The sequence below is a fragment of the Eulemur rufifrons genome, chromosome 15 (genome assembly GCF_041146395.1).
Source record: "Eulemur rufifrons isolate Redbay chromosome 15, OSU_ERuf_1, whole genome shotgun sequence".
NCBI lineage: Eukaryota > Metazoa > Chordata > Mammalia > Primates > Lemuridae > Eulemur > Eulemur rufifrons.
The window spans coordinates 67922711-68044606 of NC_090997.1; the positions used below are offsets into that span (position 1 = coordinate 67922711).

At 37.0% G+C, this 121896-nt stretch overlaps 1 protein-coding gene across 1 annotated transcript; it reads right to left on the reverse strand.

The window, feature by feature from the left end:
• Nucleotides 1-38060: 38060 nt before the first annotated feature.
• FRK (fyn related Src family tyrosine kinase) lies at nucleotides 38061-121268 on the reverse strand. Its single transcript, XM_069487420.1, has 8 exons — nucleotides 120627-121268; nucleotides 85460-85581; nucleotides 53856-54019; nucleotides 52848-53016; nucleotides 48364-48522; nucleotides 40455-40636; nucleotides 39210-39375; nucleotides 38061-38819 (listed from the first exon to the last, which is right to left on the reverse strand). Exons 1-8 carry the CDS (start codon nucleotides 120995-120997, stop codon nucleotides 38608-38610), a joined length of 1545 nt encoding a protein of 514 aa, XP_069343521.1. The 5' UTR covers nucleotides 120998-121268; the 3' UTR covers nucleotides 38061-38607.
• Nucleotides 121269-121896: the final 628 nt, after the last annotated feature.

Sequence of the window (121896 nt, forward strand, 5' to 3'; positions counted from 1 at the left end):
AAACTCTGTATTTTCCTAAACATTTGTACCCCCATAATATGCTGAAATAAAATAAAAGCATACAATGAGGGCAGCACTGCTATCCAAAGAAAGAAGGGAAGCTCTTAGTCATTATGTGGACATAATTTTCCAAGTTATCCTCTGATCTTAGGTGCTGAAATCAAAAGCACATACTTTGGAGTAAATGTAATTGGAGCACTAAGTGATCTGAGCAATGATAATTGATGTGTCATTGCCCAATATAAGCAAAAGAGTATACATAAATAGGAATAATTCTGTCCTAGTTTAACAAATTTCACATACGTTAAGCAATGAAACTATAATAACCCATGATACTATACCCTCTGGCACCTCAATTACACATAGTCCCTTCGACAAAACAGCTCCAACTTCTACTCTAAGCTCACAGTTAACTTTCTCACAATTTATAAAATCTAAGTCCTTTATACCAACAGATCTGTATATGCAATTTGGTAAGGAAATAGAAATCTTGGCTTAAAGCCAGTCACCATCTTATGCTGGCCTGAAACCAATCATGCTGAAAACTGATTCTCACCTTGTCTCATACAGGAACGACTGACATAGAGTATATTCATCTACACCCACTGCACACTCACCCATGAGTGACACATCCCCCATGCAGGCATCAATCCACACATACAGATAGGGTGCTGATAGAATAGTGCCTCCCATAGCCAGACATTTATGGTAGATAGGCACATGCATGCATGAACACACAACCACATATTGATACATGCTGAGGTATTCACACATGTGCACCCACATCTGTCTTCATTCAATAGGAAAAGAACAGCATTTTCCAAAACCTCTTCCATGGGCCACTGCTCCCATCAAATATTCAAAGACAAAAATCTGTTCCATGAACTAGATTTTTGTGAACAAAGATACTAGGGAATACTTGTGCACTATTCCCGACCTCTTAGAATTCTCTACTGTGCATTAACCAGCCCCTCATTAAAGCAACACACTGAAATTAGTATCACTCAATATTTCCCACATTTATTTATTCTTTTCTTCTATACCTTCTATTCCTGAAACACTTTTGCATACATGGAAAATGCTGAGTCACAGGTTTTATAGCCACTACCTACTAACTAGGATGAGTAGGTAGAACATAAGCAGAAGAAAGAAAAGGGGCACATTTATGGCTATTTGTAGATGTGAAATATGGACAGAATATAAAGAAAACAAAGTAGCTATCATAAAAACAGTATTACAGCTGTTTAAAACCCTATTTGCATCAAGCGATTTTTAAAGCTGTTTATTTTTAAAATCCCATTTCTATAACCAGAAGATTTGTATCAAAAACTAGTTTGTTTCTGAAGAGTCAGTAACTAAGATTTATTGAAAAGAACTTAAATTTCAATGTACATGAACTCTAGTGACAGTAAAAAAGAAATTAAGAATAGGGGACTATTTCTCTGTTCAAAACAGGGCGGAAGAAAGAAAACTTGCAGTGAAACTTCTGAGAGGTAGGCTGAAATGAAGAATCAATTTTGTTTCTAGTTTCATAGAACAAAAATAAAGTGGGTCTAAGAAAAAGTATCAGCAAAGGAAGAGCCACATCTTTCTCACCCACATGTCTGACTCGTGTGGTTGAGGAATGAGTATAATCAGAATGAGACATGGAACCGAGGACATTAGCAAATCTGGACCTGAAAATTTTAATAAGTGAGCAATTGAGAGACAGAAAAGCCCGCATGTGTCTCTTTGAAGCCATAAGTGGAGAAGGAGAGAACCAGGAATCTCAAACATAAAGGTCCAGAAAGAAAGGTACCAAACTATACGAAGGCTGCTGTCCTCGTTAACTTATTTCAAGGCATTATTGAAAGGTGCATTATTTTTAAAGTGTTAGGCAATACTTTAATTTTGATACATTGTAATAAACAGTTCTGCTTTTTATTTAAAAAAAATTAGAACTGGGAATAAATAGATAGTCAAGAATTTAGATTAAAACATGTTCCTTATCAATCAGATGTCCTGAGCACCAGGTGTCACCTGTGGTCCCACATCTTTATCACAGATTCAGTTCTTGTAGGTTAATTCAGCAAACTTGTATGCAGACAGTAATGAAAAACATCACAAGAAAAAAAAGCTGACCATGGTAGCCACTGAGGCATTTCTCCATTTTCTGTTGACAATATCTTCATTATAATCCTTTTGCACAGACCACTGAACCAAGGGCTGTCCACCAAGAATACACTGAATGATGAGGTTGGGTTATTCTATGCAATCATGCTTCATGTCACCAAAATATCACTGAACCTTTAAGGCAACAAAATCTGTGGACTTTTTCCCTAGGCTATAAGTTTATGCTTCTACAAAAAGAACATAATGCCAGGCCATCTCAATATCTCACTTTGTTTCTTTGGTCTTAATCACTACTGCATTTTATCCAATTCTAGAGGCGTCAGTGGACTCATATGTAACATTGTTCATGGCAAAGAGCAGGTCCATATAATTTGTTTTGCAAATTGAGATACTTCTGTGAGTCAAAGAGTAACTGACAAGATTCCCGGGCAGTATGTGTGAAATGAGAGTGTCCTGGACAACTGGGAACACATGGTCACCCTATGAGGAAGGAACTAGATCCCAGATCCTAATCTAGTCTAGTCCTTACAAACATGACATATAGAATTCCAGATCAAAGGAGCTATTAATAGTTAAAACTTCCACTCTGGATAGTTTTGGCATTCTCTTCGCTTTCTTTCTTTATCCATTCCTATCCTGTCTGGCTGTGATCTTACATTTAGACACTACATTTTATCCACGTGAATCTTCCAATATTTTACTGAGTTTTAGTTAAACTATCCACATAGTCAATTTAAAGTTCAAAAGGAGCATGATAAAAAATGCTAGTAACAAACATGTTTTCAAAAGATGTCATAAGGTCAAAGAACAGCTTTTTTCTCTGCTCGGGCTTTTCATAAAGGGGAAGCTACAATGTTCTGTTTTTAGATCTATTCTGATTTTTTTCTAAAAATAAAAAATAAAAGGCACCACATTGAGAATGTGTAAAGAATGAAGGAAAAATTCAGGAGATTTACACCAAAGAAACTAAACCCAAGGCTGTGATCATCACAGGCTCTGTCTAAGCCCCAGCAGTGTTGGCAACAAATCCAAGGGACGTTCTGAAGACACATGAGTATAATCGGCACTGTGAGCTAATGATTTTATTTATTGGCTCTTGTTCAAAGATCAGGGACTTGGGTTCAAGGTCATGGTCTTCAGATAATTTATTTTCAAAGTTCAGTCCTAAGTATAGGACAATTGCCTTCATTGTGTGATTTGACATGTTCCAAAAATTTTCCCTGCTAAAAAATACATCCCACTAAGCCTGTCATGTAACCTGGCAATCTCTGGTACTATGTTCTTTGACATCTTCTACAACAGTGGTTATTGCTTGTCTGGGTCACAGATCTCTTTTGAGAATCTGATGAAAGAAATGAATCCTCTCCCCTAATCCTAGCACCAAAAAAAAAAAAAAAAAATTATGCACAGGTGACATTCACTAAATATTATGAACAATTTCAGGAGTTTGGGGGACTTTCCACACTGCTCATCAAATCCATCCATAAGCAAGTTAAACTATTGTTCTTTTAGGGCTTTAGAAGAAATGTGTTTTTAAAAATGGACTTAGGGGTTTGCCAATTTGAGGGCAATATGTTCCTAGGCTAATATATAGTTTATGTTCATAGGCTAATACATAGTTTAGGTTATATATGTTAAACTATTACAGCATATTTTTATGTGATAATTAGTAGACTCTTCAAGACACATGACTGGAAAAAATGTGAATAGTAATAAAACGAAGAAAGTCTGCACGTATAGATAATTCAGATCAAACTTTTCTCCATTCCACCAATAATTATTAAACTTTAACTATTTCAGACATTGTGCCATCCTCTGGGAATAAGATGAAGAATAAGTTAAAAATTATAACAATTCAAACATTTCAACTAATGGTTGCAATAAAATGGTGAGAGTTTTAGGGGAGGAGGAATTGACCAAAAAAAAAAAAATCAACATGTACTAAGAACTTGCTTTTTGCCAGGCTTTTTGCTCCATATATCTTTGTAGCCAAATGCAGTGAATTTTTTTTTATTTAAAAACTGTTTTACAATGACGACACTCCAGCACAGAGAGCCTGAGCAATTTTCCAAGGTCACTCAGCTGGTGAAGTGACAGAGGAAAGAAATGAGGCCACAGCTGTGTGACATACTCTGATTCTAACTTTTGCTTTATCTACATTTGTTCTTTAAAAATTAACTCTAGAATGCATGTGGAGTGTGAATAGAAGAGGGAGACTTGGGCAGGGGGTGGTGTTGGGCAGGACTAGTTACAGGCAGTTGCCTGAGATGCTGAAGGCTTGAACTTAATTTTGATAGGATTAGGCAGAAAGAACAATATTTGAGAGATTGAATTTAGAGACTAATTAGCCAAAGGAGATTAAGGGCAAATAAAAATCAAGAGTGACTCCTAAGTTTCTGACTTGAGTGGCTTGGAGAATGAACGTGTCTGAGCTGGAATATGAAAAATAAGCAGCTTGGAGGAAAAGAAGGAAATATGAACAGTATCCAGTTAAGATTCTTGAGATGACAGTGCCTATAGCAGACCTAGTAGACCACTAAATATGTTGATCCAAGGTTCAAGAAAGGGTTTTGAATCAGTATAGGACTTCTTAAAGTGTGGGCCACAGCTCTGGGTGTTCCCCCGATACACTTTTGGGAAACTCATAAGGTCAAAACTATTTAAATAATGTCACTAAGACATAAACATGTTTGCCTTTTTCATTGTGCTGGCATTTGCACTGATGATGCAAAAACAGTGGTGGCTAATACTACTGGTGCCTTAGCAGGCTCATAGGCAGTGGCATCCACTACTAGGAGCCTGGCAGCTTTCAAACATTTGAAGACTTTTCCTAGGAGATAGGGATAATGTTATCAAATGGGGTTGGTTTGTTTTTTGGTTTTGATATTATATAATAAAATGTATCAACATTTGGAAAAAGTGCAAAACTCAGGGAATCAATGTTTTCCAAATAACCAATGTATGAGATAATATCACGCCTGGGTAAAAGATCCATTCAAAGTGCAAGGTAGACAAACACATTTTAATGCAATAAAATATAAGAAGTTATTGCTATAGTTTGGGATTCTACCTTGCAACTACTTTCTTTGAAACTACCTCTTATTGAGACTTGGTATAGTATCAAAAAAATCTATAATTATATGAAAAGATTATTAAACACACCTCTCTCTCCCAATTATATGTCTGTGTGGGGCTGAATTGTCTTTATATACTTCAGCCAAAGCAGAATATCACAACAGACTGAGTGTAGAGGCAGCTAAGAATTCAGATGTCTTCCATTAGGCCATATATAATAGACTTGCAAAAATGCAAAGAATGTCATTCTTCTCACTAAATTTTTTAGTTTTGGAAAATAGTTACTTTTCATTAAAAATATATTACTTATGTTAATAAGTAATGTTGATACTTATAACTTATGTTAATAAGTAATAGATTTAATAATGTCCTTTTAAATAAATTAATAATGCTCTAGAACTGTTTTAATTTCTATATTTAATGCAGTAAATATCAATAGATATGACCACATAATTAAAAGCTCTTGGGGTTCTCAATAACTTTTAAGAGTATAGACAATTACTGAGAACAAAATGTTTAAGAACAACTGAGCTAGTAAATATAAGACTAATCAGTGTAACCACATGGTAACTGAAGCCACAGATAAGATAGAACATTATTTTAAGTAATATTCAATAAAAAATTAATCAAAACTATTACTCACCTCTGAGTGATAATAGCTAAGAGGATTTAAGGCAAGGGTATTGTAAAAATAGTTCCTTGAAATCAAGGAGTAGATATGTAAATTCTAAATACCTAAAACCAACTGAGGAGGTAATTGAGGGACAATTTTCATTCTTTTCTCTAAGGTTAAACTTGGTATTTAATAGGTATCTGTGCATGGTCAAAATAGGAACAAGCAAAGACATGCACCTGAATAGCTTGATCTAAATGGCCACATCCCAGGCCAATTCAACACTTTTTCAATAAAATGTATAATAACCAATGAGAAAGACTATGATATTAATTGATTTAGTTGCTATGACAACTCAAACCAAGAAATTGACAATTGGAGATGGAACATTGGAAAATCTAACTGATAAAGAATTTGAAAGTAACTGCTATAAGCCAAGGTAAAACAACCTGGATCATTCTTTCATGATACCCTTTCAACATTAAGAAGGACATCACTGATTTCATTTTATCTGAAAACCTAATGAAAGAAAGCAGGCTAGAATATTTTAAAAGATTCAGGCTAGTGACTACAAAACTGTGTTGACACTGAAGCATTATAAAACTTAGCCATCAAAGATCAAAAGGAGAATAACAAACCAGCGTCTTACATGTGAACATTTAAAGAGAAAATGGTAATGCTTGAATGGTATCTTGGTGTCCTGTGAGTGTTGGTCTCATTTTACACTGTGGCTCACCCAGATTGGAAGTTTTACAGTCAAACCTAGTAATCGGAGGTAATGGGAAGTAAAACCCAGTAAAGTTTAAGGAAGCATTTTGTCCCATGAATCTTCCTGTTAGAAAACATATTAATTTGCATGAACAAAAACAGTACTACAGGTCTTCAACCCATTGAACTCTGGAGAAAAGAACTCTAAAGCCAGTTATCTTTAGTTCATTGTGGAGTTTTTTAGGTCCTTAGTGTGTGTGTGTGTGTGTGTGTGTGCGTGCGTGTGTGTGTGCGTGCGTGTGCGTGCACACGTGTACTTTTTTATTTGTTCAGCAAACTTAGAAATATATGCAAAACCAGGCCGGGGGCGGTGGCTCACGCCTGTAATCCTAGTACTCTGGGAGGCCAAGGCGGGTGGATCGCTCGAGGTCAGGAGTTCGAGACCAGTCTGAGCAAGAGCGAGACCCCGTCTCTACTAAAAATAGAAAGAAATTATCTGGCCAACTAAAATGTATATAGAAAAAATTAGCCAGGCATGGTGGCACATGCCTGTAGTCCCAGCTACCCAGGAGGCTGAGGCAGAAGGATTGCTTAAGTCCAGGAGTTTGAGGTTGCTGTGAGCTAGGCTGACGCCACGGCACTCTAGCCCGGGCAACAGAGCGAGACTCTGTCTCAAAAAAAAAAAAAGAAATATACGCAAAACCTCTTTTTTTTCCCAAGTGGACACATAGAACCTTAGCAATCCATGAAGCATCATTGCTTCCTCCTTTACCCACTAGACAATCCACATTATCCACTCAAAATGCACAATTGCCAGGAAAGAAACCCTCTGTGGGAGCAGGTCACTTCATACCATAACAGCTCAATGACACCCTCTAGTGGGTAGTCTCAGTGCTATAATTTTGAGGAGGAAAAAAAAAGTGTTCTTAGTTTCCATTTTATCCTCAATTATAATACATGGCATTTTGAGATTTTGCATATTTCATAAGAAAAAAAAGTTATAAAATGACAAATATGTTCTCAATGGAATATTTAATTAAAAACAGAAATTGAGTGTCTAAGATGAACTTAGGATGTATAAAATATATAAAAGCAAACTGACCTCAGACTGGCAAAAGGAGGCTCTTTCTCAGCAGTAATAACACACTCGGATCTTCCAGAGATGGCTCTGGCAATACACCATGACTGCGATGACCACAAGTATCTTTCTGCAGAAACATATTCAAAGTAAAAACAAGGAAAAGTCTGTTACAAGCACAACTAAATCAAAAAGGCTGCATGAGAAAGAGAAAGACGAAAGGAAGTCATCTTTCTATGTCAACACATTTTTGCTAGAGCAGAAATCCCAGGTGAGCTTTCTTTGGTTAGAGCAGAGAATACACAGACAAGCTAAGAAGAAGTAAGGATCTATAAATTGTTCCATCTTGGATAGACAGTTGAAGGGCATTTGTGAACATGAACCTACACAATTTGGGGCATGACAGAGAGTAAGCGCAATATGATGCCACCACTGTAAGAGTCAACTGGTTAAGACCCAGAACTCAATTGTCTGTAGTTGGGTCCATTGCAAAAGTCAACACACAGACTTAGCAGTGTCCTGGAGCAGTGCTGACCACACTCCCAGAACCAGACTTCCCGGGGGACACGGTGCAGGAGCCCACAGGACCAGCAGCACACAAACCTCTCAGCCACAAGGGAAGCATTATCAGCAGCCCCTTCCTCAGTAAAAACTGAAGATTGATATCCGAACACACTGCTTGTTTATTTTATATGTCTGTTGATTACTTCTACTTTCCTAAGTGAATGTAAGTTCAGACATTAAAAAAAAGATTCTTTTGTAAATCGGTCAAGTTAATGCCAATGGATATCTGCATAACAAAAACCTGATCTGACTGCTCAGAGTCAAGTTTCTGGTCCCCAGGAAAAACCAGGGGAGAAACCATTTTTGCATCTCTTTCCCTGAGTTTTATTTTCATCTGGATGTGTTTCCTCATATATTTTATATTCCAGATTAGTGCACAGAGGTCATCTCAATGCACTTTAGCATGAGAGGCAACTGGTTACTCCTGAGTCAGAAGGTTTAGATTAGAGATTTGAATCCTAACTCTGCAAATGACAAGCCGTGCAGCCTTGATGGAGTCAAAAATGGAGAAACCATTTTTGCATCTCTTTCCCTGATGCTGTTTCTGTAACTGAAAAAATAGGGGAAATAGTCCATGACCTTTATATCTCACAGTGTTGCTAAAGGATTTACAAGATCACATATGCAATAGTACCAAGTATATAATAGTCATTTGTTTTGTTTTTCTAAATGATCCTTAAGAGTTTCTCCATTTTAACAGATACTGTGAGTTTTCTTCTGTAGGCATATTAAAGTGAACAATCTTTTTTCCCAGTGGTAAAATGGAGTAAAGCTGGCTTAGTGCAGGCATTCAGAAACATTTCCAAATGAATGCGTCTCCTTGCTAGTCCTCGTCCATCATCCCGTCCCCCAGCACATTCCTGCTTTCTCAGTTAGGATGACAGGGTGGTTCATAACAGAAGCACATCTGCTATATATTGTCATGTAGACGTTATTTGAAACTCAAAAATCCATCTAAATTGTTCAAATCCCTTTATCTTGAACCAAGAAATCTTCCTTTGCCATTCCTAAATAAAAATGTATTCCAGATGGACTTCAGAACCATGAGATTAGATATGACTTTATACTTGGAAATGTTTTGCCTTTAGAAATGTTTAAAAGAAATATATGTATATTGCTTGATTGCTATCTGTTAGGACTCCTTCAATATCCATATGGAAAAATTGTAACCTGGAAAAGGAAAATACCCACTAGAAGAGAAAGATGTGCTTTTGTTGATTTTTTTATGTCTTTATTCATTTCCTATGGCTGCCTGAACAAAGTACCATACGTTGGGTGGCAGGAAAAAAATCAGAAATTTATGCTCTCTTCTGAGGCTAAAAGCCTGAAATGATGTTGTCAACAGGGTTGGTTTCTACTGGAGGCTCTAAGGAAGAATACGTTCTATTCTTCTCTCTAGGAGAAGCTTCTGGTAGTTGCTGGCAATTCTTGATGTTCCTTGGCTTACAGACACATCACTGTAATCTCTGCCTCCATCTTCACATGGCATTCTCCCTGTGTGTATCTCTGTGTCTGTGTCCAGATTTCCCTTTCCTTTAAGTAGACAGGTAATTAGATTAGGGCCCACACTAATCCAGTGTGATCTTGTCTTAATTATATTATATGTGCAAAAACCCTATTTCCAAATAAAGCCATGAGGAAGTACCAGGGCCTAGGACATGAATATATGTTTTGAGGTGATATAATGCAGCCTACAATATCAGAGGCCCAAAATACTAAAGAGACCCCAAATTCAGATTCTTCCATTAACATCAGTGGTCTTCTTGGCTTAAAATGACATTTTAAAAAATTTTCCAGAAGTTAATAGTTAACTGAGATAGCAGCTCATTTAAAAAAGAAAATGTTGTTTTTTGGTTTTTTTTTTTTAAAAAAAAAAAGCATTGTAACTTTAACTAAATGCTTTAGAATAATATTTAACAAAACTAGCAATAGTGCTGGTTCCATTTTATAAGAGCATAAGGAAGAATGAAAAACCTCCATTTTCTTAATATGCTGATTTTTGATGCATAGGTTTTACACAGTGACACCTGTTTTTCAGTCACTATTCTGTACAGCAGTTCTTAACTAACCTTCTAATTTTAGTCATTTGTTTCCACTTCCTCTTCAGCAAAACTTTTTACAAGAGCTGTGCTAAGTAACAAGACAGGTTTTTAACATGAAGCTGGTAGGATGTCAAAATTTGAGCAACTCAAATTCTAGATAATCGAGCACAGTAAAATCCAAGCAAAATTAAGAAATGAGGAGCTGGGAAAATGGCGGATTAGTGGTGACCTCCTGGCTCTCTGCTCCCAGAGTAGGAGGTGAAGAACAGGGACAGCTACACACGAGTGGATCGCTCTCCCACAACAACAGCATCGTGAATCTGCACAGCAGCAGCGCGGGACAAGCAGTGCTGGAAAAAGAAAAGGAGAACTGACCACAAAGTCTGGAGAGTGCGAGATATACAGCAGGGAACAGAGTGTGGGACAGCCACTCCCGTCAGCCTCAGGGGCAGTGTGATCTGGCCCACAGGAGGACGACGCTTCCTCCACCGACCTCCACGTCCTCTCAGACAGGGAAGCACCTGAAGTCAGTGTGAAGTTTCGGCTCGGGATGACAGGCTGTGTGCAGAAGAAACAAAAGCGGCATCTACCCAAAAGAACAAAAGTCATTCTATAAAAAAGACACTTGCCCCCGAATGTTTATAGCAGCACAATTCACAATCGCAAAGATGTGGAAACAACCCAAATGCCCATCAATTCATGAATGGATTAGCAAAATGTGGTATATGTATACCATGGAATATTACTCAGCTATTAGAAATAATGGCGATATGGCATCTCTTTGGTTCTCCTGGAGAGAGCTGGAACTCATTCTATTAAGTGAAAAGCGGGAAATATTTTGAACTCTCCAGTGCTCTGCGCTAGGGCCGCACAGGGCAGGGAGGGACTGGTCTGGGTGGACACTTCCTGGATTGGCAGGAGGGAGTTAGGAGTCGGTCACCAGGACCAGCACAAGGGAGGTGACCGTGGAGAGGGAGGCTCTGCCCTTGGAAACCACCTGAGATTCGGCTGGCACAGGGTGGGACAGAGAGTACAGAACCCCCCTACTGGACTGATGTGAGACAGTGCGGCAGGGAAGCAGTGGGGACAGCTGGCGGCTCATTGAGACAGCCTGCCAAACCCGCCCCCGCTGCCCCCTGAGCAGTCACCTCCAGTCTTGCCTCTCTGTGGGTGGGCAGCCGCTTGAAGATAATGCCTATGTGCTAAACAAATCAGATGAAGAAAAAGAACACAGAAACAAGAGACAAGACCAAAACATACAAGAAATGTGGGATTATGTAAAGAAGCCAAATATAAGAATAATTGGCATCCCAGAGAGAGAAGAAAATACACAAGGGCTGAAAAACTTATTTCATGGAATACTGGAGGAAAATATACCTGGCCTGGCCAGAAATATAGATATCCAGATACAAGAAGCACACAAAACTCTTGGCAGACTCAATGTGAAAAGGCAATCACCAGGTCACATAGTTATTAGGCTGACCAAAGTAAACAAGAAAGAAAAAAGTTTAAGAAATGAAAAAAAAAAAAAAAGAAAAACAGGTGATATAGTTTGGATGTTTGTCCTCTCCAAAGCTCATGTTGAAATTTAATCCCCGGTGTCGGATTTGGGGGCTAGTGGAAGGTGTTTTTGTCATGGGGGTGCATCCCTCATCGATAGATTAATGCCTTCCCCGGGAGGAGGGGAGAGTGAGGTGCTCCCATGCTATTAGTTCTCTCTGGTTGTTAAAAAGAGGCTGGTACCTCTCCGCTCTCTCTTGCTTCCTCTCCCGCCATATGATCTCTGCACACAGTTACTCCTCTTTGCTTCCTCCCATGAATGGAAGCAGCCTGAAGCCCTCACCAAAAGTTAAGCAGATATCAGCACCCTGCTTCTTGTACAGCCTGCAGAACCATAAGCCAAATAAACCTCCTTTCTTTATAAATTACCCAGCTTCAGGTATTCCTTTATAGCAACACTAAACAGACTAAAATACTGGGCTTCCACCTAGAAAGAAGTGAGTTCAAATCTCTGTTCATCCTTTCATGAATGTAACCTATATAACCTCAAGCAAGTTATTTAATCCATTTTAAATAACAATCCTATATCCCTATATCATTTTAATTCCTATTGTTGTGGGAGTATTAAAGTGCAAGCAAATGCAAAACCATGGGTGCAAATTAGGTGCCCAGTTAGTCCTTATACTGATTTCCAAGTGTTAATCATTCCAGGCCTGTTTGTACTTGTCTCAGTTAATGAGAATTTTAGTGTCTGTCAGTTCAGGACAGAAAAAAAAAAATATTGCCTATTAAGCAAAAGAATACACAATGCAGTTTTGCTTCCACAAAGCACCTTCTTTTATCTAATCAGCATAGTTGAAGAAATGAATTTTATTACAAAAAACAGAAGCATTACATTAACTTTGTGCATAAACAGAGTAGCAAAGTGAAAACAAACAGACATAACCAGGAGTGTGACTCTCATTTCTGAAACCACAGAATCAATCCATGAACTCCATATAGCAAAATACACAAGACTTTCATGAAAGAATTACACTGACAAATATATTCTCTCAGGCTGGTCCTTTCCTTGCTTATGTTAGAAACAAGGTGTGGATATGCCCCATCTGTGTTCTATTTCACCCTCCCCTCCTTCAAACCTCCTTCCCTAAAACAATCCTGAGGAACTGAAAACAGCAAACTGCACCTTCCTCAATGATCATTTGATCTCATCACTGCAGTTAGCCTTTCTATCAAATACAAGTAATGCTCACAAATTTTATTCCACTAGCCAGAACTGCCCTAATTCTAATCTAATGCAGGCTCTAGCCTAAGTAGTCACCTCTCTTGAAAGTCTTACATTTTTATCCCTGGGATATTTTACATGCTGTGCTCTATAACTATCAGCATAGTTTAGGAAATGGATTTTATTATAAAAAATAAAAGCATTACAATAACATTGTTCAAAACTAGACTGCCAAAGTGATAATACATCACCATAAGCAGTAGATTAAAAACCTCAAAGAACAAATACCCAGAAAATTACATTTTTCCCTTCAAGCTCTGCTTACAAGTCTCTTCCACAGAGGTTTCGTAGACACACTCCCACTGGCTTTATTCCCAGACATGCTCTCACTTCTGTGCAGCCTCCCACCTCTGCAACACTCAGCACGTGCTCCAGCTACATCTGTGGTTGGTGGAATGTGGGTCCATTCCTTGCAGGTGATTTTCTGTACTATTTTTATGGACTTCTCTGTACTGTCTCCCATTAAATGGGTGTGTGTGTGTGTGTGTGTGTGTGTGACTAAGAAAAAAAGAGAGACTTTTGCCTTCTGCTATTTTCCAAATACGTAATAATTACAGATTCCTAGAGGACCTGTGGATCAAGAATGCATGTCTGGTACTGGTTGTTGATGTGCCTAGATAAATACAGAAGGCCTTCCCTAAAAAAGCCTACAATCTAATATGGTCAAATGTATTTTAAACTGTAGGTAGCTGTCAACAGAATGATTATATTTCAGTCGTCAGTAACATGTTCCCTTGATCTGAAATAAAAATCTATAAAGTAACCTCTCTAAGTGAAAAAAAACAAAGGAACATAGTATTTTCTGGTTTTGTGGTTTTAAAAGCCGGGCACCGTCTTTCTTCTTGAATTGCCTACCCATCACGTTTGAGAAGAGTTGGCTGTTTTGTGCTTAGCTCCATTCATTTCTTTGACATCCTTTGACTCTGGACCGGCTCCCCAGCCGCCATCCCTCCTTGTCACAGAGGTCCTGCCAGTGCAGCTCATTCAGTAGCCATCATCACAGTGAACTATATCCCAGCCGCTCCAGATGGAAGATGGGGATAAACAGCTCCCCCAAGAGTGTTCTCCGATGTGATGCCATCAATCAACCTGCAGCTGGGACTGAAGAACCACTCAGTGACGGAGCCAGAGACTTTCTGCCAAAAACAGCACATTTCTTAGTGCCTGGCTTCCTTCAAAAGAAAGCTGTCACACTACGTGTTTTAGCATTCAAGACGCCCTCAATGCTTAATTTTTATGCGCAATTTTATGCAAACATGACCATTAATGTTATTCTTTTAGGTTTAATTTTTTTTTTTTTTTTTTTTTAGTGTAACAGATATTCAGTTTGGTAACTGAATTTTCTTCCCTCTGGAAAGAAAACGTCTTCTGTTTGCTTGTTTCTTTAATAAATCACAACATAGAAAATCAAACAATAGGTTATTTTCCAATGATAGTTGGTACATTAAATTATATTTGTGGTGCACACCCATTACCCTGTTAAAGACAGCAGTAACATCTGCTGACTGGTGACTTACAGCAGTGGTAAGTGGTTCATTTTTGTCTGCAAGTAGGAGACAGAGGGTGGTCCTTCTTTAAGCCAAGATCAAAATTGAGAGTGAGCAGTTGGAACTCTGCAGCACAAGAGCCTTGGCACCCACATACTGCAGGGTAAACATCCTTGGATGACTGCCAGAGATGCTTCTCTCTCCACCATAGCGTGTGAGTGAGGATGGTGATATAAGACACCACCATCGACTATGTGAGCAAAAAATAGCCATCAGTGAAAAGTAATAAATGCCATTTATAATTATAGCTTCCATGATAAAAAATATTAAAAGTCAAGTTCTAGCACTTGCTAACTTACTAACATTGTTTAGGCTAAGCTTATAAAAGTCATTTCCTTGGAGTAGAAAATGTGATGTCTAAGAAGACTATCTTCCCCCTAAAATTGTGTGTAGCTTCTCTATTCTCTGCAACTACCTTCTTCAAGATAGTGAGTTTCCTCTCTCCCAACATCCTAACTTGTAGATAGTAGGAGAGTTCTCCTGAGCTCTGCAGATCCATCCTTTGCTGGTTCAATAAACTAATTCCCTTTTCTTCAATTAGATAAGAAAAAAGTAAGTCCACCTACAGATAAAGAAAGTCTATTTTTACAAATGTTTTTCCATTTCTACACACACACACACACACACACACACACGCATGCACTTACTTTTGCTTCCATTAATTTCTGCTTCAAGCATACATGGAAATTCTGGGGAAATTAGACACAGAGTGAGAATGTCATTAATTTCACGTGATTGTGTGTGAGCTAATGCACATGAGAGATTCCAGGTAGGAGTAAAACAATATAAATCAGGGAGCTGGGATTGAGTTAAATGATGAGAAAGACAAAGAGATGAGCTTATGATAACTTAGGAATCGCCTGTGTCAGCATTTTCATTATCCACAGATGAGCACAATGATGACCTCAGACATGAAATCACTTGCCTCATGAGGTCACACTGAGCAGACCAAAGAGTTTGGATTGTTCTAAGTTATGTTATAGTCAACAGCTGAAAGGAAAGCATTATGAAAGTCATTTGGGAACAATCATTCTGCAAGATAGTATTAATATGTAATTATTTATTCCTTCTACTAGCATTTATTGAGCAACTAATACTTTCAAGTAATTATGTGGCTTATGAAAACAAGATTGAGTCCCTTGCATCAAAGGAGAGATAAGGTAAGCCTGGAAACAACCATAATGTAAGGCAGACTATAAACCCAAGAGGAATATAATTTAAAACTCACTGATTTGCATTTTTACATCAAGACAATAACCCACTTGGTAAAGGAGACGATAGAATATGAGATATAAAATTGGGAAATCTCTGAAACTCTACTATACCCAAACCAATTAGATTCGGATCAATTAAATATACCATGAGATAACATATTATATTCAAGTTCATCAATAGTTTCCATTATAGATATGTAGTGCCATTTCTAAAAATAATCTGTACTTAAAGTAAAATTCTAAATATCCATTTTAAAAATGAAAAATATGCTCCTTTCGGTAGATGCTGGATTTTTGTTTTATAAATTCCAGGGCCTTAGATTATGCATAAAGTGAACTCACCCTAGAAATTGATTCCTGAAGAAAACTGTATGCTCTTTTATTTAAAGAATCTTCACCAAAAGACCTGTAAGTTTAGGATTCTTCAAAAAATGGTGGGTCTTTTACTGCCTCAGAATGAGAGTTTATAAAAAGACCAGGTCTTAGTTTAGGGCATTTGTTTTATTAAAAAGGAACCAGCAAAAATCCTTTCCTCTTATATAACCCCTTTCACACTCTCCACCACAGGATTGCACCAAACGGTACTTGCCCTGTTTGAACTCCCTTGTTTGAGAAGTGTTTTAACACTTCCAGAAGACACGAGGTTGTGTTGCTTCTAGCAGGCACTGCCACTTGGACTTTTGCTGACTCAGAGCACAAAGGCCTCAAAAGCTTGATAAAGGGGCAAAATGTGTTAGAACTCAAACAAAGCGTGTTAGAGTCATTTACAGACTGAGAGGATCAGGTTAAAGATCATCTATTTATGAAGCATCTACATACATCATTTCATTTTATCCTCACACTGGTCTTGTGAGATGTCAGACAAGTATTAGAATTCCTGCCTCACAGATGAAAAAAACAGAAGTCCTTGACTAGGATTCCAAAAAAGGCCAGGAGAAAACTGGGACTCGATTTGGGTCTCCAGGCGACCAAGCCTTTCTTCTTTTTTCCTCTTCTTCTCATATTGAACAAAAGGCAAATTTTGTTCATTATAACATTTTTAAAACTTGACAAGAAGTTAAGAGTCAAACACGTGCCAGATTTTATGTCATTATATCAAACTGGCACAAAAGAAGTATGCACTCATTCTCCTCTCAGCTAGGATATTTTTATTGAGGTAAGAAGCCAAAATATTTATAAATGGAATTCTTAGTGAACAAGTAAATATAAAAGAAATTGCCAATTATGAAGTACAGCCAACAAGTACATTAGGTGAAAACAAATATGAAAATTGAACCACAAAATGAACTTGAAACACAGCCCTCATGTGAGAATAGATTGATGTTCCCTCTAGCACTGGACAATGTAAATTGTTTGGCTTTTTCTTTAAGGGGTAAGGGGAACCAAATTAGAAGTGGACAAAGTTCTGGAGACAAAGACATAGAATAGGAAATCCTATGGCTATTTGGATGTTCACTGCTGAAACTTTACAGACACCAGAAAAAGTAGAGCAGAAACTCAATGTAAATTATTGAAGTGGTGTAGCCGTTTCCTGAAGCAGCTGGGATAGTCTGTCCATAAAACATTAACGTGACATTTCTGAGTTTTGACAGGTCGTTTGGAAGAGAAAGGGTAAAAAATACGCAAGCCCTTTGGTGGGAATGGAGACATTTGTTCAGATAAAAGCAAACAAGCACTGTGGCTGGTCTGCATGCCAGCTTCCACTGAAAAACAGGAAGGAAACATGAAAATTTAAAGCCCAACACTGAATTGGATTAAACTTGATTTGTTCACTATGATATGAACAGGCAGGATTAGAAGCATCCAAGGCTTTTCTCTCCTCCTTTACTCTTTCAAGAAAGATGTCCTGCCGCCTGAACTATGCTCAGCATTTAATTTATGCCTCTAGTGAATAATTGAGCTGCATGTCTTTTGTACATGATGAATTAATGTGTTTATCCATCGTAAAGAGAGGAGATAAAGGATGAAAAGTGCTAGCTTCCTCAGCTGGCAAAAGGATCACTCCTCTTGCTAATAATGATTTTTCCCAGTACTGGTTTATAGGCAGAACCAGCCTTGCTTTCATGTAGACCATTGTGAAGGATATTGGCAAAAGACCACCTGCCACAGACTATGTCCTCCACCAAATAATCACCCCTAGAAACTCGAATCACATCTTTGGATGCAGGCACTGAAGTTCCAGAAAGTTCTCATCTCTAATGAGAGCATATCTGTTGCAGTAAACACACCACAATGCCCTGCGTGTGAATTCTTTGTTCCCGAGGCCCTTTTCTACATAGACAATCCATACGTATACATGCAAACCCAATCATGTTATACTTTCTCAAAGAAAGGTTTTATTAATGCCAAAATATCTTTCTCTAGAATATTGCCTATAAAATTGCAAAATCAGGGCATTTGTTGAAACAGACTTCAAGACATGTGGTGAGTAGTTTTGTAGACAAATGTTTTGGCACGTTGGTATAAAAATGGGCAGTGGGGCAATGCAATTCTTCAAATTCTCTGTATACAAATATAAAAAGTAAGCCAAAGGAGGAAGTCAAATGACAAATAAACAGGTTAGTAATGGTTATGATACAGAATGCTGACATCTACAGGGAATTATTTTTGTAAGTTTTTAGAAGCTCATGTAATTAAAAGCATAAAATTAATAAACTAAATTAGATTCATAGTTCCTCCATGTTAGTACAGTTTTCTTAGAGTGACATCAAGATAGGTTCATGGGCTATGTGATTGCTCCACAGAAATCAACTCTAACAATGCCATTGTTATACTCCAAAAAGCTTTCTTAAAATACTTATTATGAATTAAAAATAACTTATTTAGATTTTATGTGGAGTTATTTATATTTTTTCATCTCTTTGATAAGCACAAATAAGCAGAATTATAGATGAAGACAGGCTATGTTTTTTATTCTGGATTATGTTTTCTACATCATTTCCAGGATTTGGTTTCCTGCTACAATGGGACTCTGAGAACAAGAGTTGGGGCCATATACTACATACCTGTATGTTCTGCCTTGTCCAAGCCCTGAGAATAATTTGACTCAAAGGCAGGATTATGATCACCTATGAAACCAATATTTGAATCCACATCTGTCCTCTCTGCTATTCTTATATAATATCCAGTAGCAGTAAGTCCCTGTCATATGCCCCAGGTCCAGGGATAGGTCTCCTAGCATCTGTCCTAGCCTTCCTATCTCCCCATTCCTTTCCTTCACCATCCCCCACTTCTGTCCTAGCACTGCAATCTTGTTTTTCAACCCTAGCTCTCATAATTCTTTCTGTATCCCCTCCACTAGTAGCTCTTTGGAGTCTGGGTAAACTTACCCATCTCTAATTTTACCCTGGATATCCTGCTGGACCCCACCCTAACCTTTGTCCTATCTAAAAGAAGGTGTCAGTCCTGCCCTTCTCAGATTTGGCATTAACACCCATGTGCTGGTTAATGCAATGCATCCTGTTGCCCAGGCTTGTCTCAAACTCCTGACCTCAAGCAGTCCTCCTACCTCAGCCTCCCAGAGTGCTAGGATTACAGGCGTGAGCCACCGGCATGGCCTCCCCCCTACTTTAAATAGCTTTAAATAGAGAGGAGAGTGGCCTGTGTCAGATTCCTAGCAACTGAGATAAACTTTTCCCTCAGAGAGACAAGATAACACAATGATCAAAGCCCTGAAAAAAACAGAGACCTGGTAGTCCTCAATCTACCACCTGTCAACCTGCAAGTCACTTAACCTCCTGGAGTAAAGATTTTAGCTATAAAATGGGACTAATTATTTTGATGAACAAATAACTTATGTGTTAAAAGCTCTTTTAAAGGTATGCAATGTTATAGCAATTTAGAAAATTAGCAATAATGAAATAATGCATCAAATAGTGATTTCCAAATGTGGTTAAATTTAATGCCTTAGCAATTATATAAGGCCTTTGAGGTTAGTGATACAAGAAAAGACAAAATTGAATGCTATCATAATCACAATCTTAGAAAAAACAAAATAAAAGTTCTTGAAAAGTAGTATGTTTCTCTTGCATTTTATTTGTAGAAGGAGGATAGGTAACAGAAAATCATAAAGCATGGTTGACTAATGAGTACAAATATACAGTTTGACAGGAAAAATAAGACCTAGCATTTGATAGACTAGTAGGGTGACTATAGTTTACAATAATCTACTGCATATTTCAAAATAGCTAGAAGAGAATAATTCAAATTGTTTCTAGCATAAAGAAAAGACAGATATTTAAGGTGATGGATATCCTGATTATACTGATTTGATCTCTACAAATTATATGAATGTATTAATCTGTCTCATGTACCCCAGGAAATAAATAAATAAATTTAATTCTAAAAAAAAGAAAATCATAGCTATGTGATGGGAAACCAACTTTGTGGGTCTTATTTGTACATTTTCTTGTTTGAGAGAGAAGTTCAAGAAATCATGGGCAAGGGTTACATTTGCCCCAGACTTTGCAAGTACAAACACTCAGATAAGCAGGGAGGAAATAGCATATATAAGAGGAAAATAGGCAAAATTGTTAACTTATTTTCTTGGTAATTGATTAATACAGTACTATATGTACAGGGTTTTGCAGCTTCTCTTATGAGGTAAAAGCATTCACCTCAAGTATTTTACTATAATGACACACCATCAAAATGCTGGTAATTAGCGTAATGGCTTTTGCCAAGGAATGGAACATATGCAAGATTGTATCTAGTGTATTTATAATTATTCACATCAAAGGAAGTGCCAGGGTGAGTCCAGCTGAGCAGTGTGAGAGGCAGCATCCCACAGTGAGGCGACAGTAGTTTGGATCCCTCTTTTGCAGGGGTAGTGTACCCCAGTTGGTATCAGAAGGGCTCCTTACTGTTACTGCTTGTTCCTGCCTCCAGGACAGCCCCTTCCACAGCCCCCCAGGATGGGGCCTTCCATCCTGCAATGAACCATCTGGAGAGGAAAGGAAAGGCTGGCCCCAAGTCCCCCTGGAAGTTGTTAGCGCCATGCTATAGTTGGCTCCTAGGGTCTCCAAGGAGTTGACCTCTTCACGGGCTTTCTTCCCATGTCAGGAAGCTGATTGTACCCTTCTCACTACACTGTCAGCTTCTACCGGTTCTCCAAATTAGAGGACAAATCTCTGAAGCAGACATGGGCTTCCCATGGGAAATGCAGGCTAGTACCCTGAGATTTCTTCTTAACAAGCACGATGACTGTGTGGCTAAATTTAAGGGGGGCATGGGAATGGAAATCTTACCTTGTTTTCTTTGGGTAGCCTTTAAAAGTTTTAAATTTAAAATACAAGAAGGAGAACAAATAATAAAACAAGCCAAATAAATCTCGCAACATAGTAGTCTAAAAACATGAGCTTGTTGGTTAAAAAGACATTTTTGTTTCATCATTGACTAGCTCTGTGATCTCAAGCAAGTTACCTAACCTTGCTGTTCCTCTGCTTTTGCAACGGTAAAAGAGGTGGGGGTGTGTGTGTGTGTGTGTATTGAAGTATTCATGGAAGCTACTTAGCACATAGAACTGTTAACTATTTGTATGAAGATAAAGGACATCAGAGAACTATTAATATTAGTGCTCCACAGCCACATTGATTCATAAAAAGGATTTATTTAATATCCCTACTAGTTAGCAAGCCCCTGTATTCATTCCTAGGGAGAAAAGGCAAACAAAAAACCTTTCTTTCTCTCAGAGATTCTTCCTATAGGGGTGATATGAGACTACACAATCCTAAAGCAGGTTTTAACAGCAATCTTCCATGATTACTAAACTTGGGACTAGAAAGTATCATAAATGACCATCTGGTCCAACCCTTTACACTGTTTAGATTCCTTCTCTTTACTGTCCTTACTGAAGAAAAAAAAATCAGCCCTTTCTATAATAAGATAGCTCAATGTGACAGTCCTTAGAAACTTCAAGCTTCAACAAAATAACTGCTTAATGCATTACTGGTTACAAAGCCCTTTTCTCGAATGTATGTTATCAGTACCCTTTTCAAATAGCCTTTTTCAAGCTTGTTCACTTCACTGCCTCCTCCTACTGCTTAATGCCATGAGGTCTCCTCTCCTTCCCCTGGGTGTCACCGTACCCCTCCTCCCCTGCCAACCACCAGGCAATGGGGGAGGCGATCTTAAGTGGGAAAGAAAACCTGCAATTTTCATGTGTCAGGAAACTCGGATGTGAGGGTCTTGTCCTCCTTTTTTCTGCAGTGCAGTTCTTATAAGAGACACGATTGTATTTGAAATTCTGAATCTATGGTCTCTTTTCTACTGCACTAACAAGCGATCCTGTAGCCTGCCTGGGCATGAACATGAAGACCTCCACGAAACACCACTCCCTCTGTAGCTGAGGCAGACTGCTAGCAACGTCTTCCCGATACTGAGTTCAAGGTCATTTTGCGTCCCTAGTCCTGTCTACCCCATTCCCACTCTGCCTGCTGTGGGTAACCACATTTTTTAAAATTCATTTGTATTATTTTGGAATTTCTTGACACAAATAAAACAAATATAATTATATTTTCTTCCATTCTAGATAAATACAATATAACATGCTACATATACTGTGGTGCACATTTTTTTTTTTTTTTTGCTTAATAATATATCTTGAAAATCTTTCCCAGTTAGTACATAGAAAGTTTCCTCATTCTTTTTTTATAACTACAGAGTATTCCCTTATGAGAATGTTTCATAGTTTATTTAATTAGCACATCAATTACAGACTGTTGCCCCAGCCCAATTTTAGACATTCCACATATTTATAGACTGTCCTGAGCTGGATTCTATCCTCTCCCAATTCATTAAACCTAGGGCTACATTAGCTTTAACGTTATCATGTTACTCTGCTGGCGTCATCAATATGCAAGCTTTTATAAGTAAAATGCTATTCTTTTCCACATGAAATAGTAATAAGTCATTTCGCCTCCATTCTGCACTTTAAATGATTTATTTTAATACAGAGGGGAAATTTTGAATTTATCCCCACTAAACTTCATTTTGCTTGTTTCAATTCATCATTCTCACAGTCCAACATGACTTCTTGAATCTACACTCTTGTCAATCATATTAGCTACTCCTCACAGCATGCACAAATTTGGTAACTATGTTTTCTATTCTTATCCAAATAATTGATCTTCTTGCTCTACCAGAATAAATCTCTTTCCATGAGGATGAGATCTCCTTCCTCATTCCCACAAAGTGTCCTTCCTCCCGGGCCCTTGACTTCACCCCTTCAAACTTCCCTGGTTCTGTGTTCCCTCTGTGAGTCCTGCTTTCCACCACACCTTCACAGTCCCCTCTCCAGTCAGTCATGACTCCTACGCTGCCCTCAGAATACTTCTCTTCCCTTCAATAGCCACCTTAGAGAAACTCCACTGGACCCTGCTAACATCCTAATTTATTTTCTTCCTTTCACAGGTAAATTTCTCAAATGCTTGGTCTATTCTCAGGGTCTCTATTTCCTCCCCTCGTCTTCTGGCCACCACACAACCACCAACTATCACCCTCAACCCACGAGTCTCCCTGCTTTCTCTACAGATGCTGAAGCATCATCAGTTTGGCAACACAGGGCCCAGATGCCTCCCTGACACCTGGCTGTGGCTGAGTGGCAGATGCCTGCTCTTGACAGAGCCTCCTTAAACTCACCACATTTCCTGTTGTTTTACTCCCAAGCCAATATACTCAGGGAGTGCCTTTGAGTTTGTGACCCCTGCTTTAAGGTAACAACACTGAATTTTAAATAAATAAACCAAAACCTTCTCCACATGACCTCTCAAAGCATTCGTCTTTGCATAATATAAATGTATTCCAGCAACATGGCCACTGCTCAATATATTTTAACAATCTGCCTTTGGTGCACCCTTCAGTGTAATCCTACTGGTAGCAAATATTTTTTTTGTAAAGAGTATATTTGAATTTATTTCATTAAAATTCATTTTAACCAAAAGTTTTTTGAAAATGTGAATGTTTAATTTGACTAATCATGTAATCATGTTTTTAGTTAAAAAACAGAGTAATTTACCTTGTAGATTAATTTTCTCATGAAACTTTTTTAGAAGGCAATTCGGAAAAAAGAAATTAAAAATATTATTTGAATAGTGATTAAAATAAGTATAGGTTTTTTTTTTTTCTTTTTTAAGGAGACTGCCTTGAGGGTCAACATCCCTCTAAATAGACATGGTTTGGTTGGTTTAAAAATAAAGTCTCTTTACTTACTTACTTAACTGGAATAATGAAACTAGCATTCCCAGCTTCCCCAATACCACCTTTGATGGGGGCTGGGGAGGAACAGGTCCCTGGTCTAAGAATTCACTACTTCTAATGAGCCTTAATGTATTCTTCATGTTGCTAAGGGATCAGTCTCTAGCAAGTATATGGCCCAGTAATGGAGTGGTTCTATTGTCAGAAAGCCCTAGAAATATCTAGAAAGATCACTAAAGGAGAGAAGGAAATGAAGAAAAGTCACTAACATTGCTCTGCATGTTTGCTTTAAGTCATACCGTCATTGTGAGATGGGCGATTTTGAAAAGCATGGAGAAGCTAGGAAAGTGTCTGTCTTCTTATGGACTTAATATAAAGTATTAAAATGATGGCACTGGACTACAGGCATGTTATGAAGAACTTCACCCCATTGTGTGTGGGGGGGGGCAGTTATTTGTTTGTTTGTTTTAGTTTTCCATTAACTGTGAACATTTGTATTCAAGTTTTCCAGAGAAACAGAACCAATAAGAGAATATCATATATGTGTATATGTGTGTGTATAGACATATATACAGAGAGAGAGAGAGAGAGAGAAAGAAAGAAAGAGAGAGATGGAGAGAGAAAGGTTTATTTTATTATAAAAAATCAACTTACTCAGTTATGGAGGCTGAGAAGGCTCGATCTCTGCAGTCAGCAAGCCGGAGACCCAGGAGAGCCCAGGGTTTAGTTCCAGAAGTCTGAAGGCCTGAGAATCGGGATGGCTGATAGCGTAAGTTCCAGTCTGAAAACCAGCAGGCTCAAGACCCAGGAAGAGCTGATTTTCTTTTTTTGTCCAAAGGCAGAAAAGATTAGTGTTCTATCTCAAGCAGGCAGACAGGAGGAGTTCCTTCTTACTCAGCCTGTTCCATTCAAGTCTTCAGTTGATTGCATGAGGCCCACCCACATTAAGGAGGACTGCCAGCTTTACTCAATCTATTGATTTCAATGTTAATCTCATCCAAAAACACCCTTAAAGGCATAGCCAGAATAATGTTTGACCAAATATCTGGGTACCTTGTGGCCCAGTCGACACATAAAATTAACCATTATGTCATTTAAAATTTATTTATTTTCTTTATAAACGTGGATTTCTATCTCCTTTTGACACGATTCAAATTGTATGATTGTATAGTAACAAAAAGATGGAGACAGCAGCAGTTGCCACAGTCCCCACCTCTTTCGATGATACTGTGCCACTGTACTCACTTGGATTTTCCTGGCTGGCCTCTGAACACATTTGAATCTGAGATCCCCGGCTTTAAGCTGTATTGCCTATGAGAGCTCATGTTGGTCTTTGGAAGGGGCGTGTGTGTGTGAGACAATGTGTATGTGTCCCTGTGGTTATTATCTTAAACAATGAGAAAAACTAGGAGACATACACACAACTTAGATGACGGGGTGAACTTCAAGGAGAACAGAAATCAGAGTGTACATGGCCACCTTAATGAGTTCCAAAGGATCTGAACTACCAAGATCTTTTATCCCTATCCTCTGATTACCCCGAGGTGCATAGAGAGGCAAAAGCCACTGCAGACTGTCTTACTGGAACTCCTAGGGCATTGGTCTAGACTGAATTAGGCAGACACAAGAACGTGTAATGTTGGGGGAAAAGGGCTGGATCTTGAGGCAGAACAATAAATCCTAGAGCTTTTGCATTGATTTAAATAGAAGTGATTCTGAAAGTGAGTAAATACCCCAGGAGATTGGTTACTATGCACTTTTTTAAAACATTGATTTCTCAATCCTTAATTTCAGACAAATATTGGCTGTTTCTTAATGCCAAGCAGTCTAAGTGAAGATTAAGCACTGAGCCAGAGAGCAGCTTTGGGCTAAAGGGAAAGAAATTCAAACTCCATTACAAAAGTGGTGAAATCCAAGTACTGTTCAAACTAATGAGTAGTTTCTATCTACCCAGGTGCTTGGGTTCCTCTGATACCTCCTTACACTACTCACCAGTAACCTCCCAGGTAAACTTCTATCAGCTTCATTTTGAACTCTGGAGGACTCTAAGCTCCTTTAGGAAAAAAGCATATCATATTCTTCCATTCTCCATGGCCCTTGAATAGGATTTTCACATAATAATGGCCCGATAAATATACACTAAATTAATGAATTTAATTTCCTTAAATATAGTTCTCATAGTTAGATGCAACATTCATGTTAGCCAAGCGGCTGCTGAATAAACTAGATTCAACTTAGATTGTTAAGAGCCTTCTGTGTACTGGGAATTTTCATATGCATTATTCCATGTGTTATCCATATTTCAGAAAGTTTTCAAAGTGAGACTGAGAATGATTAATTAGTCAAGACGAGAGTTAGGGAATAGGCCTCCTTCTTCACACACTGAGTTCTCTCTACCAAACCTCACCTTCACATGCAGCATTTACTAGCCTGGAACCAGCTCCCCTACTGTGTTGTTTTCTCCTCCATAATACATGCCAGACTCAAAGGAAAATGTAAGGCAAATAAACATATTTTATGAGGACCAAGAAATTCCAAAATTTTCTAAAGAAAGAGACTAAATTGTTAAAATAGGAATAAAATGCAGAGTATATAGTAATTCAAGAAATATGGCAAATGGAGGTAGATAAAAATAGACAAAACATAAAACTATCTTTTTAAATTTTGGTACAATAAATGTGTCCCTAAGAACTAAACCAAACTCTGATGCACTGAAAAGGTCAAAAGCTAAAGATATAACACTAAGTTCTTCCACATCCTAAAAGAAGGGTCACAGGTTGAAACCCTAATTAGGTTTCTTGAACAAGTCTCTAGCTTGCAATTCAGACTGGAAGCCTATATGTGTGTGCCAATATTTTTTCAGGCTACTAGTCACATCCTTGGCTTAGCATAAAACTCCCTTCAAGAGAAAATCAACCAGTGTTGACTTCCTCTTGCAACTCAGACCAACCACCCAATCTGATTTCAGTGTACCTCCTGAGACCTCAACATGCACGTCCAAGCAACAGCACTTACCACACTATATTATAGTCATTGGTTACTCATCCAGCTTCCCCATATATGACAGCGTTGGAGGACAGAGACTGGATCTTTAGAGCTAACATGTATAGAATGCATAGCCCTGTTCCAGACACTACTCAATGTGCTTTCCTCACTTAATTCTCAAAACAAGTCCATGGCCTAGGTAATATCCCCATCTTACAGACAAGAAAACGGGTAAAGGAGTTTAAGTAACATGCCCAATGCTAACAACCAGTAATTCAAATCTAGAATTCAAATTCAATAAGTCTAGCTCCAAAGCCTTACCACTTAAACACACTGGGATTCCTCTATTATTCATATTTTTATCCCCAAGTCCTAACCCAGTCCCTAGCACAGAGCAGATGCTCAATAAATGTTGGACTGAAGATTGAATGAAAGCCCAAAGTGGTTCTCCCACCAGCACTCACCCACCTCTTTATATCTCAACCTTCACAGCAGAAGATTTACTGCCCAGACTAAAATTAAATTAGATTGCTTTTCTTAACTACACTACTGACTAACTTATGGAATCAGACAGCTCAGAAATATGTTATGTGGCAAGGGGATATCAGTACAGAGCTAAGTTCTCCACACATAATCCACTAAGTGGTGTTTGAGAGTTGGCTATATTTGATAACACATACTTAGATCCAAATATTTCAAGATCATGAAATATTCATAGCTTTATGTTCATGAAACCCTCATTGCAATTCATAAATACTAACAATAATATTTTACCAAGAGCAAAAAAAAGCTTATAAAATTAAGTGATTTGATTTGGCAAAGATCTGTCAGTAAATCTCTGGAAAAGACTAAAGTAGATACTATAAATCTAACTATGTAATCTCGAGAAGAATAAACTATTTTTCTCCCACTACCTCACCATCTCTCTGCCTTACTACATTTTTTCTTCTTCCAGGTTCCCTTTCTTCTCTTTTTCCATGTGATCTCATCCCCACCCCATGCCAAATATAGGAAGTATGAAGTAGGGAAAATGGGACAACCCCATGGTAGGGGAGATTCCTAAATTCCTCAGAGAACATCCACCCTGTCCCTTTCTGCTACCCTCATCTTTCCCTGCAAAAACTTAGTTGTACTTATAAAAGTGTTACTAAAAGCTTGCTCCAGAGGTAAATCAAGTGTTCTCCTAAATGGGTCCAAAAGCTAAATTTTCTTAGCCTATCAGTCCGTCAGAAGCATATTGGAATTCTCACATTCCATATATTCTCATCCATTTTTCCCCCAGAAACAATAAGACCAACAAGATATATAGTCAACCTTCTATGGACACTTTTCCAGCATTAACCAAGTAGTATTTTTTTTTTCTTAAAATCTCACTATAAGGACATATGCACATGAGACCGCCAGAATTTAACCAAGTAACGTCAAAAATGAAAGAGAAAATAATATAATTGTATCATTTATGCAGAAAAAGTACATGAATCTTTCTGTCTTCATTTCATTAGAAATGTTTTATCCAGGATAGAATGAACCTGAAGGACATAATTCTTCTTTATTTGACAGATTGATTTATACTCATAATATTAAGCAGATAATAAAGTACAGATCAACTGGTTTTCAGATCCACCACAAAGTATCAATGTAATTTAGATAGCCTTAAAGTGTTAACACAAAATCAATATTTGACACATTAATATATTTAAATTTATGCTGAAATGCATTAAGGATTTAATAGAAGAAAATAAAATTGTTCTAAGGTTCAAAATTAAGTAGAGTTAATGCCACAAACAACATATCATTTTCACTGTTTCTTGACCTAAAAGTTCTAAAGCACAGTGGGGAGAAAATTGTGCAATTTTTTACTGTTATAATAATTTAACTGTCCTATGATTGAAAAAATGAACTATGATTAGTTATCAGTTTGTGAGTTACTATTAAAAATGTTTTACTTTTTGTATTAACAATCCAAATGCCCGTAATTTTTAAAAATTAATTTCATAGAAGTCTATTCATACTTCTTTGTTAAAAGATTGAATAAGCAAAGAAAGAGAGCAAAGATATATAAAAAGCATTTCAATGCATTTGAAATATAATTGGGCACGTGGGAAGATATGCAATGTGCATCATAAAAATACATACAAAAATAAGAGCTGAAATATTAGGATCTATATATCAAAGAAGAACATTCTTGAGGGCTATGTGCTATTAACTCTATTTTGGTGAGGAGAACCCAAAGTTATTTGGATAATTAGAGTTTGGCGAGTCATGAACTATGCAATTTTGCATTTCTCTAAACTGTGGAGCATGGTGTATTGTAATCTATAATCAATGTCTTTTTTGCAGGTCTGAGCGTAGGTACTTAAGATCAAGTGAGCATACTTCCAGTATTTTTTTTTCACAAACTGAATATTATATGAAAATTTTAGATTATTTTTAAGGTTCTTTTCTTTTTTCTCCTGATCATAAGCTCTTTGGCAGCAATCTGGGCCCCCATCTGCTGGTCAGCCTGAGAACTCATGAAGTTAATTTATCTGTTGCTTTAATTTTTGCTATTACTTGATGTGAGTATGCATTTCTGTTTGCACAGCATTGCACATCTTACATGCTTTACAATAATATTTTTAATGTGTAGCCATAAAATCACATCTTGAATTTTATCTTTGCTATTCCCTAAATTAAACAAGTTTCTCTAAAATACAGAGAAATGACAACTAACTTCAGACAACCTTATTTACACCATTCCTTTTTTTTTTTTTTTTTTAAGATTTGCAAATAATTCTGCAAGGATTTAAAGAGTCTATAAAGTAGTTTCATTTAAAGGAAAATATCTCACAAATTACTAAATATCCCTAGCTTTTTATTATTTTTGTTTCTGAGTTTCATTCTGTAAGAGGGAAGAACTCCTGATAGCCTGACAGCATGGTGATCTACAAGGTTCCTATCAACTCTAAAATTTTTCAGTTCTATGAAAATAGATTGATGAAAATAATGCCCAAGAAAGACTTGATTGAAAAATCACTTCTGTCTGACTCGAGTCCTAAAACTTAGGGTTTGAACTAAGGATTTTAAAGCCAAATAAGCACATTTCTGCATTATTGATAAGCCAATTCACCAGATAAAGGAAGAAACATTTCTCCAGAGACTTTGATGGTACGTTTTCTTAAAATAGCCATGCCTTTCTTCGTTTTCACTTTCCTTTCTTTTCCCCTTTTCTTCTTTCTTATAATTATATTCTTTGGGGTGGTTCAAATATCTTCCCCCGAGATATTAAAACTTGAGCTTCTTATCACCTCCTTCACACTATTTTCATGTATTCTTAAATGGATTTCATACTTCGTCTGCAATGAGCCATATTGTTTCATTTTGAACAATTAGGCCTGACATCTATATTCCAGGAAAATGAAAAGATATTTTACTTGAAATTTTTCTTTTTTCCCTCTTTCTCAGGTAATAAAATTTCACCATGAAAATTTCATTAAACAAAGGAAATGGTCAGTCCTGGAGTAAGAGATGTATCAGTTCAAAACATGTTTTTACTACATTCTGGACTTAAATTTCCCTAAGGCATAGATATTTTGTTTAACAAAGAAGGCCTATATTATACAATCTATATAAATTCAATGAACAAGATAGCAGTTGGTTATTCTTTCAGAGTTGAGCCACAAAATGTTCCTACACTATATTGCGTACTCTATTTCAGCTGAAATAACCTCTGGCAACCATTCTTAAGGAATTCAAACAAGACTATTGTTAGAAACACTCTCACACACACAACACACACCCCTCCGAATTCCACATTCACAGTTAGCTGCTGTCTATGTCTCCTCTCACCCTTACAGCTCCATATGAGGAAAAGCCACCAGTCCAATAAATGTTGCCCCAGCGTTTTATTTTTCATTTGTGCCTGAGACCACTGTAGTCTGACTTCTCAGGTCAAAACACTCTTCCCAAGGGCCTCCACTTTGCCAAAAGCTAATGAAAAACTTTTACTTTCTAACTCTCTTGACTTCCCACTGACATTCAATAGAATTGGCTATTCTTTAATTCATGTCTTCTGTGATAACATTTTCATGATTTCCCACCCACTTCTCTGGCTTCTTTTCCAGACAGATGTAAACGTCCATTTCCTCAGGGATTGGTGCTGCGCCCTCTCTCTTTCTCCTTCTACACTTTCTCCCTCAGGGGCCCCCTATCCTTAGGAGAATTTAAACACTTCCTATAAGCCAATGTCTCCTTAATTTTCAGTTGGCTTCGTATATCACTTCTGAGTTCCAGCTATAAATATTCAAATTCTAGATTAACACTTCAAATTGGATGTTTCATGACATCTTAAACTGGTTGGCTAGCTAGCTCCTATGGTCACATCTACTCACCTGCTCGTCTTCTGTTGTTCCCTATTTCAGTTGCTCCCGGAGGACACATGGGGTCATCCTTGATGCCTAATTATTCCTGGCCCACGTGGCCAAACAGTTGTCAAGTTCTGCTGGTTCCACCTCTAAATGTCTCATGTGTATTCATTGTTTTCTATATCTCCTGCCATCTACTGATCTGCCCCATTATTATCTGTCACCCAGACAATCCATTTTCCTAAATGATCTCTCTGCATCTATTTTTATCCTCATCTAAGCAATACTTTCATGAAATTAATATTTTGAAAATCCAAATTAGATCATGTTATCGATTTGAAAGTTTTTAGTGTCTTCCCAGCAGGATTAAGATTATGATCATTAACCTGAACTGTACAGCATTCCCTGATTGGCACAGGGCATGCCTGGTTAGCCCTAAATTGTGTCCTGTTCCTATTACTCCCATACTCCTGTCAAACTGGATTTGTTTTGGTTCTTCAACTGTATCATGCTGAGCTGAGACCAAGATCACTTCAAATGGGAGAGAAGATATCTCTGCAGATGGCCACATGGACAGGTAATGCCCCAATGCCAGCACCAGACAATTCCTCCTGCCCCGAAGCCTTAACATGCTATAAGCACCCAGCACTTAGGAAAACATCCTAGAAATAACTGAGGTTTATTTTCCAATATCTGGTGGAATGATGGTTTGAAATGGACAATATGTCATTCGGAAATTGGGTATTCTAATCTCTAAGAAATAGAGATTGGACATAACAGTTGCTCAAACAGCACAGCATTTCTGCCTTCTTATACTGGAATTTCTGAAGTCAGCAGTCCAAGGATGGCATGGCAGCTTCCCTTTCATCAAGGACCTAGGCTCCACTTGGAAGTAACCCCCATCTCTAAGTTTAATTCATGGCCTAACATAGATGCTGAATTTGAGGCCTAAAACATCACAAAGGAGAAAAAGACAAAGAAGGACCTGTGCCAGCTCTCTGTCACCTCTTACAAAATCTTCCTGGAAGTCCTGCCAACAACTTTCCCTTACATCTCTTTGGCAACCTTTAGCTGCAACAAAGGCAAGACAATGTGATCCTATAGCTGTTTCTGCTATAAAAGAGAAAATGGAGAATGGATACTGGATAGCAGCTTACAGACAATAATTTCTTAGGGGGAAAACAAGGTAAAATCGTGCATTTAGGTTTGTGAACTGAGATTCACACTCCCCCCCCCTCGTCTGCCCTGATAGATTGTAAACTTAGAGAAAACAGGGTCCATTCCTCTGTTGTTCACAATTTTATCCAAATATCTAGCCCAATGTCTGCTACTCAATAGGCAATCAATAAATAATTGTTGAATGAATGAATACAGTAATTAATGAAAAAGGAATGGATGAATGAGTATACATGGCCTTTTATCACTCAGCATCACCTAAAATTCACTTGATGTTTAATGTAGCGTGCCAGTCTTTAGTGTTGTTTACTGGGTATTTCTGGAGCCTATGTCTGGGTACATGGTAGGATTGCATATTTAGCACTCCCAACATCTGGGTGAAGCCAAGTGACTGTGGCCAATGAGTGTGAGCAAAAGTGATGTGTATCTTCTGGGTCCAACGATGTAACTGCCAACATAAGATCCACTGGAGCTCTCGTTCCCCCTGCCACAGCAACCAACAACGTAAGAGCTTGAGGTTTCTCCATCAGCCTGGAGCTCTGAGAAAAGTGACACGAAGCAACTGATCTGCAGTGAGTAGGTGACATAGGCTAGATCGTATTCCCTGCATTCACAGACTTACTTTCCTCATTATGCAAATGCAAACTCTTTTAACATAATCAACGCAGGAGACATTTCACTTTCTATGAAATAAGTTAAATTTATGTTGTAGACCCACAACCAATTTGATTTCTGATACAGTCAAGTCAGCTTTTAAAAGTCAAGTTAAAAAGAACCAGTTTCATATAATGACCATAATAAATCCTGTGTGAGTAAAGATAGAACACTTAGGGTAAACTATGTTTTCAAGAAAAATCTTTGCCTTAAAATTTTAAAAAATTCAGAAATAGAAATTTTTAAAACTTTTAAATAGTTGCACGTGAATCAAGGTAAAGAATAGCATTATAATAAGTCATACAATTAAAAGAGATCTTTTTTTGCCAAGTGTGGTGGCTCACACCTATATTCCCAGCACTTTGGGAGGCTGAGGCAGGGAGATGGCTTGAGGCCAGGAGTTTGAGAACAGCCTGGGCAGCACAGCAAGACCATGTTTCTGCAAAAAGTAAAAAAATTAGCCAGGCATGGTGGCACACGCCTGTAGTTCTAGCTACTTGGGAGGCTGAGGCAGGAGGATCACTCAAGCCCAGCAGTTCAAGGTTACAATGGGTTATGATCATACCACCTCACTGTAGCCTGGTCTACAGAGTGAGATCCTGTCTTTAAAAAATAATAATAATAAAATAAAGAAATCTTTTTTAACTCTTTTGCTACATATGTAAGTTAATCATGTGTAATATATTAATACATTCACATGCAATTGTATAATATAAGTATTAAAGGGTATGATATAGAAATATGCATGTTTTAAGAGAGAAAAATATCACTATGGTAGCTTTAAAGTAGACTAATTTGGCTAATGGGTTTTATTTCTCACTTTCTAAATCTATCATTAAATAAAGATTTTGAAAATTTATTAAAAGCTATGTTAGATTTTGACCCTGAAATTTTGTGGACCATAATAACTAAACATAACTTGATTAGTCAATACCAAGTAGTTTTATCTTTCACAAATAGTACAATCAAAGCCTCTATTCTAAAATCTCAGGAAATTATTACAAGGCAATATTCAACTTCTTCCAAACAGAGCACTTTTAGTTGCTTTTAACCATTTTTCCCTAAGATATGATTTCATGGTTATTGTGGTACATTACGTGAATCCCCTGCAAGGTAATACACCTAAATGGACACTTGAGGTGTATTTGATATTGGTTAGTCTTTTCTGGAAGAGCTGATTGTTTTCCATGAGAATGAAAAAGATGTTACACTGAAGTCTGTTGTTTCAGATGGCAAATAGATAAACTAACTGCCCAAACAAGAAGAGTAAATAGAAATAACTGGGCATCTCTTTGCTTATAACCTAATCTTGTAACTTCTACGTAGATAGTGTCATCTGAATACAGATTGATGTTAAACTTGTTAAAGGCTCTGGAATTCAAGGTTTACATATTATTTTTATTCTCCAGTTTATTTCTAAATGTAATAAATAATTTGAGAGATCTACTAACATCATTTTGTTAATAAATAAAGAGAAAAATCTGAAAGACTTTAATGGGGCAATGTAGGCAGTAGAAGGGTGCCACTGAAAATTAAAATAGTGCTGGGGTCATGGATTGAAAAGATTTGTAGATATTCTCTATCAAATTTGCCAGGTATTTTTTTTTTTTTTGATACTATGACACTGAACTTTTGTCATCATTTTGAAGATTATAAACCAAACCTTCTTCATAATAATGCCAGGAAATACAAGAATCAAATATTGGCATGTCAGCCCATTGACAATTCCAATGCTTAGGTATACAAAGCTCATTTACTTTTTTTTAAGAGTGGCCTTTCTCAATGGGAGAACACAATAATGCAATCTGAATAAGGTACCCAAATCATCACCACTCTAGTTCACATAATGTGTCCTTGCAAAGGGTCCTAATAAGTTACCACTGACACACTACGAGGAAGGCTGTTAGGTCCAGAAATCATATGCTCAACTAGACCATGAAAAACGTGATTGCAGGTATGGCATATGCTTGACAAGCCGCGGAACACCAGCTGGGCCCTGCTTCCTCCAGGAAGCTCCCGCTGGGTGATGGCATGGCATCCTTCCAAGGGCAGTGGTTCCCTTTAGGCCACCAGAGAGTCAAAAGAGTTTAGGCCCTCATGGTTCACTGGATCCCTGCGGTCACCATGCAGATGCACATTGTGAGCAGAAGTTGACAGTGGGCTCCACCTGGTATTTCCCCACAGGCTTGTTCTTTTTTGTCTTTTACGTCTACCCATTCCCACAGCCCAGTTTGCAGATTGCTGGTCACTTGACTTTTACTTTGTTTTTGAAGGCAAAATATTCAGGTTCCACAACTTAAGCATCCAACCAGTGCCTCTTTTGACCTTATGTAATTTAAACCTATATCCTTCCTTACCTTCTTAAAGGAGGCTTAATGGAACTTTGAATTTTTTCTATTGCAAAAATTCTTATGGTTTTTGTCAAAAGAGATTTGAAATACAACGTGAAATGATGTACTCACATCCCTCACCACCATCTCCAAATAACTGAATTACATAAATAAAACATTACATAAAAAGTGCTTTGCTACAATTTATGGGAGGTAAATTTAACAAGAGCTGGCTCATTGTAGGAAAATTCAACTTATCTTCTCCTGATCCTTTTATTTTATACAGGGAAAGAAATTTATGTCAGTTTAAAAAAAATCTATTACTGCTTCTCATAACTGAATCCATTATTTTTCTCCATGATCCATCAGGTAAAAACAAGAATAATGGATTGCTTTGACAGAACCTTGAACATAAATGTCCCTAAGAATCAAACACAGTAAGTTAAACGGGTTTCATGTGGCATTAAAACAGGAAAGGATAACCTTCCTTTTATATTTCAAAATCAGATCTTACTAAAAAATGTATTATTATTAGCTACTACAAAGAGACAAATTATATAGTAGTTGGATTTTCACAATGGAAATGGAAAAATTTCCATTCATTCCTATATACGCCCAGGCAGAATTGAACACAAAGAAATGAACTTGAAAAAAATGAACTATTTTCTTTTAATTTTTACTAATTGGTTATTTATAATTTGCTCCTTGCTTGCATCAGACTAGATGACTTTAAATAAGTAATTGAAGTTGTACTATACATAGTCAACTGATTAAGAAGATCAGTGTTGATCTTATCTTACAAATATTTTCTGCTAATAAAGGAATCGAGTGGTTTTATAATCTTTGGCTCTACATGACCTATTTTAGTCCAAGGTCTTCAGAAAAGTATATATGCACACACCTACCTGCCACATATACATATACATATATGTGTGTGTGTGTATACATATAAAAACATATATATAGAAAGAAAGAAAGATAGAAAGGAGGGGTTGAGATTATGATGACAGATGGATGGATGGATGGATGGATAGATTGATAGATATTAAACAGATGAGTAAACAGGTACATAGATTGATAAAATCTAACAGTTAATTCATCTCAAAGGATTTTCTCCTCACTGACACCTACGCAGCATCTAATATTCTCTAATTTTATTCAGAAAAGCCAACCTCTGAACTTGTTTCTGGGGAAGGTAAACCACATTCTCAGCTTCGGTCTCAGAACTCATTCTAAGTCAATTAGCACATAACATTCACATGAAGTCTATTATTGGTCCAGGACTGGCATATGACCCAAGTTTGCCTGAACAAGAAAATAAAAATGATTTTTATCCAAGCTTGGGAGAGAGGTTTCCCATTTTCTCCTGCTAGATGAGGAAAAGGAAACAAGGAGCCCCAGTTTTGCCAATGACAGCCATCTGTTACCCTGGACAATGCTGATGGCAGAGGCCAAAGTTGGAAAGGACTTGGGCCTTTATTGATATCATTGAACTGCTGATGGTATTGTGCCTGGAGCCCTCCCTACCTCCCAGTTAAATGAGTTTACAGATGTATTTATTGCTTAATCCACTGTGAATTTGGGTTTCTGTAACTATTTAGATAGGCTCTTCTCTTTTAAAGACAGATCAGAGAATATATTCAAAATATCCTATTTTCTCGTGGCTTTCATTCATAATGCTTTACATCAGAAGATCTTTGAATATATATTTGATTTGAAACCACCTTGGAGAAGTCTCCCTAGTCATCTAATGAGGCAGAGAATTTGATACACCCATTGCTTCAGAAGATAGTAATGCTGTTACAAAGGTTAATGCAAATTTAAGATGAGTAAAAACCCTTTGCCCTACCAGACAAAAAATATAGTTTCATAACCAAGTTCAGACATTATTCCTAGCCTCTAGTTCTGAAATAGAGCTTGACCTGTTTTGTGGTTCATTTAAAACTCTGGCCTATATGCCAAAAGTTACTTCTTTTTTTTTTTTTTTTTTTTAATTATTCAGAAGTCCTAGGCCATAGCAATTCTAATGCCCTCCTCTCATTTTTCTAAACTATTTTTTTTTTTTTTTTTGAGACAGAGTCTCACTCTGTTGCCCAGGCTAGAGTGAGTGCCATGGCGTCAGCCTAGCTCACAGCAACCTCAAACTCCTGGGCTCCAGCGATCCTCCTGTCTCAGCCTCCCGAGTAGCTGGGACTACAGGCATGCGCCACCATGCCCGGCTAATTTTTTCTATATATATTTTTAGCTGTCCATATAATTTCTTTCTATTTTTAGTAGAGATGGGGTCTCGCTCTTGCTCAGGCTGGTCTCAAACTCCTGAGCTCAAACTATCCGCCCACCTCGGCCTCCCAGAGTGCTAGGATTACAGGCTTGAGCCACCGCGCCCGGCCCTAAACTATTTTGATACTTATTTCTCAGGCTTTGTGGGCTATTAGATGTTTTTCACATATTTCCATAGGTAGTAACTCATCAGCTTTGCAACCTGATTCTCAACATTAAGGGATTAACACTCATGTAGATGATTCTCAGATGACACATACTGAGGTATAGAAAAAATTCCATCATTTCCTTCTAGAAAATGAGAAAGATTTTAATTCATTTTCTCAACAGCTGTTTCATTTTTTTATGCATAGGAAAAAATATGTGCAATTACTCCAAGTACAATCAAGTCATTTAACATGGCTTTACCATCATTGTAGTTACAGGATATTTTAAAAGAGAAAAGAAATCTCAAAGCACAGGTCCTGCTGTGCAGCAAAGCAATCAAATTCCTTCATAATAACAGCCTGATGGGATTCAGCAACCCGAGGAATAATGAATAACCACTGTAATCAGTAAACAGGAAAATGCTACAACAGTCACTGAGTAAAAACTGACTGTCATCTGTTGATTCTCTTGATCGGCATTTCAAACAATAAATAGAAATGTAAGCATCTCTTAAAAAGAAAAATAACTTTGTTTAGTGTGCTTAATTTTACCAGGCAGTGAGAAAATAACATATCTGTCCTACAGTGTTGCCCAGTCAACAAAATTCACATACAATCTTTTTTATAATACCTAGCCAAATTTACCCTATCACTTTCATGTCAAGATAAACTGATTTTGCAGTTGGTCGATAAGATTGTATTTCTGGACTGATTATTCAATTTTTTTTTGCTACTTCATTATTTAATATTCTTCCTCAGTGTTCATCTTATGAAGTTATTTGCCTCTGAATATGAAGAGTCTGTTTCAAAGTAGTCCTCAAGTTTCCATTGCAGCGTCTCGAATGTTGGTCGTTCCTTAGGCTCTGCATTCCAGCACTCCAACATGATGTTGTAGAATTGCTGTGGACAGTTAGATGGTTGTGGGAGTCTATAGTTTTGACTCAACATCTGGATTACCTGAGCACCTGTCATACCTAAAAAATACAGAATAAATCCAACAACAAAAAAAAGATAAAGATCAGAGTCTTAAACTCAAATACACTTATACCCTAGGTTACAAAGCAAATCAATTTCCTTGGCAAAGCTATAAGGTCTACCATCCCCTTCCCAGGCTGCAGAGATAAAACTAAATCCTGCAGAAAGTAATGTCTATAAGACTGCCATTCAATAGCAAAGAAGAGAGAAGCAGTAAACCACCTCATTAATGCAAATTATCATCATCAAATTTTATCTATCAAGCTCCCACGGGTACATGGTGTGGTCAACCTCATAACTCTGCCCTCTAAGTCTGAGCAAAGCAGTTAAAGTCACACCTAAGTAAGTGATCTGCAGCAAAAAGGCCCACTTCAGAATTAATTACTCACCACTATATGGCATTTTGCCATAAGTAATGATTTCATAAAGAAGAATTCCAAATGACCACACATCGGACTTAATGCTGAATTTATTAGCACGAATGGCTTCAGGTGCAGTCCACTTCACCGGCAGCTTTATTTCGTGTTTAGATTCATAGATGTCTTCATTATCTACCTGTTATGCATTAAGGAATCAAGCCAAGTTAAAGGGATTCTTTTTTTTTTTTTTTTGCTACTGCCCTCATTCATTTATAACCTGCTTCACATTAAAATTTAGAGGGAAAAGATACAAAATGAGCTTAGTTCAATTGATAATTACAGTAGCAAATTCTGAATCTGGCATACAAGACTGAAAAATCTATGAAAGTCATTAACAAAATATTATTTGAAAGCTTAATATGTGCTAAGAATAGCACTACAAGGAGCATTCTACTACATACAAGGAGCATTCTACTACATTCTACTACATACATGAGGATTCAGGCTTCATGTCTGGTCTTGAGCAAATTAAAAAATGGAAGCAAAACCTGTCTGTTTTTTGATTTACTGCTGGTATTGAAGAGCCACTGACTTTGATAATTACCATGTAACCACTTGCTAATACCTAAAAAGTAGGATCCACATGATTTACATTAATATATCAACTCACTGGGGTTCTAATTAATTTACAAAAAGAGAAAATGATGAATTCATGAGGATCAAGAGAATCATTATTTGTTGTGCTTCATGTCCCACATCCATATTTTTAAGGTACAATGTGGAAATTTAAAATTAAATTCAGAGAAAAACGCCTAATATTATATCTCCTATGTCAATGTCTTTTGGACTGAGGTCACAAAATGGGAGGAAAAATGAAACAGCCAATGATTGCTGAAGAACTGCGGCAGCATGCAGATTAGTCTGTCATAAAGTGGGCAGTGGTGGGTAGGATGACACTGTACAAAGTGTACTGCTTTTTGTAAAGGAAATAAGAGAGGCTACTGATACTGAGAAACAAATCATTAATTCAACTACAAATTTAATTACATACTTTTCAAGCTGGTTGATCATTGCTTTCTCTGTTTATTTCCCCTTAGAGAAAAAACAGGAATGGACAGGTATTTTGTCTGTAAGGTCTTGGGTCACTGAGGTGGTCTGCGGACCACAGAACTTGGGGAAACATTGTTTTAAAGAATAACAGTAAATCTATTGGTCTACTAGTCTGTTAAGTTTTTGAGCTATTACAAAAATGAATTAAGACAAAACCAAATCCACCTTAAAAACTCTTGCAAGTCCAAAATCTGCTACTTTGTAGATATTGTGTTCACCAACAAGGACATTTCTGGCAGCCAGATCTCTGTGGATGTAGTTCTGGGACTCCAGATAGGCCATTCCAGAGGCAACCTGTGCAGCCATGTCTACCTGCTGTGTTAGATGGATTTTTGACCCAGCATCATCTAAGCAACAAGAGAAAATAAGATATTTACTTTAGGGAACATTTGAACTATTAAAGTGAATTCTAAGAATGTTGATGAATGAGCTATCAGTGAAATTAAGTCCAATGGCATTGATCTGCTGAGCAAAAAATGTAATCAATACAATTTCATTTGCCATAAAGAGTTAATAAGGCAACAATTTTCAGAGTCCAAGCATATTCCAAGGCTACAGACCTTTCTTCCCTGAATGAGCATTGCACAGAGAAAGGAACAAAGGCATCACATAATTCAAAAGTGGCTACAATTATCTGAAAGAGTCCAGTTAGTGCCATTTTTCAGTATCACATGTCACTGAGTCATCTGTTCATGGAAATTATCACTTAGTTGCTCCTGAATTTCTTTCAAACATTACATAGTTTGTTTTAGTCATTGAGCCTATAAAACAGTACCAATGTGCATGGCTGAGCCAATGAAAAGTTCTCATTCTTCCATCTTATTCTTAAAAACTAGCTCACTAAAAAAAACATAGGGTCTGTCAGTAGTTATAAAATGTATATAACATTTGTACCATTAAACTTGATACTTTTTTAATTTCCCTTTCTTAATTTATTATTCTTAAAACAAGTTGCTCATCTCTCTGGGCATGGACACACCTTTAATAGGCAGAATTTCTCCTATGGCTCATTCTCTATAACTAAATACAGGACATTTATGTAGTAAGTTCAACTTAATCATTAGTAGAGGGGGTCAGTGCTATTTTGTGGTGGCTTTTTGAAGTCATTCTTGGGTAGCGTTTAGCTGCCATACTGTTGGTAGATGTCTTCAGATTTCTGGAGAATTAAAAGAATCTCACATAAATCCAAACTATTATTATTCCTGCCTGAATAAGCCAAGTACTATTATGTAAAGTCCATTGGATTCATGGTCAAGAGTCTTAGACACAAGTCCTGATCTGAGAGGCAGCTGCAGTGCAGGGGCCGGGAAGACGGGTAATTGAAGCAAGAGTGCCAGACTCTAGAATGAGCTATATCTCATATTTGTTTGTGACCTTGGACAAGAAGTTTAACACTCTCATGCTTCAGTCTCCTCATCTGTAGAGTGAGAACAGTAACTACGCATTTTATTAGTTGTTAAAATGAGCATTAAAATGAGTTAAGACACGTAAAACACTCAAAACCTGGTACCTAGGAAGAACCCATTCGTCCTAGCTATTATTATCATTGCTCCTCCCTAATCGAAATGAACCCATATGGGACTTGTTAAGCTAGAGATACATATGGATTACTCATGTGGAAGTGCCTGAGAGAACACAAGCATGTGGGTCTTGGAGCTCAGGGGAGAATATGCAGCTAGAGATAGAGATTTAACAGTCATAGTTTATGAGTAGGAGTTAAAACATTAAAAGTGGATGAGATTGCTAAGATGTGACAGAATCATGAGAAACACCAATATAGAGGGTGTGGCAGAAGAAGATAAACCTACAAGAAAACTAAGAAGAATCAGCCAGAAGAATGAAAGGGGGAGGGGGGGCGGGAAAGGTAGAGAACGTTGTAACAGGTCAAATGTTTTGAGAAAGAGAAAGTCGCCATCATAGTCAAATACCACAAATAAGTCTGGTAAGGCAAGGACTAAAAGATACTTGTTAAATCTAATGATTAAGGAGTCACTGGTGATCTCAGTGACAGGAAGAGCAGGACATAGAGCATAAGGAGTTGAGGGCTGAATGGCAGTTGAAGACATGAAGACAGCAAGAGCAGATAGCAAATTCCAAAGCCCTAGCCAAGAAGGGAAGACAAGAAGGATGCACTAGAGGTAAAGGTAAAGTCAAGGGAAAGCAATTATCATAAAATTCAAGACAGTGAGGGGTTGTGATTGATGAAGTATTCAGAGGGCTTCTGGGGTGCTGGCCATCTTCTAATTCTTGATCTGGGCAGTGGCAGCACAGTCGTTTGCTTGTTCACTTTACAATTACATGTTAAACTGTACAGTATGATTTATGTGCTTTTGACATATATGTTAGTTTTTCAATAAAAATAAAATAGAGTCAAAGGAATTTTTAAATGGGAAAGACTTAAGCAATGTGTGTATATGTGTGTGTACATATATATCTGGTTTTTAAGGCAAGCAGTATATTTCAACAAGATTTGAGGCAAAACTAACTGCTCTTCAATCCTTTTGTCCTTTCTTTTCTTCATGGACACATATAGAAAACTAATTTTCCATCTTCCTTTGCAGTTAAGTTGGACCATGTCACTAGTTCTGGACAATGCAACATTTGCAGAAATTATGTACATCACTTACAGGCCTGGCCTTAAAATTTCCCAAATCTTTGTGGCTAAAGGGATGAATTTCAATATGGTAGCCTCACATGTGTTTACATCCCTGTGTCACCCATTAAAAAAAGCCCTCTAAAAGAGCAGTCTGACTCATATCAAAAATGTCTATTTTTGTGTGTTAATTCACAGAGTTTTGAATTGTATATTATAGTAGCTGACATTAATTATTCAGTCTAAAATAAGTTATATGCATGAAAATAAAATACAATTCAGTATGTAGCATAATGGCAAAGCATTGCTGCTATCATGGCCAAAATGGCTATGCCTTTTGATATCAAATTCACTCCATAGGAAAATAAATGTATGAAATTAAGACAAGCTGGTGACTAACCATAAACTCTGTGATAGACAGCTCCTAAAGTGCCTCCCAGCAATCCCCACCTCCTGATATTCATGCCCTTGCAAAAGCCCCTTCCACTGAGTGTGCTCTAGACCTAGTGGTTCAGATTGAACAAACAGAACATGGCAAAAGTGATGGAGTATCACGTCCAAGATCAAGTTATAAAAGCTTCTGACGTCATCTTACTGACTCATTCTACCCTATTATTCTCTTGCTTGCTCACTCCAATCAAGCAAGCTGCTATGTTGCAAGCTGCCCTATGGAAAGTCCATGTATCAGGGAACATAGGGCATCCTGCAGCCAATAGCCTGCAAGGAACTGACTTCCTCAATCCAACAGCCCAGAAGGAAGCACTCATATGAGTGAGTTTGGAAGTGGATCCATCTCCACTAGAGCCCTCAGGTGACTGGAGCACTTGGTGACACCCTGACTGCAGCCTTAGAAGAGGCCCTGAACTAGAAGACCCAGCTACGCTACTCCTGGATTCCTAATCACAGAAACTGTGAGATGATAAATGTTTGCTGCATTAAGCCACTAAGTTTTAGGGTAATGTGTTGCGCAGCAATAGACAACTAATACAGGTTGATATTAGGAAAATAACATCAATGTTATAAAAATGGTTAAAAGTATGAACTATGGAGCCAGACTTCCACTTTGGATAAGTTATTAATACTTAACTTCTTCATATCTCAGTTTCTTCAACTGTGAAATGGGGATACTAATAATAATACTGATCTCATAAGGTGGTTAGAAAAATAAACTAAGTTAATATTTATTAAAGACTTTAAAAAAGGCCTGTCACATAGTAAGTGCTATACAGAGACTTTTAAGGAAAAAAAATTAAACACATATGGTCCTCTCCTACCTCTTTGTCATATGGTTCGTTTCCAATAAATCATCTAGTTTAATACTCGGAACAACTATATGAATTCTTGTTACTATGCTCCCCCACTTCTCAGGTGTTGCTGCTACTTAGAGGAACAGGTGGTAAGTTGTAGAGAGGAGATTCAAATTCAGGTACGTCTGAGGCTTAAATCTTGTAATCTCAAGAACTATTCTATACTGTCTTCCTAAAATTTACCTTCCACATGGCTCCTGAGCACCCAAAAGACAGGGGATAATGGAGAGACTTCCATTCATACAGCAAATAGTTATACAGTTACAGTCAGTTAAAAGATATAGCGATGGAAATATTCCTGTCTACTTCAGTCCACTTAAGTGAACTGTCCACGAGAATGATGAATAACATTTTAGGACTAGATTTATAAAAATAGAAAATGTTTGCTCCTCTTTAAAGAATACCTAAATGCCTGACATATATTAAATGCTTTATAAACATTTCATGGGGTGGTGTCGAACAAGCCCAACTAAATTTAAAAAAAAAAAATGCAGATATTTATCCTTCTTAAATTTCAGCAAGAAATACCTGTCATCAATTACCCTCAATGCTAAAGTTTTTTGACAGGCTTCTCCCATTTTGGAGAAATGTATTATAAAAAAAAAAAATTCAGCCATGCCTAGGGACTACAAAGATGGTTATATAAAAAAATATGTATGTTATTTCAACTATCAAATCCGACATCTAATCCTGTTATAGTGGATAGAAAGAGGTTTTCGCTGGCAGGCACAATACTAGAGGAAATTGAGTAATACACATTTCCTATCCTGAAGGGTGCAGTAGCCTAGGAACTGCCTAAGTAAACCTCAGAGCACACTTCTACTACAACCACCATATATCAGAACTGATATGAAGGTTCACAAATCTGTGACAATTTACATCTGCAGCAAGAAAATATTTTCAATTATGTTCATTACTCAAGAATCGTTCTGCTTGATAATATTTATCATGATTGAGTGCTGAAGAGTGGCAGGTTCATTTTAGGATCACTTTTTGAATTCATAACCTCTTGATTGGGAAGAGATTTTCTTTAGTGAGCGTATCTTCATTACACTTCCTGCCTGCTAAGTATCCTCACAAACAAAGGCCTTAATAAACTTGACCCTGAGGGCCTAACCCAGAAGATGACAGGGTTTGTACTTAGCCCTAAGTAAACGACATCAACAAGAAATCCTCAATGCCCAAGAAGTTTTCCATATACTATTTGGATCGTTTCAAGCTGATACCAAGGGTCTCAAAACAACCTTGACCCCAACCCAATCTTATTAGGTTGAGTTGACCCTGAGGGCCTAACCCAGAAGATGACAGGGTTTGTACTTAGCCCTAAGTAAACGACATCAACAAGAAATCCTCAATGCCCAAGAAGTTTTCCATATACTATTTGGATCGTTTCAAGCTGATACCAAGGGTCTCAAAACAACCTTGACCCCAACCCAATCTTATTAGGTTGAGGATAGTCTCAACTTAACCTATGTATTCAGTCAGTTGACACATAATTAAGTTCACATCTTCTATGTGCCAGACATTGTTCTAGCACTAAACAAAGAAAAATCTGTCTTCATGAAATTGTATGTAGAAGATACTAAAAATAAGCTAAATAAATAAATCATATTTTATAAGATGATTAAGAGATAAGAAGAAAAAACAAAGAGCAGAGAAAAGGAATCCTAAGAGTCAGTAGAAGGAGATTAAATTTTAGTATTTAGAGGGTGATCAGTGAAGGATTCAAGATGGGCACATCTGAGTAAAGATTTGCAGGAAATGAGAAGTAAGCATGTGGATAGATGTCATTGAAAAAAAAAAGAAGAAGAAGAAAGAAAAGAAAATTCAGGCAGAGGAAACAGCAAGTGCAAAGGGCTTGAGGCAAAAGCATGCCTGGAGGGTAAGAGAAATCGCAAAGAGGGCCAGCGTGGCTGACACAGAGTGACCGAGGAGAAGTTTTAGGGGATGAGACCTAAGAAGGAATGGAGAGCCAGGTCATGTAGGACTTAGTGAGTCATACAGAAATAAGAACCAGTGGGAGTCATGACACGTTATTAGCTGAGGATGGACATGCTCTGATTTACATTTTAACTGGATCTCTCTAACTGCTGTGCTGAGAAGGGACTGAAAGAGACAAGAACCAAAAGAAGGAGACCAGTCAGGAGCTACTGCAGAATCCAGGAGAGAGGCAATAATGGCCTGGATCAGAGTAGGAGCATTGAGAAGAGGTAAAATCTTGAAAATATTTGGAACGCAAGCCAATGGGATTTTGCTGGCTGGTTAGAGATGGGATATGAGAAGTAGAGATGTCTCCAAGGTATCAGGCCTAAGTGCTGACATTTTTAAAGAAAGAAAGATTGCAAGTGATTACTGGGGAGATTACAACAGCAGTTTGGGGTATGTCATTTTGAAATTTCCAATAAAACATATGTAGTAGAAATTAGGGCTATTCACTAACATTTAATTTTTTTCTCCTTTTAAGCATTGTAGAGGATTCTACTTCCCTATCCTTTGACTTGATTTGCCCAAATGGAAAGGGAACAAAAGTGACCTCTGCCACTTCTGGTCAGAAGCTTTAAGAACCAGGGTGATATTAGTCTCATCCCCTTCTCCTGGTAGAGTTATCCAAATAGCTGAGCCACCAGCCAATCTATTTTGCACACTTAGCGTGAGCAAGAAATACACCCTTGTTCTGTTAATCTGACTGGGATTTGGAGACTATTTGTTACTGCAGCATACCTACATAGACTAGTGTTCCGATGGAGATTGCTCCCAAGTGGAGAAATTAAGAAGGCGGTGGGATATATAATTCTGAAGTCAGGGAAGGATAAAATTTGGGGAACTGTCAAGATAAAAACAATTTAACAATGAGATTGGATGAGATTAACAAAAGAATTAGTGACATTACAAACCATCCTGGAGAATTCCAAGATATTGAGAGGTCCAGGAGATGAGGGAAATCACATAGATTGAAAAGAAACAGCAAGAAAGGAAGGAGGAAATGCTATTGAGTGAAGTGTCCTAGAAGCCAAATGAAGGAAGTGTTTCCAGGAGGAGAGAATGTCCATTGAATTAAATGCTGCTGATAGGTCTGAGCATGGGGAATTGTCTATTAGATTTAATAATGTGTGTATTATAAGTGACCATTTTTATAAAGCTTTTGTATTAGATATGACCCAAGATCACATTTGCACTTTGTCCTGGGAAGAAAGCAAAAGGGCTCAGTAGCCAAAGTTAGTCTTTCTATGGTTGGGTAACACACCCTGATGCTGTTAAATTTGATATCTTCGTGCAAGGGAGCTAGGTATATTTTTGTCTTTAACAGAATATTCTTTGCTCTTCTTATGTTATTTGTAATTTAATATTACCAGCTTCACAAGTCACCTTAAAATCAGAGAACACTCTTATCTTTCTCAAATCTTTGTTCCATCATTCTCACCTCCCTTTACCTCTATTCATCCCATTAATCCTACCCTGACATTTTGAGAAATTATAGAAAAAAAGTCTATTTTTAAAGCATGAATTATTCTCTCAGTACTCGATCTCTACTTCTTTGAACATCTCATTTTAATGTTTATTATACTATGTCGTTATTTGTTAAATTATTCATTTGTAATAAACATCAAAATTTCACAAGGCCCTTCAGTCTTCTCTGACTATAGGAAGCAAATGTAGAAATAAAGCAATGATATATTTCTGCTTTTTAGTCTGAAAATTCCAATGTTGACTGGCAGTGGAAGTATTTTAAATACCAACAAGTACAATGTTGTCAAATACTGGCAAAGAAGGAAAAGATAGGATACATCTCTCCTCTTTTCCCAAAAGTATTCCATGTCCCCAAATTCTACACCATAGAAAATATTTGTACATGACTGATAATGTTCAGTTAGTGTAGGAAGTAAAGCATCATGCAAAACATCCATCCTTTAATTTCCCACATTACATTTAAGTACTCTAATAAGTCTATTGTGAACAATTTGCTCTTCTACTACATAAATATTTTCCTCCCTTTGAGTACACAGTACACATCCTATTAAACAGTAGTTGAGCCATTCAATGTTAAGACATTTGTTCTCACAGATACACACATAGTAAATATTCTTTGGGTCACAGAAGGCTTACTAAATTGATGTTTATAGGACTAGCTAAACTAAATTCCTCTTTTCTCCCCCTTTTATTGTCTTTAGCTTACTTTGGAGATATTCTTGCAGACTTCCATGTCTCATCAACTCCGTTATAATATAAATTGGATCTTCTAAAGTGCAAACAGCATACAGCTGGATAAGCTTGGGATGTCTTAGGCTCTTCATTATCTGTGCCTCCCTCAGGAAGTCATTTGGATCCATTGAACCTGAAACAAGAAGAGGGGGAAATCACTTTGTGTTACTGAGGCATTCCTATCCTCACAGCAGTCTGGTGGGAATCACCAAGATTGCCTCGCCTGCCTCTCAGTAACGTCAGAACAGCAGTAGCACAAATCTTCAGACTTATCAAAGAAGAGAATCAGTTCGGCCAGGGCAGCCTAATAACTGGACGTGTTGGTGCATCGGTGGTGCGCAGTTTATGTGTTACGACCTGGCGATGAGGAGAGGTTGATTCAGGTCTATATGAAAAATGAAAGAAAGAGGGGAGACTGACAGTCTAACTAATAAAATAAGGCAGGCATCTTAACACAGAGAGAAGAACACTACATTCATCACCCTCTCCACGTTGGATACTTTACAAGTGGTGTTTGAACACAGCTTTGACATTCTAAGGTAACACTGTGACTTATTTGTTAATGTACAGTTAAGAAGGGTTACATGTGACCTGCAGATCATTCACATAAAGCATTTAGGCAGTCTACTCATTGAGAGTCTAGAAATTCAGAACCCAGGTCTGATCAAAGTCTGGATTCTGCACAAATCCCAGATCTGAAACCGCCCTTACAAATTAATAAAGACGGGTGCAAGGCGAGAACTGTAGTAAGGGCTTAGCTAAAAATAAGACACAGACCTAGCTAAAAATAACAATAATAATTAGTCACTGTCCCTCTGTATGCTTCTCTATAATTGCCATTCTGGACCCATGCAGCTGGTGGTCATAAAGATTCTTAACTTTCTCCGTAGATAACATCACCATTTTGAAACCTAAAGGTAGTTTTTAAGACGTATTCCAGGCTCCGCATTCCAGTGGATGGGCTGGCTCACCCAAGGGACCAGTGGCCCATACCAAGAAACCGACTCAACTAGAATTGTGATCCCAGGGACTGAAGCAACACAGATGATTTCTACCCCACTATAATTTTGCCCCAATTAACAAACATAATTGCCTAATCCCTTGCCTGCCAAACTGTCTTTTAAAACCCTATCTCCCAAATTCTCAGGGAGATGGACTTGAGAAATTTCTCTCATCTCCTTGCTTAGCGCTATGTGGAATAAACTGCCATAAGCCTTGCTGACTCGGCATATTGGTTTCCCCTTGGGCAGTGGGCAAACGAACCTGTTTGGGCGGCAACAAATCTGCTTCTAGCTCCCTGTGTGACCTTGAGCAAGACATTAAGCCTCTCTGAACCTCAGTTCCTTGATCTGTAAAACGTGGCTAATAACTTTACTGACATCATAAGCTCATTATCAGGATAATAGCATTGACTGGTACGTATGTATCCAATGACTGTTGCCCATTATTTGTATTATCATTTATATGCATACTCTTGGGAAAGCCAAACAAACCAATGTTTTTTTTCCCCCCCATAGGCTGAGGAGGGAAAGGAACAAGGACTTAAAAGAGGATGCATAGGAGAACATGGCCTATTCTCTTTCCATCATGTGTTTCTGAGCTCCTTCAATTACATCTTTACCAAATAAACCAGTGGTTTATTTCACATGATCAAATAGGATTAAAATTTGTAATCATAGTAGCAAAATGGAGCTGAGAACAAAAGAGGCACCTAAACCATAATAAATAACTTTGTTCTTGTCTGTTACTAGCTTAGCCTATATTCAAAACATCCATATAGTAGGGACACCCCACCGCCAAGAAAAAAAAAAAAAAAATCACTGGAAGCTTCCAGTGATAGCAACAATTATGATCATTATTCAGACAATTTATATGTACAATATATTTCTATGCTAATGCTTTGTGTGGCCATCAGGTTCATAGAGTGCAGGACACTCAAATCATCCCATATCAGACTATCCACAAGAACCACAATCATGGTACCTCAGGAGCCTCTGCAGGTGAAGGCTGTTCAGAGCACCCCTTCCTGGCTGTGCTGGTTACAGCTAACCAGCTGCATAGTAAAGGAAACCCAATCTCCACTCAGCTAGTAGTGCAACATTAAATATTAATTTTTGTCTGTCAAAGCCACTGTGGGAGTTGATTTCAGGCTCATCTTTATTGCGTGGTAGTCTGCTAAGCAATAAATAGCTGCTAAGATTGATTAATGGCCCCAGTGAAGTGAAGCCATTTAACCAATCACCAAAGCTGTTTGCAGCTATTACACTGTAAATCAATAATAATTATTCCTGTTGGAGAGAAAACTATTCTGGCTTTTTTTTTTTTAAATATAAGAAATCTGACTTTCTTTTTGTTGTTATTCTCTTTTGACCCCCCAAAGGCCTTCCTTAAAAAGCAATGTTAGGAAGGATAGCTAGCTGCCTCTTTTTGAAAAAGAATGATCTGATTGGCTAATAATGTTCAGTTTCAATTATCAAGAAGATTAGGATTTAAAAGCATATGCACACAGTGATTGTGAAAATCTCAGGTGCTGGAATAGAATGTCCTCACCTGGAGTACTCATATGGCATCTAGACACTTAAAAGTGTCTCTCTGTTGGTTTCATCTGGCAGATATATTAATAAAAAAATTCACTCCTGCACTAGTGAATTTGCACGTCAGTGAACACATTTGTCAGCAACCCCATGGAAGCTAACATTTATTAAGAACTCATTGTGTATACTTCATGTACCTTGCCTTAGTTTGTGCTCATAAAACCCTAGAAAGTAGGAACTATTATAATTCCTACTTCCAGATGGGGAGTTTCAGAAAGGTTAATAAGTTGTCCAGAGGGCAGAGCCAAGTTTGAACTCAGGTTTATCTTATACAATCCTTGAAGCTCTTAACTATTAGACTGGAGGGTCCCGACGTTTTCGGTTCATGGTACCCTTAGTGTCTCAGTCACCTTTTTCACTATGTCCCTAAGTCAAAAGGAATACCTAACAGTTACTTGGTTAGATCCAAACAACTTGAGAAGTATTTGTCCTAAAAATTTAGTAGCCATCTGAAAAAGTAACATCAGTAAATTGAAAAGGGAAAAAAACTTTTTTGTTTCATTCTTAACCACGATTACTTACTAAAGTGATATATGCACAACTTAAGTCTTGTAATCAGAATGAACACTGCTACCCTCGTTTCCTGGTCCATATTGATTTCTGTGTGGATCTTACATTTTGATTACAATAACAATCAAAAACCCAGCTTCACAAAGATATGATGTCAGCAAAAAGAATGTAACATTGAATCTGCAAACTACCTCAAGGTAGCAGTTTGTGCAGTATTCAAGATGTTTACTTCAAAGTTTCTAAATATCCCACAGCACCCCTGTGAATTCACTGTGGTGCCCCGCTGCCCCTTGGCACACAGTTTGAGAACCACGGTATTACACTATACTGTTAGCCAGCAAAACCCAAGTGCTCAAGTTCTGCCACAAAGGAGGTTTCCCAAACCTTTAAGAATTCTGGGCAAGGTAAACAATGGAGGTCCCCAGAGAACTATAATCTAGCCTATGTTTATGATTCCTACCTATGTTACCAGAAGCAACTATGAGGCTACTACAGTAATGTTGCACTTTTATAAACTGTCACTTCCATGCAGTGTGATGCAGTAGTGATAGATGTAGACTCAAATCTCAGCTCTGTCATTTACTGACTTTGTAATAATAATAATAACTGGTCACTTAGTATGAGCCAGGCACCATACAAAGCATTTCCAGTAATGATCTAATTTAATCTTTATTATAACCCTGTTAGGTTGGCCTTATTATTATTTCTATTTTACAAATGATAAAATGGAAAAAATTTTACTCAAGATCACATATGATTGGTAAATCTTTGAAATGTTACTTAATCTCTAATTTACTCCACGGTTAAAATGGAGGGAATAAAGCCTGGCTGAATAAATATTGATTTTAGTATCCTTTTACTTGCCACCATAGAAAAAAGGAAGATGAAAGTAAAAATAGTTCCTACATCTTCAAATATGAGGTCTTGTAAATGGACCATTTTACCTTTTAACCATATACAATTAGTATTTAATAAAATAGTTGTTCCCTGAACAGCACCCAGGTTCCTTCTGGTTTTTTTTTAAGTATTTTCAGTTAAGCCAGTATTTTTTAACTAAGGCTAGGGAAAAAGGGGAGAAGGACACTGAAAGACTGAATCCTAATTCTAGAGAAGAAATATGTTGTTGGAGTCTTGAACTGGAGATGATTTAAGACTTAGCTGATCCAGGGAACACCTTCTTGTCTTTATATTTTAAAGCCTTATCTATAGGTTGTGGTCAGCAGGGCTAGAGAGAATGATCACCACATCTGCTTGCTGACAGCATTGGCCGTCCCATGACTTTCTGGACATTTACAGTGGCAAACTGAGCTCATAAAAAATCAAATATGTCGTTTAGCCTTTGATGTTTGCATACCTGGTTTTAACGTTTTGACCGCTACTGGAGTGGTGTTGTTCCACAGGCCTTCCCATACTTCGCCAAACTGACCGGATCCCAGTCGCTTCAGAAGTTGTATGGAGTTGCGGTCTATCTCCCACTGGTCCACGGTTTTATATGACAAACCAATAGGCACTGGGACCTGTATCTGTTTCACAGAATAATGAGAAGACTTGTAAGAAGAAGGGGTAGATTGAACTTTTTTTGTTGTTGAAAATATTAGTCTGGATACTTTTTAAAGCAAACATTGTTAAATATTATAAATTGTATTCTAATTACTTCAAAACAGAAAACAATGGTGAGAGAATCTGCACTGCTAACTCTTCAAGCTGATCTTCTCCCAAATCTTGCTAAGGCAGGTAGCTCGTTGTGAATCTGTCCCTTCCCACACCTAACGCCATCCTCACACACCCCTGGAATGACTTCTCTCTGCCTCTTTGCCTAGCTGAGTCCGCCCAACTGAAGTTCCACCTCACCTGCAAATCCTTCCCAAACTGTTTGGCTACAGTCTTTATTATATGTATCACATATTTTTGCATAATTAAATTTTTAATCTTTTTCCAAACTTATTTTTTATTTTGTTATTTATTCATTCATTTACTCATTCACTTAATAAATACATTTTTTAAAGCATCAATTAGGTGCCATTTGCAAACAAAACGGACAAGACTCCTGCCCTCCTAGAGCTCATAGTCTAGTTTACCAGCTGCCACACAGTCTTTGTCGCAAATATTAATACTAAACTTTGCTGTTATGGCATGAAAGAAGCCAAAGATGATTAGTAAATGAATAAGTGCCTTTTTCAATAAAACGTATTTACAAAAGCAAGCATGGAACAGTATTTGCTCAGGGGTCATGGTTTGCCTTTCCCTGGCTGTCTTAGGTAATCAAATGACAATTTTTTTTTTTTCTGAATTGACAGATACTCAACTATCTGAAGAGAAAAATTAATTTCAAGTTAAATGACACAGCTTCAAAGCATTTTACCTTTAAGCATGGGTTTCCCAGCTTGACACACAAGCCATCACTTCTTGTGGTGTAGTAGCTCACAAATTCATTCAGTGTTGAAAACGTTCTTCTCCGGGTAAGAAAAAAGCCCCCTTCATCGAGTCTTCTGATTCTGTAGTGTTTTACAACTCCTTGATCTAAAACTGGAACCCAAAATAAATCTTGTTAATAAACTTTTTGCTAAAGCCAAGCAGATTTATTTATCTTGTGGTGATGTTTTCAATGCATGAAATGAAATTTTCACAAAATTCTATGTACTTCTCAACTTTGTTTCAGAAAAGACTTAAGGAACTTTATAAAATATATAGCAAGAGAGAGAGAGAGTGAGAGCGAGAATTAGGAAATAATAGTGAAAGAAACATAAGATAAAAACAAAGAAATGAGGGTAGCACTAAAAAAAAATCCAAGCTGTGAAGCCTAGTATATTTGATTAAAACAAACCATAAAATTGACTCTATCATTCTAGCAAAGCAAGGAAGGAAACCTTATCGGTTTTGAGAATCACAGTGTCCATTAGATAAAAATCACAAAAGGTGTTTAGAAACAGTTCACCTCTTCCTGGTACAGAGACCAGGGAGAAATTTCTCCCATGAAATCCTATAACATGGAGTCTGAAATAGAGTAAACAGCACCCTCAGTATTATCTTACAATAGCATAAGGAATTCTGCAGGGCCGTTCATTATACTGCCCTCAATGCAGGCTGATAATGGAACATCCTGGCACAGTTCAATAAAAGCAATTCCACAGGGCCTAAAATGATGGAGTCCACATATGTAACTTTCCAGCAGTCTTGCTTGATCCGAAAGTAAGTCCTGTAGCATTTATAGCAATAAATAGACTGCATTCTTTTTAGGTAGTCCGACTTGTAGTGGACATTTTGTTACTTTTGCCTGCCACCAACCATTTTCCCTTCTTCTGTTAACAGTACCCCAGTTTTCCTCAGAGAAATCATTGCTTCTCTAAGAGCGTGTGGCCCAGAGGGACCTGGTGGCCACATGGAGCTGAGGAAGGCATGATCAGAGCAATCATAGCCAAAAAAAACCTCAATTCCAGGACTTACATTAGGAAGCTCTAGGAAGATAGGAAGAGTGCTGTGGTTTCGGTTTTGGTTTTGGATTTACTGCTGGGAGTTTGGAGCTATTGGCAGAATCCTGGGTCCCAGGCAGGAGCAATCTTGCCTGAGAAGAGAAGCAGCCCAGTGGAAAGCAGTCTTGATATGGAAAGTGAAGCTTGGTCCCTGGAGCCAGCCAAGCCTGGCATTTTCAGCTACAGGAGTCAATTAATTACCTTTTTGCTTAAGCTAGTTTGAATCGGGTTTTCTATACTTGCATTTGAAATATTGACTAATGCACTTTCTACCCATTCTTGCACTTAGTAAAGTTATTGATAAGTATTGACCAGTACAAATACAGCTATTCTGAGTACCTTGCTAAATATAGAACCTTATGCTTCAATAATCAGTCAAGCTGGAGCTATGCTCTCATTAAAGAAAAAAAGACATCCCAATCCCCACATGGAGGTTACTGAGGGCATGCCAATGGCTAGGGCATTTTTCTCAAAAAATAATTGTCATACACCAGAAGTGCTAAACTGAAAAAAGATATATAATATCAAGTGTTGGCAATGAAGTAGAAGGACTTCTCATACACAGTTGATGAAATGTAATTTTTATCACCACTATTTGTCATTATCTACTAAAGCTGACCACAGTCATACTTATAATATAGTAATTCCACTCCTAAGCATAAAATCAACAAAAAGGCACAATATATGCACCAAAACACATGTATAAAAATGCTTTGGTGGCATGATTTGTAAGAGTCTAAACCTAGAAACAATCCAAATGTCTATCAACTAATAAATAATAGAATTAACTAAAAAATTGTTATATATTTGTCCAATGGAACACTATACAGATTTGTAAATAAACTACAACTACACACAACAACGAGTGAATCTCACAAGTATGAAAATGTGGTTCCATTCTTTAAAAGCTTAAAAACGAGCAAAACTATTGATATGAGGAGTCAGTGACTCAGGTGTTGGTCTTATTCTATTTCTTGACTGTGTGCTAGTTATACAGGTATATTCACTTTGGGGTTTTCCCCCCAGAATATTACAAGGGTACAAATATTTTGGTTACATGGATTGCTTTTGTACTGCTTGTGTCAAAGTTACAAGTGTGTCCATCACCCAGATAGTGTACATTGTACCTGTTAGGTATGATTTCACCCATTCCCTCCTCCCCCTCCCACCTGCGTGATTTCCATTGAGTTTTACTTCTATCTGTGCACATGAGTGCTGATTAGTCAGTTCCAATTTAATAGTGAGTACACGTGGTGTTTGTTTTTCCATTCTTGTGATACTTCCCTTAGGAAGATGTTCTCCAGTTCCATCCAGATTGATGCAAAAGGTATTAATTCATTTTTTATGGCTGAATAGAACTCCATGGTGTACATATACCACATTTTAGTAATCCACTTATGCATTGATGGGCACTTGGGTTGATTCCACATCTTTGCAATTGTGAATTGTGCTACAACAAACATTCAAGTGCAGTGTCTTTTGATAAAATGACTTTTTTCCATTGGATTAATACCCAGTAGTGGGATTGCTGTATCAAATGGTAGGTCTACTTTTAGTTCTTTGAGGTATCTCCATACTATTTTCCATAGAGGTTGAACTAGTTTGCAGTACCCCCAACAGTGTATAAGTGTTCCTTTCTATCCACATCCATGCTAACATCTATTGTTTTAGGACTTTTTGATAAAAGCCATTTTCACTTGGGTTAGGTGATATCCCATTATGACTTTGATTTGCATTTCTCTGATGATTAGTGAGGTTGAGCATTTTTTCATATGTTTATTGGCCATTAGTCTATCTTCTTTTGAAAAGCTTCTGTTCATGTCTTTTGCACATTTTTTAATGGGGTTGTTTGATTTTTTCTTGATGATTTGCTTGAATTCTTTGTAGACTGTGGTTATTAGTCTTTTATTGGATGTACAGCCTGCGAATATTTTCTCCCATTCTGTAGGCTATTTGCTGTCTTGATTGTTTCCTTGGCTGTGCAGAAGCTTTTTAATTTAATTAAGTCCCATCTATTTATTTTCATTGTTGCTGTGATTGCCCTTGGGGTCTTCTTCATAAATTCTTTGCCTAAGCTTATATCTAGAAGAGTTTTTCCAACATTTTCTTTTTACGGTTTAATATCTTAGCTCTAAATTGCTATCCATCTTGAATTAATTTTTGTAAGTGGTGAGAGGTATAGATCCTGTTTCAATCTTCTATATGTGGCTATCCAATTTTCCCAGCACCATTTATTGAATAGGGATTCTTTTCCCCAGTGTATATTGCTGTCTACTTTGTCAAAGATGAGATGGCAACATGTGGATGATTTTATATCTGGGTTCTCTATTCTGTTCCATTGGTCTATGTCTCTATTTTTGTGACAGTACCATGTTGTTTTGGTTACTGTAGCCTTATTGTATAGCTTAAAGTCCAGGAAAGTGATGCCTCCAAATTTGTTCCTTTTGCTTAAGGTTATTTTGGCTATTTGGGCTCTTTTCTGGGGTATATTCACTTTGTATTCATCCATCTAAACTCTTGTGAATTGTGTACTTTTATTATGTATATTATACATCAATTTAAAAGAATACTAAAAAAATGATTATTTGCTCCTGTTCATGGACAAATAGAAGATCAAGTCTAAACTTCTACATCTTGGTGTATGCTGAATTATTTCACCCTGGATGGTTATTACGTAATTGCTACATAATTTTCACTTTGGATGTCAAAATTTTCAGTAAAGCACTCATGAAACATTAATTTTAAGCAAATAAATTTTCTTGTACGGACTGCGAGAAACCTGGTTACAAAATGCCCTCCTAAATAACTGAGTGGACTTGTGATATAGGGGTATTTGCTATAAGCCAGAAAATGCAGGGGAATATCAAACAAAAATCAAGACTCTAGGGTACAACACTGAATTTGAAAGTAGCCTTTCTAACTCAGCACCAACAACAATAATGAAACCAATACAGCAGACAAGCACAACTAATAATTTAATCATACATCTCTCATTTTCTTCCCAATGCTCTTTCATTTGTATTCATTGAGAGTAATACTCCCCTGCCCCTAAATGAAAGCTGCAGCAAAGCTTTTCTACTCACTTTTATGTAACAGACAGTCCTACTTTTACTTAAAACCATGAACACAGTCTCAATTCAAGCCTAGAATGCCCAGTCCAACATATTAACCAAAACACTCTATTACATGTTTGAATGTCAAGTCTTCTCCCCTTCCACAGCCCAGGCCTGCTTCAGGCTGAAAGGCAGCAGTGGAAAAGGTGGTATGTGCAGCTTCCTCTCTGTTTCTCTACCTAGAGCTGCTCCCTCACCTTCCTCTTCCCCTTGCCAGGTGGCTTCTGAGTATCCAGGGTAAGAGCAGAGAGAGGAGGGGGTAAAGGATGGAAAGAGTGTCCTTAGATTGGCACCAATGTCAGCAGCTTCACTCTCTGAGCCTGCTGGCAGACCCTCAAGCTGACTCTTCTCTCTTGACACTCACGCAGGCTCTTTGGAGCTTCCCCATCTCTGCAGGATCTCTCACTGCAGTTGCTAAGATGCAGGTGTTTCCCAGGCTGCCTACACCCAATCACCTCTCAGCTTCTGTCTCTTGGGAAATTCACCCATCACACTCTCCTTCATGCTCTGGTAGAAACCCTCCTGGGCAGAACCCAAACCTCCAGCTCATCAATCTATAGTCCCCTGGCACTTTTGCTAATATAGGAGACACACTGTGGTCCTGAAGGAACACTCACACATCTCTTGCCCTTCCAATCAATTATAGGGAGGGGAAGCTGATGCCCTGAGGCACCTCTATCCTACTACCACAAGCTGCTTTAGCCTTCACAGGCTGAGTCAGGCACCTGTGTTCTATCCTCCCAACTGCAGAGAGCAGAAAGCAAGCTCTCACAGTGGCCTTCCTGAAGCTCCCTCTCACTAGGTTTGGAGTCCCACTCATCAGCTCAGAACAAAGGAGGTTCTCATAGTGTGCCAACAGCTTTCTCTAAAAGCAAAATGTCCTCACCAAATCCTTCCTCCTTTCCGCTCCTCGTATCCTTTTTAAATCATTAACAAGCTGAGAGATCCAAGGGCAGCAGGGCCTGTCTTTGACCAATTCCTTTGTCAACTCTGGGTACAGGGATCTGTCATTGGAATTTACTTCTATTGTATTTTGATAACCTCAGTCAAAAATTCCATTTTAACATTCCATTATATTCACATTTGTTGAGCCAAGCACTATGCTAACCACTATTACATTACCTCCTTGTATCTTCCTAACAGTCATATAAGGTAGTTATGATTAGGTCGATTTCATTACTCATAAAAGTGAGTTGGTGCCACTGCCAGGATTCAAACATGGGGCCTGTAACTCTAAGCTTCTTTATGAGCAGTGAATTTCAGATAGTAGATCCAGTTGTCTAATAAGACACCTGCAGTTCATTACAATAAAATTATGTCCTGGGCATACAGGAAAATGTTTTACTATCAGATCTTTACACTAAAATACAGAAGGCAAGAGTACATTTAGCTCCTCCAAAAACAATATCAGTTTCTGAAATTATAATTTTTTAAGTATCTGGGACTCATCCTTGTACTCTGATCTGTCACATTACCATTGCCACTTCTTGACTCCTGGGGCAGGGTTAATTACTGCATAATCATCATCAAATAGTTGGCTTTATTAGGATATGGAGCTTAGCCCATAATAGATTTCTGTATATGGAGTATAAGGCTAACAAAAAGTCTAAGAGAGCTGTAAACAATATCATGTTAGTCCCAATTCATTTCTCCACAAAGTAATAAAAGTAGAAGAATAGCTAAATCTAAAGTACACCTGCAATTTATATAAATTATTGGCCTGCAAATTTAAGCCTTGCCATCTATCAAAAAAAACGTAGCAAGCCAACAGGTCTGTAACTGGAAATGACTGGAAGCGATAAAAAGAATTCTCCGTTTTTAAATGAGATGGACCATCTTCTGGTTCCAAATTGAAATGGCCTACATGGAAATTAAACTTACAAGTTCTTTTTAGAGCCATAAAAGATCTAATGGTTTCCAAGCTAGAGACTAAAGTAAATAGATGACAGAGGGGTTAAAGCACTCCTTGTGATTTTCTTAATGAGGGGTGCAAATCACAATGACTGATATGGCTTTGGCAATTGCTATTGATAATAAAGAAAGCCTAAATAAATGTTTGCCAGATCTCTGTAGATACAGGTTTAAACTCTCAACTGTAAAAACCAATACTTGGCAATACATCCTGAGTTTACAAGCACAATAAGAGCAATTTTGTTTCATAGAAAAAGCAATAGACTGGGAGACGGGAGACTTAAGTTATAATTTAACTAGTATATCACCAAAAAATGTCACTTTCACTGGACCTTGATTTTTCACCATTAAAATAAAAAAAAGTAAGCTTGTAAAAAATCTCCAAATTTCCAAATGTTTCTACCTTACTATTCAAATATTTCTGATAAACATTGCTTTCTCGTCCTGAATTCCAATCTGTTTTTGTAGTCCTTTCATAAAACTTAAGTAATTCTCACCTTGGAGCTTTTGAACCCCACTTGAATGATTTTCCTATGAATGTTCTAGAAGCTGGCCCCTTCCTTCCTATCTCAATTTCCTCAATTTCAATCCTCAGAGCCAGCCTTTCCTATCCACCCCAGCTACTCCTTTCTACCACATAAACCTGCTTAATTATGAAGTAGAAGTACCTCTGTGAGGGCAGGGCTTCTGCTGTCTTGATTCAATAAGTAGTCAGAGCTTGGCAGAGAGTAACAACTAACATAAACATCTACTAAGTGAATGAATGATGTACTAACTCTTGGATATGAAGTGAAATATAAGTTTCTGAAGTGTCTGCTATAATATTAATTAGGTAATTATACAAATACTTTCAAGATTTAACAAGACTTCCTGGAATCTTATTTTAAAAGGGAAATAAAATAAACTTGGCCTCAGGATACAAACACTATTAGAGAATAGTCATTCAAGTCAATATCTAATTTCTTGATTTTTAAAATATAATGCAGAAATAATTTTTCTATCTCTAGCATTATGGGCATTTATATATAGTTCATTCAGGTTTTCAATCTGAACAATATTTATATATGTTATTTAAAAATTAGACCACAAAAACTACATCAGGGAGACTCAATACATTGTAGTCAGAATGAAGGCACTTTTAATATTGCATATAATCATGAATAACCAAGTACAAAGTGTATAACTATTTTTAAAAGTGATTTTAATTTGTTAGTGGCAAATTCACACACTTGCAAAATGTCATTCCTAACAAAGATTGAATTCAGGGGTCTCAGAACTAGGGAGAAATGCATTTTCCATCCCTTTTCTGGTTTGACGTGATCTTTATTATTGAACCAAATCTATTCCAAATCCCTACAGACTATAAGTGAATGATAATGCTTGTGCCATTCTTATTGTGAAATACTGTAAGTTCAGATTGGTTAAGCATTTTAGTAGTTCAACTGCAAAAAATACAAGGCTAACCATAAAATAAAATGGAATAATCTATCAATTAAAGTCACTGGCATCATGATTGAATTGAGCTAAAAGACCAGGGATCCTGAGTTTACATCTTTACCCTCATTTATGCTGTTTGACCTAGGTAGAAATGTTCTACCTGACAATTGATTAATCTACCAGAACACACCCAAGAATTAGAGTACATTGCAGAGATGTAGGTAAGCACCCATGAGGAATACAATAAAGATGTGTTTCATGTTGGAAGAATTCAGCTATTCTGCACATTAATTTTTATATGGACTGTACCCCAGGTCACCTGATTATTTGGCCACTTTAACACCCAGAGTAACTGATTCCATGTGATCTAGATGGGCTCTGATGATTTCAATCCTATTTACCAGGCCCCAATGCATTTATATATAGTTGGTGACAGATATAGAAGCCCAGCTTTCTTCTAATGACAAGGTCTTATTTTGAAGTCCTTTTATAAAACTTAAGTAATTCTCACCTTGGGGCTCTTGATAGTAGAAAAGGATTTGTTTGCCACTACTTGAAGCAGTGCTGTGAGATTTTTATCATAAAGCACTCTCAAAAAATTCAGTCCCAACTCTACCATACCAGTAGCATATTATTCAGAACATATTAAATAATTATGAAATCCAAGATATTCCAAAATTAGGTTTCTAAAAGACAGAACCTCAAGAAACTAACTGACAGATACAATATAAACATAAAGTGAGAGGCTGTGTCTGCAAGACACAACAACGTCTAGTCGGCTCTCTGAAAAATAGTATAACAAGTTTGGTATTTTATAGATAAACAAATGGTTGATTGTGCAGATTTTCATTTTTCAGCTGGTCTTCTGACATCATCTGGTCATAGCCTTATTTCTACTGACTGATAGTAATCTCTTCCCATACTGAGTAAAACAATATGACTTCGTTGATTGAGCAAAGGATTGAAAATCAAGAACTCGCTGCCCTAATCTTATTCTGCCAGTGATTTGTTCTTTGACCTTAGGTAAGGAATTTCATTTCAGTTTCCTTATCTAGAAAATGAGAATAATGATCTTATCTATATACTCCCACAGGAATAGTTTGAGTGTCATTGTTCACAAAGGATGATAGATATTTCTATATGAAATGTGTGAGTACTGTATTACAAGATCAGTATTGTCAAATAGCATTGTCAACAAAAGAGAGGAACTTCCAAAGTAACACCTTCCCCTTTTTGCACAAGAATGGCTATATAACATTGTAACTACCAAACATATTAAGCAAAGAAATTGCTATTAATTCTGTGAGAGAACTTCTGCTCTTGTAAATCCCTATTTATTTGGTTTGTTTCTGGAAGGCTTGTTTGTACTTTTCAATACTATTACTAAGACAGCCATGACGACTATCCCTATACCATTGCCTCCAAAACCATGCTAAGATAGTTCTACATCAACAAGTAAATAACATTTAAATTATTGTTAATATGTTGTATCCCCCATTAAAACAGAATTCAAGACACATATTCATTTTACACTGAATTCTGTTCAACAGCAAATAGAGTAGGATTCCAGTATGAGTACTTTTGAGAGGAGAATGTACATCTGTCTTAAAATATTAAAATCATCATGTTGAAGAGTTGTTCTCTCCTCTTCTGGGAAAAGAAAAAAAACACCAAGACCAAAGGAAACCAACAGAACTGACTCATTTTATGCATATAACTCAACCAGTGGGTCCCAAATGACACCTGGCTCCAAGTGTGTTGTGGACATTGGGCAATAAGTTTTACTATTAAACTGGTGGACTGAGTTTGGTGAAGGTCCATTAAGAAAATGTCTATATTAGTTGACTTTAAAAAGCTTACTAAAAAGGCTATTTGAGGATACATCTGATAGCTCCCATGTTCTGGGATCTTTCAGAATTGTTATTGGTCTAAAAGTTCAAGCTGAGGTTCCTTCATAGTCCACGGTAACATAATCAGTAAACTTCCAGGTAAAAATTGACTATCTCTTCCACTTTATATAGCACAGAACTCATGAGTCTGAACCACATATCTGTTGAAATTCTTATAACATTTTTGAGAAAAATATTGCTCTTATTCTCAAGACCCCTATGGTCCAGCCCCCTAAGGAAATAAGCCAACCCCCCATAAAGGTAGCTCCTAAATGTTCAGAACAGAATGTCAATTCTATCGTGTGTATATATCTGGTATCCAAAGCATATAAGTACCTCTTTAATTAACATACATGATTGTAATATTCAATATTTTTTCAGCTAATTTAACTGAAAATTGTCTGTACAATTTCACAAGAAAATAGCATTTGCATCACCTGATATTGCAGAGGAACACTCTAAGAAATAACTTGACTCTATTCCTCTCAGGACTCTAATTTCTCACTTGGTATTGTATCTGCAATAAATCACCAGGAATTAATATGCTTGGATTATATTATCTCAGTTTCCAACAGAAAATCTTTCACTGTGTTAAGATATAATGTGGCATGAGACCTAGTGTGTCTACTTCCAAAACTTACCCTAAGGAAATAAGCCAAACATTTATATGCATTTATTTAGTTATATCCCTACCTTGTTCCAGAAACGTTGGAAAGCTTGCATGAATTACAAAATGCCTCAAAATAAAACAAAATTTAAAGTAAGTGGATGAAGGAAATGAGACAACAGGTAAAGGGAAGGAGGATGACTGTAGGAACAAGGCTGATATGCTTCACATAGGTCCCTTCAGATGCCAGTCCGTGTTCCCAAGATGTGGGCCAAAGGTTTGGGTCTGTGCTTTTCCAGCAGCTCATGGGAAAGGGGGAAACACATTCAGTTACCTGATTCCACTGAAGAAAATATTAACAAACTATTACTCAAAACACGCACACACACACACACACACACACACACTATAAGTCATCTATCAAATAACGATGTTTTGGTCAACAGCAAACCACACATGTGACTGTGGTTCCATAAGATTATAACAGAGCTGAAAAATTCCTATCACTTAGTGACCTTGTAACCATCCCCAGTTGTAGTACAAGGCATTATTGACATGTTTGCGGTAGTATTGGTGTAACCTACTGCACTGCCAGTCAGGTAAAAGTATAGCACACACAATTATGTACAGTACATAATACTTGATAATTAATGACAATGAGGTTGGTTTATGTGTTTACTATGCTGTACTTTTTATCATTATTTTAGAGTGTACTCCTACTTATTTTTATAAAAAGTTAATTGTAAAACAACCTCAGGCAGGTCCTTCAGGAGTTATTGCGGAAGTAGGCACTATTATTGTAGAAGACAACAGCTCCATGTGTGTTGCTGCTCCAGACAACCCCCCAGTGGAACAAGATGTGGGAATGGAAGATAGTGATACTGATGATCCTGACCCTGTGTGGGCCTAGGCTAGTGCGTGTGTTTGTGTCTTAGTTTTTAACAAAAAAGTTTAAAAGTAAACAATAAAAAATAAGTTTAAATAGAAAAAAGCTTATAGTTAAGGATACAAAAAAATATTTTTGTAAAGCTGTACAATGTGTTCACATTTTAAGCTAAGTTATATTAAGAAAGAGCCAAAAAGTGTTAAAAAAAATTAAGGGTTTAAAATGTAAATAAGTTACAGTATGGTCAGGTTAATTTATTATTGGAGAAAAAATATTTTTAATAAATTTAGGGTGGTCTAAGTATTCGGTGTTTATAAAGTCTACAATAATGTATAGTAATGTCCTAGGCCTTCACATTCACTCACTCACCCAGAGCCACTTCCAATCCTGAATGCTCCTTCAAGGTAAGTGCCCAATGTAGGTGTGCCATTTTTTTATCTTTTATACTGTATTTTTACTGTACCTTTTCTGTGTTCAGATATGTTTAGATACACAAATACTTAACATTGTGTTACAATTGCCTACAGTATTCATTATTGTAACATGTGCAGGTCTGTAGCCTACGAACAAGAGTCTATACCATATAGCCTAGGTGTGTAGTAGGCTATGGAATCTGGGTTTGCGTAAGTACACTCCATGATGTCCACACAGTGATGAAACTGCCTAATTACACTCTGTTGTTAAGCGATGCATGACTGTACTTCTGATAATAAAATGAGAGAAAAATTTCTCACATATGTCTTTGTAAAGAAAAAACAGAAAATGTAATGAGCAATATCATCATTAACATTCTTAACAGTAAATACACCAATACATTGCAAAGAACTGTTTCTTACAACATCCATTAACGTGGGCCAATTTCCAACACGAAATTCAGTAAAAGCATTTGTATGGGAAACAAACAACATAGATCATCACTCAAAAAAGGAAAAGCAATATTCACAAGTATGTTTACTGCAGCATTTTATAGGATTAAATGACTGTTAAAGTGTAGTAAGTCTGAAAGTTGGGAGTTAATTATGAAAATTGTATAATTGTAAAAATTATCTAGCAGTAAGAAAAATATATATAATGTATTAAGTGAATTAAGTGGGATAGAAAATAAAGAGACTATCATATTGCAAACCTGATGATACATTTGGCAGCTCACATGTCCTGGAGTCCTTTCCTGCTAAAGGAATCCAGCTGAGGTTCCTCATGGAAACCATAATTGCACATGAGCAAAGATGATTAAATTTGCCAATGTGAAAATAGCTGTGCTAGATTGGCAGACTTGTGGGTGGTTGACTCCTTCTGCTTTCCAAATCAACTGTAAGCAAGGTATACTACCTTTAAAATAAGAATATACAAATAATGCTTTCAGCTTTTTTAGAAAACAATATAAGAATTAACCACCTAAAAAAAATCTACATATTTTGCTGAGGACACTGTCTGATACTTGATATTCTTTATATAAAGACCTCATGAATTAATTTCTCTTTGAACTCAATGCTTAAAATCATAATGTGCCTCATCTTACATAAGCCAGGGAGAGGCACAATATGTTTCCCTTTTTGCCTTATCTGCCAGAGAACCCCTGGCTAAACTGATTTCTAAACTGTGATAATTATCTCCCATTAGAGGCTCAGCATGATCTATTTCTCTGTTCTTTTTCATTGATTTTGTCTTTTTTATGCTTAGCTATATTTTATACTGTGTTTCAGCATTATAAGCCAACTTAAAACCTTTTCTAGACATAAGTAAACACATGCACAAATGAAAAGATAAATAATCAAAGACATGGCACATGTACTAAACATAAGACAGAATTTCTAATGAATTGAACTGCCTAGCAATAGAATAGGCTGATTCTCTGGGATTTCTGTTCATGGAAGTTTAGAAACTTCAAATTATAAGAGATTTCTCACAAAAGACAATAATATAGCACTAGACTAGACATTCTTTACAAATTCTACTGTTCCATTAATGAAAAGACATGGAGAAGAGAGAATATGATATGTAAACTATCAGAAATTTTGAAGATGATTTAATTTTTTTCTTTTACTGATGAGAAAAACAAAGCCTAGCGGTCTGAAGTACACTGTTAGTTGTTTGCAGGGCTCAAATCTCAGTCTAGCACATGAATGACAGTAGGAACAGCAGAAACTTTTAACCACTGATTTCCTGTTTCCTGATTGAAGAAAAAAAAAGTAATAATTTATTAATTTCTCTGTAGGATGTTACATGTTCCAAAGCTTTCCGAATGCCATCCTTCCCCTCCCTCTCGTTACTCTCCCAAAACTCTCAGAAAGCCTTCTCCACAGTAAAGGAGAACTCGGGCCTGAATTCCTCTTCTCCTTTTCCCCACCCAGTTTCAGTAAACAGCAGACATATTAAACACAAAACATGAAAGACACGGAGAAAGGCGATGAATGGTAATTAAAATACCCTGAAATCAATTTTTATCTCTTTTTAAAATACAAAGGAATATTTCTACATATTAATTTATTCTCATAGGAGATTATTGTCTCTATCCATTTTTTTCACCTTGTTTTTACATATGCAAGATAACTACTGGTCATTTGCTAACTATTCAATCTAATTTCTACAAGCAGATAGGTCTCATTCTTAGGAATTTCATCATATTGAATGAGGACCCGTGATATAAGATATTCTTGCTTTCTATTTCAGACAAACATTAGACGAAGTTTGCTGCCATGGTTAATTTTATGTGTCAACTTGAGTGGGCTAAGAGATGCCCAGATAGCTGGTAAAACATTATTTCTGGGTGTGTCTGTGAGGGCGTTTCCGGAAGAGATTAGCATTTGAACTAGTAAAGAAGATCTGCTCTCACCAATGTGGGCCAGTATCACACAGTCCATTGAGGGCCTGAATAGAACAAAAAAGGCAAAGGATGAGTGAATTCACTCTCTCTCCTTGAGCTGGGACATCAGAGCTCCTGATTCTTGGACCTTTGGGTTCTGGGGCTTACACCATTGGCTCTCCCAGTTTTCAGGCCTTTGGACTCAGACTGAATAATTACGACCACTGGCTTTCCTGGGTTCTCCACTTTGCAGATGGCATACCATGGGACTTCCATAACTGTGTGAGCCAATTCCCAAAATACATCTTTTATACACACACACACACACACACACATATATATATATATACACGTACACACTTTATTGGTTCTGGTTCTCTGTTTCTCAGGGAGAACCCTGACTAATTCAGTTACACAGGGCAGACCTTGTTTAGATTACTTTTATTTGTCATAGCTTGGTGCAAACATAGTTCAGGTCACGTTCAGGTAAACACTTCACATAAAGACAAAGCTTCTCCTAGTCACAGCCTGCACTTCGAAGGCTGGCCAACCATCTTCCTAATGACTTCTACTTGTTCAGGGGTGAACTAGGTGAACAACTGTGTATCACTCAGCATAATCCATCACTACTCCCAAAAAAACAGTTTCAAAGTACACATTCCAATGAAAGGTGGACCAACAGCTCCATCCTTCTGTGTAAAAGATAGCGTTCTTTATGCATAATAATAAAAGCTATTGGATTTCAAGCACTTGCCCTAAGCAAGCACTGAGCTAAATGCTTTTTTTCTGTAATATTTTATTTAATCCTTATAACAACCCTATGTAATATGAATATTATTTTCACCATTTTACGAGGAGGAAACTACAGTTTATGGAGAGCTTAGGTAATTTGCCCCAGGATACAGAGCAGGTAAATATTAGTGCTCTGGTTCAAAACCAGGCAGTGAGACGCTGATGCTCACTACTCCCTCTCCTTCTATTGTCAACCAGAAAGAATGTTTAGACAGCTATCACAGCTCCAAAAGCAAGTAAACTCAGAGCCACCATTTAATAATAAGATGATGATAATGCTGTGGATAAGGTCTGTTCTGCAACTGACACCTCTTAAAGGGAAATAACAGGCTGAGTGTTCCCTCCATGAAACATTTCACTCCATCTAATGCCATGATTCCACTTTTCTTTGTCTTACTGCCTCTCAGACTTCTCCCATTCCAACTACTTCTCCAGTATTGGTTCTGACCTGGGACATGATATAGTCTCTCACAATACGCTGTGGTATTATCGCAGACATACAGCTTCCAATACTGTGAGGAATGTGTGATGACTCACCAGCTTCTCTCTGAAATGCCACCCTCACTCTCATCTTCTAGAGCCCTGCAGGCACCTCAAATGACACAAGTCAAAAATTTCATTCACAGTATCTTATTCCCCAAGTTTCCTCCCCAGCTTGAACCCTCTCTCCCAATGAATGGCACTGCCATCCTGAAACCCTGACATCAAATCTGGAGATCTTGAGGTCACCCTTGATTCCTCCCTCTTCCTGCCTTCTTACCTCTGACTGGGCATTATGCTCTATCAATCTGTCCTCCCCGCTGCCACCACCTTGCTGAGTGCCCCGTCAGTTTCTCTGTCCTGGAGTGTTTCAGTAGCTCCACCAGCATAGTAATTTCTAAAACATAAATCTGAACCTCTCATTCTCCCCCTTAAAGCTCGTCAAGTGTTCCCCTATTGCCTACGTTTCAGATCCCGTAACAGAGTTCTCTGCTGCACGCTATCCTCAAGGTTTAAACACTTGTTTGTAGCTCCCTGAATGCACTGTGCTTGCTGTTTCCTGTCTCTGCGCATTTGTACAAACTGTTAACTCAAAGTGGAATACCATCCTATTTACATATTACAAACTATTTCACTTTTCAAGGACCAGCTCAGGCATCTCTTTCCCTTATTAAGCCTCCAGCCTCAGCAAGCAGAGCAGGTTGCTTGGTCCTTAGCATTCCACTCTAAGTCTACTTCTATTATTGAATTCATTTCACGGTACTGTTCCTATATATTCACACTGTACCTTTCCTAATGAACTCTGAGCCCTTCAATCTTGAAGAACATGACTTAATTTCTTTTTTCTCCAATAGATTTAGGAGGTACAAGTGTTTTTTGTTGCATGGATGAATTGTATAATGCTACAGTCAGGGCTCTCCGTGTACCCATCACGAGAATAGTGTACATTGTACCTGATACGTAGATTTTTATCCCTCACCCCCCAACCCTCCCCGTTCCTATTTTTCAATAACATTACACTACTTTATGGCCATACATATCCCTTGTTTAGTTCCCACTTATAAGTGAGAACATGTGGTATTTGTTTTTCCATTCCTGAGATACTTTACTTAGGATAATTGTCTCCAGTTCCATCCAAGTTATTGCAAAAGACATTATTTCATTCCTTTTTATGGCTATGTAGTATTCCACAAGGTACATATGTGTGTGTGTATCTCATATTTTTTATTCACTCATCATTTTTTTATTTAGCACAAAATTGTCACATCATCGTTATCATGACTAATATTTATTGAGCTCTTATTATATGTTAAACATGGTGCCAAGAGCTTTACATATGCTATCTCAGTGAATTCCCACAACAGCCCTACTGTGGGAAAATGAAGCTAAGATGGCTTAAATAATTTGTTCAGGGTCACTCAGTGACAGAGCTGAGACTGAAAGTTTGATGTCTTAAGCTTTGCAACGTATTGGCCCAATAAGAGATCTCAGCACATGTTTGATAAATAGGTAGATGCACAAATGAGTGAATGCATGAATAATGAATCTACAGAAGTAAGTCGCAAGCAGAAAGAACATGGCCTGTTACATGGGTTTTGATGTTTATTCCTCTTGTTTTCCCTTGTAATCCCAGCTGCAAGATCTTACACTTGTTTCCCTGCTCCCACTCAAACAAAATCAAAGGGGGATAATAAATCTCCAATAGCTGCTGAATTAGACTTCAGATCACATGATCAGCATCCACTTCTATTGTGAACTTGCTGAAGCCCAATAAATGTATTTAATATACTTATTGAAACAAATTTCTTTCGATGTGCTGATTCAGTGATAATTTAGAGGTCTTCATTGGAAGCTCACAGAGCCTTTTTCTGTCAAGCTCAAGAAAGCTTCGATAAACACATCCTTAAGCACTTGTGGATGGAACGCTATTTGATGGTTATAATGAGCTCATTACAAGCCTTTTCCTGGAAAGGAACAGTGGTGGGGAAGAGCCTGGACTGGTCTCAGCGGAAGCTGGGCTGAAAATGAGCTCAGCTACTTACTTGCAAAGAATCTATTCATCTTCTCTAAGCCTCAGTTTCCTCATCTGTAAAGCCAAAAAGAACACTCCCTGCAGGATCTTTGTGAAGATTAGAATAAATATGCCTAAATCATAGGGCCGGTGTTCCATGCATGGTAACTACTATTACTTGCTTCCAAACTCCACATAGATGACACCACGAAGCCTGCCCCTTTCATGGGGTCTCCTCAGTGGCTTTTCTCCCTTTTGGGGACTAGGAAATTAGTTAATGATTGAGATAGGACTGGTGGCAAAATACTTTGACTAAGGTTTTTAGTAGTACTTTAAAATATTTGTGTTTATTTTTAAAAAGAATAATGAATGAGATTTTTATCTTACATTTGTTTATTAAAGTTTACAAAGCATTTTCACATATTCTTTTTTATTGTGTGATAGAATGGATGTCCACATAACCACTGAGACAGACTGCTTGGCTGTAACTCTCAGCTTCGTTACTTTTCTAGCCACGGGACCTTGGACAAGCTACTTTAATGTCTCCATGTCTCATTTTCTTCCTCTGTAAGTTGGCGGTAATAACAGAACCTACTTCACAGATTTGTGTAAATTAAATACTTAAACACATGTAAAGAGGTTCAGGACTGTGCCTAGCACATAGTTAGCACCCTGTACATATTCTTATTATTCTCACCAGCTAATAATGTAGACAGGACAAATGCCATAAGTGTTTTATAGATGACAAAACTGAGGTTTGCACAGTGGATGCCCAGAGCTGCTGATTTCCAATCTAGAGTGAAATTATTGAGATAAAGAGGAAAGTATCAATACTACCTCCCAACAAGTAACAAAATCATTATTATTAGAATGTTAAATGCTTATTATAACATGCAGATATTTTATAGTAGTTAAATTTTCAATATAGTGGAGTTGTATTTTTGTAGGGATAAAGGTTATTTGAGGCTACTTTTACATCAATAATATCTGTAGGTATTATGTCTGGGACTATTTATATGAGACATGAGGTCAATTATTCATTCTCTTCTGGCCTTTGCCATGACTTCCCCGTAGATGGAACATCCCTGCCAACACCACTGACTTAGCATGTGGCCATGTGACTTGCTTGGGGCAAACAGGAGTGCGGCAAACATGACAAATGGCATGTCCTAGCAGAAGCTTTAAATGATTTGAATGGTTTGTCTCTCCCCCTTAAGCTTCTGCCCTCCCCCATGAGAAAGCCATGCCCCAGACAGCAACAGCTCCTCTGGCCTGAGTCCAGAATGAAAGACACATGGAGATGAGCCTACGCCTGCCTACCCCAGACAGAGCCCAGCCAAGTCACAGCCAACCAGCAGCCCTCATGTAGCTTGAGTAAACCACTGAGCTTTATGGACAAAATCAATTAACACAGGACAAATACATACCACAAATTTCATAGAGAAAAGAACAAACCCAATATCGTCTTCCTTCTATCCCACAAGCAATTATCATAACTTCCCAATCCCTTTGTTATGCCAGGGATACCCAGCCAGAATCATGGGGCAAGTTCTATAAAAGCTCAATAGCAAATATTGATGTTTCTCACTTTATGCCAGGCTATGATCTAAGCATCTTTCATGTATTAACCCATCTAAGCTAAACATCACCGTCAAGAGGTAGGTACTATTTTTAATCTCCATTTTACTGAAAAGGAAATTAAGGTATGAAGAGGCTAAGTGATTTGCCCAAACCACATTGCTAGTAAGAGGATGAACCCAAACCCAAACTCCCTGGCTGCAGAGTTTATTATCATAAACTGCAATACTGTTAACGGGAGAACGCAACTGAAGCTCTGATGACCTTATCTTTCCAACCACAATAATCTTAGTATAAAATTCTGCTTTCAGATTTCTTATAATTCCCAGGTAAGAAAGCAATCCTCATTTCTCCTCCAAGTCATTATTATTATATACATAAAAAGTGTTTTCCTTGCTTTGACCATTTGTTTATTCTTGTAAAAACAAGACTAACTCAACAAATAAATAGATATTTTTCCTACATGAGTGTGTCATTTCTGTTTAGTTGGCATCTCCCCTCCACTACCAACTAGAACATAAGCCTCATGAAGCAAGGACTGTCTTGCTTGCCATCGTAGCTCAGCCTTCCGAATAGTTGCTGGCACTCAGCACGCATTAAACAAATATTTGATGAATGAATGAATCACAAGTTCTCTAAGGCTTGGATCATCTTTTTTCAGGATTATACATATAATAGATATATAGAAAATGCCATTTACCATAACTACATAAAAATAGGACTGTAATTTTTTGCTCTTTTTCCTTCTTTTATGCTTTTGCCTCCTCCATATTTTGCTGTTCACAAAACCTTTTTACAAACATCTGCAGGTGGTAAGGAGATAGCTCTTCAGAGAGAGAAGATTGAAAGAAAGTTCCAGCCCCACTGAAACAAATAGCAAAATAAATTTCCTGCTATGTGTAGGCTTTTAAGACAACAGAATACTTTCTCAAATTGCAGTTCCTGTGCCAAGGTTTCTAATGACTTAATGCAAAGCACGTTTCTAAAATGCATTAGAAATGACTTTATGATTGACAGGATGCTGATAGTTATAAAGTAGCTAATGTGCATATATCATTTTAAATACATAGTTTAAAATTAGAAATACTAACTTATTAAATTGGATTGTATTTATCTCATTCACTTTTTATATCATGAACACATTTTGTATAACTTACACCATGCAGAAACTAGATGCCTAAATCATTAAGAAAATTTAAACTTTGGTCGATTTTTTGACATTAATGAAGTGAAACTGCTGCCATTTGGGTGAATTTTCATTTGCAGCACAAATTTCTAGAAATATACTAAAATTGTAAACTTGTTTTCAACTAAAATCAGACATTCTTCTCCTTTTTATAAATTAATGGGTCATGAAAACTAAAAACAAAGCAAAAACCTCCTGTATTTTGTTTGCATAATGGCATGTTATTTCCTTATGTGCCACAAGAGGGAGCACATGTTTGATTGAAAGCTCAGCAATGGCCCTCTGTTGTAAAGAGCAGGGAGCAAAACGTAGAAGCTGGCATGGTGTTCTGGTTTCAAAATAAAGGCTACACATACAGCATTCAACATTGCAGACAATGTTCCTGTTTGTACCAACCCTATATGAAATACACTGGTTGGGCCTAATCTCACAGTAGTTTTTCAATAATACGTTTTTGCCCCTTAGAGGAAGAAAAAGAAATTTCTTACATATTTTATTTGATTTAAGAATCAGGCAGCCTTAAGATGCAAACATTTATTTAGTTGTTATATACTTGACATAGAAACTAGACTGACCTGCTCAGGCCCAGTGGAAAGAAGAAGGAACTGGAAGCCCTGTGAGTCACTGTGTTTCATTTCCAGATCCAAGAAGTCTTAATATCCTGTTCAATCCAAAACTCAGCATCAGGCCTTCTCAAATGTTCTTCCTTCTTCTCTTTCCTTCCCTCTGTCTTCCACTGCTCAACTCTTTTAATCCTTTCCCTTTTTTGCAGTTTGCAATGTTTAAGTCTATGTGTCATGTGGGCCCAAGAACCAGAGAGGCCAAACAATCTCAGTCCTGGCACTATCTAGCTATCCAAAAATATAACCCACATTGAATGTATGATGACTATACTTATAATATATACAATCCAGTACTTTTGTTAGTTATTCAGGCATATTGGTGGTAATGGATGAATAATTTACAGATCTCCATTTTATTTATTAAAGGGTCTGAAAGTGCATCACAGAAAAGAGTTTATCATTCTTTTTTTTTTTTTTTTTTTTTGAGACAGAGTCTCACTCTGTTGCCCAGGCTAGAGTGAGTGCCATGGCGTCAGCCTAGCTCACAGCAACCTCAAACTCCTGAGCTCAAGCGATCCTCCTGTCTCAGCCTCCCGAGTAGCTGGGACTACAGGCATGCACCACCATGCCCGGCTAATTTTTTCTATATATATTTTTAGCTGTCCATATAATTTCTTTCTATTTTTAGTAGAGATGGGGTCTCGCTCTTGCTCAGGCCGGTCTTGAACTCCTGAGCTCAAACGATCCGCCCACCTCGGCCTCCCAGAGTGCTAGGATTACAGGCGTGAGCCACCGCGCCCGGCCTATCATTCTTAATCTAAGGACCATCGTGATTTTTCAAAATAAGAAAGATTCTTAAGAATGGACATTATATGAACAGAAACATAAATTTTATGCCACTATTTTCCATGTGCTTTTAGTCACCACAGGTATAGTGTTGATTGATGTCTATTCTCCCCTGTACTGCCCTGCCTTATTAATCCCTTCCAGAAAATTAATTGTTCTCTTTGCTGGGTTCTTGAAGCACTGTGCATATAACTTGATTATTATGCTTGTCATCGTGTGAGCTATTTAATTGCTTACACAATTATGCCAGATAATTGTAAACACAAATGAAAGTTCTATAAAAAATAAGTGAATGGATGAATCAATGAATAAAAGAATGGTTAAAAATAGTTCAAAATGTTCCTCCTAATATTTTTGAAAATTTATTTGCTATATAAAGACAAAGTGAGGCAAGGAAAAAAATAAGTAACATCCTATTAAAATCATCCAACCTTCGTAAACAAACATTTATCAAAAAACTTCAACACGTAGGACACTGTGCTAAGTCTTGAGTACCTTTCTCAAAGAAAGTAAAAACAAAGGTTAAGAAGACAGGAAGTACAAGTCTTGCTTAATTATGCAATAGCTTGTGTTCGTCTTTCAGGAAGTATGGTTTGACTTAAAGTAACACAAAAGATTAGGCAAGAAATGGCTTCCAGGAAGGCTATGAAGGGCTGAAATGTCATGTAAACAGAAATTCATTTGGTAAATGTCGGTAAAACAGAGCTATTGAAGGCTTTCAACTCTTCTAAGTAAGAGACAAGCATAAGAGAGAATAACCACATACAATGCATAATCCTGTATTGTATAAAAAGCAAATAAATAAAGAGCAAGAAAGAACATTTGGAAAGATTTGAGTATATACTTTTTAATGGATAATATTATTATATCAGTGTGAAATATTATTTTATCCTAGGCTTAAAAATGATATAACATAGGAGAGAGTTATTATAGAACATACATACTTATTCATAGGACATACATACCAAAATCAAAGATTTTAGAGTCCAAGTGACATGATATCTGCCACTTATACACAGATATATACAGATACACGAATGATGGAGAGAGAGAAAATAAATGTTGCAAACGATTAACATTTGGTGAACTTAGGTGAAAGTATGCAATTATCAACTTTATCAACAAAGTTAGGCAAAAGAAAGTATACCTGTCAACTTCATCAATAAGTTAGGAAAAAAAAAGAAGAAACACTATGCTTATATTGAGTTTTGGTATTTAATGGTGTGAAGAAGAATTTTGAGACCAACTCAATTTTCATACTTTTGTGATTTTTTTTTGCCCTGGATGTTCACAGAATTTTTTCATTTATCCTTGATATTAAAGTATTTTGAAAAGATATCCTAGGTATAGATCTTTTCATTTATTTTGCTTGGAATATTGTGGGTCCTTTCAATCTGCAAACACAGATTAAAAAAAAAAAAAGCTCAGGAATTTTTTCTTCTGCTACATATTTAACTGTTGCTTGCATTTAATCATTCTAATAAATTTCAAAGAAATGTTTGCTCTTTATGCATCATCTGTCCTCACAAACTTTCATCTATTTTTCTTCTCTCTCCAGAGAGCATCTCAAGTATGCTCTTTATATCACTAAATGCTATCTCTCATCTATTGCGTTTTCATGCTGTTTTTTATGTCTCATTTCATAGAATTTATGCTTTCTTGTATTTTATAATTTCAAATCAAATTCCTTCAAAATTTTTCTTCTCTTCCTTTTAGTGAATATGTCTCAAATATATGAGTTTTGTCTATATCTTGAGGTTATTGTTTATCATCTCTTATACTATAATTTTTCCCAAACCATGTTTTATAAAAAAAAGAAGTGGCTCTATAATGAAGTAGTTTGGGATATTCTGGGTTGAAAAAGTTATATTTCTTTGCTATAAGACTTCTCAGAGACTTCAATATATTTTGTCAAGTCAGGACAGAGGGAATGTAATATGGGGTGTTCTTCAAATGCACCTGACTGCTGACCTCTCTTTTCTATGAAATACTGTTGGCTTATCAAAGAATTCATGCTCTAGAACATAAGTCAGGAAATTTTGTTATTGAGTATCCAGATTCTTATGACTTTTTTCTTCATTATACTCATCCTTCAATGAAAAGAAACCTGGTGTTTAGGAAAAAAACACTCACCTGTCTTCCTCTCCAGTCATTTACGATGCGTGTACATTTCCCTCTGTTAGCTTATACACAGCAGGGCTGCTAACACATCATGTCTTTAAACACTGCCAATGTCTAACAAATATCCAACCCCTGTAGCTGCGCCAAAGGCAAGGTAGACCTCCTACTCTCCTGGCTTGCCCACTGACAATAAGAAACATAATTCAATACTTTGTGATTGCTCTCGCCTGAGTGTTCGTGTTCTCTTCCCAAAACTTATATATTGAAGCCCTAATCCCCAATGTGATGGTATTTGGAGGTGGCACCTTTGGGAGGTGATTAGATTTAAATGAGGTCACAAGGATGGAGCCCCGATAATGGAATTAGTGTTTTTATAAGAAAGAGACCAGAGCCCTCTTTCTCTCTAGCATGTGAGAATATAAGAAGGCAGCCATCTGCAAACGGGAGGGCCCTCACCAGACACCAATCTGCTGGCACCTTGATCTTGGACTCTCCAGCCTCCAGACCAATAGAAATAGAAATAAATATAATAGAAATAAATATTTGTTCTTTTAAACAACCCAGTCTATGATATTTTGTTATAACAGCCTAAATTGGCTAAGACGGTAATGTTGAGTGGTTAGTATTTGCTTAATCAGAAGAATGTGTGGAAAACACCATCACAAGAGGGCAGTGCTCTTATTTCCTCCTTTCTGTAAGGTCAACTTCATGTCAGTGTGCAACTCTCTGTCATCTTCCACCCTATCACATTTGCTGTACCAGAAGCTGTCGTCCCATTGGACACAGAGAAGGTGGGCTGTGCATGGATGCCTAGATCACCCAGATCATGGAGTCAGTTCCACATGGGAGGGCAGGGGCTGCCTGGTTTCCTGGTAACTGCACGTCTTCCCTCTCTAAGACACGGACACACACTGAGCATGGGTCTCAGCACCCTCCCACTTTTGACTAGCACTGATCTGATGCAAAGGTCAAACTCTGCTCCAGCCACTTATAGCATCTCAATCTACATTCCCACTGAAGTTGGGAGAATACCCAGATTCTAAGAAATCATTGACTGGTAGACTTACTTTATAGGGCTACTAGGATTCCACTTCTCTTATGTATGTTTTTGAATAGCTGAATAGAAAACAGGGATGCTAACGCCACCACTATCTTAATCTAGAAGTACAAAGTGAGACAAAATGCAAATAAAGGATCAATTTAATTTGGTAACTAAAAAAATGAAAAAAACAGGGGAGTGGAATATGTCATGAATTACAAAAAGACAGCAATTTCACTGACCTCCACAGGACATATCAACTTCCTACTTATTGATTTAATATCTGAAATTGATTAGTATAAAGTTGCATTCAAAGAGCAATAATATGCATCATTCCTTTGTTGTACTTTCCTTCAAATGATTCAAAATACCAATACAGAAAACATTTTTAAATAAACAAAACAAGGTAAGCAAAATAAGAAAAGAAGACTTAGATAAGTCATTATGAGAGGTTCACAGACAACTAAAAGAAGGAAAAATCAAAATACAAGCCTCGTAAAGATACTTCTAGAAATGCTAGGCATGGATTTTCAACAAGATATAAGATTTCTTCATGAGCCAGTGCCCTAGAAAAAAGGTTCTTCGCCTATGCATCTTTGCCTATGTGTATATGTGTGCATACAAATATAAACACAGATATATGTACCACATAATAAAATGTTAATTTAACTTTATAGAGTATTTAAAACATTTGAAATATAACTTACCAGTAGTAATATTAAGAAAAGGCAGCATATACCATAACTCACAAAAAAAATCACTTGCTATTATACGCAATGATATTTGCAATTAAGCTGAACACAACTAAATTATGACTTTAATTAAAAGGCATTTTCTAAGATGGCACCAACATGTTTAAAATTTAATACATTTTATATGAGATGCTGGAGTTATTAACATAACATTTTCTTTCTGCAGAATGTGCACTTTTTAAGAAGCACAACATCTTTAACCAATATCAAAATGCTCCCAGAATCCATGGAAGTTTCATTGCATAATAAATTCAAGGAGCAATTTTTTTCCTGTCATTATACTTGCCCCTACTTGGGATATACAATTGTATTTTCATTCATGGTTAATAGTAATAGAATTACTGACAAGTTCTAGTGGCCACAATGTCCACATTAATTTTAAACAAAGAATGAATAGATAGCTCAGGGGATGGATAATGAAACTTAGAGTCTTTTGCCTGTGGGACAGAATCAGATTAGAATGAGTCAGCATATCTCAAAAGTTTGGAAGCAATAATAGTAGCTGAGTGGTGTGTGTAGAATGAGTTTGGGTCTGAACTCCATGCCTGGCAGAAGCATAGAGGGTCACACTAACAAGTGATATATTTTTCCAATTTTGTCTCCTCTACAAAAGTCTTATTACCTTTAAAAAAAACCCTGACCTGTCAAGGTGTGAAATTGTCTTTCTAAAGTAAGTCTGAAACACAGCAGATAGGAGGATTATTTGTGATCTTACATGGCCCAGACCAGAGGTTTAAGACAAGGACAATGGCCTTGCTTATCTGCTCCCGGTAGACGACAGCATCAAGAGTGTTCGAGCGTCTACTGTTTTTATAAAAATGTACAGGAAATTATGGAGACAGAGAAGCATGCAACAAAAACAATGAAAACATTTTCTTCTGCTCAAGGAGTTTAAAATGTAGTTTGAGAAGCACATTTTTACCTACAGTGAAAGAGTCACTCATAAATATAAATGAATCTTTGAATATGTAAGTTCAACAGGAAGGAGATATACAAGGTCAACATGAGAGGAGACACGCTTTTCCTAAGGAAGCTGCTGTTGTTCTCATTTCCTTTTGAATTGCCTTTAGAATTGATTTTTAAGGGATGCAGAAATATTTACAAATTTATAAGTTCATGGTATCACTCAGGTTAAATCATCTGTATTATTCAGAAAGTTGCTTCAGATAACTCTGCTCATTTCCAAGTATCAAAGCTGCCCTTAATGAACACATAATATTCTTTCTGTAAAGACAGTTCTACCATTTGTACAATACTTTGAGCGATGGTAAGCAATTACTTTGAAGGGCAAAACATTTACTTGGTTCTGAAAATTCCAATATATTTATTCTAAAATTAAATTGTCACTAGAGAGGCCTATCTTATATCCTCAAGAAGGAACTTAAACAGCAATCACAAACAACTATTAAAAAAGACCTTCATATTCCATGAGACCTAAATGTTCACTGGAATTAAATTTTATCATAGAAGGTACTCTGCTCAAAATCAGTAGAAACAAGTAAAAAACAAGTTTAAAAAAAAATGGCTACTTATATGTCCACCCACAAGGGCCTCCGACACCTCTGAGGTTATTTCCCTTGGTTCCCTCCCCTTCTCACTGTGAATCATCTCCTCCTATATACCTCATTTGGCTAAAGCCACTACCATCTCCCAATTACTCAGGTCAGAGATCTGACATCCATCCTAGATTCTCATTCCCCCTTATTTTACCCCATTCCTCATTAGCCACCAATTCCTGTCAGTTCTGTCTTCTAGATATTTCTCACTTCTATTCCCTTCTCTCCATTTCCCGTAACTCTGTCTTGGCTCAGGCCGATGTCTGTGGAGATAAGAGGACTACGTAGAAAAGGCTCCTGGGGGCTCTTTCTGTAATGCATGGCAAAGGGCCCACTAGACCCACACATCACCCCCAGATGAGGGGCTGCGCCTGAACTCAACTTCCCACAGGCCCCTGTGATTTCCTCTTCTGAGCACTAGAAGCTGCAACTTCCCATAGGCCTGAAGCACTTAGGCACTGGGCTGTGGGCACAACCCTGCAAAGAGTTGATACCTGAACTCAGACTGCTTAGCACCAAAGCAGCCTTTTTATCCCTGGTCCTACGGCCTCTCCCGTAGGAGAGAAGAAAAGGAGAGCAACAGAGGAGCCCTGCAGTTCCTGGGGACGCCCTGTGCTGGAGCGATGACAGCGTAGCCAGCTGAGTTAAAGTCTGGCCACACCTCTCTGCAGAACGCTGGACTCTGCTCATCTGGAACCTGTGGTTTCAGACAGCAGCCAGCAATGCCACTGTGTTTGCTTCTCTCACTTCTCCCCCAGACTATTGTCTATAAATCTCTCATCCATTCTCCACACTATGTAACATACGACCAGACCCATCACTTTCTGCTCGTAGAATGAGGTCCGAATTGCTCCACATGATATACAAGGCCCTGCACAGTCTGGCTCCAGTTTTTTTCTTTTCATGCTCATTTCCACCATTCTTCCCTTCCCAATCACTCCCTACACATACACACACACACACAAACACACACACACACACACACACACAGCCGCACTGTCCTCCCCCTTCCTACCACTCCACAAAGCACTAGATGTACTCACAACTCGGCTCACTTACATTTGCCAGACATAATCATTCCCCCTCAGCCACCTTGTAACACAAATTGATACAGAACCCAAATGCTCCCTTGTCAGTGAAACCGTCCCTGACTCCCCCTCAGAGACTCAGCCCCTGCCCTCTCTCTTGCCTTATAACAAAACAACTGTATTATGATTCTTCCCTAGCCTGAATTCAGGGACTGTGCCTTGCTGGTCCTGGCTACCCTTCGACCAGCAGAGGGCCTGGCACACAGTAGGCACGCTAAATGTTTGTTGAAGAAATATACAAATGTGTAAATAAATAATGTCAGCTCCTAGATGCATCACCCTGAGTATTACTGATGAGCTCTTTTGCCTTATGTCCTCCATGTAGTCATTTTTCAACTATCTTCAATTTGTTATTATTTGCTCTTGAAAGAGTTTCACTGAAAATGAATGCCGAAGCTCTACCACTCTGCAGGTTTTTTATATATGCAGAGTTGCCTGAATAACATCACAATATTCAATACAGACTGTCTTCTGAAAAACTCATCTGCAGATCAATTTTAGCCCCTAAAGTGCATTTTTCTTAAAGTATACTTTAAACAATAATACAAATGTTTATGGGGCACTAAACATCAAATGAATATTAATGGCAATAGCAACAATAATTTCCTTTAAAGTAATTGATTGAAGTCAAGAAATAGCCAAACCAGTTGACATGCAGTCAGAATTTGATATTTTTCATCAGAAAAACAATTCACTATCAATGACAAATAACAGTAGGGACACTAAAACTACCTGTCATGCATCTAATGAAGACAGATTCTCTGGCTAACACATATAATATGTAATATACAAAAGCGCTGTTGTAATTCACAGCTAATTAGTGTCTTGCCATTATGAGAGGTGTCATGGCCCTAATTCTCTTTTCATATCTACTCAGACCTCACAAGAGCAGACAGCCATGCAAGGATCACATCAACCCAATTAGTACCCACCCTAAGCTTGGGCTGCCATTTCTCGGAACCCACCCCAGCATCAATAAATCATGCTCCCTCATGAAGCTCTTCTCTGACAGCTGCAAGCCATTGCTGCCCAAGGAATAAAGACAATACTTCTAAGGAAAACTCATATGGGAAAGACAGAGATGGAACGGGGATATTATTTGCCTTCCTTTAGCAGCACAGCAGTCAGCAAAATAGAAGACCATCAATCTTGACTGATTAAGGAGACAACTGCACCACGAAATAAATCCATGAGAGGTGTATCTGAAGATGCTTAGTGATAATCAACAGTGAGCAATTGGGTTGTTTGTTTGTTTGTCTGTTTATGGATATATCAAAGACCTTTTTCTTTCCATTTTTCTCCTGTATAGCCAGCCTTACCTCTGGCTAATAAGAAAATTTTCCTTTCAGTGTAACATAATGGTAAGCATTTACTTTGTTCCCATGTGAATACAGAGCAATCAGATAATTTGTTTGAAAGACTCTAAATTGGTTGACTTCATTGAAAAAGAATCTGTAATGGTATGCTGTTCTCTACGCAAGGCCTACAAAGCTTCCTAAATCCACAGCAAGCTCTAGAGTATTCATAGTACATTTCAGCCAATATCCTTGTAATTTTGTTCTAAGCCTGCAAAGCTGTTTTGTTCCATAATATCCTACTTAGAGAGTATTCCAAGCAGTCACTGTAGCCTGAGCATTATTCAAAGATATGACTTGAGTAATTCTCCTTTTAGTTTGTTTTCTTTGTGGAAATATCATACTTCTATATTTTTAATGCTAATCAAAACATTTAGTCTAGGTTTTGGCTAAGTAACTGCCACTTAATTTGATATATAAATATTGTCAAAGGCAAATAAACAAACATGGATGAATTTAAACAAGGAATTCTCCTAAAGCTCTTCTTTTTAAGCATAGAGATTTCAAAAAGATTCAATTTTTTCCTTCTGAATATAACATTCTCATGGAAATCTTCAAATATTCAAATATTTATCTACAAGGATGTCTACCGTATTCTATTTTATAATAGCGAAATAATGAAAATGTACACAATATGAAATAGATCAAATAAATGATGATATACTCATAGAATGCAGTTACACGACTTCTAAAAATAATAGTGAAGAAGAATATTAAAGGACACACAAGAATGTTCACAAGATACTGCAAGACAGAAATAAGAAAAATGGAGCCTGGATCCATATCACACACACATATGTGCATATACCCAAATATATGTGTGTGTGTACACATATATATTTCATTATTTACAAGATGATCTCAGTTTTGTTTTCTGTGTATGGGGATGTGAGTGTATATTATATGTGTATAAATTAATACACTTATAGGTCAGGAATTTTTTAAAAGTCTGACAGGAAAGGTATTCTAATATTTAAAATGTATCTTCCGAAAGTGACATTTTAGATGATTATTCTTTTTTTTAATAGGCACTGTCCCCGAGGATAGATGATTATTCTTTAAGCTGTTCTGTTTATATAAAAATTTTCATATTTCTTCATAATCAGAAAAAAGTTATTATATAAAATGTTTACTTCTGCCACCTGAGTATATACAGCTGTCCATTGGTGTGAAGTCCCAGAGTAGGGGGGCATATGTTCTGAGTGGCTAATACTTATTCCATATCAGTCACTAAATATTTTGATTATCACCTTGGGTATAAGCAACATGTAAAAGGTCAGCGACACATCATACTTAGACACATTTTCTAACCTCTTATGCATGGAGCCAGGCATTATAGCATTGAAGTTGAATCCACACAATTCTGGAATATGATATTGACTCAGTGCCAGAATAGGCAGGAACTGAAGTATGGACCCTCAACACCACTGCCCTTGATTCTCTCCAGCTCTAACCCATCTGCCCTGGTATTTGAGACCACCAGATGTGTGGAAGGGTAGTAAGTACCAAGTGCACACAGCCTGGCCAGAGTTCAGGTCAGGTCAAAGTTCCCAATACATGTGGGCTCATGGCCTCCTTCAACATAGCACCGTGAGGCTGCCCTGACTTCCAGTGACCCAGATAGACACCATGAGGTACAGGGGCATCATGTTTAATAAGCATTTATTTCAGGGCAACAGGAATTAAGGGAAGCAAAGTCTCTTCCCCAATAAGGTTTACATCTAGTTGGGGAAACAGAACACATACTTAAAGGGGATGATAATACAAATGACAAGCCTAGACAAGCCTAGATCATAACTCGGCAATAAGAGAGAAAGTCTCAGATTTAGAGATGAACTAGTGTAGAGCCTTTAAGAAAAGACATTCTGCAGCATGGCAATATACACCTAAAAACACAGATTTTTTTAAAGCAAAGACATACATGTAGGTACCTATGCCTCTCAAAAGATATTTCTCAGGTCCCCTGTGCTGCTTTTTTCCTAGGGCAGTGTAAACATGTACTTAACTCTTAGGTGAAAAATTACATTTGACCAAATTGTACATGTTATGGGGTTAATTAAATGCATTTGCATTAAGCATTTCAATTCACTTTCTATTTAGACAAGTGAACTGCAAAGACAAGTGAAATGCAATAAGAAAAGAATTATATTGTGACAAGACGAATTTTGATAACAGTATAGTTTTTGCTTTTTGCTTATTTCCCTAAAAGGACCCTAGATAATACAAAAGTGAGAAAATGTAGGCAGATCCATATGTTTTCCACTTCATATTCAAAGTGCATTTATTTGAAACTGTTTATAGAGACTTCTAGCCATAGATAATATTTTTTCTACTGGTTTTGTATTACTCTTGAGTAGTTCAATAGATTTAATATTGTGAAAATAAGAAATAAGACAAATTTAAAATTATCATGTTCATGCTCACAAGTTCATAACTGCAGACTCTCAAACCCATACTTGAATCACACAAAATAATGTCCATACCTGAAAGAGAGAAATCCCCTTTCTGGCTTTCGCTTTCTCTGATTAGAAAGGCACCCGTCTGATTTGCTGAATAAAATAGTTGTTTTTCTGCATCTGCTCTTTTGATTGATCCAAAGAACCACCTAAAAAGAGAGATATGTAAACTTTAATTGACCAATCAACATTCATTTTTTAGGAGCAAGAAGCTTAGCAAGATAGTATTATAATATCAAAAACGTTTGATATTCTTTAGTGAAACTATTGCAAGTATAATGGTAGCTTCTGACATTTGAGATGACTTTTCAGATGTCTGTAATCCACACCAGAATTCATAAAAGAAAACTACAAAGCAGGAATTGGACTGATGCCAACTGCTATGTCCCTTTTTACACCTGCATTCTGTTTGAGAGGTCCTGTGCCTTCCCTCTATAAAGCCAAAGCACTAGTGTAGACCTGCCACATAAGCCTGCTGCATTCCAGGGAAGTATTAATATCTTCTTAGTGCCACCTCCACCTCTGGTCTTTCCCCTCTTAACCTTACCATTCCAGAAATCAGATACCAAATACGCCAGTTCATGAATGCAATCATCCCCAACAAAGAATCACAGGTCTTTAATATCAGAGTCTAAACCAATATGATCTAATAAGAGAAAGCTGAGAATGCCTGCTTTTCACAAATGACTCCTCCTCATAGGGCAATAGAGATGATCATAATTATTAAAGATATGAGGTAAAACATTTATCTTTTCAGGTATCATCTTTGATAATGTTAAAGATGATCCTGAATCAATGTAGCAGTCATTAGTGTAGTCTACCCGATGTTTCCAGCCTTCTGGGAAATGGTGGGATTATGCTAATATCTTTGTGTTCAGGCATGACCATGCAACTTATTTGCCAATGGGTTCATTCCTGAGGAGAAGCTTTAAATAGAAGCTCTAGGAACGAGCCTCTTTTCTGCCGTATTTTCTAATCATGGCTCAGCAATCATGGAAGTGTGGAGATAGAAACTTCCTGAGTGAGACAGACAGAGCAGAGTTCCGGATGACCTTTAATAGACATGAGAGGAAAAGCAGTCTTGAGGGAAAAAATACAGGCGGGGAGATGAAATGCAGGCTATTAAAAATTAACTCAAAATTTATTGACAGGTCATGAGTATTGGAGAATATGAGTACAGCAAGAATGATGCAATTGGAAGGAGGTTGAGGGGAAGGAACTGAAAAGAAAGAGAGACATTAACATGTAAATATTATCTTCTAACAAATGCAGGGTGTTTGGTTATCATTCTCCTGATCATCAAATTATAAATTATATCATATTATATCTATCAGGATATGCCAGGTCATCTTGGAGTAATGAACAACTCCAAATATCTTAGTGGTTTAAGATGAGAGAGTTATTATTTACTCAGCTCCATGTCTATTAAAGGTCATCTGGAACATGAAATAAAATTAAAATACAAGCCACAAACCTGGAGAAAATATTTGCAAGATATATAAACAAAAATAGACTATTCACATTATATTAAGACCTATGATCAGTAAGAAAAAGACAACACAGTAGAAAATTGGCATAGACTATAACTGGACAGTTCACAGAAAAGGAAAACCCAAATAATTAATAAAAATATGAAAAGAAACACAGCCTCTCTGTGCACTGGCAATTAGCAATATTAAGAATTTTGCATATAAAAACTACAATGAAATACAATTTCACACTTCTCAAGATTAAAAACTCTCACATTATTAGGTATTGGGGAAAATGTGAAACAAGAACCCTTACACAATGCTAGTTACAATATAATTTGGTAGACTAATTTAGAGAGAAATTTGGCACTATCTAGTGAAGCTGAATGTTTTTATACTACTCAATTTCACTTCTTGCCTATATGCTATATGTGCCAAGGAGATAGGCTATAGGAACATTCACTGAAGAATTCTAGCATTGAAAAATTCGAAACAACCTAAATTTCCATCATAGGAGAAGAGATAAACAGATTTAGTTATGTATACAAAATGGAATATTATACAGTAATTAAAACAATGGCCAGGGAAAATGACATGTCCTATGGTCCCAGCTACGGAGGTTGAGGCAGGAGAATTGCTTGAGCCCAGGAGTTCAAGGATAAAGTACACTATGATTGCACCTGTGAATAGCCACTGCACTACAGCCTGAGAAATATAGCAAGACCCCATCTCTAAATAAATAAATAGTTTAGGGACAAAAAATATTGAAAAAAAATGATATATACAATTGCAACAGCATTTATATGAAGTTTAAGCAAATGCATTTTTAAAAACTGTACCTAGTTTTATGGATACATGCATGCTTGGTGAAAGCTAATGGTTAAAGTACTCAGGCATTCTATCAACTCCATTTCGAGAAATGGCAAAATTTTTTCACATAATTATTTCAAGCAAAGAAGGAACATGGATCAAATATACTGATCAACTCACTGCATTTTTCTGATTCAAAGTGCATTGATTATGCACCAACATTAAAATATTTGATCAAAATATAAATATGTAAACCTTTACAAGAATTGTAATTTATCTGGCAAATTCAGAATTATGATCATATCTCCCATATCTCATTATCCTCAAGAATAAATACCTCATTATATTAGTTTTATGTACATACATTACATTTGATTTTGTATAATCAAGTCCATAAGTGATGTGTTTCCTGTGCCCAATATATGTATAAAGCAGTTTTTTTTAACTCAAATGATTAAAGATAGAGTAATTTTACTACATTTGGAGAGGAGCCCTACAGTAAATTTTTTTAAAAAATCCTTTTCTCGCTCAACAATTTTGGACTTTTATATAACAGATTGGTACAATCACTTTACAAAGCAAAGCACACCCAGTATTGAATCCACAGTAACAATGAAAGGGATATAAATATTTGACTAGATGCATCAGCTCACCTAATGCCTGAAATTTTACTTGGCTGAGCTCCGATCAGGAAATGAAGAATATAAACAAAAAATTGTTTTCTGGATGCAGTGGTATTAGAATGCCATCCTTCATACTCAAAGATGACGCAACTGCTGTGGATTGCAATCTCTAGAGCATGTGCTGCTGCAGAGACTAATGGGCCAACGATAGCGTGTTCCACTCTTTGCACATGTGAGAAGTGGTCCTTAATGTGAGGTCTGAAGCGTTGGCAGGACTGCCGTTCTCGTCAGGTCTACCATTGGGAGCCCTTGCTGCCTGTGTTCTGGAAGGACACATGCACCCCACACCTGGCTGTCCACCACGGCCAATTTCACCCTCTCTTTAAGCTACAGTTCTCGTGTGCCATCAACAGTGAGAGCTGAGAAGGAAACAAGATATCCTAGGAGGTGTAAACCATCACAGGGGAGTCATTTAAATCAGTGACCCCCAAAGTGTGGTCCCTAGATCAGGAGCATCAGCATCACATGAAAACTTGTTAGACATGGAAATTCTCACATCTCACTCCACACCTACTGAACCAGAATCTCTGGGGGCAAAGCCCAGCAATCTGGGATTTAATAAATTCCCCAAGTGAATCTGATGCATATCAAAGTTTAAAAATTACTGACATACAGAAATAGTAAACAAATTAGAAATTTACACAACACAGTTAGGAAAAAGTTCAAGTTTGGCACTTACATGTGAAAAATTATCTGGTAAAATGATAGCACACATGCATTTTATTGATACTTAATGAAAATAACCTTTATTACCATACCATACTATATCATGAAAAAAATCTTGATTAATAATAATGAAGAAAGAGAGGAGACCCATGATAACCTATGTCCTGGGAGAATGAAATGCTTCAATTAGATGAAAAAAGAACAAAAAAATACAATGCCTGTTTTGGATAAAAAGAGTATGTGATTGAAATCTAAAAATTTATTTTTCAAACATTTGTCAAGTGTCTGCTGTGAGTAAATTTCTGTAGCACTGACATAGAGAGATTTGTAAGGCATTACTGGAAAAAAAATGTAAATTGCAAAGTACTAGGAATTTTATAGGTCTATTTATATTTTAAAAACTACAAACCAAAAATTATATGTGCTTAATCTTCTCTGGAGATTAGTGAGAGGTGATAAAAGTGATGACAGAGGACTTTTACTTTTTATTCTGCATTCTTCTGTATAATTTGGATGTTTACAATAAGATATTGTACATCACTGTAAAATTTATTTAAATATAAAAATTAAAAGAGGTCAATCAGAAATATGCTACAAAAATCTACATGTTGTAAAGTTCTGGACTACAAACCTTGGCAGTATTAATATATACAGGAAAAACCCCAAAGGAATATGAAACAAGTGATTATAGAAGAGCAGTCAAACAGATAACAGATGGAAGATCCAGTGTGACACCAGGCTTTCAAATTTGAATGACTAAAGGATGATATGCCCTGCAACACTTCACGAGGAAGAGTATAATAACAGTTAAGAGCTGCAGCATCTTATTGAGAAAGTTATTTAACTTCTCTGTGCCTTGATTTCCTCATTTGTAAGGGGAATAATAATTACCTTGTAGCCTTGTTTTGAGATTAAGAAAAATAATGCATGTAAAGTGCTTGATGTCTAGGTACATCCATGCTCAATAATAGTACCTATTTTAAGAGAACTAATTGAGAGGAGAAACTATAAATTTGGCTTTAGACATGTTGGATTTGACATCATAACGAAATGAGAATGAATGTGTGAACATGACCTTACTTCTGTGTTTATTGACAGTTTCATCCCGAGTGACTTTTCTGTCCTGTCTGCCATTCTTAACTAGGACATGCTGCCACCAGGTGGCAGTAGACCGTTTTACTAATCCAAAAAGGCTAAGGAAAGCCGTTGTATGATTAACTAGAGGTTCTTTAATTTACAAAAAAGACAAAGTGAGGTCTTTTTTTTATTATTATTTCAGCATACTATGGGGTACAAAAGTTTAGGTTATGTATATTGCTCTTCCCCCCCCCCCGCCCGCCCCCAGTCACAGCTTCAAGCATGTGCATCCCCCGGACGGTGCGCGTCACACTCACTATGTATGTATACACCCATCCCCTCCTCCCTACTCCCATCTGCCCGACACCCGATTAATGTTATTCCTATATGTGCTCTTAGGTGTTGATCAGTGAAACCAATTTGATGGTGAGTACATGTGGTGATTATTTTTCCATTCTTGGGATACTTCGCTTAGTAGAATGGGTTCCAGCTCTAGCCAGGAAAATATAAGAGGTGCTAGATCACCATTGTTTCTTATTGCTAAGTAGTACTCCATGGTATACATATGCCACATTTTATTAATCCACTCATGTATTGATGGGCACTTGGGTTGTTTCCACATCTTTGCAATTGTGAATTGTGCTGCTATAAACATTTGAGTGCAGATGTCTTTTTTATAGAATGTCTTTTGTTCTTTGGGGTAGATGCCCAATAATGGGATTGCTGGATCAAATGGTAGATCTACTTGTATCTCTTTACGGCATCTCCATATTGCTTTCCACAGAGGTTGCACTAGTTTGCAGTCCCACCAGCAGTGTATGAGTGTTCCTATCTCTCCGTATCCATGCCAACATTTATTGTTTTGGGACTTTTTGATAAAGGCCATTCTTACTGGAGATAAGTGATATCTCATTGTGGTTTTGATTTGCATTTCCCTGATGATTAGAGATGTTGAGCATTTTTTCATATGTTTGTTGGCCATTCTTCTGTCTTCTTTTGAAAAATTTCTATTCATGTCCTTTGCCCACTTTTTGATAGGGCTGTTTGATTTTTTCTGGCTGATTTTCCTGAGTTCTAAATAGATTCTAGTTATCAGTCCTTTATCGGATGTGTAGCACGTGAAAATTTTTTCCCATTCTGTAGGTTGTCTGTTGGTTCTCATGACAGTTTCTTTGGCTGTCCTGAAGCTTTTTAATTTGATCAGGTCCCATTTATTTATTTTTGTTGTTGCTGTGATTGCCTTTGTGGTCTTCTTCATAAATTCTTTGTGTAGGCCAATGTCTATAAGAGTTTTTCCCAAGTTTTCTTCTAGAATTCTAATAGTTTCACACCTTGGGTTTAAGTATGTTATCCACCATGATTTGATTTTTGTGAGAAGTGCAAGGTGTGGGTCCTGTTTCAGTCTTCTACATGTGGCTATCCAGTTTTCCCAGGACCATTTATTGAATAAGGATTCTTTTCCCCAGTGTGTGTTTTTGTCTGCTCTGTCAAAGATTAGATGGCTATATGAGGATGGTTTTATATCTGGGCTCTCATTCTGTTCCACTGGTCTATGACCCTGTTCTTGTGCCAATACCAAGCTGATTTAAAAACCATACCCTGGTAGTATAGTTTGAAGTCTGGTAAATTAATACCTCCCATTTTGTTCTTATTGCCTAAAATTGCTTTTGCTAAACAGGGTCTTCTCTGGTTTCATACGAAGCGTTTCATCCCAAGTGACTCTTCTGTCCTGCCTGCCATTCTTAACTAGGACATGCTGCCACCAGGTGGCAGTAGACCGTTTTACTAATCCAAAAAGGCTAAGGAAAGCCGTTGTATGATTAACTAGAGGTTCTTTAATTTACAAAAAAGACAAAATGAGACCTTAAAAAAAAATAGTATTTATGCAATGTTACTACATGTAAACATTTAAATAATATATATATATATATATATATATATCAAAGTTTAGGGAAATCAACATGTAAATATATGTGGTACCTCCATTAACATTTTCTCATTTCATCCAATAGAGTCATATTCTGTCTTAGTGACTTACACAAGTCACTAGGTCACTTGCACTGGTACCTAGGTCACTCATAATTCCACTCAGATGGAGATAATTTCCTCTTATACTTTTTAAAGAGAAAACTCATTCCCAGCAACTGCTGGCTAAGGTTTACAGAAGTTAACATATAATTTCTTTTTCTAATGTCTCCCTAAAAACCAAGGCAACCGGCCTTCAAGTACTTTAGACAGAACCTGAAAAAATAGAGTCTTAAAACCAGTCCCAGAAAAAGACTGTATCCTTCCAGAAAATGTAGAAAGGAATGTGGGCAGATCAACCTGGCATAACCGGCCATGGGGAAAGCAACTTGGAATGACCCCTGTGGAAGCTCAGGGTCAGGTGTAAGTGTCTTTAATGTCAACAGAGTTATACATGTTATAATGGATCAAACCACCTATTGTCCTTACCAATGTGCTTGGGCGGCATCAGTGGCACTAACATTTGCAAAACACCTATAGTTTGCAGGCACACTCATAATCACATTTAGTCATTAATCATATCTAAATGAAAGGCTTGGACTCATGTCCCCCTTAAGCTATTGTGGTTCTATATGACTCACCTGCATCAATCTGTGTTTCAACATCATTCCCAGGAAAGCCTCTGTGAGAGTCTTTCCTGTCCAGGTAATCAGTTCCCTTCCCTTCTACAAAATCTCTTGGGCTCAGCATCCCCCTTGGCTTCCAGTAAGCTATTCCTGCCACTCTTTCCAACTCACACGGCATGATAAGGACAAAGAAAAAAAATGACGTTCATATATATTTTGTTATTCATTCTTTCCTTTCCATTTCCTCTACAATAACCTTTGTCCAACTCAACATCACCACTTGGATTATGGCAATATTTTACTACCCTTTCTCTTTAACAAGAAAAGCTTATATTTATACATCACGTCCAAGGAGCCAGGCACTGTTGCTACAAGTTTTACTGACATTATCTCAGTCTCTCCTCCTTGCTCCCACCATGACCACTAGATCATCCTCTCATCAATATATATGCATAAATAAGGGGGGATTTGCTTATGGAACAAGATCCCAATTAACCTGGAAATCCAGGCCCTCCACCAACTGCACACTAGTCATTTCTTCAACTTTACCTGCCCTGAATCAACTCTCTGCTCCAACTAAACACACACTCCTACCACTGTTCACGGTGGCATTACTTAAACTTGCCTGCTCAGAATTGCTGCAGTACTCAGTGAGTAGGCCTCTGGTTTGGCATGTAGCATATAAAAGCTAGCATGCTTATTTTATTTTTATTTTTTTAGATTATTCCTTATGTTCACTTGAGTCTGCAGACCTCCCTAACACAAGGACTGAGTCTGAGACAACTCCACATATTTCTGGCCCATCTGCCCTGTGGAGCTGACAACTAAACACCTGCTGATAAAACACTTAATACAGTGTACTTCCATGTGGGTGTAGTATATAGTCTTTGGGCTTATACTGAACATTGAACTTTAGATAATGCCAATGTTTTCATGTAATCTTTTATTTGTGCTTGCCACAAAGCTTACGGAAAAGCCTTATCTGCTATGAGCCAATCACAGCACAGTTTCTAATGTTAATTGGCCTTCGCAGATTCCGATCTGACCTCTCTGTTTCTCCCAGAGAATACTTGCATATGAATATAAAGATCAAAAATGAAACTGACTTTTCTGTCCTTCAACATACAAGCATATCAGGGCTCTACACATGTAAAGAAGGTATGAAAAAGTGACAATGTCACATTCAGTATCAGAGGTTTGGACTTGAGTCACATAAAATCCAGGAGTTCTGGTTCAGGCATTATCAAATGCCTGAGTCATTTGATAAAGCTTTTTTGTTAGTATGATTCACCTTTACAGTCATCATAAAAGGGGAATTTTGAAGGAACTTCTTTAGCGAGGAAGTAAGGTGAATTAATTTTTACTTTCCTCACTGGGGGAGGTGACTGAAAGAATCTGGTTATAATTTGAACCTATTTCCCTGAGTCTAGTAACCAAAAGTATGCAGTTCCTCATAAAAAGTTTACAAAGAATACCACAAGGTTCAGATAAGCATTCAATCACAAGGCATTTTCTGTTTCATAACCATCCCCAATATGTGTAAAATATTAATAAAATGGAAGCTATTATTGATGTCTCTTTTAAAATAAAAACAAAATGCATACACATATCATGACATTTCCAATCATCACGCCTGAAATACAAATGTAAATTTTAACCCATCTGCTTTGCTTTTATACGATATTTGTGATAGTATTTTCTCCAGAAACCAGAAGAATATGGGTTAGAGTTGAAAGCATTAATCATTAGTTTCTATCTTTGTCACATCCTTATGATGCCTGCGAAAATGCTGTACTTCACAAAACATCACAAATGTTCATTTCTATTTTTTATATGGACAAGCTTTCGAGCAGTAGTGTACTTCGTAAGGATTATACAGAGCACTAACTTCAGAATCGACAGCCTCACTTAGTTTCTTACACCACCCCACCCCTGCTAAAAAAATGAGTTATCTCCTCTCATGAACCATTTCCTTTCTCATCCCAAGAAGGAAAAATAAAAGAAATGTTTTAATTTACTTAATTCTAAATAATTTTAATTCCCAGGGTCATGAATGATATTATCTCATCCTACTTTATTTGAAGCACTGAGTATTTTTTAAAGATGTACAAAATATCTTGTTCCTTGAGATTTACCCTCATGGAAAAAACAAGACCAAATGTTGAGTTGAGTCAGCTAGTTGTCGGTGTGTATACCCACTCAAGAAGGGCCAAAAATGGCACACTTTGGACTTGGCAGCCCACTCTGCATTTCCTGGATCCAGGTTTCTCTTACAAAAAGAATAAAATGGGGATCATCTGTCTTATTTTTTCCTATACTAGAGGTGATATTCAAAATATCTTGTTGCTGATAGAGCACATGTACCCACGATCAGAATAGACACCAGCTAAACCAGGGGCTTATGTCTAAGTTTGAGCCACGGTACTTATCATTTTAACACTAAGTGATGTACTATGTCATCACTTAGCTTCATTAATGCTTTTATCTCAAATAAAATATTGTAAACATCTTGAGGTATCTTATCTTCTTATTACCTACAAGATAACAATTATATAGTCTTCTATGTGCTTCACATGCTGAAATATATTAGTAACATTAATTTCATACTAATGTTAAATTGTTTAGCCTCAAGCTGCCTCCTTACATGTTTTAAGTTTGGGCTAAAAGTTTCTTCATACATAGTGAACTGTAACCTAACTGGATGTGTAAACAGACTGCAATCTACTCTTGTACCAATCACCAAGTTTTGGGCAATCACAGGCAGCCGTGATTCAAACCGTGTTTAAATAAGGCAAACACTGAGCTCTAATCAATCTGGCTGTTTCTGTACCTCACTTCTGTTTTCCATGCATTATTTTCCTTTTTTTGTCCATAAATTCTCTCTGACCACGTGGCAGTACCAGAGTCTCTCTGAAACTATTCTGGTCCAGGGGGCTGCCCAATTTGAGAATTGTTCTTTACTCAATTAAACTCTGTTAAATTTGATTTGTCTAAAGTTTTTTTTTTTTACACTAACTATATGAAGAAAAGATGAAAAAGCAAAAGAAGGGTATATTACTTTTCCTTTGAGAATCTTAGAACATCGAGGCAGAGAGAAAAGACCACTTCAACTAAGTAATAAATCAAAAAGAAAATGATCAAAAATAAAAAGAGCATTTTATTGTCAATAGTATGTAGTCAGAGAAATTAACTATTAGCAGTAAGAAAGATGGAAAGCTTCTTAAAGAAAATACACTTTGAAAAGTATTTGAAAGAGATGAGAAATCCAAAGAAATGAAGGACAAAGGCACAGGTGAAGAAACCAACAAGGTGCTTGCGAGCAGATTGGTTTAATGGGCAATGATGTGCAGGAGAAGCAAGAAATACAGTTCTTTGATGTTTATAGGCAATTCTATGTGGAAACTAACTCTGTGGAAGAAGTAGATTTTTGGCAAAATTTGAAAAGTACATCTGGAGCATGTTAAGCTATTCCATTTAATATTTAACACAGCAGGGAATTTTAAGTCTTGAGCTCACCAGCAGAACAAGAGGAAAATGTGACTTGTTCCTTAAAAAAATTATTTAATGAAAAAATTTAAGAGGTGGAGGTGTGGAGGGTGGAAGCAAAGAAGAATTCTTCTAAGGGGAGAAACAAAAAGGGGAATTGATCAGAACTTTATATAAAGTGCCTCTGAAAGAAACTAACGTCTCCTTCAGTAAGGCTAAGTATTCTTTCCAGATTCACACAAGAGATAGTGACAAAGCCAAAATCACAACTTACCACCATGCAATTATTCATCATTCATTTCTCATTCAACAATTCCTCATTGAGCATGTTTTATGAAAATAATTATACATAAAATAGAAATAGTATTTTTAATTATAATTAAATGTTTAAGGTATGATTGTTTCACAGATATTTCTTAAATCCATATAAAAACCAAAATGTTTGGCAAATATACAATGCAGAGTAAAATCTGTACTGTCTAGTAGGATGACTATAGTTTACATTAGTCTGTTGAACATTTCAAAATAGATAGAATAATTCAAATGTTCCTAGCATAAAGGAAAGATAAATATTTAAGGTGATGGATATCTCAATTGTCCTGATTTGATCTTTATACGTTGCGTGACTGTATCAAATTATTACAGGTACCCTGAAAATATGTACATTTATTATGTATCAATAAAAAATAATAATTAAAAACTCTACTGTCTAATCTTAATCTATACACGGCACAAAGACACGTATATGTGAATGAGTCGATGTGTGTATATGTATGTAGCCGCAGCTACATCATAGATGTACAGATGTGTACTAGTTTTACTGCTCTTTGGGGGTTAAATTGAACCAACTGCCCCCGAGACAGCAAAGTTGTGAGACATAGAGTCTGCTAACGGTTAGAACAGGCACACACATTCTTTTTTCTTTCCTTTATTTTTTTTTAATAATTTGGGCCGATGCACCCAGATACTCACTAAGCATTGCTATGATTAATAATTACCAATAATAACATCAACATGAATAACTTAAGGTTATTTATAACCCATGTAAATGCCACCCACTGGACTTTGAAATAGTAGAAGCCAAACACGTCCACACGCAGCTTGTTCTCCTCAAAAGGAAAGCCAGAAACAACGGCAGAAAACACACCTTTTGTTTTCAGTGTCAACAAGCTATTTGTCAGGAAACAAAATGAAAACTCTGCCAGCACTGTTGGATTTTTCTGAAATCTGAAAATTAGTTTCCTGTTTGTTTTTGCTTAATGTTAGAGGAAAAGGCAGTTGCACAGAAATATTACAACCTCACTCCTTGAGACTGTTATGGGGAGAAAAGTAGCTCTACCTCCCTACCCCCCACACACACCAGTGCTTCCTAAGGATTAACTTCCTCTAGGGCCTCAGTTCCTAACTCCAGTTTCTCAAAAATGTCCCAGGAAGACTATGTTATGTACAAGACAAATACTCTGAGATAGCGCTGCTGTTGCTGTGGCTTCCCAAGGGCAGCAGGAAATCCTGAGGCAGGTAACCCAGGTAGGGCATTTTGAAAAGCACAAGCCTGTTTGGGGAAGGGAGGAACTTCCTCTTCTGCTCCTGAGTGCTGAGTCACCCTTTGTTCTCTCTGGTCCCCTCTGCCCCATACTGCCTCACACCAGATCTCACTCTCTTATTTCCAACCCATTCAGAACATTAAAAAGTCAATGTTGTGCAAAGTTTGTGATGAACAAAGCTTTAAGCACAAATTCAAATACATACCAGAAATCCCTGGTCATAGAAATTTAATGCCCTTTATCCGTAAGAGGAATTTCCCAAAACATTTTCTCTACGTCCAGGGCCCATTGCCAGCTTGCTAAGGCCCCTCTCCTCACCTTTCTCCTCCTTACCAGGCTTTTATAACAAAATCCTTCCTTGTTTTTGTATGCAGAGTAACTTGGTTTTCCACCCATCCCTCACTCCAAACCAGATTCTGGTCTCCCTCTGTGTGCTTATTAAACACTTATTAAATTGTTCTGCTCAGTAAAGGCCCATCTGCTCCAGGTCTTGAGTCTCAGCAGCACAAACAGCCAGAGCTTCGAAAAGAGAATTTTCTTTAGCACAAAAAAACCTTAGGCAGAGCACCTATCATGCCATTATTCATAGCAGAGGGTAGCAACAGAATTATGCATCCTCTCCCTGTCCGGAACAAGTCTATGTCCTGGAGAAGGGTGAAGGGCAGAGTTCCTTCCAGTTATATTTATGTTTTAAATAATACAGTTTATTAAAAGTATGAATTTCTTGAACTATGCTAAAATGTTTACTCTCTTACAAAGTGTCTTTGTTAAAAGGATATGCTCTAATAATATACAACGTAAATATTATTCATAAATAGCGAGTATCTACAGACCATATATGCCCTGCCTCAATGGCTGGCTGCCTTACTAATTAGCAAATTGCAATTAAATAATATTTCATTCCACAATTTTAGGGATACAAAGACTTTTCCAGTTACTAAAATACCATGCTCTTTGCCTGGGGTTGTTGTTTTTTTTTTTTTTTTTTTGAGACAGAGTCTCACTCTGTTGCCCAGGCTAGAGTGAGTGCCGTGGCATCAGCCTAGCTCACAGCAACCTCAAACTCCTGAGCTCAAGGGATCCTACTGCCTCAGCCTCCCAAGTAGCTGGGACTACAGGCACGCGCCACCATGCCCGGCTAATTTTTTCTATATATATTTTTAGCTGTCCATATAATTTCTTTCTATTTTTAGTAGAGATGGGGTCTCGCTCTTACTCAGGCTGGTCTCGAACTCCTGAGCTCAAACGATCCGCCCACCTCGGCCTCCCAGAGTGCCTAGGATTACAGGCATGAGCCACCGCGCCCGGCCAGCCTGGGGTTAATTTGAAGGGAAAAAAAAAAAACCTCAATGAAATACACAGAATATAATAAACTCTGACCTGTCAGTTGTGACCCAGGAAAGGATTTTAAAATTTTATAGACTTGAAAAGACCTGCTGTTGGAATAAGGGCACAGGAAAAGTACACCCTAAAGCCTTAGAATCGGGCCCCCAAGTAGGCCTGAGAAGCAGACTTCTGAAAAGGCAAGTGATAGATTCATTATACAAGAGAGCTTTCCTCCCACTTACTCCCTACTCATCCACTGGATTGCAACGCAGAGGGGTGTGGTAGGAAACCCTTCCTTTGCAGAATAAGTGAGTCTAAGTTGATAACCCTTTCCTTGGTTTACTTTGTTTTTGGTATTATTTGATTAATTTCTACCTCCCCACCATACTTGTAAGCTCAAGAGAGCAGAAACTCTATCTTTTAGCTTATTGTTGCAATTCCCAGAGCCTCGCACAATATCTGATATTAAATAAACTTCAATACTGTGGAATGAATACACGAATGAATGAACAAATAATTATTTGGGGATGTGAGTCTTACAGTTAAAAGTTAAGCTGACCAAATACTTTCAGAAAGTAGGACAAGAATATAGAGAAACCCCTCTGGAGGTTTTGTACAGAGAGCAAAAGAACAAGCCAGGTTTTACTAATGATGAGTAACCTCATAGTCAGGCAGATGATCACAAACCTATTTAGAAGATGACAATAATAGCAATCACAAAAATGATAACACTGGATTCCACTTGTAATTCACAGTGCTGTCACCTAAGGTATGGCACTCATGCTCATGGCAAATCTTAGGGCAGTCAGAGCAGGTGTTTCAAAATCCCCATTTTGTGGAGGAGGGAACTAGAAATGAGAGAAATTGCATGATTTGTCATGCAGATAATAAGCAGGGCCAGTGTGTTGGCAGTAGTGCAAAGCAGTTACATGTGACTTCTCCAAAATTGTGAAGAAAATAGAATGGGAAATATGGACTTGTCCTCAGATCATATTACAACTCACTCTACAGAGTGTGTCAGAAATAACAAATAGTTATTTATGACTTATTAAAAATCAAACTTCAGTTCTAAAATGTGCCTCCAGAACACACTTTTATGAAGTTAAACACTATCTATTTGCTTTTTAGAGGTAGGTTTGGTTGCATAAGGATCAAAATTTGAAAATAGAAAGCAAAAAGAGATTCAAATAAATATTTAAATAAGTGAAACAATCCTACAATCCTAAAATTACGGATGATATTACAAATAATGAATTATGAAGGTTAAAGAAACTCTTTAGACTATCAACAACAAAAAAAATTTGATCCAACATTTCAAAAGTAAAACCAAATTAGCATTTATTCTTTCTATAGAAAATAGTATTACAAAATCATTGTCACATGAAGAGTTAGTCAAAGAATGTACGAAAAAGATTTATAAAAGGAAGTTCATTCTTGCTTATTGTTGTAATATTTGTCATCTGCCAGCTTCTCTAAATAATTTGGAATGATTTATTTTATTCTAGATAAATATTCTCTTTCTTATCAAATTTTGCTACACATCATTCTATATTTCTTTTTTAAAAGAGAAATCTCCCTCTAAATTGTATATGTTATAGGCCCTCTAGGTCCACCTGTGTGCATAATTATTTTTGTAAACAGGAAATATCAACAAGACACAATTTTCCCCTGAGTTTCCATACATATCCTCATAATATATATATTTTTAACTTTTCATTATAGAAATTTTCAAACAGATTCCAAAATGGAGAGAATAGTATAGTATCCACTTTTAGCCAACACATAGCTTCAAGAATTATCATTTTTCTAATCTTATTTCTTGTGGCTTATTTTGAATTGACCTGAATACAAATGGCTTGGTTGGAAAATTGGACTGGAAAAAAGGACTAATAAAATGTCAATGGTTTCATGTTAGTGTTTAAATGTAATATTTTTATAATCAATTAACTTTTAAAGTTAGGTTCTTTGTGTTCTTTTGAAACTAAAAAGATGGATTATAAATGTTTTAAATGCTGAGAAACATTTAAAAGAAAAATATTGAAATACATAAGTGTTTCTGGAGGCTTACTATGAGCTGGAGGAATAATAACAAAAAGATAAGACTTTGCTTGCTTACAAGTTCACATTATAGGTGAAAAAACACACATGCACAATATTATAAACATCGAAAAAGTTCACAAAATATAAGCTACCTAACCATGCCATACATCATTTTGATCTCAAATAATTGGAAAAATATATTTTCAGAGAAATGCATCATAAGGAAATATTTCATAATTGACATATATGATCAATATGTCAATAATACAGACAAAATTTCACATATAATGGCTGATAAGGCAGAGGCTATGAGAAAAAGGACCTATTCAGTGTAATTGCCTGAAATATATAACTATACTTCCACCTTCAAACTACAGTGCTATTTTTAGGAGTTTGGTATGACAAATAAGGAACAAGGATTTTCTGCCTTATCATTTCTTTATGCTGCCTACAGCCTTCATGCCCATTGTATGTAATTAATTGAATTTAAATTTACAGCAAAGGCCAAGTCACTTTAAAATCTCTTGAGAACAAAAATAAGAAGGTTGCAAAATCTGTTATACGTAAATTTTCTAAGCATGCCCTAATGCAAATCTTTCTATTGCTTTTTCAAAACCATACCAGATATTCCTTTTGAATGGATTTTAAAAAAAGAAAAAATTAAACCTAAAAGATACAGAAGGAAAGAATAATGACAACAGTAGAAAATGGTCAAATAAAAAAACAAGCAATAGGAAGAATGCACAAGGACAAAAAATTAACTTTTTTGGAAAGATTAATAAAAGGCATAAGCCTTTAGCAAGATTGTTGAAGAAAAAATGAAAAGCAATTTATCAATATCAGCAATTAAAGAGACCATCAGAGATTCCCACAGACATTAAAATAATAAAGGAATATTGTTAACAACTATCTGCAAATAAATTTGACAAGTTAAATGAGATTGACATGATCCTCGATAAATACATCTTACCCCAAATAACACAAGGAGAAATAGAAAATCTTAATAATCCTACATTTGTTGTATATCTATAATTTGTTAATAAAACCTTCCCACAAAGAAAAGTACACATCCCCAGGGCTTCACAAGTGAATTCCGCCAAAATTTAAGGAAGAAATAATATCAGTCTTACACACAAACTCTTTCAGAAAATATAAGAAGAAAGAATATTTTTCAATTCATTTTATGAGGCCAGAATTATCCTGATACCAAAATCAAAGACATTACAAGAAAAAAAAACTACAAGTGAATATCTCTTATAAGCATTGGTGCAAAAATCCTTAAAATACATTAGTAAATCAAATTCATCAAAAATACATGACAACCAGGTGGAATTCATCCCAAGAAGAATGTTGATTTATATTTGAAAATCAATTGTAATTGACTAATGTTAATGGGCTATAAAGAAAAACTATACAATCGGCTCAGTAGATGCAGAAAAATCTTTTGAAAAAATTCAACATCTATTCATGATTAAAAACAAAAACACAAAGTTAAAATAAAAGAAAACTTACTCAATCTGAAAAAGGGCAACAATAAAAGCTCTTCATTTAACATGGATATCGTTTGGGCATTTGTCCCCTTCAAATCTCATGCTGAAATTTGCTCCCAAAAGTTGGAGGTGGGGCTGAGTGCTCGGAGTGTTTGGGTCAAGGAGAAGAGCCCCCATGAATGTCTTCATGCCCTCCCCGTGGTAATGAGTAGGTTCTTGCTTTATTAGTTCAAGTGAGAGATGGTTGTTTAAAGAGCACGGCACCTCATCCCTCTCTCTTTTGTTCCTTCTCTCACCATGTGACACATCTGCTCTTCCTCTGTCTTCTGCCTTGATTGGAAGCTCCCTGAATCCCTTAGCAGAAGCAGATGCTGATGCCATGCTTCTTGTACAGCCTGCAGAACTGTGAGCCAAATAAACCTCTTTTCTTTATAAATTACCCAGCCTCAGGTATTCCTTTATAGAAATGCAAAACAGACTAAGACAAAAGCACTTGATGGTGAACTAAGAACAAAACAGCAGTTATATACCTTGACAGACACAAAGTCTTCAGTTAGGTACCAGGTGACTTAACTACTTGAGCTATAATTGTGTCACTGCATTCCTGCCCGGGCAACAGAGCAAGGCTCTGTCTCAAATAAATGAATAATAAAAATTAAAAATAAAAATAAAAATGAACTCGGTATGACTCACTACTGTACATGCAGTACCTAAATAGGTGCTCAATAAATATTTATAAAATAAATAACGGAATATTGAACTTAAACCTTAACACTGTACTATCTCACAGAACTTAATCCACTGCATCATAATTCTCTTTGCATTCATTCATTACGTATTTATGAGCACGGCTTTAGGCCCTGGGGATACAGCATTGAACAAAACAGACAAAAATCCATATCCTCGAGAGCTTGTACTCTAGTGGACAAGCAGACAATAAGCAAAATAAAGAAGTAAGATATAGACTGTATGAGACGATGAGAAGAAATTTTAAGAAAATTAATGCAGTGCGAGATGAGTGGTGTCACCATTTAAAATGGGATAGTCAGAGAAGGACTCACAGAGGAGGTGACATTGGAGCAGAGATTGAAGGAGGGGCAGGAGCAACCCCCACAGAATCTAGTAAAGAGCATTTGTGCAGAGGAGAGAGAAGGTGCAAAGTCCCTGAGGAAGGAACATACTGACTGTTCCCAGGAATATGGAGAAGCTGGGTGTGGCAGGAACAGAGTGAGCAAAACAGAGTAGCAGGTCCCACATCCCAACCTTCTGCTCCCTGAAGACAGCACCTGGACTTTCACCTCTCCTTCCAATGATTAGCATGAGATTTAACGTTGCAGGAATCACTACATAAATATTCTGTGTAAATATATTCATGAGTGAATTACTGAGTGTTATGAGTTGAAACATGTCCCCCCACCCAATTCCATATATTGAAGTCCTAACTGCCTGTATCTCAGAATAAAACCTAATTTGGAGTAGAGCCATCTAATCAGTTAGAACGAGATCATACTGGAGTAGGTTGGGCCCCTAATCCAACATGACTGGTGTACTCATAAAAAGCGGTAATTTGGAGACATAGACATGCACACGGGAGGAATGCCACACCAACATAAAGGCAGAGATCAGGTGATGCATCTACAAGCCAAGGGACAACTAAGATTATTAGCAAAACCACCAGAAGCTAGAAAGAGGCATGGAACAGATTCTCCCTTACAGATCCCAGATGGAACCAACAAATTTCTATCAAGCCATTCCATTTGTAGCACTTTGTTACAGCAGCCCTAGCAGACTAATACACTGAATGAGTATTTTCTTTTGACAGAATCCACATGTGTTAAGAAAAAATAATAATATCCAATTTTTAAATGGTCAAAAGATTGAAAATTTATTTGGGAAAAATGTAATTAGTAGAAGAACATACAGAGAAAATTCAAATTTGTTAGTATAGAAAACAATTTTAAAAACAATTACAATTTCCCATTATTAGAAAAAATAATGATGATACTAAGTATTGACAAGGGTTTTGTGAAAATAGGGCCACCCTCTACAGTATCAGTGGAATCCTTTTCAAAGAAATTTGACAATAGGCATTAAAAGCCTTAAACTGTTCATCTTTTTGAGTCAGTAAATCAGATTCTGGAAATCCAACCTAAAAAATCATACAAAACATAAAAAAAAATTTATGTGGAAAGAAATTTATTGCTATGCTATTCAGAACACTATTAAAAAAAGTAGAAAAAACCTAAATGCTAACTACTAAGAGAAGGGTTAAGTTATAATATGTTTGCTGATAGGAATATTATGGAAATTAGAAAAATAATATAAAGACTGGGTAGTAACTTAAAATGCATAGAAGTAACCAGGCAGAATATGTACGCTGATTACTTTCATGTAGAAGATATATGTGTATGAGAACTAAGAAGATATTTTTATATTTGCATAATATATTTGTTATATATGTGTCACTTGGCAATGTTATTAATAGTAATATTAAAAAATATCATCATAACATATGATTAACTGCCAGAAATATATAACATATATATAAATATAACATAACCAAAATAAAAAACAGAAGGCAACTTCACTTCTCCCAGAACCACACATCCAATCAACCTCTCACCATGAAGTGGCACCTCTCTCAACCCTTCCAACTCAGACCATGGAGCCTGCCTCGAACACCACAATATCCTGAGGAAGAAGTAATAACTACAGAATGAGTATAGCAGAAAAATCAAGATTTATGTGGTAGGCTTAATAAACTTGTTTAATAATCAGCATTCAAAGAGAAATCTTTAATAAACATGAGGTGTACTGATGAATGTGCATAATCAACTGGGCATTGTTATTACACTCCATGTTTAAACACATTACAATGTTAATTAATGTTGGTTAATATTAGAAGTTCTGTTAATTACAATGAAAATGTCAAGTAGCATTACGGCAAACACATATTCATTTATATTTCATGGCTGTGTTTAATTTCTTGGGGGAGGGTGAAATATCTTTGAGATTCAGGGGGTAATTTTATGTGATGATACCACAGAATTGATTCACATTATTTTTCTATGTTTAGAGCTCTTTTAGGCATGTATGTATTGCATTAAATCATTAAAAAATTTCTCTAAAGACAAAATAAGAGAAAAACAAATATGATCAAGGATTTGAAATGCCCAGGACTGAAATCTAGATACCTATTTATTAACAACACAGCCTTTTGTTGTTGTTGTTAGAAAAACTACAGACTATTTTCTTTAATGCTCAGATTTTCCTTTCTTACACTCAGCATCCTTGAGCAAGAAAGACTGTGTTCTCAAGACTGTACTGTGGAACATAGGTAGTCACTTATTAACAAGAATCAGTTTGAAATGCCAGACAGAGATGAAATATCAGCACAAGCTAATTAAAAGGCCACATTTCAATTCAAAAGTATAAGTGAGAATAATAATCATTCCCACAATATCCATAGACTTTAAAACTATTTATGTTATGTTAATCAACATTCTTAGGATGATATGATATGTTAAGCAATATTCTTAGGATGAATATACATATATACATGGACCAAGAAAGATGTTTTTCCTTGAATATCAAAATAAATTATTTAGGGATAATTTGACCTAACCCTGCAAATCAGTGGTTCAGGATAGAGCGAAGTATTACATCTATGAGGCCATCTACAAAATTCTTCAGCTTTGAAATTCTATTTGAGCCAGTTTTTTATTTCTTACAAATTTATTGAGCAATAAAATTCAAATTCTATGTTCTAAACAAAATTTTATAACATGAATTTTCAAGTAGACCTATCCTTTTCTCCCCTAAAAAAGAAAGCTAAGGAGAGAGAAATGAGGAATGAAATCAGAGAGGTAACGGCAGAAATGGGAGATTACTAGGGCCTTGTAAGTCACTGCAAGGAGACTCAGGAGTTAACTCCAAGTGAGACAGAAGGTGCTGGGGAATTTTGAACAGAGAAGTAATTTTAATTTTTTGACATTTTAATGGGGCCACTCTGCCTGCTGTGTTGCACACAGACTGCATTTAGGGAAAGACCTACCTCAGGGAGGCCAGTTAGGAGACTGTCACACTAAGCCACATTGAAAGATCAGGACAGGTTGGACCAGACGGGAGCAAGGGCTGTTAGAGATGGTTGATTTGTAGATATACACTGAAGGAAGAGGCAAAACAATGTGCTGACTGACTGGAAGTGAAGCATAAAAGGAAAATGGGAGTCAGGATGATTCCAAAATATTTGGCCTGTGCAGCTGGAGGGATGCTTGCTATTGACAGAGCTGGGGAAGTCTTTGTAGGACCAGGTCAGGGAGGAATGTAGGAGCTCAGTTTTGGAGTTATTGGAAATGTCTGGAATTTGGAAACTTTCATTTGATTATGGTGATGTCAAGTAGATCACTGAGTACGCATGCCTCAAATTGAACAAGATGACCAAGAAAGTGAGAGCAGATAGAAAAGAAGACCAAGTTAGAGCTCTGGGGCACTCTGACATCTAGTAGTCAGAGAGAGGAGAAGGAACAACAAAAAATATCTCAGCCAGTGGTGTAGGAGGAAACCAGAGGAGTGGCTGTCCTGGAGATCAATAAAGAAAGTATATTAACGATGATGGAGTGATCAAGTGTGTTAGATAATATGGATAACGGCTACCTGAGGCTGAGAAGGGTAGAGGAGAGGGGGGATGAAGAAAGGTTGGTTAATGGGTACAAACATAAGAGTTAGATAGAAGGAATAAGGTCTACTGTTCAATAGCACAGTCAGGTGACTATAGTTAACACTGATTTATTGTGTATTTTGAAATAGCTAGAAGTGAGGATTTGGAATGTTGCCAACACATATAAATGATAAATGTTTGAGATAATAGATATCTTAATTACCCTGATTTGATCATTACTTATTGTATGTATGTATCAAAATATCACATGTACCTCATAAATATGTATAATTATTATGTATCAATAAAAAAATAATGTTGATGATGACAGGAACTGACCAACAGGTTTGCAGTTTGGAAATGTGGTGTTTCCTTGGTGACCTTTGATAAGAGCAGCTTCCTGGAATATTAGGAGGGAAAGTCTGACAACTCGAAATAAGTGACCGAGGCAAAGATCTCAATCAATGGAGGTTTATTAAGCCAAAGTTTGAGGATGCACCGAGGAAAAACACAAGCCACAGATACATCTGTGACTGTCTTCTCCAAGGAGGGATTTAGGAATTCAGTATTTAAGGGAAGAGGACACACAGAAAGAAAAAGGAGGAGGGGGGTGGGTAGTGAAGCAAATGGTTACATTTTTAAGAGGCACAGGAAATCTACATTTTACATAAGATGAATATTTGAAGAAATATTTGAGAAAATGGGAGTAAAGGAAGAATCAATTATGCAGATGTCTCTGGGTGGGTGGAGGGATGATTGACCTCTTCTAGTCTCTGTTCTGTACCTGGGAAGGTAAGCTTGGAATCAACATTATCAATATGGAATTGAACAGACTTTAGTTTTAGGAGCTAGACTTAGACTACAGACCTAAAGGTACAACTGGTATCTCCTTGCTTATGGGAGGCCAGCAAAAAAATTTCCTTATAAATGATCTGTGGGGGCAGTGCTTCCTAGATACCAGAGGGCTTTTACCTTTTCTAGGGCATCTGGCTAATGGAAAGGGATTTTGCATGACTCAGCCTTGAGCTTGACCTTACCTTTTGCATAAGGAGTTGAGGGTGTTGGGGGGGGGGGGTCCTGAGATTTTCATTTTTCTTCACAAGTCTAATTGCAGTGAGTTCAAGAGAGAATTAAATCAGCAAACTCCAGATTATGAGAAACTCTATAGGCAAAGAAAATAAATTGCAAGGAAACTAACATAGAAGGAGAATCCATATTAAAAGAGATTTTAAAAAACAAATCAACCAATTGTAATGAATGAATTTTGTTTGGATTCACAACCAACCACAAAATAAATTCACAAAAATTTGGATTCAAATAAACAAGCCATAAAAAAACAAACCATAAGATCATGGCAAGTTTCACACTGACTGGATACTTGGTGTTTTATTTTTTAGGAGTGATTATTATGTTGTAATTATGGTTGCTAGTTTGTTAAGAGTATTTCATGTGTTTTAAAGATGCACACAAAAGAATTTACAGACAGAATTATACGATGTCTAGGATTTGCTTCAAAATAACGTAGTGGCTGGTGGAGGTAGGGGTGGGAAGAAGAAAGTAAGGATGAGACAACACTGACATGTGTTGATATACCTTGGAATCGGGTGATGGTACCTGGGGGGTACCTGTTTTCTATACTTTTGTAAGTGTTTGAAATTTTCCATAATAAAAAAAAAAATTGAGAGGAAGAGAGAAGAAAGAAATAGGACCCTGAGTACAGCAACTTTTTCAAAGAGTTTTGCCGTACAGCAGAGGAGATTCATGTGCAGTAGTCAGAGGGGAAGTGGACTCAAGACTTATTTTTGAGAGTTAAGAATATTGATTTTATTTGTTTCCTACTGCTTGGCCTTCCAATAAGAAATTAGTTCTGAAAAATAATTTAATTCTTTACTAACCAGAATTTAAATTATAATGGTGAACTTAAAAGAGGTCAGTTTTTATAAGAAATCAATACCCATATATCCAATTTCAGTTGAACCCACAGAATACTTAAGTACCATGCACATGATAAACTTGCTAACATTCTTATTATTTTCCAATATAACCACAACCATTACTCACTCTTTCTCATCCTTCAAAAACATACTTTCAGAAACACTTTATCTAATAACATTGATTGAAAATTCTGTTTATAAGTTATAATCTGCTAATATAATTGACTAACAAAATACTAGTGCATGACAACTAGTAAATTTGGATTAAATGTTAACAAATGCCTGAATCAAGAAAAGGAAGAAGCAAGGAAAATTGTCTTATAATTCTTGTAGCTACTCCTTAAAATCAAACTTTCAACTCATTGGCCTCTTAGTAGAGTCATTATTAAATGTTTTCCTTAATCCCCACTGTACTGACTTTTTTTTCCAACATTGGTGGCAACGCTAACAGGTACAGAGTTTTTGTATTGCAACAACCACGCACAAACAAATAGTGAGCAGGTGAATGTCTGTTTCTATGGTTTCTATTTACAGTAGAGAATAACATTCACAGAGATTGTTTGACACTTGCTACTTTCCTTTATAATTTCTTCTCCTCCCTTATTCTTATCCTTATTCTCCTCCATCTTGTCCTAATTCTATTTTCTTTCTCTTCATCTGACTTTCTTTCTCATAGAATCACCACTACCTCTAGGGTCCACTGAAAATTACTTAATTTCAGTTTTCCATTCCAGGATAAGTGTCTGGGGAGAAAAGGAAAAGGTATTGGGAGAGCTATCTGCTCTTTTTTGAATAAGTTTGAGCAAATACTTTGTTTCTAAAAATAGATCAGCAACTTAAGAAGAAACAACAAAGTTTTCTTCTTTGCTTGGACAAAGCCTCTTTCCAGGACAAATCCTTCAGTAATAAGGATAGTTTGCTCCCCTCTTTCATCAGTGGCTGAGATCCATTAGGTAAGATAAGCTCCAGGAATGCAGTGAGCCAATTACCTGGGTTGCCCTCAGCGAATATACTTACTTTCTGCTGGATCAAACTAAAGCATTCATTATTTATACTCACATCCTTAGAGTGGTACAAAATTAGAGCAACCGAAAGTGGCTAAAATATGTCAAATGGATAACTAAAAGTATAGATTTAAAAAATAAGTCGGGGCTGGGCGCGGTGGCTCACGCCTGTAATCCTAGCACTCTGGGAGGCAGAGGCGGGAGGATTGCTCGAGGTCAGGAGTTCGAGATCAGCCTGAGCAAGAGCGAGACTCCGTCTCTACTAAAAATAGAAAGAAATGATTTGGACAGCTAAAAATATATATAGAAAAAATTAGCCGGGCATGGCGGCACATGCCTGTAGTCCCAGCTACTCAGGAGGCTGAGGCAGTAGGATTGCTTGAGCCCAGGAGTTTGAGGTTGCTGTGAGTGAGGCTGACGCCACGGCACTCTAGCCCGGGCAACAGAGTGAGACTCTGTCTAAAAAAAATAAAAAATAAAAAATAAGTCGGGTCATTTTTCCCATGAAACCCCCTAGCCCGGGCAACAGAGCGAGACTCTAAAAAAAAAAAAAAAAAAAAAAAAAAATATAAGTCGGGGTCATTTTTCCCATGAAACCCCCTGTACAAAAATAAATCACTCAGTGTGCTCAATGATCTGTCAATGTGCAACAATGCAGTTAGAAATGCTAATACAAAATATATTTATTTATTTATTTATTTCATCATATTATGGGAGTACAAATGTTTAGGTTACGTATATTGCCCTTGTCCTCCCCCCAATAAAATGTGGTATATGTATACCATGGAGTACTATTCAGCCTCAAAATACTTTTTGAAATATCTTATCTTCCCAGAGCTATTGAGCGAAGATTCCCGGGAGATGTTCTTCCTTTGCGTTTGAGGAAAATTAGCATCTGTGAAGTTACTTTCAAAGTCAAACAAGTTGATAATATTTCTTTGAAAAGAAGAAATAGTGTTTTGTTCATTAAGTAAGTGAAATAACTTTACAACATAAATATCGTCCATTTAACTGTAAATGTGCAGAGAGGTTAGATGAATTAAATGAGCTCTATCCTAGAAGTCAACATTGTAACAGCGCAGAAGCTTATATATGCCTCCAATCTATATTCAATTATTTGTTCCTTTAACTCCTCAAAAAACAATTTCATATTCTACATGTGAACATGCCAGCAGAATAAAAGTTGATTTTATTATTTATATTATTAACATAGTATTTCTTTGACTATTAAATCAACATATAACGTATATTAAGCTTTGCCCTAATGGAGAATGTCAGGCATACCCAAATGTATCAGTGCTTTCTTTGTGAGACTTTATGAATCACTCAGAGCCAAGTAAAGCTATTAACTTACTCTAATTCCCTACAGAAGCCTTTTGTTTTACCACCTTGCCCATACAGCCAATTTTCTATTAGCAAATGTAAAAGATTTTTTATATCACTATTAACTTGCTTTAACTCAATTCATTTTTAGGTCCCTGAAGTCTCTTACTTGGTTCCACTGTCTATGCAATAGGTATGTGTATTTTTGCAGGTTGTTTTATTTTTACATTGTGAAAGATAAGCAACACCAAAATGTAATAGATAATTCGTATGATATAAAGAAGCTAGAATGAGGGAAGAAAAGGGCTTAATTCACTTTCAGTGTCAATGATTAGCATTTTATTTTCTTCGCTATGGACCCAACAGTAAAGCATGAGTTGAAAAGTTGCATCTAGTGATAGTCTCCTTAGTGTAAATGCTTACATAACACAAATGCAAAAGCTCTAGGGATGGGTTTTTAGATTAGTTAAAATAATATAAGCATAGAATCATGAGAACTTCCCTCTGTGACAATATTTGTCTGACTTATTTCCATACTTGGCGCAGCATCCTTACCTAATCTTTCCTCAACTAATTCATGCTATTATCGGTCTGCTCATCAGTCCCTTTTCTTATTCTCTTTAGTTTCTCACACACTCTCCCTTCATTTGCTTTCTGTAAACATTAGCTTATCTTTTTTTAGTTTTGTTTATGGGATCATCTGTTTATTCCTTATATCTCCTTTTCTCATGTTTATTAAAAACCCATCCACCTTTTTAATCCACATTTTAAACTATTTTGTCTCCTTCCTTTTGTCTCTATTGTTTTCTCCATACCTTGTACTTATCCTTTAATACACCTGGGTCTCACTCAGGGTTGAAGGCCCTCCTGAGGGCATTTTCCTGTTTTGTTCTGCAGATCAGGAGATGACAGGAATGCATCCTACACATGTACACAAACACACAAATGAGGAGAAAGGGCAGGGAGCTTGGGTCAACTTCCTCAGCAGAAAGAGATGTGCCCAGTTGCAAATGAAAAGGCATGTAAGCCATGAAAGCAAACTGGGAACCAGATGAGAGAGTGGTGAGAGTAGATTTCTGTCCAACATTCATTAATTATGATTCTATCAAACAACCTGTCATGATTGGCTTAGAATTAGTTTACCAACCAAGCTCAGAAAGACAATTAAAATAATGTATTCTTTAGTCAGTATATAGATTAAGACATAAAATCCTTTCTTCTTTATATTTAGGTTTATAAAATAATGATAATTATTTTAATTATCTGATCATTATTTATATATTAGAGTAGATTAAAATAAGACCCCTACAAAACTCAACATATGTTCTATAGAATGGGATTTTAAAATGATTTTAAAAAAGAGTGAGAGGAGGAAGAAAATATGACAGACTTAAAGTCAAATAGAGTTATTATGAATAAGCATTTAACTGGGCTCTAAGCTTCCCAGTAGCTAAGAATAAAGAAAATTGTGATGTGTAATAAATTCTTAATACCTGTTGTAAGCACACAAATCAATTTTTCTCAAGAGAAATAAACCTTAAACTTTTGCCCATACTAATTTTAGAACTAATTTTAGAAAGTTCTTATACTTTTTTAACATAATTCCTTTTAGAGTATCATAAAACCTATAACCTCTTATCCTGAAAACATCATACAACTTTCATATACATTTTCAGAGGATTCATGAACTGTCTCAAGCCTAAGGACTCTTGTCACTAGAATGGAGGTGGGGAAGGTCTTAAAAGTCATAGACAGAAATTGCAAAATCCACCTATTTTTATCTTTCTTATTTATGTTAGGAGAATAATATTAAAGGATAATTTATCAAAAATAATTTTTGAGGAAGGTAGACTCAGGGATACACTCAATTACAACATCTATATTTGACCTCATGGCCAGCATACTTGCTATACTTTATTTTTCATGGCATAAGTGTCTTCTAATAATTTTTTTAAATGGTCTACAGAAGTATAGAAACTACAATACTCAGATGAGTAAACCAAATAGCAATCCATTTATTACTTTAAATTTATTAAAATATACCTTACCTTTTTTAATATTTTACTAACATACAAGACCAAATAATATATTATTTGGTTTTCTTTATTTGTGGACTTTATAAAAATAGAATCATATTACATGTAGTCTCTTGAAACTTTTTTCCATGCAACATTATGCTTCCAAATTTCATCTATGTTGTTGCATATCACTCAACTCATTATTTTTACTAGTTTATAATATTTCATAGAATAAACCATAAATGATCCCTCTCACATTAATGGAAATTTGGATTGATTCTAGTCTTTTGCTATTAGAAATTTAGTCGCTATGAACATTTTCTGGGAAAAAAGTTTTACTCTGCAGATGGAGGCAGGGGAGGAATTTGTAGGCCCATTTTTGTAATAGTCTAAGTCTTGGGCTAGCTGGTTAAATGGATGTTCATTAATCATTATGCTTTAAAATTTACCTGAAAGTTACACATATTCTTTTGTATTTATCAAAGATATTGTTAAAAGATGAAAAGTTTTAAAAATTGATAAACTAGAAAATTTTGTATAACTAAAATTTTGGAAAATGGACATCCATGCTTTAAAAGATAGAAATTTTGTTAAGCACCAAAATTTCCAAAAGGGAAAAATTATATGTTGGTTTTCCTTGGTCTCACTAATTGTCATGTAAGTATTTTGCTTTCTATCACTTAATCAGGACCTACTAAATCCATAGCATGACTTTTCATTTCCCTAAATTACTGCTTTCCTAAGTTAGACTTTTGATAAGAAGTAGCACAGAGTTCAAAGTGACTCAGCATCAAAACCAGTATCTGCCTGTTTTACCATAAACTATTGCATAACACAAATATAAGTTATTAAATTACTTTTATATTGTTTTTATCTGAAACATCACTGTAATCACTGTATTATAATTGCCTGAGGCTAAACAGAGGAATACTCCACAACCGTTGCATGAGAAGAATACCAGGGCTTACCTAACCCACTCCCCATCTGTCTCCTACGAAAGTGCAAAGGGACCATGTATTGCTTATGTATATAAAAGATTCCTTGAACAGGTGGATCTAAGTGTATTCTTTTTAGTTTATAAAATAGTTCTACTAGTATACCATAGACATAACATATTAAAAATGTAGATACAAGGTATATAATTAAATATCAAAGTATTTTTAAGGAACTGTTAATCCGACTCAGTATTTCCAAGTTCTGACCTTGATACCTTCCTAATCTACTATCCTATATATGTACTGTGAAATTTCCTCTACAGGCACACTTCTTTATTTTTTTATTTATTTATTTTTTTGAGACAGAGTCTCGCTCTGTTGCCTGGGCAAGTGATGTGGCGTCAGCCTAGCTCACAGCAACCTCAAACTTCTGGGCTCAAGAAATCCTCCTGCCTCGGCCTCCCAAGTAGCTGGGACTACAGGTGTGTGCCACGATGTCCAGCTAATTTTTTTTTTTTTTCTATTTTTAGTGGAGATGGGGACTTGCTCTTGCTCAGGCTAGTCTTGAATTCCTGAGCTCAAGCTATTCTCCCGCCTCAAGTGCTAGGATTACAGGTGTGAGCCACCACGCCTGGCCCATACTTCTTTAAAAGTTACATATATTTGCTGCCTCTACTTTGAGCCCTAGGACTAAGCTTACTCTTCCCACAACATGACCCCAAAATGTGAGAGTATAACACCCAAGAAAGAAACTCCGATAAATTTTTCTTATAATTTTGGGAAGACGAAATTGATGGAGCTAAAGATGAACCCTCACCTTATTCCAAATGCCAAATATCCAACCCACCAGACGATACTGAATACCTATCAACTTAGATGCCTTTGAGAGGGTGAAACGTTTTGTAAATCCCAACCAGACAAAGTCCTTTAGAACCCTGCAGACTCTGCTCAGAAATGGACGCATCTGGGTTCCAACTGTCTCTTGCTTTTGTTTTCCCTCATTCTCAGAATGGACCTAAGTCCCATATGTGAATCCAAATCCCTACCACACAATCCTTTTCTATGGCTAAACCCAGCCTAAACCTCCCAGAGCAGAGTCCCAGCCAGAGCAGCCAATTCCCTTTTATGACTCTCTCTCTCCACTGCATGCCATCACCCATCACTACTTTATGAAACTGCTTCTTAGTGTCACCAGTAATCCTCCAGCAAACCTAATGGTCTTCCCCTCTTCCTCATTACCTTCACCTTTCTGTAGACTTTGACCCAAAACCTCCTTTTTGACATTCTATCTTCTTGCTTTGAAAAACATGCTCTTTGTTTTTCTTCTCATTTCATGAATTCTTCTTCATTGTTTCCTTCAGTGGTTCTTCCTCTATGTATTAGTTAGGTTTTGCTTCATAACAACTATTTAGTTAGCTCATAAATCTAAAGGTCAACAATTTGGGATGGGCTCCACTGATGTTAGCTGGGCCTGGTCATGAGCAGCTAGTGAGTCAGCTGGGACCTGTAGGGCATTTCTTGACACAGTTTCTCATCCTCCTGGAGGTTGAGTTGGGTTTTTTCATGGTAGTTGCAGAACTCCAAGAGCAGTAAAAAAAAAAAAAAAGAAAGCCTCAATGTGCAAGCACTTTTCAAGTCTCTGCTTTTGTCACATTAGCTACTATCCCATCAGCCAAAGCAAGTCACTTGGCAAAGCCAAGAGTGAGTGTGGGAGGAGACTACCCAAGGGTGTGGACGCAAGGAGCCACAGATAGGACAATTACTGCAATTTACACATCACACTTACCTAAACTGTCGATATTTCTAAAGATTTGATCTTTGCCCCCACTCCTGTTTCTTAGGCTCTTGCTCTAAGGTTCTTATAATCCTTGTGACGTCTACAACACTCAATGGTTCTTACATTACTGTGACCTCTAAAACACCTCTGTGTGAATGACTTCAAAGTCCATTTTTACAGAATAGACTTGTCTCTTTGCCTTGATTTTTGTGTCTCTAAATTTCTCCTGGACATTTTCATTGAGAGGTCCTACCAGGACTTCAAATTCAACATGAACTAAAATTAATGTATTATTTTCTGCTCTGCTTCAACCATTCCTCCCCCAGTAAAAATTATTATATGAAATATGTTTTTCTTAATGTTTCACCTGGTCCCATATGACATATTTTTTATTACAGTCTCTTTCTTTTCTATGTCGAATTTATAGTTTCACCTCTACTATTTACCAAATAAGAATAATCAAATTTATTTAAATTTTAGTTTCAATTTTCTTACCCTGAAAATAGTGACAAGAAAACTTGCTGTGCAGAGCTATTACAGGAATTAAATTAGTTTTGTATGCTTAGCACATTGAAGAAAGATACTCAAAAAGACTTAGGAGGAATTCTTTTTGAGTCTTCATTCATGAGATTGTTCATATCTCTGTATTTCTCTTTTTTAACAGTGCTACAAATCGAAATTAAGTTCTTATAATCTCATACCAAAAAACTTTGGAGCAACTTCCCTACTCTTCCCTGGTTTATCTCTTCTCTAATCCATTCCCGCATCATCATGGTCTTCCCACATCAGACCTCCATGCTGCAACCCAACATTCAAATGCTTTCCAACAAAAAGCAGACACAACAAAGTCATTAAAAGTTTAACTTTAAAATTAACAAATACTTTTCATATTTTGAAATTATTAAATACATAGCAGTTAGATTTTTACAAAATAATGTACACTTTTAAGTACATGTAATTGAGGTTTCTTGAACGCGGCCTTATTTGATTGCAGCTACATTAATGGGGCCTTTTAACATGAAAAGGTTCCCCATCCCTGTCTTACAGCATTTATCAGCGTCTGTCTATGCTAACTGAGAAAGTGAAAATCAGTGCCGACATCAAGGACCTGACCTGGCATTTGTGGCTAAGCCTTGGTGTCCTCTGTTGAACATAAACAATCTCACAGAACATCAACATCAGACAAGGCCACACTGTGACCATGATAGATCAAGACAAAAATGAGATCACTCCATAATCATGTCTGAAAGCCCACAAAAACAGGAACGTTATCCAACCTCAAAAATGATCACACATTCACCCATCTTGGCTCACCTGAGTGATTGATGTTTCTTGAACAATTACACCTTTAGTCTTGAACTAGTCTTCCCTCTTTCTCTATAAGATTTATTAAAAATACCCAATTAAACATAAAATACCACACTTCCTGATAACATCCCATCCAAAGCAATGCTCTGCTTTCTTAAACTTTCCCCCAAGTCACACCCCAAAATCTAATAATGAGGCCTTTCTAACACCCTCTTACTGAGGTCCTGTACTCTTATCCATGCTGTGTGGTCTCCTTTCCTGCAGTGAGTAATAAACCACTACAGATATGTTCCTGGTGCACTTTCGCTGAAGGGCATTATCATAACATTCTTGATTTATTACTCTTGTCTCCTGAGATTATAAATTCTCTGGAGATCACTGTCTTATTAATTTTTGTGTCTCCCACTATACAAAAAAAAGTGCCTTTAATAGAGTAAATATACACAAAAAGTTTGTTGAATAGATATCTGACTCCCATAGAAATTATTTTCTTCAATGATAAGAAATGTTGAAAAGACACTGGAGAAAGAGTGTTCTGAATCCTGCTTCACAAAAGTGCAACTGGCACTCCCTGGAAATGATTCCCTGGTAGTGACTTTGCAGGCAGCACAATGCTGGGGCTTGCGGGATGGTGTCTTGGTATGTCATAATTAATTAATATTCAGAAATGGCAAAAAGATATATGTGAGATTAGGATAGCATTACAGTAACCTTAAATCTATCAACCATACTGACCCTTCAGAGGAACCTTGTGGGATTTTCCTGATTCATCCAAATCATGTTGCCAATGTGGTATGCAACATTTTGTTAATGAAAATACTTATTTTTGATGTATTATTCTAAATGTCTTTCAAATTAGATACCTAGTATAAAGTTCAAAAGTTCCTATTAATTGCATTTCTTGAATTACATTTTCATTTTACCCTTAAAAAAGCACAGAAATCATTTTTAAAAATTTCTAATTTAATATTTAGTCTTAATTTAAAGGCACTATGAAATATAGGTAAAAAAAGAAGTCATAAATAAAACATTAAAGAATCTGACATACAAATTGACATCCAATTTTTAAATAGAAAAACATTCAACTAAAAATCTTCATAGAAAAAAATGACATTGTGACAGACAGATATTACACAAGGGATAGTGTATTATAGTATCTGAATTTAGCCAAATAAACAATAAGGTGGGTAATAGAGATCACATGATCTACATTTGCATCTATGCATTTTAGCAAAATTCTTCTGTTACATTAATCTTCAAGGAAACAGCCACATAAACTAATACTAAAGTTGCAGGCTTTGGGAAAATAGCTGTAAGAACCCCTGAAATACCATTAAAGTTAAAATTAATCTGCATAACTACCTTCTTTCAAGAAACTGGCCTAATCCTTTCAGTGCTAAGAAGTGCTAAGAATCCACATTAAAAATGGGAGTCAGAGAACGTTGCAAAGAAATTAGTAGTTAATTAGCAAGAAAACTAGTAAAAAGAAGATATAATTATATTTGATAATATTTCAGAATGTAACACTGAAAAGCTATTAATATTCAGTAAAGAGTCAAACTTTCAGCACATATAAGCTGAAAAATATTTCATATACATAATAATTAGAAATTATGTGTGTTGAACATAAAAACTGAAATTACAAGTCTGGCCCCACAACATTAATTTTGTAAATTAGGTTTTGGTTTGCCGTCCATTTAAAGCTCTATCTAGTAATTGCTCTACTTTGACTATAACCATGGTATAATTTAATATGTATATATGTGATTTTTCAATGTCATTTCAATGAGATTTACAATCTGTTCCTGGCTTGATATTCATTCTACATTACAAAGAATATTTGAATCGATCTATGACCCCTAAGTATTTTCTCCCAAGACGTGGATTAGAGCAACTAATTTCTGGGAGGCTGGAAATTATGTTTTAATGACTGCGAGTCGAACCAAAAATTAAGGCATGACAATTCATTGAGAAAAAAATACAAAATGGCTTATGCTTTTAATGTAGATTTTCATGGTAGGTAAAAAAAGCAACTCAGAGAGGAACAGTTGAAGAAAAGAGGGAGCTGTCAGCTGCTCTTTAAAAGACCCCAGATCTGCAGATAAGCAATCATTCGTTTACCAACCAGTGCTTATTATGCATAGACATCACACTAAGCTCCAGAGTAGCAATGGCTCCCCTTGCCACCCCCCTGATCCACAGCTTGTACTCTTGCAGAAAATAAATTAGCAATAATGACAAAGGATGCTAAAGGCTCTAAGCAGAAACACTGAATATAGTCTAGAAAGTCTTGGAGGGAGGAGCAAACAAGGTGAGACCTGAACGATGAGTCAGAGTTGATCAAGAAAAGAAGAGAAAGGAGAGGGTTGCAGGCAGAGAGAACAGCCTATCTGAAGACCAACCCATAGGTGAAGGAGATGATTGAACTATTAAAGACTGAAAGATGCTCAGTGTGCAGCACAACTGATATAGGGAAAGAATATTGTGAGTTCAGACTACATTGAGAGTATACAAACTATGATTCATTTAGACAGAAGTGAACGAGGAGCTGCCAACTAAATAAAACATCATATTTATTAACCCTTATTATGTGTCATATTCTTTACAGTGCACACTTTCTGCAGAGTCTCATTTATGTCATATAACGATCGTATGAGATGGGTGTCATGTCATTCCTGTTTTACAGATGAGAAACTGAGGCAGAAGAGTCAAATAATTTGTTCAAGGTCACATAGCTAAGTTATGACAGAGCCAGATTCAAATCCAGATCATCTGAGCCTATAATCTGTGTCCTCCAGCGTGTCCCAGGCTAGGTCAAACAGGGCAACCAGCATTATAATATTACCATTGAAGACATTTCAGCAACAATCACCTGCCAGTTTCACTCTCATACAGCAGGGAGGTATGTTTCAATTAGCGGGTTCTTGCCGGTACTTCCTCATACTTTCTAGGCAGATTTTTGAAAATTAGGAAAGTGTAGTGAGGTAGGAAGGAAAACTCATTACCCAGCCCCCAGAGAGTTGAGAAACGAAATGTGGGTTTGTACTACTCACGGTTCTGCCTGTAAGCTCCTGTCCTCAGCCACATAGTTGGAAGGAATATAGCCCTGTAGTTGCTGGCTGGAGCCATCTCCCCTTTTCTCCAAGTGTCTGGCAAACCACCAGCCCTCGTGGGAAGTGTCCAGGACTTGCAGTTTGTCGCCAGCACGGAAGCTCAGGTCCTCTGCGGTCCGAGCCTGGTAATCAAATAGAGCCACAAAGTAGTGGCTGGTGCTTCTCTCAGGCTCCTGCCTCTGTGACCGGGGAGTGACAGGGGAGCAACGGGCCCCTGGATTAGCAATCACCACTGGCTTGTCTGCCTCCTGGGACAAGCAGGGCAGACAGGGCTCCAGGTAAGCCCAGATCCTCAGCCAGACGTTGCCCATGGTGCCTTGGTGGGGAGAAGAGGAACGAGGCTTCTTCCTCTCCCCCGAGTCTCTGCAAATCCACTTTTTCTTCCTCCACCAGGCAACGCTGAAATCAGCGCAAACTCGCCATACTTTGGAGAGTGTGCAAAGTCCTGTTTTCAGAACAGTCTAGCAAGCCCTACCTGGAGAGACTCGCTGGTTTGCTTTCTGTGTCCGCAGCTGCTGCCCCAGAGCAAAACCAAGTGGGAGCTTGGCAGCTGCTCAATGGGAAGATATCTTTTCTTCTTGTCTGCCGAACAATCCCACAACAAAAATAAAATAAAACGAAGAGGGTTTTATTTAGACAGACATTGGAGAACAAAAAGGTGCCATCTTGCTTTTTGTCCCAAGAAAAAGTTAAGAAGAGAAAGGTACTAACCCCAGGTAAAATCTCCACACCTTGCCTTTGCCAGCACCTATCTCCCTGCTTCAAGTCTGTTCCTGTCGTTAGAACAGTCCCGATGGCTCTTTCCTTTTTGCTAATGAATAACCAACCAGCCGAGGCTATTGCCTTTAACATCCTGAGCTACGTACAGACTATAATAATTTCTCCTTACTTCCTGGTTTCTTTTTGTCTATGATCTAAATAGGATTCCTGTCCTCTTTACCCCTCCCTTCTCCCACACCCAAAGTAGTCCAACCCCTTATCAGGGAGCCAAAGGGTTAAAGCAGCTGCCAAAATCCATATCCCTTACATTTCACTGTGGAGAAACAGGCTACCCAGGTAGCTTTTTTTTCTTGCTATGTTCTTAACACAAAAATTCAGAGCAGAGATTTATTTTCCTTCACAAATATGAGTAGAATTGTTTTGCCACCACTAGGGGAAATAAAAAAGGCAAATTAAAGTGTTTAGGACAAAGGTATTATCGCCTGACACA

Excerpts from the sequence above, each read along its gene's own strand:
- FRK (XM_069487420.1), bottom strand. The coding sequence starts at position 120,997 with ATGGGCAACGTCTGGCTGAGGATCTGGGCTTACCTGGAGCCCTGTCTG. Across the intron at positions 53,017-53,855 it reads TGGGAAACCCATGCTTAAAG|ATACAGGTCCCAGTGCCTAT; the intron begins GTAAAATGCTTT and ends TCTGTGAAACAG. Across the intron at positions 48,523-52,847 it reads GGTCAAAACGTTAAAACCAG|GTTCAATGGATCCAAATGAC; the intron begins GTATGCAAACAT and ends TTCTTGTTTCAG.